Source organism: Homalodisca vitripennis, chromosome 7 (genome assembly GCF_021130785.1).
Source record: "Homalodisca vitripennis isolate AUS2020 chromosome 7, UT_GWSS_2.1, whole genome shotgun sequence".
Classification (NCBI taxonomy): Eukaryota; Metazoa; Arthropoda; class Insecta; order Hemiptera; family Cicadellidae; genus Homalodisca; species Homalodisca vitripennis.
The window spans coordinates 121,820,925-121,965,103 of record NC_060213.1 but is presented as its reverse complement, the minus strand read 5'-3'; the positions used below and the strand labels follow the sequence as shown (position 1 = coordinate 121,965,103).

Genomic DNA, 144,179 nt, shown 5'->3' with positions numbered 1-144,179 from the left:
ACGTAGCAATAAATATACTACCGTATTTTCAAAAGCGTTATTGCTGTCAAAACATACATTTATATACTGAGTATTATGGATCTACATTGCTTAATTTCCCCTCTGTCGGTTAGTGTGCGTTTTTTTTGTTGTTAAAAATGGAATATCTTGGAAAATCTCAACGAGTAGGTCACAATACAAAAATCGAGTAAACGGCAGCTCCAGAATATCTTATGCCAATCGTGCTCACATCTTAGTCCCTTCATTTAAAGTACAGGAAATACATTAATATCTGTTGCCAAGCAACTTTTTTTTCTAATAAATTAAAAACTACTAGAGATATTGCAAATGTATCAACAATGAACGCCTTTATGAACAATGAAGGACAAAAACAAATGTCTTAATTAAACAATAATAAACTGTTGTATTTATCATAAAGCTTCAATTTATTCACAATATATGTGAAAAAAAAACTAAATAAAGTGACTAGGTTATCTGTTATATATTAAGAATAATAAAGAACAAGAAAATTCGTACAGTAATATTCAGACAATAATGCTTTTATAGATGACAAAATCAAAGATAAGCGGTTTTATTGGAAATACATCTGATTGTCGCTTGACTAAATTTTCGTAAATAAAAATGTCCTAAAAACAACAGGTATTAAAATAAAATTCATTAAACATGAAATATATGATTTCTATTCTATCCTTAGATAGGCCTGAAAACATGTATTTTCAAATGTTTTGCATAATAAATCACTAAAATAAAAGAAATAGGGATAAGATACTCTAAAGCTGATATTAATTTATTTTCACGAACCATGTTTTTTTACAGTAAAAGATGCTCTTAATGAGTTATTTTATTATTAGTTTGAAATAGTATTTGAGTAATTAGATTTGTGATACAATCCACGATCAGATTGATTCTTGTATACCTGCTGGATTTTAAGACATTCAAAGTTAATCAGATTTAATGGCCGCCATTTCGAATAGTATTAATGAATATTGTTTATAACTGGCCTTATTACCACAAATATTTGATCCAAATTAGGTAGGATTTGTTTATTTGTTTTAAGATATTAAAGCGAATTTGTATATAAAAAAACACCATACATACTGACGGATAGGAAACTAAGCACCAAAGATCTATTTCCATATTCTGAAATGCGTTTGCCATGACCTGAGCAGTTGCGGTATATAGACTTGTCCTAAGAATTGCAGGACACTCTGTACATAAAATTATTATAGAGAGTGTTCCACAATCTCGACCAATATTTTCAGACATTATTCACGGGACCAAAGGCAAAAACAATCATATTCACCTTCCTAAAACTCAATAATTACTCTAATAGCCACAATTTTGTTTTGTTTTTGTCTTTTTATTTATATTTTTACTTTACTATTTATATTTGATGGATTGTTTAGGTTAAAATTTTGTATATACCTTTATAACCTTAAGGAAAATAAAAAATTTAAATTTCTTACAAGCTTTATTTTCAAAATAGTGATTTCTAAAAGATCTTTAAGCGTAAATATCTTAAAAAGCGATGGTAAAAAAGATCTAAATTATTACAACAATTTAATAAAAAATCTAACGATACCAAGTTTTTAAAAATTGGTTATGAAATAAGGGAGATAGTTTGTTTTTTAAAACCAATTACTGTTTTTTAAAAAACCAATTACCAAACAATATCCGCCTTTATTATATGACTGAAGTGGGGCTGCAACAATCAGCTGTTTTGTTTTTAGCTGCTCTAATCAAGTGACTTTAACATTACATTGGCTGAACTGTGGTCATAATTATTCTTAATTATTTCTAAACAAAGTTTCTTTTGATTGAGACGTCAGAAAAAAATACTCTAATTAAATGTTGATTACCTAGACCAAAAATTTAAAAAATGTCTTTGTAGTTATTATATGTCTATTTAATATTTTGTTTTTTAAATGGAAGACCTCAGACCTACTTTTGGCTTGTAAAATTTATACGGAGTTTGTAGATATGCTATTGATTTCGGTGTTAAACGTAGATGCTTAAATGTACCAGTAAAGATTGCTATTTGTTGCAGTTGTTAAGTTTATTCTAACCGAGGTTTGAAGATTTTGTTCTACCCGGGGAAAATAAAACATTAAAAAACATAAAGTTTACTGTATACAAAATGAAATATTATGTATATTTGTGTATAGTATTTTTTTATTATTAATGAAGTAATATTTATGCTTCTATACATCTGTTTACTACCTAGTTTACAAATCAGTTATACAAATTACAACGAATTGAAAATTAGAGTGTAACAAAATTCTCTACACTTTCCGATATAAATAGCCTTAAAATAAAAGTACAGCTAAAGCTGAAGTGTAATTTTAAATTTTACCTTTTTATAGACGCTTTATTAAAGACTTCACTGAGATTTCACTCTTCTTTTTACAATATTGTAAGAATGTTCATCCTTAAGTTTGACACTTCCAGATACATGGGGTTAGAAGTGCACGTCTGACTATGTAACACACAATAGTTAAATATTCTTTAACTGCATACAAAAAGGCGATGATTTTCAGTTTTTGTCCATACATCATTACCGTGTTCTACTTTATCTTTTCTCTTTACTCGTGTAAAATTATCCGTTACTAGAGAGTATAATTATGCCACACCTTGGGCCTGTACACTCAAACATTTTTTGATTTCTTCTTATATTTTTTAGGAAATTTCATCAAACAAATTCACTATACATAATAAGTTATGTATTAATATAGGAATAACAACTGAGAATAACATCGATATTATTACTCAACCACTCGATTACGGCCACATCAGTTTGAAAAAGTAGGGGTCGGTAGTGCACGGACGGGTTTCGTCACCTTCGTCAAAATTATGTGTGGACTACAGTCCTACAATCGAAATTTGCAGGTGGATTTCACTCTGTATATTTCATAGTTGGTAGACGGCCAATATATAACGAGCAACGATGTTACGGCAAAAATAACGAGTTTTTCAAGTTTTTAAATGTTTACTAGCTGATACCCGCCCCTTCGTACGGATTTTTTTTAGAATAATGGTACGTCATAGACATCTCCTTCATGTCTTTAAAAAATGGCATACTACTGATGAAATAAATTATGGTCATTGGAAAATATTCCAATTTTTAATTGCAATGCGACATTCCATGATTTTTTGAACTGATGTTCTAAAGTAATTAAAAATCACGATCCTCCTTTCCTAAAGTACTGTAGGTAATAAAAGATTTATGATCCACATTTGAAAATAGGGTTACTCATAAAAGGAGCAACAAAACATATATGTGGGAATACTTTACATGTAATAGATGATATCATTTAATATGAAAGTCCCAATATGAATTCTATTATTCATTCTCGTAATATGACACTATTTATCATCGATACCGTTAGAAAAAAGTAATATAATTGAGGGTATAATCCATTACCAGAGGGATATATCTGCTAGAAGTAGATGGACAGAAGTCGACCAAACATTTTTTTTTACATTAACTAGTTAGGAAGAAACCTTTGCGGATTAATATACTTCATCCTTAGCTACCAATGCCTCATCCATAAGTTTTTTATCACAGTGTTAAGTTCATAAACTAATAATGTATCTTCAAGTTGTAGCCTCATGTGAAATGTATTTGATGTTTCTATATATTCCTTTAATCACGAAAAAATAGTTAGGCATGATTCTATAGAGGATATTTTACACGTAAGCAATAGTAATACTTATGGGCGTAACCTTGAGATATTTTTGTGAGTACCATTCTACGGATTTTTGTGTAGTGTTAAGTCTATGTTGCTGTTCCATTGTGCAGATGATTCACTGTACGCCTAATAGTGCATAAGATAAAAATTATAATCTAGTTTCTTACTGCAGATGGTTACGAGTAATTATTTAAGGGCAGGTAATGAAAAATTATTTCTGTAATAAATGACAAGTCAAAAACTGTAATTTTCATACTTCATCTGTTTCATTCTATAAAAACCTAATTTTGAAATGTAATTAAAATTAAATATGAAACAAAAATGCCGCAGAGAAAAATTCTATACTGTGTGACAGTGAACTATTTTGCCTAAAATCGAGCCTAAATTGTTTACAAAATTATTTGTTGTAATTGTTTTTTAAATTTGAGTTAATTAAACTAAAAAAAGAAGATTCCATTTCCGTGAAGCTATTAAATGAAATAAAATACTTTAATTATGGATTCATATACAAATAACATAGTTTTAATTATATGTAGAAACATGTTTCATTGAGTTTTCACGATTGGGTTAAGCTTGAACTGTTAATGCTCAGTGAATACCCTTAACTAGACTATGAGTAGACTAGATCTTTCATTGGTATGGACGACCAGTACTCAATACCTGTACAATAAAAATGACACAGCAAAGATACTAGACTAATTGTGTATAAAAACCATAATTAACATTTTACCTTCCGCAATATTCCAAAAATCGACTCAGAATCGACGAGAATTTTATGTTTTTTTTAAAGATATATTTAGCAGTGCGTTAATTAAATTTACAAACATATTAACTGAAAGAATAAACTGAAATAGAATAAATGAAGGATATGATTTAAATTTATTATTTTAATAGGTGATATATAATATAGAACAAATTAAGAAAGCAAAGTCATGAGTGAAAATTATTACACAAATATGACAATGCGTATGAGAGGGAGGAGTGCTAAGGTCTATTAGCCTTGTTAGTCGGAGCATTTATTATGTAATACTAAGTATATGGTAATTTTTAAGAGAAAGTAGCCATATTTGATTATTATATTATTTAATCGTTCATCGGAAATTGCAAAAACAATCGTAGATAGTAGCTTATAAGTGGCAGCGTCACAAAAATCCAGATAACAAACTATTATATTTATGATTGAATATGTAAAAGATAAATATCCTTTTTGCTGGTTGAATGCTAGGGGGTGCTAATTCAGTGACTGGAGCCATGTCCATGCGCTGAATAAGCACCCCCTTGGAACAGAGGGGTGTTAATTCAGGGCCTCGACCATGTTCATGCGCTGATTTAGCACCCCCTTGTAGTCGGGGGGTGCTAATTCCGTGCCTGGTCCGTGTCCGTGCGCCTGAATTAGCACCCCCCTGCCGTGACGTCAGAGCCCGAGGGGGTGCTTATTCCAGGGGGTGCTAAAGCAGCGTCCCCGATTCTAGGACACAAGTCAGAGACAGTGGCATATACCAGTCGTTGTAGTAAAAGGAAAGTGAACTGGAGCGAAATTCATCATTCAAATTCAATGAACCCTTCCTAACATAGCTATGTGATGTGAAAACTTTTTTTAATAAAAGGAATTTACATTATTCAAGCTAAAAATTTGTAACGAATACCATTTTAGTTAAAAACATGTGATCAAATATGGTTTTTGTACGTTTTTAATTGTTATTATTTACATATACACGTTTATTATTTAATTTACCAGTATGGCTGAACTTACGGTTCAGTATATTTTTAATTAATTACAGATCCGAGTTCGAGTCCCGGCGGAGCAAGTACTTTTGTAATAGACTTATATTTAAATACTGGCCAAATCTAAAACGTATGTAGGTTGTTACATATATTGTTTCTTCATAACCCGTAAGTCCCCTATTATGTAGGTAACAGTTTCTGCCCAAGAAAAAATTACTACATTCCCTCTGATTAATTAGTAAAGACGACAGGAGTGAAGTATTATAGGTATTTACTAACAGTTCGGAGAAAAACCACTGTTTCTATTTTTCTATTTGAGACTAAACTAAGTGGTGTCGATGTTCTAAAACAAGATTAAAACTTCACCTTCACGTTTTATGATGTTAAGATGTTGTGCATCATTTGATAAGAATTCATGGCAGTACAAACATCGTTTTAGTTAACTAGAAGCTCTCTATATTAAAATGTTTCTTGAAACATTCGTGGTCAGTAATTAAGCCTCCTATAAGAGGACGTAACTCTTTGTGCTGTAAATGGCAGACGACGTTTTCTGGGAAATTGAATGAAGGATTACGAGATAATGTTGAGTTCCTGGAATATTTGGTAGTGAGGCTAATTTCCCAAAGCATGAAAATTTCAAGTTCCTCAATGTCCTCAAAGCCTAAATCTCATCAAACTATAACGTTATTGATGATGTTTACAATGAAAACAGCCATTAAATTTCGACGCAGATTTGAAGCTCCAGTTGGAGAGTTCCTGCAAAGCTGCCTGCTATTAGTGAAAATTGTTCATTGTCATATGTCTCTATCTCATATGAAGGCTATCCAAGGTTATTCCATAATAGCAATAGAGCCTCTGGTAAACAAAAACTGAAGAGCTAAGGGAAGGTCCAAAACCTTTCCTGATATTCGAGAGATGGCCTTGAATGGTTTCTTTTAGGAAACATGATCAGGCAGTAGAGTATCGTTTATGTTGAGGACAAAACATGGATTCAGAAATTGCACCATATCACTTTCTCTTATTCCTTGAGTGGGATTTTAGCACTGCAAGAGTAAACAGTCCTGGTAGACTGACTGTAGTTTCTTGTTTGTAATATATGATTACAGTTGTGGCTTCATCCAGTGATGGATGGACTGTACCATAAATACAGATGGATGCGATACAATCAATAGTTTGCAAAAGTGGCAATTAATCTTGTGTAATTGAGACGGAGTAGAGTTTTTCTGGTTTGCATGGACACTGAATCACATAAATAATATTTCAAAGATAACAGATTTGAAGTTTATTAGTGAATGATTACATGGTTTGGAACCTTAAAATAGGGCGGTGTTTTAACTAATCATGGATATGAATTATTTAGGAAAATAATGACTATACAGGTCTCGAAGACAGCCAATTAAATTTAGGATGTGGATCACGTTGATAACCATAGCCACATAATGGTGCAGAAACTGATCATTCTAGCACCCATTTTACGGGCGGGATTTGATAGAACTAAACTAGATTTGTATTTGAATCATACCGGCATACTTTATACCGGTATGTATATGGTTTCTATAAATGCATACGTCCGCTATCCATTGTTCTTTACTCTTCTTCCTTGTCATTTATCCTTTACCTTATGTTCTATATCCACTCTTTGTTATACTTACATTACAATTAATGTACATAAATACAAAAAATAAATTAAATTACCATTATAATTCTAGCACTTATTTTACGTATCGAAGTTGGTAAATCAAAATAAATTTGAATTTGAATCATACCAGCACTCTTTATAGTGTATATGGTTCCTCTAAATTGCATACGTCCGATATACATTATTCTTTACTCTTCTTCCTGGTCATTTATCCTTTACCTTCTATATCCACTCTTTTTACCCTTACATTACTGTTAATGTAAGTACAAAAAATAAATTAAAATATTATTATAATTTTAGCTTTTATTTTACGTATGGAAGTTGGCGAATCAAAATAAATTTAAATTTGAATCATACCAGCACCCTTTATACTGTATATGGTTCCTCTAAATTGCATACGTCCGCTATACATTATTATATATTCTTTACTCTTCTTCCTTGTCATTTTCCTTTATACTTGATCCTTTCCCTTATGTTCTATATTCACTATTTGTTATACTTACATTACAGTTAATGTACATAAATACAAAAAATAAATTAAAATACCATTATAATTCTAGCACTTATTTTACGTATCGGAGTTGGTGAATCAAAATAAATTTGAATTTGAATCATACCAGCACCCTATATAGTGTATATGGTTCCTATCATTTCATACATCCTCTATTGATTATTATATATTCTTTTTTCCTATATCCTTAATTATTTATCATTTATAATTTACTCTTTACCTTATATCCGATATCCCTTCCCATTGTTTCTTCTTACGTTGCTAATAATATAAATACACGAAATAAATTAAAATAACGGAGAATAAAATGATTGGCTCTCGATTGAACTCGACAAGAGCCAATCCTATCATTGAAATCGATTAAATACGATCAAGTAACATCGTATATCTAACAACTCATATTGTATTATTTTCTAGTAATAGAAAATATAAGGAAATCCTCTTCAAATTCTTCATAAGGAAGAGGAAAGGAACATAAACACCACTACGCCTCTATACATCGGTTAAACAATTTGATTCGGCTTTGATATAAACATGGACAGAAAAGATATTTCTACTAATTTAAAAAAAGTTAAAAGCTATGTTAAGCTATAATATCAAAGTTAAGATTTTATTCTTTAATCTAAAGCAATAAATTAATCTTAAAACTCGTTACAGTTCTGTTGAAGAGAAGCCAATCTGAAGTCAGGTTTTGACGTAGACTGGTGCTTGGCTGTCAAGTTGAGTTAGCTAACTTAGTTTATGAAGTGTGTCACCAGCACGCTCGGGTGGTTACACAGATAACCATTTTAGACAACTCGAACCCCTCAAGTTACAGGCATTAAATCATCGATACTGTATTTATTTGGAAAAATGTAAAACGCTGATCCACCACTAATTATTTCAGTTAAATTTTATTCATAGCCAACTAACTAATTTGCCAACTTCCGTCATTTCAAAGTTAATTTTCAGAATGCATTGCTATCATCCAAGTTGCCTAGTTCACAGTACATTAAACTTCGATATCAAAATAAATCTCGATAAATTTCGGCCTCCTTGTTAGGAGCTGTTGCCAGCCAATACATATTAAACCGAACCCTTTGTTTGCGCCCCTTCAAATTATCACTATAAGCTGATTATTATTAGTGGAAGATCCGGATCGACTAATGGCTCCTCACGGTGAACTACCTCAAGAAGTTAATTGTGTTTAGTAAGTTTAGACATGGTTTTGAACGGAAACTTATCCCTTGTTTAAAGTTTATATTGGCCATGATCGATTTGTAAGGATTATAGGATTTTGTACATTTGCTTGTGCTGGTGACACGTGTACTTGTGCTCTTGACTTATGATGTTCGAGAATTGTATTCTAGGCAGTGAAAGCGCCTGTCAATTTTCTCCTGTCTGGACTCCAAGCAGTTTTTGTGTATGTTAAATATTTTCTTTCTATTATTACTTTATTCTATAGTGGTTGTTAACGTTCTTTATTGTATGTACTAATTAATTTTGCACTTCAAATTTCAAAACGTTGTTTTATGCATTTTTTAATTACAAAAAGGGAAAAAATATGTTGTATTCATGAAAACAAAGATGTAACCCTAATTTTTAATAAACAGTTTATGACAAACAACTAATGATTCCAAGAGAATCGATGACAACTCAACTTAGGATATGAAAGTGTAACTAATATTAATTAAAACACTAGATTTCGTACTAAGTAAACCACAAGACTCTAAGGCTGTTTTAGTTGTTATTTGAACAGTTACAATCTATATGTATACAAACATTGCTTCTTAAAATACATAAGATAAAATTGAATTTCTTGTAGGATGTGTAAGATTATGTCACAAGGTGTACTTAGACTTATTTTATAGCTGTCAACAAATAACGATGAATTTATTATTCGAGTTTTATACTGTATTCCAATACAGAGCTTAATCTTTGTGGTAAGATTCTGAGAACAAATAAATTGAAACGAAAGGCTTCCCTCATGAAGAAGAACATTATTTTAAATACGTGTGATTAAAAAAGGTATTGATATTAAGTTTGGCAGCTGGGTCAAAGTATGGATGCACAGTTTGTAACATTGGTTCGTACGTAAAAGTTTCTTTTAAAACCAACTATTTATTTACCTGAAACTTGCCTGAATTTATATTGTCATCAAAGTCATCAAAACTGTTTGGTATAATGTAAATAATTTAGTAGTTGGTTTTGATACTAAATCTTTTTTCGCTAATATACCCATTTATGGAATAGTTTCAAATAATAAATTGCTTCAATTTTGTTTAAAGATTGTGTTTGACAATGGCAGGATTGAGAAGGAAACAGGATTTTCCGGACATTTTTCATCGTTCAATGACACAAATGAAATGTTAATGTTAATGTGTAAGGTTAGATATTTATCTGAAGAAGAGATCAGGTTGCAGATCTCGAAACTTAGTGTTACTAATTGGTTTTATTACTGAACGATGGTAAATGTCCAGAAAAATTCCTGTTTGCTTCAACTTATTTATTATTTCAAAATTTAACTGTTGGTAGCAAAGTGATAGGGCGACAACATTACACAATACGATTTGGATTTTACTAGGTATTTACTGGAAGTGGCTGAGTCCCCCAAACTAGGACTTCCAGTGCGTAATGCGAACCGGAAGTTCGGTAAGGACTATCGCACTTCCAGCAGTGTTTACAAGGTAGACCGAGAAGAGCAGAACTCATTACGACCGAGATGTCTCGCTTACACAACTTCCCTTTTACCCAAGATGTGAAACTTTTCTCATCATCACTGAATACCCCGATGTCTCTACAGTTGTAATGGATTCGCCGGGAGTGAGCGTGTAAGATGGAAGTTAAAGTCTACTTTGTTTTGTAAGTTGATAGTTACAGTACAATTTGGGAAACTGCCTCTTGAATATACGGCAAGACTGTTCCACAGTGTAGTGTGTTTTCTAAAACTGGACGTACATTTATATTATTTCAAAATAAATATTGTTCTGATTTAAGCAAATTGTCAGCCCTACTATTAATAGTCCTTTACTAATTTATAGATGAAACTGTTTGTGTATCATAGAAATCTATATTCTGTAACTTTTGAGATGAAGTAATTAATACATATTCGCTCTACTTTTCCAGAAAATGTAAGGACCACATAATCATTTCTTTCACCTAACCTGAACAAAGAAGACAACAGAGTTATCAGATAACAAATGAAGGCCCGTCTCCATTAACTCAAATCAAATCAGCTTTATTGCAGCGACAATATTACAATGTATAGCAAACGTCACAAATTTTAATCTAAAATTTCTTACACTCATGCCAAAAAATTCTCATTCACACATACAATTTTACACTTATGCACCTTTCATCCTTCGCCAATATATCCCACTTTAAACAGCAGAATCAGTCGTGTAATTGGGCGGTCTCCCAGTTAAATGCTAAAAACTCATATTATAAAATGCTTGTGACACCAAGAGGTGTTTAAGGCGCCTTTTGAACGCCTTGGGCGTAAGGAATTTTTTATTGAATTTGGCAGTCTGTTAATAAAAATTAACACCTGCCTGTGAGGGCAGGTGTTTCAAAAACCACTGTTCTGTGGCTTGCAGTTCGTAGTAATTCTCTACCTCGTGTCTCATTCGTATGTATGTCCCGGCCTCTGGTTAAGGCACACTTATACATACAAAACAAAGTGGTTTCTAAAATGTACAGACACGGGAGAGTTAACAGCTGTAATTCCTTAAAAGATTGCCTGCACGACTCTCTGAATTTTATTTTTGCAATTATTCGAATAGCTTTTTTTTGGAGTTTGAATGCTCTCTGAAACTGAGAGCTTGCGCACGCTCCCCACAGGACCACTCCGTAAGACAAATGGGGGTAAATTAAGCCATAATACGCCGTTATCAGTACCTGACGGGCAGTATTTTGCTAAGGATCTCAAGGCATAAATGCCTGAGGAAATCTTTGTGCAAACATGATTGATGTATTCATTCCAAGTCAACCCTCTATCAAGGTGTATTCCTAGGAATGTTGAAGAGAGGACTTCTTCCAATGTGGAATCAGCTAACAAGACGGCAGATCCACAATGGTTGCCTACATCGCGCAGAGCAAAATTTAAAACGTTGGATTTTGAGGAGTTTGTTGTGAGAATGAGGCTTTGGAAGTATTGTACACAGTTATTGATGTCAACAAAGGCCTGTTGTTCCAACACTTCACTTGATCTTGCACTAAAACAGAGAGTCGTATCATCAGCATACTGCACCAGTCCTCCATGCAGAAGTGATGATCCTATGTCGTGACACAAAGCAGGAAAAGCACAGGACTGAGAATGGATCCCTGGGGAACACTGTACCTCAGTTCTATTGGTTTTGACGATTGATTTGATATTTGGACAACTTAAGATCTATGACTTAGAAATGAGCTAAGCCATTTAAGGGGCACACCCTGATGCCATGGGACCCAAGTCAGTCGAGCAGTATGCTATGGTCAACGCAGTCGAATGCTTTGGACAAGTCTAAGAACACACTCATTGTGTGGTTCCGACATTCTATTCCCTCTACAATCATATCAACAAGACTCACTACTGCGTCTGTCGTCGATTTGCCCTTTCTGAATCCAAATTATTCATTTGAGAGCTGACTGTATTTGTCGAAAAATTGAAGCATTCTTATGAGAAAAAGCTTTTCAAAAATTTTGCTCAATACTGGCAAAATTGAGACAGGCCGATAGTTATTGATTGAAAATTGATCGTCTTTTTTTCAAAATTGGAACAACGTTTCAGGAGGGAGGGGAAAAACTCCTGTTTGGAATGAAGAATTTACCAATTTATTTAAAGGTCTCACCAAATGCTTGCAGCATTGTTTGATGAGCCATGTTGACATTAGATTAAGATCATTTGACTTTTTGGCTGGGAGCTGCTGAATAATTCGGTGAAGCTCATCCTCAGTGAAAGGCGTCAGCAACATTGAGGCTGCTGGACTCTGTCTTCGCGAGGGACGTACTTGCGGTTCAGACGGCCGAGGACTTTGCCCAACAGCAACGGATGCGAAAAATTCGTTAAACTGATTGGCAACCTCAGTTCCATCCTCCACAAGTATTTTTCGCAAATATTAATCGTTTTTGTATGGCAGCATGTGTTAATATGGAAATTTATTACGTCGTTAAATGTTTTGAACTGCTGCTCTACAGATTGAGAAGAGTGAAGGAAACTCCACTTTTCTGTGGACAGGGAAGTGTTGAGGTGAGCGATGTTTTCTGGCCTTGTGTCTCTTATTGTTTGGTTAATTTTTGGGCTCCCTTTCAAGTTTCATTCCACTGACGACAGCTTCTTGCCCGTAGTGGTCAGATATAGCTGTGTTTACCACAGACACCGCGACACTTGGATGGTTGGTGATGATGTTGTCGATAGCCGATTGGGTTGTACCCGTCACTCTCGTCGGAGTTTTGACTAACAACTCCAGGTCGAATGACCTAAGTAAATCAACTAATCGAACTGTGGAATGGTGAATGTTGTCCAACGCGTCAATGTTGAAATCCCCCATCACGACATATTCCTGACGTTGATCAGTCAAGTCTGTCAGTAATTGTTCGAATTTTGAAAAAAAAAATCTTCGTTTCCACTGGGAGACCTATATATATATATATGTATGTATATATATATATATATATATATATATATATATATATATATATATATATATTCCGATCGCTACTAATTTTGATTTGTCTGTTTGAATTTTGATTCCGACTGCTTCATAATCGTTTTCGAGTGATTCTTGGATCGGAAAGGGGGCAAACGTGAAATTTTGTTTTATAAAAATAGCAACTCCTCATCCTTTGGAGTAGGATCTACAGTACGCGGAAGCCAATTTATAATTTGGAATTTTGCACAGTGCGATGTTATCACTGTTGAAACCGTTTTCAGTGACAACAAGATCTGTTTTGAGATCCTCGCACATGAGTTGAATTTCTTCCAATTTTTTTGGTTGCAAATTGAGCATTTTGATAAAGCAGTTTCAGTTCAATTTGTTTGTAAATTTTTGAGTTTGTTCGTTTTTTGATGGCGATTGTTTGTCAATTTTGTCCGCTGATTTAAAGAGGGGTCTCTAAAAAAGCAGTCTCAATTCTTTGCTCTTGTAAATTTGAAGCTGCAGAATGGACAACAGGGACGTTTCTTCGATCTTCCTTCATGGCTTCGTCACAAGATATAGTCGGCATCGGGGGCTCTGGAGTCAACTGTATAGAGTCTGACGGTGGCGGTGACGTGAGTCTGGCCAGCTGCCACTTCCCTCTAGTGTGTAGATGCATCCCGTGCCTCGTGAAGTGCTTCCGCTGCAGTCTGTTCATATCTAGGACAGAGATGTGGTGCCTTCTATATAGGCATTCACGAGGGCGGTGTGCTGGTTAATATCGTGCGTAGAGGGCAAGTCGTGACGATGGGGCAGCGTGGCGACAATCAGCCTGTTGTGAGAAGCTACGGACGTGATCCTCTTCTCCAGGTTGTCGTATATATTCCGCTGCTCCCCGGCCGCAAGGTCATTGGTTCCGGCGATCAGGACGCTGCATCGAGTCCCTTTCGTCACCGGCTGAGGTTGGGATGAGGTGATCTGAAGCAGCCTCGCCCCAGGCTTGCAGACCCCTGTCACAGAAACGCGTCGAGAGAGGAGCTGGGATGTCATTCCAGCGATTTCACTCTCTTATGAAATTGGTTTGCAAGTCATAAAATGTGGAAAATCCGTAAAAACTGGAACTTCGAAACATTAGAAACTACAAAATCTATATATGTTAAATTTTATCCTACACTATTACTAATTCAGATCAACACCAGGAGGAATATTGATTGTACCACCATACGAACAATCTTACCCCAATACACATTACTTACAATCTCTTTTTTACTATAGCAGGTGTCTAATTTTAAAGGTATAATAAATATGTGTCCAATTATATGTCAATGGCAATCATAGAAAATTAATGTGGGAGTGGCTGAGACACTGGGATGTTTAGGAATTATAAAATAACTTCAAAGTATAAAGATCTAGGAATATTTCCTCAGGAGACTGATAAGCTGTGAGAACTCATAAAATAATGTATTCTAACTTAAAACCTACTAGGTGCAATTTTTAGATTTGTCTTTCAAAATTTTGATGGAGGTTTTGAGCCCTCCCCATTATTATATGCACATGCACCCATACGCAATTTTTATTTTTGTCCTCAAGAAGTTATCTATATATATATATATATATATATATATATATATATATATATATATATATATATATATAAATGAATGTTTGTGTGTTAACATTTAAAATTTAGAAAATTTTTATTATAAAGTGCTTGATCAGTAGTGTAATTCAGATTGCATGCAAGACGCCATTGCCTAATTTTAAATTTAGATTGCACCAATGATCAATGAACTATCTAATGCAATGAAAATACTATTAAACGCTATTATGAAAACAACCTCATTGTACAAATCCGTGAATGTTTGCACATAAGATAATCTAATTTGGTTACATCGAAGGTAAATGAAAAAAGCCGAAAGAAGACACTTTATGATCGAAACTGGGTTTCTTTGATAAATTTTCTATCACGACTATCAATTATCTCAGCAATGTTTAGGATGTGATAGAAACATAATAAGTGAATATAGTGTACTGTTTTCAACGGGAAAGCCGCGGGCAACTGCTAGTTAAGCTATAAATAAAGGTGTTCTAAGTTAAAAAAACTACATGGTGCAATTTTTAGGTCTGTATTACAAAATTTTGGAGGGGGATTGGCCCCCCCTAATATACGCTCATGTACCGTACCCAAACGCCATTTTTGCCTTTTCCTAAGGAAGTTGTTCAGCTATAAATAATTAGTTATACATAAAGGTATTCTAAGTTAAAAAAAACTACTTGGTGCTATTTTTAGGTTTGTATTACAAAATTTTGAAGGGAGGGATGAGCCCCCCCCCATATACGCACATGTATCCAAATGCTATTTTACTTTTTTTAGGGGTGTAAAAGTGCATGAGGATAATTACGACATAGTTCTTAAGGATCGTTTCACTGCAGCTCGATCTTAAGCAAAATAAGTGAGTTGAACATACTTTTACCTATGCTTTGTGTAAAAGACCAAACCGCCATCAAGCAGCTGAGATTGCTGTTGCAGCCGACCAATCTAAGTTGAGAATAAGATGAGACCACCGATCAGAGTAGTTGCCCGATTTGCCGACAGGGTGTGCTGGTGACATCCATTCATAAACTTAGCCAGCTAATATAACTTCATTCATAAACCAAGTTCAGTAATGAAACTTACTATCCTAGAACGGAACGTGCCACAACAAACCCCCCTCCCCCCCTTTCACAAACACACCCCATACAGACATTACCAACGCTCGCTTGCTCGACCACAACTTGAAATTGCCTGCATGTATAACACCTTAACGGACTACAAGTTCAGTGAAGGATGTTTCTCGTACATCACCTGGTTTAGATAGTAAATGGTAAAACAGGAGTAAAATTTCATACTTGTTTATTATACAGTTGTCACTTTAAAATTATGATCGAGTAATGATGTTTTGTTGCTGATCTGATACTCAAGCCCAGAAACATTAATCACAGTTTTCTAGTCTAGACGCAGGTGATTGTTTTTTTTTTTTTAATGTGAAAATCTTATTCTCAAACCGAGATTCGAATTCTGAGAGACACCAATGTCTCAGTCACCAGGAACAGCACGAAAGAGTAGTACATCAAATACAATAATATTATATCTATTACTACTATTACTATTATATCTATTACTACTACAGTTCGTACTATTAAAATTACAATTACAATTTATTAAAATAAATCAATCAAAAACATCTTTATTTCCATTATAGTACAAAACTTTACTAATCGTAGGAGCACAATTTTACATTTAAAATATAAAATTAAAAAACTTGATTTTTTTTATTTTTAATTTTTAAAATTTTGTACTGTGTTTTTTTGTTTTAAAGTGTGATTTTTTCAAGGTTTTATATTATAAACACTTCTTGCTGTATTTTTTTTAAATTTGAAAATATAATTGTTCACAGCCAAACGCTTATTATATTTTATCGTAAAGTCATTTTATCGGTGTTATTATAAGTAAATTATAAAAAATGTATAATTCTAAAATGCTTTCGAATGTGTATTGAATTAGACACTTCCTATAAATCTAATACAAAAAAATAGAGAGTAAAAGTACTTCAAGTTAGGTGGGTAACATCTAGAAAGCCCCTTCGCCTCAGCACTACCAATGACCTTGAGTTTCGAAAAATCATTGAAATCGCGACACGTATCTTATGAGTGCCGTTTAAAACAGTACAAAAAGTATCATACCCACTACAAAAGTCGTCTACCAAGTTATCAAGAGATGTCAGGCGCATGTGCGCAATTATGTACCAGACGAAAACACACGTCACTGGCAGGCGGATAAGCTCAAGTTAATTACAATTTGTGATAATATCCCGGATTAAACTTGCTGATGCCGCGATTGTCTGACGTCACGAGTGCTGTTGTCAGCAGACTGTACAAAAGCGACGAGTTTTTCTATTACGGCTGAGTTAACAAGATTCACCTGGCACTACAGAGCCTATTCTGAATGAAAGAGTTTGGATTAAAATTAATGGCGCTATAAATGGAATTAATCTGGGGATAAGTTTCACTTAGACGACGCTGCCTTTCACGCTACACCTTGGATGACGCGAGTCAGACGTCAAGCCTGGCTGTTGAAGGTATTATACTGTTCTGGATACCGACTATTACAGTATTCTGTTGTATAGATATGTGTTACACTGTAGTAGATACTGTTTCCCAGATACGTCATAATTACAGAAAAGTAGTGTTATATAGGTATAACAAATAATTATATAAAATGTCCGAAATACTGTTATCCTTTCAAATTATCCACCGTTGTTAACAAACTTTTAAACATTTTACATTACAGTATTCTGTAGTATAGATACGTGTTATACTGTAGTAGATACTGTTTCCCAGATACATCATAACTACAGAAACGCAGTGTTATATAGCTATAACAAATAATGATATAAAATGTCCAAAATACTGTTATCCTTTCAAATTATACACCGTTGTTTAACAAACTTTTAAACATTTTACATTACAGTATTCTGTAGTATAGATACGTGTTATAGTGTAGTAAATACTGTTTCCCAGATACATCATAACTACAGAAACGCAGTGTTATATAGCTATAACACATAATGATATAAAATGTCCAAAATACTGTTATCCTTTCAAATTATACACCGTTGTTAACAAACTTTTAAACATTTTACATTACAGTATTCTGTAGTATAGATACGTGTTATAGTGTAGTAAATACTGTTTCCCAGATGCATCATAACTACAGAAACGCAGTGTTATATAGCTATAACACATAATGATATAAAATGTCCAAAATACTGTTATCCTTTCAAATTATACACCGTTGTTAACAAACTTTTAAACATTTTACATTACAGTATTCTGTAGTATAGATACGTGTTATACTGTAGTAGATACTGTTTCCCAGATACGTCATAATTACAGAAACGTAGTGTTATATAGGTATAACAAATAATGATATAAAATGTCCAAAATACTGTTATCCTTTCAAATTATACACCGTTGTTAACAAACTTTTAAACATTTTACATTTCAGTATTCTGTAGTATAGATACGTGTTATACTGTAGTAGATACTGTTTCCCAGATACTTCATAATTACAGAAACGTAGTGTTATATAGGTATAACAAATAATGATATAAAATGTCCAAAATACTGTTATCCTTTCAAATTATACACCGTTGTTAACAAACTTTTAAACATTTTACATTTCAGTATTCTGTAGTATAGATACGTGTTATACTGTAGTAGATACTGTTTCCCAGATACGTCATAATTACAGAAACGTAGTGTTATATAGGTATAACAAATAATGATATAAAATGTCCAAAATACTGTTATCCTTTCAAATTATACACCGTTGTTAACAAACTTTTAAACATTTTACATTACAGTATTCTGTAGTATAGATACGTGTTATACTGTAGTAGATACTGTTTCCCAGATACGTCATAATTACAGAAACGCAGTGTTATATAGCTATAACAAATAATGATATAAAATGTCCGAAAATACTGTTATCCTTTCAAATTATCCACCGTTGTTAACAAACTTTTAAACATTTTACATTACAGTATTCTGTAGTATAGATACGTGTTATACTGTAGTAGATACTGTTTCCCAGATACTCATAATTACAGAAACGTAGTGTTATATAGGTATAACAAATAATTATATAAAATGTCCGAAATACTGTTATCCTTTCGAATTATCCACCGTTGTTAACAAACTTTTAAACATTTTACATTACAGTATTCTGTAGTATAGATACGTGTTATACTGTAGTAGATACTGTTTCCCAGATACGTCATAATTACAGAAACGTAGTGTTATATAGGTATAACAAATAATGATATAAAATGTCCGAAATACTGTTATCCTTTCAAATTATACACCGTTGTTAACTAACTTTTAAACATTTTACATTTCAGTATTCTGTAGTATAGATACGTGTTATACTGTAGTAGATACTGTTTCCCAGATACGTCATAATTACAGAAAAGTAGTGTTATATAGCTATAACAAATAATGAAATAAAAAGTCCGAAATACTGTTATCCTTTCGAATTATCCACCGTTGTTAACAAACTTTTAAACATTTTACATTTCAGTATTCTGTAGTATAGATACGTGTTATACTGTAGTAGATACTGTTTCCCAGATACGTCATAATTACAGAAACGCAGTGTTATATAGCTATAAACAAATAATGATATAAAATGTCCGAAATACTGTTATCCTTTCAAATTATCCACCGTTGTTAACAAACTTTTAAACATTTTACATTACAGTGTTCTGTGGTATAGATACACGTTATACTGTAGTAGATACTGTTTCCCAGATACATCATAACTACAGAAACGCAGTGTTATATAGCTATAACAAATAATGATATAAAATGTCCGAAATACTGTTATCCTTTCAAATTATACACCGTTGTTAACAAACTTTTAAACATTTTACATTACAGTATTCTGTAGTATAGATACGTGTTATAGTGTAGTAAATACTGTTTCCCAGATGCATCATAATTACAGAAACGCAGTGTTATATAGCTATAACACATAATGATATAAAATGTCCGAAATACTGTTATCCTTTCAAATTATACACCGTTGTTAACAAACTTTTAAACATTTTACATTACAGTATTCTGTAGTATAGATACACGTGTTATACTGTAGTAGATACTGTTTCCCAGATACGTCATAATTACAGAAACGTAGTGTTATATAGGTATAACAAATAATGATATAAAATGTCCAAAATACTGTTATCCTTTCAAATTATACACCGTTGTTAACAAACTTTTAAACATTTTACATTACAGTATTCTGTAGTATAGATACGTGTTATAGTGTAGTAAATACTGTTTCCCAGATACATCATAACTACAGAAAACGCAGTGTTATATAGCTATAACAAATAATGATATAAAATGTCCGAAATACTGTTATCCTTTCAAATTATACACCGTTGTTAACAAACTTTTAAACATTTTACATTACAGTATTCTGTAGTATAGATACGTGTTATACTGTAGTAAATACTGTTTCCCAGATGCATCATAACTACAGAAACGCAGTGTTATATAGCTATAACACATAATGATATAAAATGTCCAAAATACTGTTATCCTTTCAAATTATACACCGTTGTTAACAAACTTTTAAAACATTTTACATTACAGTATTCTGTAGGTATAGATACGTGTTATACTGTAGTAGATACTGTTTCCCAGATACGTCATAATTACAGAAAACGTAGTGTTATATAGGTATAACAAATAATGATATAAAATGTCCAAAATACTGTTATCCTTTCAAATTATACACCGTTGTTAACAAACTTTTAAACATTTTACATTTCAGTATTCTGTAGTATAGATACGTGTTATACTGTAGTAGATACTGTTTCCCAGATACTCATAATTACAGAAACGTAGTGTTATATAGGTATAACAAATAATGATATAAAATGTCCAAAATACTGTTATCCTTTCAAATTATACACCGTTGTTAACAAACTTTTAAACATTTTACATTTCAGTATTCTGTAGTATAGATACGTGTTATACTGTAGTAGATACTGTTTCCCAGATACGTCATAATTACAGAAACGTAGTGTTATATAGGTATAACAAATAATGATATAAAATGTCCAAAATACTGTTATCCTTTCAAATTATACACCGTTGTTAACAAACTTCTAAACATTTTACATTACAGTATTCTGTAGTATAGATACGTGTTATACTGTAGTAGATACTGTTTCCCAGATACGTCATAATTACAGAAACGCAGTGTTATATAGCTATAACAAATAATGATATAAAATGTCCGAAATACTGTTATCCTTTCAAATTATCCACCGTTGTTAACAAACTTTTAAACATTTTACATTACAGTATTCTGTAGTATAGATACACGTTATACTGTAGTAGATACTGTTTCCCAGATACTCATAATTACAGAAACGTAGTGTTATATAGGTATAACAAATAATTATATAAAATGTCCGAAATACTGTTATCCTTTCGAATTATCCACCGTTGTTAACAAACTTTTAAACATTTTACATTACAGTATTCTGTAGTATAGATACGTGTTATACTGTAGTAGATACTGTTTCCCAGATACGTCATAATTACAGAAACGTAGTGTTATATAGGTATAACAAAATAATGATATAAAATGTCCGAAATACTGTTATCCTTTCAAATTATACACCGTTGTTAACTAAACTTTTAAACATTTTACATTTCAGTATTCTGTAGTATAGATACGTGTTATACTGTAGTAGATACTGTTTCCCAGATACGTCATAATTACAGAAAAGTAGTGTTATATAGCTATAACAAAATAATGAAATAAAAAGTCCGAAATACTGTTATCCTTTCGAATTATCCACCGTTGTTAACAAACTTTTAAACATTTTACATTTCAGTATTCTGTAGTATAGATACGTGTTATACTGTAGTAGATACTGTTTCCCAGATACGTCATAATTACAGAAACGCAGTGCTATATAGCTATAACAAATAATGATATAAAATGTCCGAAATACTGTTTATCCTTTCAAATTATCCACCGTTGTTAACAAACTTTTAAAACATTTTACATTACAGTGTTCTGTGGTATAGATACACGTTATACTGTAGTAGATACTGTTTCCCAGATACATCATAACTACAGAAACGCAGTGTTATATAGCTATAACACATAATGATATAAAATGTCCAAAATACTGTTATCCTTTCAAATTATACACCGTTGTTAACAAACTTTTAAACATTTTACATTACAGTATTCTGTAGTATAGATACGTGTTATAGTGTAGTAAATACTGTTTCCCAGATGCATCATAACTACAGAAACGCAGTGTTATATAGCTATAACACATAATGATATAAAATGTCCAAAATACTGTTATCCTTTCAAATTATACACCGTTGTTAACAAACTTTTAAACATTTTACATTACAGTATTCTGTAGTATAGATACGTGTTATACTGTAGTAGATACTGTTTCCCAGATACGTCATAATTACAGAAACGTAGTGTTATATAGGTATAACAAATAATGATATAAAATGTCCAAAATTACTGTTATCCTTTCAAATTATACACCGTTGTTAACAAACTTTTAAACATTTTACATTACAGTATTCTGTAGTATAGATACGTGTTATAGTGTAGTAAATACTGTTTCCCAGATACATCATAACTACAGAAACGCAGTGTTATATAGCTATAACACATAATGATATAAAATGTCCAAAATACTGTTATCCTTTCAAATTATACACCGTTGTTAACAAACTTTTAAACATTTTACATTACAGTATTCTGTAGTATAGATACGTGTTATAGTGTAGTAAATACTGTTTCCCAGATGCATCATAACTACAGAAACGCAGTGTTATATAGCTATAACACATAATGATATAAAATGTCCAAAATACTGTTATCCTTTCAAATTATACACCGTTGTTAACAAACTTTTAAACATTTTACATTACAGTATTCTGTAGTATAGATACGTGTTATACTGTAGTAGATACTGTTTCCCAGATACGTCATAATTACAGAAACGTAGTGTTATATAGGTATAACAAATAATGATATAAAATGTCCAAAATACTGTTATCCTTTCAAATTATACACCGTTGTTAACAAACTTTTAAAACATTTTACATTTCAGTATTCTGTAGTATAGATACGTGTTATACTGTAGTAGATACTGTTTCCCAGATACTCATAATTACAGAAACGTAGTGTTATATAGGTATAACAAATAATGATATAAAATGTCCAAAATACTGTTATCCTTTCAAATTATACACCGTTGTTAACAAACTTTTAAACATTTTACATTTCAGTATTCTGTAGTATAGATACGTGTTATACTGTAGTAGATACTGTTTCCCAGATACGTCATAATTACAGAAACGTAGTGTTATATAGGTATAACAAATAATGATATAAAATGTCCAAAATACTGTTATCCTTTCAAATTATACACCGTTGTTAACAAACTTCTAAACATTTTACATTACAGTATTCTGTAGTATAGATACGTGTTATACTGTAGTAGATACTGTTTCCAGATACGTCATAATTACAGAAACGCAGTGTTATATAGCTATAACAAATAATGATATAAAATGTCCGAAATACTGTTATCCTTTCAAATTATCCACCGTTGTTAACAAACTTTTAAACATTTTACATTTCAGTATTCTGTAGTATAGATACACGTTATACTGTAGTAGATACTGTTTCCCAGATACTCATAATTACAGAAACGTAGTGTTATATAGGTATAACAAATAATTATATAAAATGTCCGAAATACTGTTATCCTTTCGAATTATCCACCGTTGTTAACAAACTTTTAAACATTTTACATTACAGTATTCTGTAGTATAGATACGTGTTATACTGTAGTAGATACTGTTTCCCAGATACGTCATAATTACAGAAACGTAGTGTTATATAGGTATAACAAATAATGATATAAAATGTCCGAAATACTGTTATCCTTTCAAATTATACACCGTTGTTAACTAACTTTTAAACATTTTACATTTCAGTATTCTGTAGTATAGATACGTGTTATACTGTAGTAGATACTGTTTCCCAGATACGTCATAATTACAGAAAAGTAGTGTTATATAGCTATAACAAATAATGAAATAAAAAGTCCGAAATACTGTTATCCTTTCGAATTATCCACCGTTGTTAACAAACTTTTAAACATTTTACATTTCAGTATTCTGTAGTATAGATACGTGTTATACTGTAGTAGTAGATACTGTTTCCCAGATACGTCATAATTACAGAAACGCAGTGCTATATAGCTATAACAAATAATGATATAAAATGTCCGAAATACTGTTATCCTTTCAAATTATCCACCGTTGTTAACAAACTTTTAAACATTTTACATTACAGTGTTCTGTGGTATAGATACACGTTATACTGTAGTAGATACTGTTTTCTATGCCATAAATTATAGATATGTCATAATTACAGACGGTTGGATGTAATTAAAACAGAAAGCATTTGTAATTTTAAATAAAAAACATACCAAAATGGCATATTCAAAATTTTAAAACTCAATAGTTATTCTAACAGCCACGATTTTGTTTTTTCGCCTTCCCTATTGTTGTTTTTAGATGAGCTTCTTGTAATAAGTCTACATTTAGTATATTCCCTTATATACGTAGTTTATTTTTCGAAATGATTCTCCAAGATTTTAAAGCAAAACATCTTGAACATTACATACGATAAAAAAGCTCACACATTCTTATTACATTGTAGGTAAAAAGGTAGTTACAAATCCAATGATTTAAAACTGTGTAGACTTTATTAAGCGACCTACATAAGTTATTCGGTTATTATTATCAAATGTTTCGATTGCTTTTATCCAATGAATAATTCGATATTACAATTTATTTAACTTAAGATACGATTTCATGTTATTAATTACAATGATTTTTTAATGTTAAAATAAAACGATATTGAAGTAACTAATTGTTGTAAGAATTTTAAAATGGTGATGGATATGAGGATATGTCGTGATATATATTTTGAAAGTGACGAGATTTGTTCAAATGGCTTCAAGATGTCGATTTGGCTCCTGGTAAAATCCATTTTATACAAGCGATTGTTTACTACTACCCGGATAAGCTGGAATTGTACTAAGCGGATCGACCTCTCCTTAAAAAAATAAAGTTTATGATTCAGTAGTTAGGTCTAGGGCGAAGTTGGTTTTTTAATTTTTAACGCTACTGTTAATTGTTTTGAATTAAACTTGTAATGTTTGCCTATGTACTATGCTTACAATGTTTTTTTCATGTTGTTAATATTAAAGTCCTTGTAGCCTACGTTTATTAAATAATAACGAAATTGGATAATAGACTATAACAAATTATTCGATAATAAAAATCGAATAACGATTGAAGCCCCATTATTAAAGTCCTCCCCCAAAATGTTATAAACTCGGTTTTCAAATAAAGGAAATTATGCGCTTTTAAAAAGACGAGTACTAAACCATATCAAAGGCCATGTGGCAGCACTGTTTGTCAGACAAAATCACCTATGTTAATTTTAGCTTCTCTAATCAGCTGATTGTAACGGTACTTTTTTGAACTGTACATAACAACCTAACATTGTAGGACCTAAGTCTTTTTGACAGAAAATATATGTTCCCTATGCAAGTAAGACTTTTTATAAATAATTGGTTTCAGATCAGATTCATTACAATATTTTTATTTTAAATGTTTGTTTTATAAGTACTTTCTAATATATACCTCTAGTGATAATACGAGGCTCATATATTACTATAATTATTCGTTTTATTATAATGTATGTGTATAAAAGGCAAAGCCCAACTCATCACTCATCACTATAGTTATCAATTTAACAAAGTAGGACGAGAATCAGAGAGAAAAGCGAGGCCGATAGCTGACAGCAGCCAACCAGCTTCCAGTAATGGGTACAGTGTTGCCGGTCCCACATCCGCCCGTCACTCATCACTCATACCAAAGGCTGCCAGCAGCCAACCAGCTTCCAGTAATCCGTACAGTGTTGCCGTTCCCACATCCACCCGTCACTCATCACTCATACCGATGGCTGCCAGCAGCCTACCAGCTTCCAGTAGTCCGTACATTGTTGCCGTTCACACATCCGCCCGTCACTCATCACTCATACCGATGGCTTCCAGCAGCCAACCAGCTTCCAGTAATCCGTACAGTGTTGCCGTTCCCACATCCGCCCGTCACTCATCACTCATACCGACCTGGATGCTTCACTGTTACTTCTGTGTTCTGTGATACTGTAATAGTCATATAATTCTCCATTTTCGCGATATCCCAGATGTTTATATTTGGCACACATATTCCTCATATCTTAATTAGAAATTTAAAGCATTTTCATCAAAACCAAAACACCCATAGGGGTTGAATTGAGGTTGCAGCCTTGTACTTAATTTTTAAACTTCCCGATGTCATAGAAAGGTGAAATCAACATACACGCGTCTAATTCTGTCAACAGACAAATAAGAAGTAATATGTAATTTTAGTTACAAGGGGCGGAAGTAGACTTTTTTTACTAAAGCAAGATTTCCAGACCGGAGCCTATTTCTTATCGTGGAAACGAGGAAACTTTTATATGTAATATAAATAATCCAAACCAAAAAATGCTTAATGACACACTAGACCTGAAATTATAATCAGTCGAAATTTTGTGAATCTTTTCAAACTCTTAAAAATTATCACTGGGATAATACATACCATGAGCATCTCTACTTCTGATTCAGAATTCGTATAAATCTTTATAATACAACATCATATTTGCCACTAAGGTTACTACGACAAAGTATCACTCCACTCTTGCCTTAAATATTTCATGTATTACTAACTTTATTGGGGCTATTCTTTTAATTTTTATAGAATGTTGAAGAGAAATTTGTGTATTTCATTGTTTATCATAAAATTGTTTCACTTTTTGTTTATTCAGTGATTATTAAGGATTTCCGTATGAAGTAACTATCATTCGATAGGAAATAGCGTGCAAAGCCACAGCCTGTGAAGTCCTGGTAAATATAATAAACCTCGTTATAACGACAATTGGTTCGTTCTTCAACTTTTGCTCTTGAAGGGTTACAGTTACTGTAAGTGCTAAATTTCATAACTCCTTTTAAATGTATCAAAAGAGAAAATAAATAATGGTCCTAACCAAGCTGTCTGTGCCTTAAGGTTTTTATACAGGGTGTAAAAAAGTCCCGCAGGTAAAGCAATAAAACTTGGTACATCTTTACTGCACATATAAATCTAATTTTTGAAGTAACTATAATTCTTTTATCATGTCAAGAAGATGACCCGCAATGAGTCACATCCCCCTGACATCACAAAATTATAGTAGTTACTTCAAACAGTAGATTTATAGGTTCAGTAAATATGTACCAAGTTTTAATTGCTTTACCTGTAATCGTTCGGAAATTTTCAAGCCCATACGGGACTTTTTAAACTCTGTGTAGTGACATTAAGTATCAGGATTGCACAAAATGAAAAGAACGTCCTTATATTTATTCAAAACATTTATAATTGATAAATAGACTATTATTTTGTTAACATGTACAGTAATAGGTTAAATAGCCCAAATGTGAGTTTGGACTACTCTGCGAGTTGCAATGGTCTTAATAAATACAAAAAATCTTTAGATACTGACTCAAAAAACAGTCAAACATTGAACTTTTACCGACTAAGGCAATGACAAAATGGTTGGGTACAAGCAAGATGCAAGGCTACATCAATAGTAAATAAGAACGGTACCTTCTGATAGTTTTTCCAGCGTGGAGACGCAGCCTCGGAGAGAAGACAGCAGGTAGAATCCCAGCAGCGTGGTAACACACGAGGCCGACGCCATCTTGGATACACTAGGGGACAACTCACGCACTGACCGACATTCTGAAACAGCGTTCAATTTTTAATAATTCACTGAGAAAAAGTGAAGATACGTTTAGTGCGTTAAGTGGTATAATATATTTTTGTATCAATTTACAATAACGTGACCATGGAAAGGTGTGTTCATTTCTTTTCCTGAAAACAATAGTGAAGAAAAAATTCGTCGGCAGCGAAAATCAAAGGAGTTAAGATTTTTTGAAATCCTCTGAAAAACTCCGTTTTTGACAGTACCTCTAGCAACACTATCCATATTTGACAGTTTGGTATTACTCCGCGGCTCTCTCAATAAAAGAAGGGACGCCATTTTGAACTATTTTGTTCCTCCGTGTCTATTCTTAACCTCCTAATTCAGTAGTGGTAATGGCACACCTTTGTGTTTGGATGTTCAAAGTGATAAGTTACTGAAATGATGCTGACTAGTACGTTAATCCTGTCAACGATGCCTGCCCGCTGCACAGTGCTGCGCACTGCTTGCTCTTTTAGAAAAAAAATTAACTCGAGCTTGCAAAAGTCAAATTCCAGATCACGTGATGCCCCTGCTCCTTAACGCAATAATGCCCGAAAGGCATCAATATAATACAATAATATACTTTCCCCCAGTTTTATATGCACCTGTGATAATAATACTTGGCTATAAATGCCCAACCTATGAAAAAAGTCCATTTTCCATGGTCACGCTATTGTAAATAAATACCTATATTTTTATGCAAGTGTACTAAATGTATTTAAATATGGACATTTTGTTATATATTATAAAAAGATGAACTCTTATTTAAATACTGATCATCTTTTCATTTTGAAAGAAATTTGCATATTTGTATATCAGACTTCACGTCAGCAATAACTATACTGTTCATTATTGAGGTAGGGGACGCCGCTTCTGAATTGCCTCATGGATATCAGAGTTTATACAGTTTACATTTTACCTATTATCAATTGGACTATTGTTTCCAGTGGTTTTTTTTTCCTTTTTTTGAGGCCTAAGATCTTGCCCTTTATAAGGTGTGGAAGAGAAATTATAGCCCGAGAGTGTAAAAGTACTCTAACCTACCAAACTAGGTCTCCAGTTCTGGATAAAAACCTTCTCATGATTGCTGGAAATTTTAATAATATACACATATTAGTATCATTACATTTATTTCAATATTTAAATCGATATAGTGTTTGCTATATTAAAAATACGTATTTGAAGTTTCTACACATAAGTCTTCTACTCATAATCGTAGTCTTCCCACATTTTTAACATTATTCTGTCAATCCTCACTGGCCGCTGACCTATGCAAGGATCTCATCAAACAGAATAAGGAGGAGAGTCAATACAGTACAAGGTCTATGGTACTGATAAAAAGTGCAACGGTCACAGACAGGACTCGAACCTGCACTATCTCTAACTCAGACTCAAAGTCCAACATCTTAGACCAATCCGCCATCGGCACTCCCAAGCCGAATTCAATGCAAAAGTTGAGTGTAGCTCCATTTCACTTTCCGCTCAGTGCAACGTCAGAAGTCTGATCAGACTTGACACCTGGAATCTTGACGTCCGTCTAAGGAGATCCAAAAACTTTGACGTCGAAAAACGTTAAAACGAACCCTTTTAATCGTTTCGACATTAATTAGATACACATAGACTGAACATGAGTAATTTTTATACCTTCGATTTCGACAAAGACACCAGATTCCAGGAGTCAAGTCTGTGACAGTGTCAGATTTCAGACGCTGCACTAAGTGGAAGTTGAAATACCAGGTCTATAGTCCACCAATCTATAGGGTCTATAGGTCTATATGGTCTATAGTTATTCTCTTTGCTATTTCTGTGTATAGCCATTATTCTCCGTCTCCTATTACGTACTGTTACATAGCTTTTCCTTTGTTACGCTGTTACAAATAGTTTATTCCATGTTACTTTGTTATGTATTTAAATTATGTTCAGTTTTTTTTTATTATTTATTTTTATTTTCTGGTGAGGAAACCGTTTGAAATTATTATAAATTTGATCGTGTATGTTCAGTGTGAGAATTATTATTCTATTTGTGTTGCAACTGACTTTATTATGGTGTGTATGATTTGGTAATTTTAGTATTTATAGTTATAGTTTAGTAAGTGTATTATTGCAGTCTTTCTGGTCAGTTGTTTCTATGTCTTATATTGTCAGCTATGACAATATTTTATCTTATTGTGTGAAATATTGTGTCAAATGTGTTGTAAGAATTATAATGGTTTACCGTTGGAAATGAATAAATGAATGAATAAATGGAGCTAAACTCACGACTATTCTTGTCCATTAAACTTCATTAATATTTTGAAAAATGAGTTATTAAGGACTTACGTTAGTAAAAAATTAAATATCTTTAGACATACATCCTTTTTTTAAAATATTTAAATCTTACTTTTATAAGAGAACTTGACATAGCTTCTGTAAAACGTATGCGGAAAATAATTTATTTTATGTGTTGTAATAACGATAATTTTAATTATTTTATAAAATAATCTTGCTACAAAAGCTTTTATTGTAACATAATAATAAACGTAGTACTAACAGCACAGAAATACATAGTTAGACAACAAGTTCGTTTGAAAATAGACCGATCGTGTATGGTATGTATGAATCCCCTCTATTCAAACGGTAAAACACTGTTGCCAATTTACGTGTATATAAAACTACTGATTCGTTTCAAACTTATGCTACAGTAAACAAAACACCATAAGCTACCGTAAAGAAATGTAATCAAGTTTGACTTTATAAATCTGTTTTGCAGACGACCTGTAAATCAAGCAGTCAGTAAAAAGGCATATTATGTCATCGCGGGAACAGCTGATGGTCAGTAGCGATATGACAAACACTGCCTCATATATCATCAGACTAATTTAAAATGTATTTAAAATTAAAAAATGAGGAATTTCTGACTCTCCTTGTACATGATTAATAAATTAAGAGATTGGATAGCTTTTGTAGGTTTTTTTGTAATTGTTAAAAAAATTAAAGATGTTTTATAAATAACCAAAAATATTGCCCATAATACTAAGTTGGTATGAATTAAGACGTAATGGACAACTATTGGCATAAAATCATAGAACTGGCAAATTCATAACTTACGACTATTTTTTCCTCGCCGTTAGTGCGCAATTATGCATATACAATTTGGGTGCCTATTGCCATTTACTGTAGTATAAATGGTTTTTAACTCTTAAAAGCTATCATTATGGTCATGATTCGATAATAAATGCCTCTTAGAGCATAAAATAAACATAAATAGTTTTTTTAACAGTGGAGACAAATATGCAAAACGGGTATTTTAGGTCTGCTAATCTATATAAGACAATCACTGATCTCACCAACCTCCGTTAATTTAAGGTGGGTCCTTACACTGGCTATACCATAGACCAGTGATTCTCATAAGTGTACCGCAAAAATCCCTAAGTAAGGTCGGGAATTGAACCTGTGACTTCCGCGTCTGAGATTAGCGCCTAGGACAGCACAGCTATCTTGACTTTATGTATTCAATATGCAGAAACCTGACTTAGGACACCCCTGTTCCCGTTCTATTCAACTGGATTGCATGCCACCTATAGGGTTAAGAGATTGAATTGCTTTTTATTTTATTTTGTAATCGTTGAAAAAATGAAAAAAAATATGTTTTATAAATAACCAAAGTATTGCTGTAAAGACTAAATTGGTACGAATGCAGACGTAATAGACTGTTATTGCCATAAAAGTGTAAAGATTTTACATTATCCTTAAGAGTCAGCTATAGAAAAATCAATCTTTAGATCCTTTTCTACATCATAACAATTTTAAACCGCACACTCTTTTGCACCTATATATTTAATTGTAGCGTTTTGAAAGGTTTTTCATTGTGTACCTCGTATCTCGTGTGTTAATAATACATATCGTAACGCTTTGTAGTTGGTCTTGCATTTTAAACGATAAAGTACACAAAGATTTTTTTAAAAATAATCTATAAAAAGATTGGGAAAAAATTAAAAATCAGAACACAGTAAGTAAAACGTACTGTAAAACCACAGATTAGAAATCCTATAAAATATTACACAGGCAACGACCCTTTATGCTCGTACATTCCTCCTATAATTTGTTATGATAACTCGATTATCGTATAGTTCATTATTAAATTCACTCGTCATATGTCCGGGAAAGGATTAAAAAGGTAAAAGTAAACACACTGGAGAGGTGTCTCATGAACACTCGTCGGACTATTATTCTACTGCACTTAACGTTGGACACCTCCCAACAACCGTCTCTGGAGATTTATAAGGAAAAGCACTTAACAAAGAGCCGGAGCCGGACCACTCCTGTCGCTCCAGCCTGTCAGTGTTTGGAGGTGTGATATACAGTATATAGTGTGTTTCACACACAAAACAGCGGTGTATTCTGGAGCAAGATTTACAGGCGGAAATAAAACAGTGTTTTGCGCTTGCCGTAATACAAAATGGCACCCTGCAATGTTTTAAAGCTCCCCGTCTTGTCTTGGCACCTAATTTCTTTCTGGTTACCTGCAGTAGAAAAGCATAATATTATGTTTATTTTCTAAAAAAAAACACTTTTTGTGTACTTACAAATTGAAGGAAAAAGAATTTTTTACGAACTTTTACCATCGTTCAGTGATGATCTTCAATATGATCTCTTCTTCAGGTAAATGACTAAACTAATGCATGAGTACTAATCTAGTAACATAGGTTCATATAGAAAACACACGAGAGTGTTCTGCAAGTATAAGTCAGGAATCATAACAATCATGCTGCGTGTCTACTGCATGCACACTAACTCTAAAACATGTAGTTGGTAAAAACTGAACACTAATATTAATACTGAACTACAGAATACAAGTCATAATACTTCTGCACTCTCCGGCCAACCACATAGAACTGTATGACCGGTTGGCCGGTGGTCTCTCCATTTAGTTTAGTCTTTAACCTGACGAAGAGATCAGATTGCAAATCTCAAAACGTATATTGGAACTAAGGAAAATGTCCGGAACAATCCTGCTTCCTTCACAATCCTTCCATCGCAAAAAATAAAGTACAAATTAAATTTTGTAAACCTGACAATATCCGGATTGAATCTGTAGGTTTATACACGTTAATATAATCTTTATACACGATAATCTCGTTTGTTTAACTACTTTAAGTGAGACCGAGATAATTCGTTTACGTCCAATGTGACATTATACCGGGTGTATCAAAAAGAATGACCAGATTTTGTACGGTAATAATTACGAAACATAAGGCGTACGGGCAAGGAAAGCTATGTATTTGGAATGGGCGTGGCCGGCCTAAAGTTTCATAAAATTGCCGCTAGATGTCGGTCAGTGCGTCTTCTTGGTTTCCAGTCGGAGGCCGACAAGCGGTCCAAGGGACAAGCGATCCTACTTTTCTATTGGAAAAACAGAACGTTACTAATGAGATGGCAGAATGGCGGTGGGGGCGTGGTTTACGCAACTTCCAAAGTAATACAAGCAAAGAGTATCAGGCGCACAGAGGTTGGCAAGAGAATTGGATGATGCTACCGTCACTGCTGTGTAGGGAGGGATGAGAGCGATTATGACGTAACAGTGTCTGAAAATGTTAGTGATGAACGTGTCAAGTATTAGGAAAGCAGAGAATACCAATAACATTGGGGCAGAGTGATCATCGCTATCCTGCGTTGCGTACTACGTAGAAGGCGGTGTGAGCCCACCGTACTCACGGCGTATGCAGTGGATAATGCAATGACACTGCAGTCACAATTTAGTTATCTCTATACATAAGTTTGTTTTACTTCTTGATTACATATTATATCATACTATTGCAGTTTAAAAACTGCACATACCAATTAGCAGCCCAATTCTTTTAGTATAGATTGTTTTTTCTAAAGAAGATCGGTTTAGACTTTGTTGTTCCTACATGTGTGGTTTTGGGTGAAAAACAGACTCGGTGGTGTCGCGCTCCATGCGGAGATCCCACGAGCTACGAACTAAGTTGGCTGCTCGCTCTCCAATCTCTTTATTGCTCATCTTCCGGTCCCGACCTACGTTTTGTTTCCTGCCACATCGGCTGATGACTCGATACACATAGTTCCTAAATAGTCCTTAATATCTTGGGCACTTGTTTTTTTCTAACAACCATTCCCTTTTGAAGTTCTTGATCAATATACGGTATATGTTCAACAAAACTATAATGTAAATTAATTTGTACGATTTTTTAAATAGGAACCCAATTCAGGTTCAAGATGTTGAAGTTCACACTAAAAATACTTAATGGGAAGCCCATTGTGTGGTATATGGTTTTTAAAACTGCTTTTCTCCACTGATACCTTTGGTATAAATAAAAAATGAAAATTGTTACACCGCTTTCAAAACAAATTTAAGATTTTGAAAGCATTTTAAAAACTAGAAAAAGACAGCCATACCATAAATTGTTTACTATAATTTGTTTTTCTAAAGGATATACCTGACGGAACCGGGACCCGAAGACCTCTCTTATATGCTAAACATCTTATTTCAAACTTCTACCACATTAAAGTAGACTATACATCTATATCACATTGGAATAATCGTTTACTGATAAGGTTTGTATTTACCCATGTATTCGAGTAAAAGAAAAATATTTTGTATGTTATTTTGGATTATGATAACAAAAAACAGTTTTGTTTAAAATTTAAGCTTTCTCTCCTCGTTAACTTATCATTATTTCCTTATTCTTATTCTGCATTGTGTGTATGTCTTTTGAAGAAAGACATACAAAGAGAAATCAGGAAGAACCTTACAAAATCGGTTATCAGTTATTATTTTGAGATTTTATAAACACTGTATGATATTACTCGTTCTGCATGTGAATACTGATAGGGATTTATTCTCATTAGACATGTCATGTATTTATTTATAAATCAACCAGCTGTTACACGCGGCCGTTGCCTACTTTGTCAAAGCACTTATGATGTTTGAATGTTGAATTTAGCTGCAATTCACAATCCTTTTATAGAAGTGTGTGGTATTTGACGCTGTCTCAAACTTGAGCCCTGGAGAGATCCAAAGAAAGTCGGCGACGAAGAAGCTCAAAACGAAGCTTTTAACACCTTTACATCAACAGAGACCCATACAAATAGATGAAGTGGTGTTCTCATTTTCTCATCATATGCACAACTGAGTGCACTACGATGATCTGAAGCAAACTCAAACTCAAACTCAAATAAATTTTATTTTCAAAAACAAATTTCCAACACTTGTACATGTTAATGCATGAAAATTGACAGCACATAGAACAAAGTCTGTGCGTGCTGTCCAGTTCAAATCTAGAATGTACAAAGTATTAATAATAAAATAAGAAATGCTATATGTTAATGAAAAACACACATAGTGGAGCAACCGAGTTTTTCTACACATAACGTAGATATGGTGGGAAGGGTTGATTAAATTTGTATTTTGAATTTCATTCTGACTTTCTGACTATCTTTGGATCCCTTCAGAGGAACGAGATACTAGGAGTCAAGCCTGAGACAGCGTCAGATAACAGAAGCTGCAATAAAAGAAAGGTGAACTGGAGCTAAATTTAACACTCAAATTCAATACATCTTTCCTACCACAGCTATGTAGAAAAACTGTTTCTCTCCAAGTTCCGTTCAGTTCCGGTACTATTGTAGAGTTTTCACCGATCAAGAAATATATACTAACGGAAACCAACTTCGATCATACAGCGTCTTCTTTCGATCCTTTCAATTTTTTTCGATCTATGATTCTTAAGGCGACATTTTTATAGTTAGCCTCTTTTTCCGATGAAGAAAATAATAATATATCTTACAATGCGACTTAAAAGTTACTGCAACCTTATTTACAGTTACACTATTGGATTATGCTGTTGCACTTACAAAAAAAAAATCGTCCCATTTGTTGGTTTTTGGAATCTAACTTAGATTAATTTCTAACACTGAAGTGATTTTGACGTTTTCACTGATCAAGAAAAATTTATAAAGGAGAGTGTGCTCCCCTTGCTTTTCTTTCGCTACAATAAAAATGGCATACACAATGTCAAGGGAGTTAACCATATTCGATTAGCTTATGTGCAAACATTCACTGCTTTGTACAATAAGGTAGTTTTTATAACAGTGTTTAAATAGTATTTTCATTGCATTACATGGTTTATTGATTATTGGGTCAATTAAAATTTAAAATTAGATAATAACTTCGTTTTTGCAAATCTGCATTATAGTAGGTACTGATTAAGCACTTCTAAAACAGTTTAATATTTTCTGAAATTTAAATATGAACAAATGTTTCTGCCTCTTTGAAGAAGTTCAGGTGAAAGTATTAACAGCTGTTAAGTATCAGTACACTTTGTATTACGTGCATAGCGCAGTCTTCCGGAATCAATGTAAAATATTCCAAAATCTGCAACACTGTATAAATAAAAAAACTAATTAAATTAAACAATTTAAATTTGACCGGATTGTAAATCTAAACCATTCTTGAATCCACCTGAAGACACACAAAAAATATCATTAAAATTAGTTCATGCGCTTAGCAGGAGATCAGTGACGCACAATATACGCACAAAAGAATTATATATATATAATATATATATATATATAGAATTGTGCACCCAAGATTTTGCAAGATGTGGACCCACACGTACAAGTAAGGACTTCGGCCCGACCAGCCTCTGTGCCGTCGGCGTGCTAAACGAGCACCTACTGTAGTTTTACTATCCTATATTTTAAAATAAAAGATGAAATGTTGTTTGGACACAAATAAAAACAGCTACATGTTTAAATTAAACGTGTATGGTTTTAAATAATGGCACATTTAATTGAAGAAAATGCCGGACTGATCGGCTGGGAGAACTGAACTAAATTCAACTCCGTATCCTGTTCAATGAGAACGCTCTACATCTTTTAGGAAGCCTATGAATAAATAAAAAGATCAACTAAGTACAACGGATCCTTTCTTGAACCTTTCAAGAACGTAAATTTCTTATAAGTATCATTCCTAGCTAGACAAAACAGCATCATTCTGTTAATGTGCTCAAAGGCTTGTAATGCCTCTTACCCTCAATTTATAATCGTTCAAGACTATTATGTAGTTTACCCTTCGGGTCGCAAACGGACTCGCCATTCCGAAAATTACAACGCATGAGTCTTGTGTCAGCTGTTATAGTTAAATTTCAAAAGAAATTAAAACAAAACTGAACTATGACAAATTGTTCAAATACGAGTATACTTTCAGTTTAACTCAAGTTAAAATATAATTTAAATATATGTGTATTAAAGGAGAGGGGCGGTTACAACATCCAAACCCTCCTCCCCTGGATACGCCTATTTACCTGATCACAAAGCACATTTACAACACAAAACTTCCCCATGAATGATTATTTATTTTGTAAGCTAGCCAGTTGGTGGTTGTTATGAAACTGAAACGCTATGAATTTTTAAGAAACAACATTTTAAAACTATATAGTGCTTAATAGCACCTATGTTTAAACATTCAAAAGTGCTGGACTCCACCACCCTAAGCTATATCTTGCAATTTTGGTTATAAGAGATGGTTGTACTCCTGGAATTGTATTAGGCCTACTCCTGGTGTCTTTCGTAACAATCAATTGAGTATTTTGTATCAAAAAATACAATTTTATTGATACTAATACACTTATTTGCCAGCAATATTATAGCCTACCTACCGGCAATACTAATTAATTTTTACAAAACCCATATTAAAGGTATACATATACTGCACGATTTATGTGGCGTTTATATATTGTTTATTAGTAAATCACGCATACTTGAAACCTACTAATACATATCGTAGAAAACTTTAAAATAAATACAATTTTTATTTTTTAAAGATGATCCCAGAGCGACATTCGAGCAGCTGGGCGGATGTGTAGTGTTGCTTATGTCTATTTCATCATTTTACGTGAAACAGCCCGTGGTCTAGTCTAGTGCAAGTAGCCTAAGCCATATTATGATTTATTAAATTTGAACATTATTTTTCAGGATAGCATGAACTCATGGGCGACCAGCTCTCATTTATGTTATTACAACATCATACAACATTTTATGTTTTAGCATTACAAAATAGTAGTTAATTATCAAATAGGTAATTATCACTCGTGACGAATAAAACATTATCATTTACTGGTAATAGTCTCTAAGCATGATAGAAAGAGTTTGTTCCATTTGAATTTAGAATTTCTTTGGATCTCTTCAGACGAACGAGATTGTACTAGGAGTCAAGTCTGAGATAACAGATGCTGCAATTAAAGGAAAGTGAACTGTAGTTATTTATCATTCTAATTGAATACACCCTTTCTACCACAGCTACGTTATGTTTAAAAAAACTCGGTTTGCTCCATATTCCGTCCATATCCAATACTATTGCAGACAACGATCAAGTTCCATCATATGTTCCACATGTAGCAGGAACAAAGTGATTCCTATCGTAGAAGTGACAACACCAGTCTATAAACATTGTTCATGTGTTACTTCAATCCGTTAACATATTTTCCAATTGTTAACGAGTCACATAAACAAAATAAATGTTCAGTGATTTTGTCTGAACCTTACAATTACTTAAGGTTATTTTAACAATTTTTATTATTTATTTGAGGTGTTTTTGTACTCTAATTGTTTCAACAGAAAACCAGTTATAATTTAAATATCATCGGTAGTTTTTAAATAAATACGTTATGATCTTAATTTTGTTTTTACAGAAACAATCTTTAAACATCCGTCATCTAAAATATACAACTAGAGTTGAGGCGTAATAGTTCAATTTATAAAGGATCAAGACAAACGTACGGTATAGTAATGAAAACCGACTTTTGATCATACAGCCCCATCTTTCGGCTCTTTTAATTTACTTTTGATCTAAGATACTTGAAGTGATATAGTTTGGCTATTTTTCCGATGTAGAAAATATATAACTTACGTTCGACTTAAAAGTTACTGCGGTTAAAAAGAGTCACGTCCCCGGTCTAATTTGTTTACGGTTCCACAATTGAATTATGCCGTTGAAACTTACCAAGGAAAAATAGTCCTATATGTGCGACCAGCTCTTATGTAAATCGTTCTTAACTTTGTGCAGAATCGAACATTATTGTATGTTTTAAAATTATAAAATAGTAGTTAATTATAAAATATATGTTTAGGGAAATATAGTTCTCAGTAATTATCTAAACTTTAGTTTACTCATGAGGCTTTGAACATGTTCATTTTCTATATGTCTGTCTGTCTATACACACGATATCTCTAAAACTAACTGACGTGTAGATTTGAATTTGATTATGAGGTATTGGTATCATGTGACACGATTTTACGAGACAAATTTCATATGGAGACTAAACGTTTTGTATGCAACCTCAGTGAAACCTGTTACGACACTTGGTGTGGTGTACTTCTACCTTATAAATAATATGTTACTGTCTTAATCAATTTTATTATGATGTTTTTTATTGGCTGTACGTCAACAAATACTATCAATCTTGGGGCTGGAGAAATTTAATTAATATTTATCTGTCTAACTGCACTATATCTAGAAAACGAACTGACCTATAGTTTTTGAAATTTTGCGTTAGGTTCCTTTATAAATTAGCAACAATAAGTTCAATGATGGTGCATGTCACTCCAATGGTATTTGACTGAGCGTTAAAACTTTTTATACATTGCTTTAATGGGTAATCATGATGCAGTGAGAAGATTGCAGAACAAATATAACTGTAATTTGAGCTGCATACAATTTTAGCATGCCTCATTTATCATTTAGTCGGCTGCTAAAGACATAGAAGGTGTGTACCACACGCTTTCCTATGCAACCGCGGCTCCCGTGGGAAACCTTTGCGTTGAACGAAAGAGTTGATACTCCGCCTAGTGAAGCTGTTTAGATGTTGTTTAATCTCTTCAGATACAGATAGACAGCAGTTTGAGCTGTCACTGTGTTCCTGCCAGTTAAAGACCGATAGCTTCGCCCTCCTGTCGATTACCATCCCAGCCAGTGTAAGAGACTAAAATCTACTATTAAAACGCTTCTAGCTAAAAATATATGATGGAATACAACTCGACTATCTCTTCCGAGGAATGGTTCACACATTGGGGAAAGGGGTTTTAAATTTTAAGAATAATTTTCATCAGCTGGCCGGGCGAACCGCGCAAGGGCCACGTATAAGGGTAAACGGACTGTAGGCCCACGTCGTAAAACTGTCGGGACCATTTCTTACCTACTTCTTAAGGGGTGGACAGTAGGTGCACGGTCCCGGCCTGGAACCCACTGTCCGACTCACGGGCTTCTTTTGACGAGGGGTAGACCAGGGATCGTGGTACTCACACTGCAGCACTTGAACGGATGTTTCGAGATCTATAGTGCAAGAACTTGTTAACTTTAGTCAACTGTTCTGTGTAAACATTGTTTTATGGTAGCACAATCATTTGTAAAATTAATTTAACCACTATATTTTTAATTTGTTTACATTTGCTCGTGAAATCATAGAGTAAGCTTGATAATAACAACACCTCTCCATTTCAAACTTTTCTGCAACCATGGTTGAGCAGAACTAAGAAAAATATTTAGATAAGAAAACCAAAAAGTTTTAGTAAAAGTCTACTTTTAACTGTACACTTTAGTAAATATAGAGTATGCAGTGCTTGGTAAGTACTGTAATGCAGATATCAAAGGAATTACTAAATAACTTTAGTTGGAAGTTTAACGACTGTTGTAAAACCGCATGGTTTTATTTAACTTTTGACAGAAGTAGGCTTCTCTCAGACCTTTGTATGTACCTTGATCGAGGAAACAAAGCAACATTAACTAGAGCACAAAATATATTGAGCCTGGAATAAATTACGATTCCCGTAAATATACACTTTACGGCATATTTCCTTGATCGTAGAAATAAGGAAATCTCAACATTGGCGTCGGACAATAGAGTTCACTCGAACCAGAAGTGTTCATACGAAAGCCTACGAAAGTTTGTGCAAAACCGTGGGGAACTACTACTTTTAACATGAATTGTAATCGTGTATCTTTCAAAAACCCTTACAGCATTTGTGTTTTCTTTTTTTATTAACTAAACTCCAAATTTTAAAACGTTCTAAGGTTAACGTTTTATTTTAAAGGGAATAAACTAATTATTTATTAGAGTTTAAGAATTTATGTAAGGATTTGTTGTTTGCGTTCGATGTCACTGGTAACTGCTAGTAATTAATCTCCTGTCGTTCCTGTATCACTATTTGAAATATCGTTACACTTTGTCGCAGCGGGATATAGCGATGATTAGCAATTGTAAGTTTGAGTTAAACTAGACAAATTCTTTATCCGTTTTTCATCGAAAAGATGTTTGCTACATTATATAAGTACAATATCCACCGAACTTACCCGTTGATGTCTTGGTGATAGTTTACAATTGTAAACAAATTATTCCCTAATCCAAGTTCACATCTTGGATAGAAATTATGTGTTTAAATTAAACGACCTCATGATACAACTGTATAGTTGCACATTTCTTGAAAGACAAGAGATTTTTAGAATAAACCTTCTCCAATAATCATTTAGAATTGATTATTAAAAAAGCGTGTTCATTAAAATTATTTGAAAATAAAGTTAGGAATCTTGTGAACAAAAGTGTAACGTATGCAATGATACAGAAGTAAGCTCTGCTCCAAATTAATTCATAATAAACCATAATTTTACAGCAACGTTGAAAAAATGCAGCGTTAATGGCGATATAGATTGTTAAGGAAGGAAGGAAGTTAGATTGTTCCGCCTTAAACTTTCACTCCCATTATCAAAAAAAATGTTTTTTATTACAATTTTCGTTCATGTATGTTTTTTTTAGAGGAACATGTTTTTTCTTTTTTTGTGAATTTATACATTCCAATACATCACACACCCAATACTTTTGAAGTGTTTTTACAGTGTTCTGTGCATTCGTGGATGTTTTTCTTAATTTTATATTCTTAGAACTACCCTAATTTGAGTTAGTATAACTTACCCTCACCTGTATTTTACGGTGACTTATGTTTGGAAGGGTTTGCAAAACAACAAGAGAAAGTTTATGGCATTACTTCAAAACTGAAAATAAGATAATCATGAGCTTTCAGAAATCATGGGTTGTCTCATATGTTCTCTAGGTAGTGAAAGTTCTAATAGAGAGATACATGACACTCACTATACAGGTATCGTCAGATAAACAAGGGTTGTAAACACAAGAACTCATTCAAATCCAACAACAAGCAAAGCGATGGCGGTTTTAATGCAGAAAGGAATTAAAACACAGAGATTGGTGACTGGGGAAGGAAACAGACTGATAGAATAGGGACCTTATGTATGTTAGAATAATCCCAACAAAAAACCTGTTAAGAAAGGCTATTTCACACATTTACGAATAGTGGATCGTGATCTTTTATTAAATACCATTGGAAAATAATTAAACGTGCCCAAAATTTTTAATTAACAGTAGATATTTAACAGTGCAAAACGCCAATTGATAGAATAGTTACTGTATATTAAACGCAAAGTGATAACACGAGAAATTGTGTTACGCTCGACCGTATAAGCAATCAAAAATATACGTAGTTAAAATAATCGAGTGCAATGACACTTTAATCACTAAAAATATTACAGACACATCAAGTATTAGGATTTCTTAACTACACTCTGTGTATGGCGGATATACAGTCTGGGAGCGCAGGAAGCTCGCTATAATCGGCCCACCTGCCACACGTGTCCAGTCTAACAATGACTCATAACTAGGCTATTTCTGAAAACATCACTTTCCAAACATCCAAATTTTAAGATAGACGTTTAACAATGCTATTTCTAAATAGCAGGTTGTATGTATAGCCATTAAAAAAGTTTGGTGAGGAAAAATAAATAGAAATATGTATTATACTGAGTATATTATTTTTTTATTGTTCTGCTTAAATCTATGATATTAAATAACCAGACTTAAGAAACAACAAAAGTTTACATAATACGAAACTTAAATTCAAGCTAGGATTCAAAATAAATGAAGAAGAAGATGAATGATTTATTTCAATGAGTAGTAGGCTACAATATACAACTCAGTAGCTTCAAACATAATTATACGCATATTGTAAAATAATACAAGAAACAAATTGTCATAATCCTACCTAACCCTAATATTGTTGTTATAAATACGAAAGTAAGTTTGTTTGTTACGCTAAAACGATTCAATATGTTGTATTGAAATTTTACATAGACATTCCTAATGTTCCAAGAGAAAACATAGGCCTATTCTTATTTTGTAAATCCTTTCGGGGCTACGCCAAAACTATTTTGTCAAAACTGTTATTAACAGCTTAGAAAAATGTCATGTTCATAGCTCAATTCACTATCAAAATATCACCATGAGTTATCTCAAGTTAGTGGTTTTGATAAAGGTCAGCCAAATCCTATAGAGAACTATGCACTTATCTTAGAACTCTATATTGTCTATATAGAAACAAATAGATAAAACAGAAAATATTCCGGCTTACTCAGAATATTTAATAAAAATGTTTGAGAAAACGTAACGAAAGTCTTGTGTATTGCGTTTTGTATTTACACATTGATTTATTCTCCGATTTTCTCGTTGTTATCATGGGTACAATTAAGACAAATGTAACAAACGCTCAGCCAAAATATCATGAAGTGACATGCAACATCATTGAACTCGATTTTGTCTAAAATGTAGAAATAAATGTTCATGCTAAATTTATTGGTTTATTTGAAATTGTTTCAGTTTTTAGAGTGACAGGTTTCTAAATGCTTTGAGGCAAAGATAACTACTATAAACGGTACAATTCATTATATTTGTATTGCACCATCCATGAAAAAGGTTCAATGTTTTAAATGTTGTCGGGTGCTTATTACAGTTTTCATACTGACTCCTGAACCGAAACTAGTGAATTTTTGTAAAAAGGAAAAACACATAACAACTTTGAATACATTATTGTTTTAAAAAAATAGATAATTGTAAACGATATATCTTATGACTGGCTTCTTATATAATTTTAAAAATACTTTAAAATCCTAAACCTGGCAATACATTGAAAATCATATAACGCTAATTTATTTTACAGTTAGTTTTTGTACATATAAAAAGATTAAAGGGATTGGGTTGTTGGAAACTCGTAGATCGCAAAATAATAAGGAGTATTAAAGAGCTAGTTATATCGAGCCGATACTCCCAAGAAAAACAGAACATACGTTGGTACGAATAGACAAGGAGTAGTGTAATGCGGAGGAGGGCAACCTGGCGACTTGGTTCGTGGGATCATCGGGTGACACCACCAAGCGCCAGTGTAGAAACATAAATTAGGGCTCCATAGCTACAACGTGGATAAAATTGAATTATTGGGCCAAAAACAAAATTTTATCAACATACAGATTCTACTCCTATTATTAAAAATTCCTAGATTTTTAAGTTAGAACCACGCTCCGCCAGGCCCAAAGCTTCCTCCCAGTTGCTCCCCTCAAACAACAAAGCCTTGTCGTCGGCATAAAAGAACGCCCGGTTCCCGACTAAACTGGCTTTATCTAGGTTATTTACACAAATTAGAAACAGGCGATGGCCCCACATACTTCCCTGCAAAACCCCATAATCAGTTTTTCATTTTAGAACTATTCTGGTAAAATATCCTAACTGGATAGCGACCAGTTAGGTGCTTTGCAATCATCACTTCAGAACAGTTTTTTTTTTACATTTTTAATCAATGAAGCTGTATTATTATCAATGCCAGGAGGCGAGCCGTCCTTCATACCCGTAACAACACGGCCTCAGGAAAACTTGGTTTCCTTTTTAATTTTAATACTTTACCGTCTTTGCCAGATGTCATTGTACTGACAGACATTTGGATACACAATTGTGCAATAAGTTTGTTTTTAATTAGTGGGTATAACCAGTATTCAAACTGTAATGACGGCTACAGATCAAGTGGAGTGATTGTTTATGTGAGTGAGCGATATGAGGCCAGCGATCAGGCGCTACTATGAAATCAGCTGACGAGCTCAAGGTCACTGTTGACATTGAGTCTGTTGGGCTTTCTGTTGCGATCGTGACGGTTTATAGACTGCATTCGCATTCCATTGCGTCTTTCTTGAACGAATTAAATATCTTGTTGTCTGAATCCAAAGATCGGAATTTAGTTGTTACTGGAGATATGAATTTATGCTTGCTTAAGCGGTCACGATCGTCGACGAGTATTTAGCGATCATGTCAAGTAATGGCCTTGAGCAACTGATTGACTCACCCACAGAGGAAATAACTGTTTATATCATATATCTTTAGAACTAGAGAGAGATGCTATCAATGTAGCTTTTAATAGCATGTTTTAACTTCTTTCAGGCAAGACGGTTAGTTTACATGCGGTAGTTTGTAGCCTAATATTTTATATCCTAATATGTCACTTTGTCTCCTGAATTTAAAAATAAATTAGAGGCGTCCACACACTGGGAAATATATTACGTTCACTCAATTAGGTTACTAATGTTAAACCACGTAACTATGCCTTTTCCTAAATTAGAAGTTTACACAAATATTTATACATTTATAGCTCCTAGGCTGTATAACACATTATCTTTCGCAGTGTCTTCCTCGAAAACATTGGGTACGCTCATACGCAAGCTTACATGCTGGGTTTTTACAATTATTGACATAAATTAGAAACTTTGTTAAAGATTTGTTTGACTGTTAATAAAATGTATTTGCTGAATCTTATGTTTAATTTATATGTACTTGGTTACACATTACCTATGCTTGAAAAACTTAAATTTGAAATATTGAGCGTCAAAATAAACCGTCATTTAATATTGAACGAAAGAAAAGAGGTATTGTATTTGTATGACTGGTATTTTTGTGCATTCTAAGAATCGAATAGTTTTCTACTTATGTTTTATGTACTTCCAATAACACCGTCTTATAATTATTGGTCACTTGATTTCTTAAATGGAACGTAAAATTATCATAGTGCAATTCTACAAAGAGACAAAATGATTCATAAATCTTTGTCCTTTATTTTTTCAAATATTAATTTTACAGAACATAGGACGCTGTATAAAATGTAGGTAGACTTCAATGTTACCAATATGTAATAAAAAAGAAGTATCTTTCTTAGATGAGAAAATAAACAACGAACGGAAGAAATCTTGTTCATACGGCTAGAAACCTTTATTCTTGAACCGGTCTAGCCCTGTAGAGGCAACTACAAACATTGCTAAAGGCCGGTATCGACAGTGCGAGGCTGCTCGCTGCTAATGCCTCTTGGCGAATGCTCGGCTTTGCCTCGGACTGTGGATACCGGGGTTACTCGCTATGAGGCGTTCGCGTCACACAATGTGAGGCGAGCCGTGTGCTTGTCGGTTTTAGAGCAGTGCTCAAAGGTGCCTCGCTCCGATTTGTACGTCAAGTGGATAGACGCACCTGTCTGTCTACCTGCGCTGTCTGCCTTACACCGTACAAGACACAATTCTGCACTGCAAACCAACAAACCTCTTCAACGAAACTGTCATCATATATAATCATGAAATGATCAGACAATTAGTGAAGTGTTATGAAACAAAACGTTTACTGTGGGACTCGAAACACCCTGAATATTATAATAAAAACAAGAGAGAAGATTTGTGGCGCTAAATATCGCAGTCAATTATAACCGATTTCGATAAATTTTTTGACCCACCCACGGGGTTTACGTCGCTTTTTCTGTTGTTTTTTTCCTGCTATTCGTCGCCATCACAATAAAAGCAGCGGCAGCAAATTGCGCATTTCTAAGAAAAAAAAACATTGTCCCGACTCTCTTCACTACGAATGCGGGTGGTTCGCGTGCTCGCAGTGAGCATTCGTTGTTACAAACTAGCTGCTAGCTGAAGAGCTCACCCTGAGGCAGATGGCACGAGGCATTCGCAGCTAGCAGCCTCGCACTGTCGATACCGGCCTTAAAACTAGTACAGTTTCCTGCTCTCCTGATACTCCGGTCCGATCAATCTAATCGCGATAGCTGGGTTGGCAGAGATGGAGACGGTTTTTGGGACTTGTGTGTGATTGATTGATTTACTAAGGATACTTTTATTTATTAATGTTAGTAATTAATTTTTTTCAATATCTAGAAGTTTTATATCTTAATAATACTGGAAATGACACAGTAACACGTCTAAATAGTCTTTCGATGGAGCAAGCACTAGTAGTAAATCGGGGGCGCACAAACGGTCCAAGGAACAAGCGATCCTATTTTTCTATTGGAAAACATTACGTACAAATCAGAGGGCAGAATGGCGGTGGGGGCGTGGTTTTACGCAACCTCCAAAGTAATACAAGCAAAGAGTATCAGGCGCACAGAGGTTGGCAAGAGAATTGGATGATGCTACCCTCACAGCTGTTTTAGAGAGATGGCGATGGGAGAGAGCGATATGACGTAACAGTGTCTGAAAATGTCAGTGATGAACGTCTCAAGTATCAGGAGAGTAGAGAACAACAATAACATTGGGGCAGAGTGACCATCGCTATCTTGCTTTGCGCCCTACGTTGAAGTCGTTGAGAGCCCACCGTACTCACGACGGATGTATTAGATAAGACAATGAAATTGCAGCCGTATTTTAGTTATCTCTATACACATAAGTTTGTTGTATTTCTTGATCACATATTACATCATATTTTTGCAGTTCAAAAACTGCATTTATCTATTACCAGCCCAATTCTATGCAGCTTTAGTATAGACTGGTTTTCTAAAGAAGATCAGTTTTGTGTTTTTAATTTTAAGCGCTCTCTACTTTAACCAATTAACAAGAAAATATTGACAATAAAAATATCTTATTCAGAAATTGTAAGAGACATCTCTTGGGATATTTAGGAGTATATTGTTTTAAAATTCTAAATTAATGATATAGCAACGATATCCATAATTGGAAGTAAGAAAATCAATAATTACGTCATGTGACTGCCGTAAGAATTTGTCACCATTCAGCACAAGCGTATATTGCGTAATTCGGCAGCCGTGTATGTGTATTTAGCGGCGAACAGTGTTTCTAGATTTTATTTAAGAATATCAAGTACGATCATATAGCGGCTATGAATATTGTACCTGTGTCAGGCCTGTCCCGGAGCTGTGATTACAGAGTCCTGTCACGCTCACCGCTTACAGGCGTAGGTTAACGGTTAAAATTTATTGTATTTTAACGAATGTTCCACCGCGGCGCCTTTCATGTCCTGTCAACCGCGTGCAGCACCTGCGGCTCGTGCACAGCATCTGCAGCTTCAAGATTCTAGTCCAAAATTATAAACTTTATTATTTATTCTCGTAGACAATTTGTATACTGCAATATGCTTCATATATTCATGTCTTAATCAAATATTATATTATAAGGTACGCGACACGTGGTTTGGTTCAAAATGAAAAGAGCAAGGAAGGAAACCTATTGAGAAATGTATTTATTACTTCACTTTGTTTATTATCTATGTCTATTTAGATCTCTCCTTAAACATTTGATAGTGCTGAAGTGGTTTGAGACATAATATCGTTACAATTTCGTATGAATGTCTATTGAATGCCTACTACTAGTATGCAAACTATCTCTGTGTTTGTATCGTCATGACGCAAAAATACATTGCTTATATTTAACCTCTTTCCACTAGACAACAGAGCTGAAATGTTGCATGTAAATTCTAATCCTGTAATGTTTTTTAAAAATATATAACAATTATTTATTTAATTACAACAGCTGTATACCGTTATACATTAGTGTTTAGTAACTGAGTTATTGTTGTGTATGAGTGTAATTTACTTCACTATAGCTATATAACAAAGTAGGATATCGTTTAAAAAGAATTTGATGTGACTGAGATGCAAAAGGCTTATTAAGTCCTTAAAAATTGAAATATTACGCCTCAACTCTAATTGTATATTTTAGATGACGGATGTTTAAAAATTGTTTTCTGTAAAAACAAAATTATGATCATAATGTATTTATTTAAAAACTACCGATGATATTTCAATTATAACTGGTTTTCTGTTGAAACAATTAGAGTACAAAGCACCTCAAATAAATAATAAATTGCTCAAAAAACCCTAAGTAATTGTAAGGTTCAGACACATTTAATGAACATTTATTTGTTTATGTGACTCTTAACAATTGGAAAATATGTTAACGGATTGAAGTAGCACATGAACAATGTTTATAGACTGGTGTTGTCACTTCTACGATAGGAATCACTTTGTTCCTGCTACATATGTGGTTTTGGTAGAAAACAGACTTGGTGGTGTCGCGCGCTATGCAGAGAGATTCCACGGGCCACGAACTTAGTCGGCTGCTCTCTCTCTCTCTCGCATTCCAATCTATTTCAACTCATCTTCCGGTACCAACCTATGTTTTGTTTCTCGACCATATCGGCTGATGACTCGATACACCCAGCTCCTAAATAGTCGTTAATATTTTGCGCACTTGTTTTCCAACAACCCAATCCGTTTTGGAAGTTCTTAATCAATATATATACACAAAAAAATTATAATTTAAATTATTTTGTAGAATTTTTTAGTCGCTTGAAAACCTATTTGAGGTTCAAGATTTTGAAGGTCGCAATAAAAATACTTAATGAGTAGCCCATCTCGTGGCATATGGTTTAAACACTGCTTTTCCCTACCGAATACCGATACCTTTGGTAGAATCAAAACTGAAAATTATTTCACTACTTTCAAGACAAATTTAGGATTTTTAAAGCATTTTAAAACCTAGAAGACGACAGCCATGCTATAAATTGTTTACTATAATTTGTTTTTTCTAAAGAAGATCCCTGACGGAGCTGGGTCCAGACGACCTCTATTACAAGCTAAACATTATTATTTCAAACTTCTACCACATAAAAGTATACACCTATATCACTTTGGAAAATTGTTTACTGATTGGGTTGTATTTACACATGTATATTGAGGTTTGTGATAACCAAAAACAGTTTTCTGTTTAAAATATAAGCTTTCTTCACGTTAACTTATTATTATTCCATATTCTTATTCTGCATTTTGTGTGTGTCTTTTGAAGAACGACATACAAAAAATTTAGAGTTCACGTTAATAATTAAAGGCGTAATTATTTTTGTTGAAAACCCTTACATAATCGGTTATCAGTTATTATTTTTAGATTTATAAAATACTGTATGATGTTAAATGTTCTGCATGTGAATACAGATTTTGATTTGTCCTCATTAAACTTGCATTTATTTATAAATCAACTATCTGTTACCTTTGGCCGTAGCCTACTTTGTCAAAGCACTTATAATATTTGAATGTTGAATTTAGCTCAAATTCACATTACTTTTATTGCAGTGTGTAGTATTTGACGCTGTCTCAGACTTTACTCCTGGAATGAGATCCAAAGAAAGTCGGCAACTACGAAGCTCAAAACGAAGCTTTAAACCTTTTCGACATCAGAGACACCTATAAATAGAAGAAGTGTAGTTCTCATTATCTCATCATGTGTACAGCTGAGTGCACTACGATGTTCTGACGTGGTCTCTAAGCATGATAGAAAGAGTTTGTTCCATTTGAATTTATTTTGGCTATTTTTTCGATGTAGAAAACATATAACTTGCGTGCGACTTAAAAGTTACTGCGGTTAAAAAGAGTCACGTCCGGTCTAATTTATTTACGGTTCACAATTGAATTATGCCGTTGAAATTACCAAGGAAAATAGTCCTATATGTGCGACCAGCTCTTATGTAAATCGTTCTTAACTTTGTGCAGAATCGAACATTATTGTATGTTTTAAAATTATAAAATAGTAGTTAATTATAAAATATATGTTTAGGAAATATAGTTCTCAGTAATTATCTAAACTTACTCATGAGGCTTGAACATTTTCATTTCTATATGCCTGTCTGTCTATACACACGATATCTTTAAAACTACCTGACGTGTTAGATTTGAATTCAAGAAGAACATCACAAATTTTATAGCACTCTTCAAAGTATTTTTTATTTACAAATTTTTAACATCTACATCACATATATCACCTTAACACACTAAAAGAATGTAAACATTCTACATTAATGATATTTTAAAAATAATACACCAATCATCAATGATGAACTTAAATCTAAGAATTGTTTCAAATTTAAACTAATGTTCGAATATGATCAGGGACCAGGAATGTATACACGTATAGGCCTACTAATTCCATACTAACTGCTGAATTACATCTACCAATTTATACTATAAGATAATCAGCAACGTATTTAACTCCTAAAATTATAAATACGGAATGAGATGAAAAATAAAGTTGTACATTTTATAATAAACCTGCCATACAAAATTAAATTATAACTATGTGATATTGAAGGGAGTTGAATTGACTAAAAGCTAAAAAATAAACATTATACCAAGTTTATACAAATAAGGTCTTAACATTTCAATTTATTGTGGACAAAATCTTGAGCTGATCTTATAAAATATTATTAGTTCTCAGGTACTGGACTTAATTGTAAAGTTTTAAAATTTATTCCTTTTCCCAAAAATGTTTTATAGAAATAAATGCGCACAAATGTTATTATTTTATTAAATTCTCCTATTTTTTTGGTCATTGGCACTTTTAACAAATTTAAGAATACAGAAGGCCAATGCGCAATACTGTTTCTTGTATTACACCTTTTTATTGGCCCTTTTTAAGTTACTGAATTTGGAAAGAAATATTATGGTATTACATAATGAGATATTACACAAGCATATTTCCATATAGCATAATATAAAAACCATAAAATGTAGCTAAGGTCTGTTCACACTCTACATTCACAGATGGTATAACTCTTCGTTATACTCTGCATTAAAAGATGGTACATAAAAGCAACATATATCTTTTCACATTCTAATTCTGTATTAAACATATCGGAATTGGTTAATAATATACGAGGGTGGTCTGAAAAGTTTGCTTTCTGAACGTGAAGATGGAAGCTTCGTTAACAAAAGCTACTGAATTTCGTCTGTTGACAGTTACTAAGTTTTAGCTACGAGTATTTTCGACGCGCCGTTTTTATGTAACATTCGAGTGAGTTGATGTGAGTGATTTTGTGATATGGACACTATTATCGTTCTGCCATTAAATATTTGTGTTTGAAAGGCAATACGCCTTCTTAAATAAAAAATGAGTTGGATTCTGTGTATATAAACTCTGCACGATCATTTACCTCAGTGAAATTTTGGGCTGCTTCATTTAAAAAATGGATCTTGGGAGACGATGAACGTTCGGGACGTCCAAAAACTGCAACTACCCACGGAATCATCGACAAAGTTAACCAAATGGTGCTAGACGACCACCGAATTAAAGCGAAAAAATATATCACAGGTTATATTTCTAAAGAACGTGTCTATCACATTTTAAATCAACATTTTAGGCATGAAAAAGCTGTCCGCGCGTTTAAGTAATGTCGCGTTTGCTCACGTTAGACTAAAAACATTTTAGGATGAACATTTCCAACGCTCTTATCGTGCAGTTTAGGCGAAATAATCCAAATGCGCTGATTAATTACTGTAGATAAAACTTGACTATACCATTATACACCCGAAAGAAAAATACAAAAGGGGAACCGACTCAAAAAAAGAAAATATGCTGCTTTTTTGGTTGGGAAAGAGATGATGACTGTTTATGCGATATTAATAGAATTAATTTAATCGATTAGCTTCAAAAAGGAAAACAATTACAGGAGCATACTGTCCATAATTGCTTGACAAGGTAAAGGTAGAAATTTTTTAAAGAAACGCCCACATTTGTATAAAAAGAATATAATGTTTCACCAAGGCTACGAACCTTCTCGTCCCTTAGCGGTTTATGATAGCGAAAATCCATGAATTACGGGTCCATCCGTCTTACTCACCAGCTCCGATCCCAAGCGAATTCTTTTTGTTCCTTCATCTCAAAATTGCGCTCGGAGGACAAAGATGATCGTCTAATGAAGAGGCAATCACCTTCGTGAACAATTATTTTTCATAAAAATATTCCGAGTACAATGTTTACGGGTTACAGAGATGGTATCGCTGATAGAAGTGTGTAGAGTGACAAGGATGCTATGTTGATTTTTTTTATTTCACAAATGATGTCATGTTTGTTAGGTCGGAAACTTTTCAGACCTCTCTCGTAGATGTAAAGCTTTATTAATGGCTTTTAAGACCTACATGCATTGAATGTATAAAATATTTGTCAAGTTCGTAAATTAGGACCAAAAAAAACGGATGGATATCAAAATTTTATTTTTGTACGTAATTTAGAACTTCAGGAAAGGACAAAGTATTTAATAAATAATTACATACTTATTATTCCACATATCTTAAAAATATCTATATTTAAATCAAATATAATTTAACAATTTTATTATGAATAAAATAAAAATATTCCCACAAGCCACTTTTCTAGCACGTACGGTAAAATGTATTATCCTTATTATCAATGATTTTTAGGCCTAGATATAACATGAAGGTATTATTAATATGTTTTATTTGTTTTGCTTTCACGCTTTAACTATTTAACCCATTGTACTGCAATTTTACGTTGACATTCTTAGGGTTCCCTGGATGAATATATGCATATTCTTATTTAAAAAATCTCTTCGGGCTACTCCCTACTGGTCTATAAAATAGCTAAAAATCCCATTTTCCGTCTCTACAGTAAGCCTACAAAAATTAGTTAGTAAAAAGAGCCTTTTAAATGTCAACTGTTGTAAAATATTATAGGTGCGAATTTTGCACATTGATTATTTTATGATCATCATTATAAATTTCTTTGTGTTAGGGAACCGCCCCAAATAGAGAATGGTGTGAACGTACCGATAAAAAGGTTTAAAGAAATATATATTTTTTAATAAATTTAAACGTTTTTACACACCTAATGCTTAAGCCGAATAAGGTTGCTTTACGCATATGTGCATTACACTTGATTAGGGGGTCTAGCCAAATAAACTCTCCCTCCCCAATTCTTTCACATTCATACACACGATAATAATACCTTGCTCAAGTCGTTGCATAGAATGTTAATTATAATTAGCTTTTAGTATATTTTTAATGAAAACGAATTCAAGATATTTCTATAGATTTAAACACTACACGACACAGTAATAACAGCTAAATATACTCTTATGGGATAAATATGGAAGAGTTTCCAATGTTGCTCGATTTTGAAACTTCAACGCCGCGCCTTAGTTTCTCGTATATAGTTGTGTTATGTATTATGTATATATTATGTATGTTATGTAAATGCGGTGGATAAACACTCAGTAAATCGCGTTAAATCACTGATTCCATCATAGAGTTTAGAATATTTGTTTGCACTAAGTCTGGTGCATAAATCTAAAAGCAAGGCGTTATTTAAAAGTGTGTCACGAAGTTCTGTGTCTGATAGTACTTATGATCCCTAACCAAATATGTCCTATAAGGAACTGAGACCTATTTGATTGGATTTAAACCCTATCAACATTTAAACGCTACGGGACGCCAATGCACAATACTGTTTCTTATTTACCATTAAATGTTAAACATATACTGTAACTTATGATATTAACCTTTCACTTATTTCATTTCGTTTATAATTAACTGCATTTTGTCCAAACGATCATACTTGCATTCCTTTCTCCAAATAACATATAAATGTTTCCGTCTTATTGCAAGAAACCACAAAATACTAATTTAAAGTTACTAAACACGGGAGGAAGTAATTCCTCACTACATAATGAGTTACATCAAATCATAGATATCTCCAAGTAGAATAATAAGAAGACTCTGTTCACAATCTACATTGCCATTTGTAAAACCGAGGTCTCGTTATACTCTGCATTAACAGAAGGTTTAACAAAGGCAACACGTGTAATTGCTTTTCACATATTACCTCAATATAAGTCGTAAGAGAATAAGTTAATAATATAGGGATACAGCAATATTAAAGGATTTTTACGATTAATATAAGTTTAAATGAGAAAATGTTTGTGATGAAGTCTAAATTAAACGGCCGATGCCGATGATAAAAAGTGAATTTTGTACAGTACGTAGATTAATAATAACTTCAGGACGTGACATTTCTTAATTAATGATTTGAGAAAATTAAATTTGTTAAGATTAAATATAGCTTTAAAATGTTTAACAAAATATTTAAATAGTTAAAAAATGTTTTATAAATAAATTCATGACATTTTATTCAGCCAGACTACTTGCACCTAATTTAAAAATTCATATATTTATCATCAACAGTTTTTAGTTCTGGTTATGAGATTAATCTAAACATTTTTTTTAATACCCAAAATTACAGTATTAGGAATAATCAAAAAGTCAACCTTAAAGATCGGCTGCCAACATAGAGTTAAGTGGGAGCGAGCGTTAGTTATTGAACTGTTTTAGAAAAACTCAGGAATGAATCCCTGACCAAGTGCAGGAGGTGCTGACCACGGTCAAGGCACGCCGGACAAGAGTAGTATTGTCGCGTCGTAGTGGTAGTAAGAGTACTATATTGGTCAGCGGGGCGGATGTTCATTCTTTGTCATTAGACTGCTCGCTCTCTCTCCCACGTGAGATGATGGTCTGTGTCACTCTATAGAGTTTGGTTAGGCACTAGCCGGAGAGTGGTAATAACACTAATACCTTTGTTTCGTATTGCACACAATAATTTATACTATAGATTAATTATACCTCATATTTTTCTATTGAGTAATTATTTGGGCAAGATATTCATAAAATAAATAATAACTAAAGAAGAAGTTATCAACATACAAAAAATAAATATTTGTATCGTGAATGCTTAGCTGTTAGCTGTAATATTTTTAGGAAAGGGGTAAATTTATTTAATTAACAATAAATTCAACATTTTCAAAAATAATATTTTGGCCTGACAAATTGGCCCCTTGTGCATACTAGTATGTCTAAATTACTACAATGATTTTTTTATGTATCAAAGGAATTTTATATTGTGGAAAATTAGCATTTCTTTGTTATACACATTATTTTGCTCGAAAGGTTTTAACAAATACCACACAGTTTAGAACACATTTTATAATATTCTTTTTAATATGCACTGTTAAGATATTATAATTGCGTTATCGTCTTATTGTATTGTCTTATTGAGCTGTCTTCTCTGGAGCGGTTCCCTGATATTTATAACTCCAGGCTGTCGCTTTCCAGATAATAAACGCGCCACTCAGAACACTCAACCATTGAAACCGTTGGCCTAACATAACATAAACTTACATGATGTTCCATTCCAATTTGCTAATTAAATAGCAATATAATGAAAAATGTGTCATAAAACAATCATTTTCCAAACTCCTGCCTATCATGAAAATTTACATTGGACTAAAATCCTAATTACAGTTAAATTATTGACATGCGTAGATATTAACTTCTTCATCATTCAGCTAACGCACTTTTCCCTATCTACAGTGTCATAAACATCGTTAAAAAATTCAATACCCATGCGATAATTTTAATACACGCTGTTCTAATGTATTGATAGAGTTTACCAACCACGTCATTCATGAGAGGGCGCAATGAAAGCTGATTAAAAAGAGGAAGGAAATTACTTTGCTTGTTCTCAATTTATTTATACAATCATATTTAGTATTATTGCCAGATTTAGGAACTACATTGGCTTTTTGTATCAATAAAAAAGGTCATGGATGTATTTAAATATAAAACTATAGACTTTAATAGATGATTCTACGAGTTTTTCACTCCGGAAGCAAACCGATATGAACCTCTGGAAATTCGTCTGAGTCGTCCCGAATCTGCTTTGCTGGCCGAATCTCGGTATACAATATAATAATATTTCATATTACTCTATATTTAATTCTTATAAAACATTTATCAAAGGTTTTTAAATTCAATCTCATCATTCCCCATCAAAAGCAATACCATACTTTGCTGCTTTTGTATTAAGGACATTTTAATAAATCATTATTACCAGTTTTCCATTAAAAAATTGTCTCAATAAATATTATAGACTTGAAACTGTGCCATCACTCCTATCACACAATAAATGTCTCAAATCTGCTACTTACAAATTAAAAAATAGTTTTAAAATACCATTTGACATACACTCTTGAGTCTTTCGCCTAGCTGACCACTGTGACCCTGGCTTATCTCGTTACAGACAGCTCTTATTGAAATCGTTCTAAACTGAATGTGGAATCGTAGAACGCTATGTTTTAGCAATATGTTTAGTAGTAAATTGTTAAATAGGTTAATAATTACGGCTTAACAAATCCGTTCAATAAATTATTAAGTGAAATATACCTTTTCCAGAAACTAAGCCTGAGTCACTGTTGTTGATATTTGTAAGTAATATTTATATCACCGTCAGCCAACGAGATAAACGAGAACACAGTTTTCAACAAAATAATCCGTCTTCATAACAGTTTCACAACCTATTCTGTTATTAGGGCCTCTCCTTAACAGATTAAAGAAAATTACGTTGTGTACTTATAAAATTGAAATTGGCTCTCGGCATCAAGACTATACATTATGGTTAAGTTAAATGACGAATAGTGGCCTAACTTTAGCTCCTAATATATATTTTGCTAACACTATTATTAAACAGCTTAGAAAAATTTAATGTTCATAGCTAAATTCGCTATCAAAATATCACAATGAGTTATTTCAAGTTATTGGTTTTGATAAAGCTCAGCCAAATCCTATAGAGAAATATGACTTATCTTAGAACTCTATATTGTCTCTATAGAAACAAACAGATACAACAGAAAATATTCCGGCTTGCTAAGAATATTCTCAAACCTAAAAGGTTTGAGAAAACGCAACGAAAGTCTTGTGTATTGCGTTTCGTATTTACACATTGATTTATTCTCCGATTTTCTCGTTATTATCATGGTTAACATTAAGACAAATGTAACATTCGCAAACGCTCAGCATCATCATGAAGTGGAATGTAGAAATAAATGTTCATGCTAAATTTATAGGTTCATTTAAAATTGTTTAACTTTTTAGAGTGACAGGTTTCTAAATGCTTTGAGTCAAAGATGACTACTATTAAACGGTACAATTCGCTATATTTGTATTGCACCATCCATGAAAAAATCAAGGTTCAATATTTTTAAATGTTGTTGGGTGCTTATTATAGTTTTCATACTGACTCCTGAACCTGAAAACTAGTAAATTTTTGCAAGAAGTAAAAACACATAATAGCTTTGAATACATTATTGTTTTAAAAAATAGATAACTGTAAATGATATTTCTTATGACTGGGTTCTTATAATTTTATAAATACTTTAAAATTCTAAACCTTTCAATACATTGAAAATCATATAAAGCTAATTTATTTTTACAGTTAGGTTTTTGTACATATAAAAAGATTAAAGGGATTGGGTTGTTGGAAAGTCGTAGAGCGCAAAGTATTAAGGAGTATTAAAGAGCTTGTTATATCAAGCCGATACACCCAAGAAAACAGAGCATACGTTGGTACCGGAAGACGAATAGGCAAGGATTAGTGTAATGCAGAGGAGGGAACCTCGCGACTTGGTTCGTGGGATCATCGGGCGACACTACCGAGCGGTAGTGTAGAAACAGATAATTAGGGCTCCATAGCTACAACGTGAATAAAATTGTATTATTGGGCCAAAAACAAAATTTAATCAATATACAGATTCTACTCCTATTATTAAATTCTTAGATTTTTAAGTTCCACGCTCCGCCAGGCCCAAAGCTTCCTCCCAGTTGCTCCCCTCAAACAACAAAGCCGTGTCGTCGGCGTAAAAGAACGCCCGGTTCCCGACAAAATTGACTTTATCTAGGTTATTTACAAAAGTGAGAAACAGGAGATGACCCCACATACTTCCCTGCAAAACCCCATAATCAGTTTTCATTTTAGAACTATTCTGGTAAAATATCCTAACTGGATAGCGATCAGTTAGGTGCTTTGCAACCATTTCAGAGCCTTTTTTTTTTTTTTTTTTTTTTTTTTTTTAATTTTTAATCAATGAAGCTGTAACATTATCAATGTCAGGAGGCAAGCCGTCCTTCATACCCGTAACAACACGGCCTCAGGAAAACTTTGTTTCCTTTTTAATTTATTTTCATACGTCTTTGCCGGATGTTATTGTACTGACAGTAGTTTGGATACACGATTGTGAAATAAGTTTGTTTTTAATTAGTGGGTATAACCAGTATTCAAACTGTAATGACAGCTACAGATCAGGTGGAGTGATTGTTTATGTGAGTGAGCGATATGAGACCATACGATCAGGCGCTGCTATGCAATCAGCTGACGCTCTCAAGGTCACTGTTGACATTGAGTCTGTTGGGCTTTCTGTTGCGGTCGTAGCGGTTTAAAGGCTGCATTCCCATTCCATTGCGTCTTTCTTGAACGAATTAAATATCTTATTGTCTGAATCCAAACATCGGAATTTAGTTGTTACCGGGGATATGAATTTATGCTATGGTCACGCTCGTCGACAAGTATTTAGCGATTATGTCAAGTAATGGCCTTGAGCAACTGATTGACTCACCCACAGAGGAAATAACTGTTTATATCATATATCTTTAGAACTAGAGATCAATGCAGCTTTTAATAGCATGTTTTAACTTCTTTCAGACAAGACCATAATGCGGTAGTTTTTAATATGTAATATCCTAATATGTCACTTTGTCTTCTGAATTTAAAAATAAATTAGAGGTGGCCACACACTGGGAAATATAAGCGTTCACTAAATTAGGTTACTAATGTTAAACCGTGTAACTATGCCTTTTCCTAAATTAGAAGTTTACAAAAGTATTTATACATATTAGAAATTTACAAAAGTATTTATACATATTTAGCTCCTAGGCTCTATAACACATTATGTTTCGCAGCGTCTTCCTCGAAAACATTGGGCACGCTCTTACGCAAGCTGACATGCTGGGGGTTTTTACAATTAATTGTTGACATAGAGCAACTCATATATTAGAAACTTTGTTAGACTGTTAATAAATGTATTTTGCTGAATCTTTTGTTTAATCTGTATGTACTTGGTTACACATTAACAATGCACTTTACGTTAACTTACAAAAAACTGACATTTGAAACATTGAGCGCCAAAATAAACCGTCATTTTAATATTGAATAACGAAAGAAAAGAGGTATTGTATTTGTTTGACTGGTATTTTTGTGCATTCTAAGAATCGAATGGTTTCTACTATGTTTTATGTACTTTCAATAACACCTTCTTATAACTATTGGTGGCTTGATTTCTTAAATGGAACGTAAAATTATCATAGTGCGATTCTACAAAGAGACAAAATGATTCATAAATCTTTGTCCTTTATTTTTACAGAACATAGGACGCTGTATAAAATGTAGGTAGACTTCAATGTTACCAATATGTAATAAAAAAGAAGTATCTGTCTTAGATGAGAAAATAAACAAAGAACGGAAGAAATCTTGTTCATACGTCTAGAAACCTTTAGACCCCGGGCACGATACGAGCGTCGAGCGCCGAGCGTCAGAGCGGCACCGCTCTGCCAACTCTTTGCAATCGGGCCCCAAATGTTGTCGTGCAAATGTGAAGAGGGGTTGTCACGATAAACTTGAGCGGTGAGCGACAGTGAGCGGCGCCGCTTAGCGTCGAAGACACCGCAAGCCCTGCCCGATTACTTTTTGTACGACGCTCAACGCTCAGATGAGTCATGCTTCTTTCCACGGTTTCAGTCTATTCAAGATGGCAGAGGAGCAAGAACCACGTGAGCCTCCGGCAAAACTTAAGAAAAAGGACATTGTTGCTTTGAAGAAGCTTAGTGATACTCAATTAACCGATTCTTTTCTTCTCCAGTCTGCCCTTCAGTCTATTTAGAATAAAATCAAACGTCGGTACGCTCATCCGAATGTACTGGAAAAAACGTGTTAATTTTCTTTCAACTGTTTGATTAGATGGTGGTACTCTCCATAAACCCTTCTTCTCCTGTTAATTGGATGAACTCCCCATCGTTTTATCCCACGCTTGCAACCCCGAACTACACGCCTTTTCAACATTGAATTTTCCGGTAACAACAGAAGATGTACTAGGTCCTCACTCGAAGGCATATTGCAACACACTCGCGCCGCTTGTATCGTGACCACCCTCACCGCTCTGGTGACGCTCGACGCTCAACGCTCACCGCTTATTCTTGGGGCCTTAGGGCGCTCCTACACTGGAGCCGGTCCGCTCAGTCAGGTACGACCAACCCGGTTCCGATCAGACAGATCAGATTTGACCCTCCTACACTGCAGCCGGTATTTCAACCCGACAGAGGCAGAGAGATGAGAAACTCAGTACTCTGTCAGCTCTCAAGAAGTGCGGATCGTGGCTTTAACACTTTGAAGTTTGTTTAAGTTTTGTTGTTGATTATTGTTTGAATTTTACAATGGACGAGGATTTAGCGGATTTTTTGTTGTTAGACAGGAATTTATTATTAAATTCAAACACGAGACAGTTTTGGGTACATGAGTTTAATGAAGATCACACCCAAAGTGAGTTTTATGTGACCTGTTTACCCTTACGTGATCATGCTGACAAATTCAAGAAATACTATCGAATGACTGTTGAAACATATGACTACATACTGTCCCACATCAAGGGAGATTTACAGAAATGGTCCAACTTTAGAACTTGTATAGAACCTGCCGAAAAGCTATCGATTCTCTTGAGGGTAAGTAAATAAACATAGTATTCAGGATTGAAAACATTTTTATTTTATCAAAATATAATTGTAAAATAATGTAAAATAAATATAACCCATGGAATCTAATGACTCTTAATGTTATTTGTATAACTAAGATTATAATGTATAATCTTAATGTTAATCTATTACAATACAATTTGAGCGCATGTATCAAATATTGTCTAACGTGAAGAGAATTATAATAATTAAATCTAATTGTAAAAATGTATGTAATAAATGAGAATAAAAGTTGTTACACCTATCAACAGGGTATATAAGTAAATACTAGCTAACAAACGGTCAAACATTTTTAAGCAAAAGCTTAAACAATACTTATGTAAAAAAGAGAACTAATCATTAATGTTTCATCTGTTAATGTTTGTACTTAGAGATTCTCGAAGGTATTGGTGTAGGGAGGCGTCTGTATTTGGTCATTAGGGGTAGGCCAGGTTTCAGTATGTGGTGTGTAGTAGGCCTTGAAGTTGATGCATAGGGATTATTTAAGTTGTATCCTCCAAAATTCCCTGATTGTGGACTAGAAAGAGGAGTATTTACGGATTGGTATGGCCTGTTGCATCTTTCTTCTGCTTCGAGCTCAGCGATGACGCTATTGAAGATTGAAGCTTTCAATTTCATTTTTCGAAGGTATGGTAGCTTCTTCAGTGCAGGCAGCAAACTTTTAAAAAACGATAAGTCTTCATCCTCTTCCTCCATTGAGCTGGATTTTTGGACAGCAAACCGAGCTTCCAGTAGCTGGACTTTCCTTTTTTCCAAATTAAGAGCCTCGTTTTGTATTGTCGATCCTCGCTTTCTCTTTTGCCGAGGACGCTGAAACTCGTTGTTCACTGGAGTAGGACTAGGTGTGGACGTGTTATCGGATCGTTGAGCTCGTTCTACATTTGGTGACTCATCAGGTTCGTCGATATTTAGAGTAGACGTCTCATCATGTTCTGTTAAATCGGCATAATCCTCAGATTCTAGAAGAGTGTTGACAGGCGTATCAGAGACAGGGAGATTTCCAGTTGTCACTCGTGGCTTCATTACAGGCAATAAGAAAGTTAAAGATTCAAAGTAGGTCCATGTTGGTTTTGCTCCGGAACCAGATTTGTTTTCTTTTACTTTCTTCCTGAACGTATCTCTCAAGTGCTCCCACGTCTTCCGTGCTTCGTCTCCTGAAATAATAATTTCCAGTTTGAAACTATAACTTAGACCAGCAATGCAATAAAAAAATACAATCTATCTGGCACAGTTAGTAGCGTATTCCTTGTAAAGTTATATTTTAATACAATCACAACTTATATAAAAAAATTAGCAGATAGTAGGTCTTTAGTTTTGAAAAATAGGTTTTAAAACAAGTGAAGTTAATATTTATTCCTAATTTTAATCGATTTTTTGAGGTTGTATTATTGTTTTCAGGTATCTATCAACAGGCATGTCCTTTGAAGCATTGAGCGAAACATTTCGCATGAGCAACTACACCGTCGGAAAAAATAGTCGAGGAAGTTTGTGATTGCATGTGGGAACAGCTTGCCCCAGTCCACTTACCAGTGCCTAATAAACAAAGATTTCTTGAAATTGCAGCAGAATTTAAGGAGAAATGGAACTTTCCCAACTGTGTAGGTTGTATAGACGGAAAAACACGTGAGAATAAAATCTCCTGGGAAAAGCGGTACAATGTTTTTGAACTATAAGAAATTTTTTTTCAGTTAACCTTCATGCAGTAGCCGACGCCAAGTGTAAATTCATATTCATAGATGTTGGAGCGTACGGAAAGCAAAGCGACGGGGGAGTTTTCGAAAGCATCACCAATATCCAAGTTTTTTGAAAATTTCTCAGAACATTTGCCTGCTCCCTCACCGATAGATACCAGCAGTGAAACACTCATTCCATATGTTCTGGTAGGCGACGATGCCTATCCATTAAAATCATACATAATGAAGCCATTCGGCCAACGAAATTTGAGTGAAGAAGAGCGCATATTTAATTATCGATTGTCAAGGTGCAGACGTTGTGTCGAGTGTGCATTTGGCATTTTAACTTCAAAATGGAAATTGCTCAGCAAACCCATCGAAACAGAAGTAGGAAAGGCTGAGAAAATCATCAAATGTATGTGTCTTCTACAAAACATCATTATTGACAGAGATAATATTACCGTCAATCCAGGAGTTCTAGAAAAAGGTCTACAGGAATACGTACAACATCACCAAAGGCCTAATCTAGGTACTACTCGACGGTATAATAGAGCAACTACCGCTGCGAAGGATGTCAGAAATTTTTACAAAGAGTACTTCAATGGCCTAGGAAGTGTTCCGTGGCAAGATGAGATGGTCTTCAATGTTAACAAGTAAACATTAGTAGGCTTACTGAAAAAAAAGTTTAAAAAATAATTATGTTTGACAAACATTTGCTTCCAAGAACTGTTTTACCATTATTACATATTTTTAGATATTGATTTGTAGTTTTTTTATACATATTTAAATCGATTATAACAATTAAATTCAATGTTGTATTACAATGTTTCCTTTATTTATTTTGATCATTCTGACATTACTCCATCAACATATACTGCAGTGGTATATACACCATCCAGGCCCACCTTCGTGGATCCACAAATCACGCTGGGCACCCCTACCCCCATTTGTCCCTACATACAATGTACAGCACTGCTAAGGTAAGATCTTTATAATAATGCAAATTTTTCTTGTTTGAAATTTTAGAAAATATACCAAAAATCCTAATAGGTTTAAGAGAACGAATTCCGGAATTTTGTGAAGTTAACCAAATAACTGCGTTACCTTGTTTTTAAGGTATTTTAACTGAAATGACAAGTTGTCTACAGGATGTCACAAAAGAACTTGATAAGCTTTTTTTGCTCAAGAGCTCAAAGCTCAAGTTTTGCAATTTGAGAGCAATAATTATAACTTGTTACGTAGGTAAACGATAAAACGAAAATGTATGAGAACTGTACAGTACTTACCTTGGACATTCAGTTCCTTGGCTACTTCTTCCCATAACTTTGATCGGAAGTCCCGATTGTGATAAAACTTATCCCTTTGGTCCCATAATGTCGCTTTATCGCGCACTAACGAAATCAGTTTTTCCTCTGTCTACCATTGCACAATATCTATTCTAAAACTTGACTACAAATTAAATAAACAGGAATGACACGGTCCTACATCGACTCTCGACTGGCCCGACGACTCCGACACGGACGAAAAAAACAAACAGGTTTGGTTCTCGGCCGATCCGTCTTTAGCATCGCCCGACGCGTCCGTTTACCGGGACGGCCCGCCGGTGCCAGTGTAGGAGGGTACACTGCGCGTCTTGTGTTTGTTTACTTCAGACGCGAGCCGACCGAGCCGACCGTCAAATCGGGAGAAAAAAACGGGTCCAGTGTAGGAGCGCCCTTATTCTTGAACCGGTCTATCCCTGTAGAAGCAACTACAAACATTGCTAAAACTAGTACAGCGTCCTGCTCTCCTGATACTCCGGTCCGATCAATCTCATTGCGATAGCTGGGTTGGCAGAGATGGAGACGGTTTTGGGACTTGTGATTGATTGATTTAATAAGGATACTTTTATTTATTAATGTGAGTAATTAATTTTTTCCATATCTAGAAGTTTTATATCTTAATAATACTGGAAATGACACAGTAACACGTCTAAATAGTTTTTCGATGGAGCAAGCACTAGTAGTAAATAAACTATTTCTGAAGTAAATAAACTCGATTGGTTGTTTACCTTCACAAACCGTTATTTTCAAATTAAAGGGATAGGGCGTAAAGTATTTGTTCTGCTAGCTAGATTTGTTTTGCCACTGCTCAAACTAGCACACAACATGCGTACAATTGAATCGCAATATGGCATAGTAAGTATGTAGAAGAATTAAACAACCATCAAAAAGCAGAAGGTTTGAAAGTTACTACTTCATGCAATTAAATTAGTTCGAATTTTGTATAATCTTTTTATTATAAACATTGCCATAGGAACTATAACATTAATACGAATCACCATTATTACTATGTCAGAAGTTTGCTGGACAAATATTTAATGAATATCAATCAATACAACAATTTGACTTAAAAGATATTCGCGAGGCGAATCTCATTTAAAGTAATAAATAAGTGTACTATTGTACAAAGTTGTATGCAACTCTTCTGATGTGTTTGTTAAATATAGTTAATACACGTTAGTAATTTTAGTAGCCAAATTGGAAATAATGACCGTAATTCCAATACTTGTGGCTGTCATATGGTTCTTATATTATTATAATGATAATTACGTGTGACTCAATATACATAATAGCTTCCGCCAAACTGAGAACAAAAGTCGAGAGTCCAGTGTCAGTGCCGCGTCAGTTCCCCTCATTTGTAAAAACAAGTACAGTAAAGATGTCTTATTCTACCAGGTGAAGCCCTCTCTAACACTTAAACTGGGGACCAACGGCTTAAAGGTGACTTCCGAACCACCACCAATGGTCGGGCAGGCGGGCTGCTTTTAAGGACTGGATCTCTCAGCGGTCACCCATCCAAGCAGCAGCCACGCTCGACGTTGCTTGATCCAGTTATCTTGCGATAACCGTTGTACCCGCTACACAGCGCCATTGGCAGTAGTTTGGATACACGATTGTGAAATAAGTTTGTTTTAATGAGTGGGTATAACCAGTATTCAAACTGTAATGATAGCTTGAATACTTATTTGTAATCGTTTATAAACGGTGCAAAATTACTTCCTATCAAAAACGTTTAAAATACAGAATAAAATTGTACTTTAATCCAAAACTTTGTCGCAGGAAGTGTTTTCCTGGCCCAATAATAAAAAAGTTCCTAGCTTACTCCTTTTTTATGTTTTTAACGGTGTTCAATATAAGTTACATTATAAGTTTTAATTCGCTAAAATAAATTACAATAAATATGTAATTGTTAAAAATCCACCCAGTTAGAAGCACCAACTTATTCAGTTAATGACTGTAGAAATTAGAAATGTTATGTTCAGAAATAAATATATCGGCGCAGGTTTATTTAACATATGTTTGTTTAAAACAGTGCGGCTCATTCAAACTGCCCGCCTCAATCGATCGCCAGTTTTTGATAAAATCGGTGATCGCCAAGGTTCTGCTACCTGAACCTCTATCCATCTCTGCGCGCCTGATACTCAGTTACAGGTGAAACATTGAAACGCTGCCTTATCTTGGCTCAATTTCTATTGGTTAGTTAAATATTCATAACTCTGTTCTTGAATGGCTATATTTTTGTTATGGGCGGAGCTGGACTGGTTGTTTCTTGGACCGTTTGGGTGGACCCCGTAGTAAATAAACTATTTCTGAAGTAAATAAACTCGATTGGTTGTTTACCTTCACAACCGTTATTTTCAAATTAAAGGGATAGGGCGTAAAGTATTTGTTCTGCTAGCTAGACGCTTGCCACTGCTCAAACTAGCACACAACATGCGTACATTTGAATCGCAATATGGCATAGTAAGTATGTAGAAGAATTAAACAACCGTCAAAAAGCAGAAGGTTTGAAAGTTACAAACAAACTTTCATACAGCCTAAGTATCTATTTTATAGAAGCCGAATAATAAACGTGAAATTAGCAGTAAAAGCGCTGAGTGAAACCAAAAAAACTAGGTTTTTTATTAAGCAAAAACTATCCACCATTTGTTGGTTGTCAACCAACAATCAGTTTTATTAAGTCAAAGATCGATTTTTGACTACTTCATGCAATTAAATTAGTTCGATTTTTGTATAATCTTTTTATTATAAACATTGCCATAGGAACTATAACATTAATACGAATCACCTTTATTACCATGTCAGAAGTTTGCTGGACAAATATTTGATGAATATCAATACAACAATTTGACTTATAAGATATTCGTGAGGCGAATCTCTTTTAAAGTAATAAATAAGTGTACTATTGTACAAAGTTGTAAGCAACTCTTCTGATGTGTTTGTGTTAAATATAGTTAGTACACGTTAGTACTTTTATTAGCCAAATTGGAAATAATGACCTAAATCCAAATACTTGTGGCTCTCATATGGTTCTTATATTATTATAATGATAATTACGTGTGACTCAATATACATAATAGCTTCCGCCAAACTGAGAACAGAAGTCGAGAGTCCAGTGTCAGTGCCGCGCCAGTTCCCCTCATTTGTAAAAACAAGTACAGTAAAGATGTCTTATTCTACCACGTGGAGGTCTAAGAAGCCCTCTCTAACACAAACTGGGGACCAACGGCTTAAAGGTGACTTCCGAACCACCACCACCAATGATCGGGCAGGCGGGCTGCTTGCAAGGACTGGATCTCTCAGCGGTCACCCATCCAAGCAGCAGCCACGCTCGACGTTGCTTGATCCAGTTATCTTGCGATAACCGTTGTACCCGCTACACAGCGCCATTGGCAGTAGTTTGGATACACGTTTGTGAAATAAGTTTGTTTTAATTAGTGGGTATAACCAGTATTCAAACTGTAATGGTAGCTTGAATACTTATTTGTAATCGCTTATAAACGGTGCACAATGACTTCCTATCAAAAACGTATAAATTGCAGATTAAAATTGTACTTTAATCCAAAACTTGGCCGCAGGAAGTGTTTTCCTGGCCCAATAATAAAAAAGTTCCTAGCTTACTTCTTTTTTATGTTTTTTAAACGGTGTTCAAAATAAGTTAGATTATAAGTTTTAATTCAATAAAATAAATTACAATAAATATGTAATTGTTAAAAATCCACCCAGTTAGAAGCACCAACTTATTCAGTTAATGACTATAGAAATTAGAAATGTTATGTTCAGAAATATATATATCGGCGCAGGTTTATTTAACATATGTTTTGTTTTAAAACAGTGCAGCTCATTCAAACTGCCCGCCTCAATCGATCGCCAGTTATTTGTGATGGAATCAGTGATCGCCAAGGTTCTACTACCTGAACCTCTATCCATCTCTGCGCGCCTGATACTCAGTTACAGGTGAAACATTGAAACGCTGCCTTATCTTGCCTCATCTTGGCTCAATTTCTATTGGTTAGTTAAATATTCATAACTCTGTTCTTGAATGGCTATATTTTTGTTATGGGCGGAGCTGGGCCGGTTGTTTCTTGGACCGCTTGGGTGGACCCCGCGGAGGCCGACAAGCGGTCCAAGGGACAAGCGATCCTACTTTTCTATTGGAAAACAGAACGTACTAATGAGATGGCAGAATGGCGGTGGGGGGCGTGGTTTTACGCAACTTCCAAAGTAATACAAGCAAAGAGTATCAGGCGCACAGAGGTTGGCAAGAGAATTGGATGATGCTACCGTCACTGCTGTGTAGGGGAGAGAGCGATTATGACGTAACAGTGTCTGAAAATGTTAGTGATGAACGTGAGTCAAGTATTAGGAAAGCAGAGAATACCAATAACATTGGGGCAGAGTGATCATCGCTATCCTGCGTTGCGTACTACGTAGAAGGCGGTGTGAGCCCACCGTACTCACGGCGTATGCAGTGGATAATGCAATGACACTGCAGTCACAATTTAGTTATCTCTATACATAAGTTTGTTTTACTTCTTGATTACATATTATATCATACTATTGCAGTTAAAAACTGCACATAACCAATTAGCAGCCCAATTCTTTTAGTATAGATTGTTTTTTCTAAAGAAGATCGGTTTAGACTTTGTTGTTCCTACATGTGTGGTTTGGGTGAAAAACAGACTCGGTGGTGTCGCGCTCCATGCGGAGATCCCACGAGCTACGAAACTAAGTTGGCTGCTCGCTCTCCAATCTCTTTATTGCTCATCTTCCGGTCCCGACCTACGTTTTTGTTTCCTGCCACATCGGCTGATGACTCGATACACATAGTTTCCTAAATAGTCCTTAATATCTTGGGCACTTGTTTTCTAACAACCATTCCCTTTTGAAGTTCTTGATCAATATACGGTATATGTTCAACAAAACTATAATGTAAATTAATTTGTACGATTTTTTAATAGGAACCCAATTCAGGTTCAAGATGTTGAAGTTCACACTAAAAATACTTAATGGAAGCCCATTGTGTGGTATATGGTTTAAAACTGCTTTTCTCCACTGATACCTTTGGTATAATAAAAAATGAAAATTGTTACAAACACCGCTTTCAAAACAAATTTAAGATTTTGAAAGCATTTTAAAAACTAGAAAAAGACAGCCATACCATAAATTGTTTACTATAATTTGTTTTTCTAAAAGGATATACCTGACGGAACCGGGACCCCGAGACCTCTCTTATATGCTAAAACATCTTATTTCAAACTTCTACCACATTAAAGTAGACTATACATCTATATCACATTGGAATAATCGTTTACTGATAAGGTTGTATTTACCCATGTATTCGAGTAAAAGAAAAATATTTTGTATGTTATTTTTGGATTATGATAACAAAAACAGTTTTGTTTAAAATTTAAGCTTTCTCTCCCTCGTTAACTTATCATTATTCCTTAATTCTTATTCTGCATTGTGTGTATGTCTTTTGAAGAAAGACATACAAAGAAATCAGGAAGAACCTTACAAAATCGGTTATCAGTTATTATTTTGAGATTTTATAAACACTGTATGATATTACTCGTTCTGCATGTGAATACTGATAGGGATTTATTCTCATTAGACATGTCATGTATTTATTTATAAATCAACCAGCTGTTACACGCGGCCGTTGCCTACTTTGTCAAAGCACTTATGATGTTTGAATGTTGAATTTAGCTGCAATTCACAATCCTTTTATAGAAGTGTGTGGTATTTGACGCTGTCTCAAACTTGAGCCCTGGAGAGATCCAAAGAAAGTCGGCGACGAAGAAGCTCAAAACGAAGCTTTAACACCTTTACATCAACAGAGAAGACCCATACAAATAGATGAAGTGGTGTTCTCATTTTCTCATCATATGCACAACTGAGTGCAACTACGATGATCTGAAGCAAACTCAAACTCAAACTCAAATAAATTTTATTTTCAAAAACAAATTTCCAACACTTGTACATGTTAATGCATGAAAATTGACAGCACATAGAACAAAGTCTAGTGCGTGCTGTCCAGTTCAAATCTAGAATGTAACAAAGTATTAATAATAAAATAAGAAATGCTATATGTTAATGAAAAACACACATAGTGGAGCAACCGAGTTTTCTACACATAACGTAGATATGGTGGGAAGGGTTGATTAAATTTGTATTTTGAATTTCATTCCTGACTTTCCTGACTATCTTTGGATCCCTTCAGAGGAACGAGATACTAGGAGTCAAGCCTGAGACAGCGTCAGATAACAGAAGCTGCAATAAAAGAAAGGTGAACTGGAGCTAAATTTAACACTCAAATTCAATACATCTTTCCTACCACAGCTATGTAGAAAACTGTTTCTCCAAGTTCCGTTCAGTTCCGGTACTATTGTAGAGTTTTCACCGATCAAGAAATATATACTAACGGAAACCAACTTCGATCATACAGCGTCTTCTTTCGATCCTTTCAATTTTTTTCGATCTATGAATTCTTAAGGGCGACATTTTTATAGTTAGCCTCTTTTTTCCGATGAAGAAAATATATATCTTACAATGCGACTTAAAAGTTACTGCAACCTTATTTACAGTTACACTATTGGATTATGCTGTTGCACTTACAAAAAAAAATCGTCCCATTTGTTGGTTTTTGGAATCTAACTTAGATTAATTTCTAACACTGAAGTGATTTTGACGTTTTTCACTGATCAAGAAAAATTTATAAAGGAGAGTGTGCTCCCCTTGCTTTTCTTTTCGCTACAATAAAAATGGCATACACAATGTCAAGGGAGTTAACCATATTCGATTAGCTTATGTGCAAACATTCACTGCTTTGTACAATAAGGTAGTTTTTATAACAGTGTTTAAATAGTATTTTCATTGCATTACATGGTTTATTGATTATTGGGTCAATTAAAATTTAAAATTAGATAATAACTTCGTTTTTTTGCAAATCTGCATTATAGTAGGTACTGATTAAGCACTTTCTAAAACAGTTTAATTATTTTCTGAAATTTAAATATGAACAAATGTTTCTGCCTCTTTGAAGAAGTTCAGGTGAAAGTATTAACAGCTGTTAAGTATCAGTACACTTTGTATTACGTGCATAGCGCAGTCCTTCCGGAATCAATGTAAAATATTCCAAAATCTGCAACACTGTATAAATAAAAAACTAATTTAAATTAAAACAATTTAAATTTGACCGGATTGTAAATCTAAACCATTCTTGAATCCACCTGAAGACACACAAAAAATGTCATTAAAATTAGTTCATGCGCTTAGCAGGAGATCCAGTGACGCACAATATACGCACAAAAAGAATTATTATATATATATATATAATATATATATTATATAGAATTGTGCACCCAAGATTTTGCAAGATGTGGACCCACACGTACAAGTAAGGACTTCGGCCCGACCAGGCCTCTGTGCCGTCGGGCGTGCTAAACGAGCACCTACTGTATCTATCCTATATTTTAAAATAAAAGATGAAATGTTGTTTTGGACACAAATAAAACAGCTACATGTTTAAATTAAACGTGTATGGTTTTTAAATAATGGCACATTTAATTGAAGAAAATGCCGGACTGATCGGCTGGGAGAAACTGAACTAAATTCAACTCCGTATCCTGTTCAATGAGAACGCTCTACATCTTTTAGGAAAGCCTATGAATAAAATAAAAAGATCAACTAAGTACACGGATCCTTTCTTGAACCTTTCAAGAAACGTAAATTTCTTATAAGTATCATTCCTCAGCTAGACAAAACAGCATCATTCTGTTAATGTGCTCAAAGGCTTGTAATGCCTCTTACCCTCAATTTATAATCGTTCAAGACTATTATGTAGTTTACCCTTCGGGTCGCAAACGGACTCGCCATTCCGAAAATTACAACGCATGAGTCTTGTGTCAGCTGTTATAGTTAAATTTCAAAAGAAAATTAAAACAAAAACTGAACTATGACAAATTGTTCAAATACGAGTATACTTTCAGTTTAACTCAAGTTAAAATATAATTTAAATATATGTATTAAAGGAGAGGGGCGGTTACAACATCCAAACCCTCCTCCCCTGGGATACGCCTATTTACCTGATCACAAAGCACATTTACAACACAAAACTTCCCCATGAATGATTATTTATTTTGTAAGCTAGCCAGTTGGTTGTTATGAAACTGAAACGCTATGAATTTTAAGAAACAACATTTTAAACTATATAGTGCTTAATAGCACCTATGTTTAAACATTCAAAAGTGCTGGACTCCACCCTAAGCTATATCTTGCAATTTTGGTTATAAGAGATGGTGTACTCCTGGAATTGTATTAGGCCTACTCCTGGTGTCTTTCGTAACCAATCAATTGAGTATTTTGTATCAAAAAATACAATTTTATTGATACTAATACACTATATTTGCCAGCAATATTATAGCCTACCTACCGGCAAATACTAATTAATTTTTACAAAACCCATATTAAAGGTATACATATACTGCACGATTTATGTGGCGTTTATATATTGTTTATTAGTAAAATCACGCATACTTGAACTTACTAATACATATCGTAGAAAACTTTAAAATAAATACAATTTTTATTTTTTAAAGATGATGATGATCCCAGAGCGACATTCGAGCAGCTGGGCGGATGTGTAGTGTTGCTTATGTCTATTTCATCATTTTACGTGAAACAGCCCGTGGTCTAGTCTAGTGCAAGTAGCCTAAGCCATATTATGATTTATTTAAATTTGAACATTATTTTTCAGGATAGCATGAACTCATGGGCGACCAGCTCTCATTTATGTTATTACAACATCATACAACATTTTATGTTTTAGCATTACAAAATAGTAGTTAATTATCAAATAGGTAATTATCACTCGTGACGAATAAACATTATCATTTACTGGTAATAGTCTCTAAGCATGATAGAAAGAGTTTGTTTCCATTTGAATTTAGAATTTCTTTGGATCTCTTCAGACGAACGAGATTGTACTAGGAGTCAAGTCTGAGATAACAGATGCTGCAATTTAAAGGAAAGTGAACTGTAGTTATTTATCATTCTAATTGAATACACCCTTTCTACCACAGCTACGTTATGTTTAAAAAACTCGGTTGCTCCATATTCCCGTCCATATCCAATACTATTGCAGACAACGATCAAGTTCCATCATATGTTCCACATGTAGCAGGAACAAAGTGATTCCTATCGTAGAAGTGACAACACCAGTCTATAAACATTGTTTCATGTGTTACTTCAATTCCGTTAACATATTTTCCAATTGTTAACGAGTCACATAAACAAATAAATGTTCAGTGATTTTGTCTGAACCTTACAATTACTTAAGGTTATTTTAACAATTTATTATTTATTTGAGGTGTTTTGTACTCTAATTGTTTTCAACAGAAAACCAGTTATAATTTAAAATATTCATCGGTAGTTTTTAAATAAATACGTTATGATCTTAATTTTGTTTTTACAGAAAACAATCTTTAAAACATCCGTCATCTAAAATATACAACTAGAGTTGAGGCGTAATAGTTCAATTTATAAAGGATCAAGACAACGTACGGTATAGTAATGAAAACCGACTTTGATCATACAGCCCCATCTTTCGGCTCTTTTAATTTACTTTTGATCTAAGATACTTGAAGTGATATAGTTTGGCTATTTTTTCCGATGTAGAAAATATATAACTTACGTTCGACTTAAAAGTTACTTACTGCGGTTAAAAAGAGTCACGTCCGGTCTAATTTGTTTTACGGTTCCACAATTGAATTAATGCCGTTGAACTTACCAAGGAAATAGTCCTATATGTGCGACCAGCTCTTATGTAAATCGTTTCTTAACTTTGTGCAGAATCGAACATTATTGTATGTTTTAAAATTATAAAATAGTAGTTTAATTATAAAATATATGTTTAGGGAAATATAGATTCTCAGTAATTATCTAAACTTTAGTTTACTCATGAGGCTTGAAACATGTTTCATTTCTATATGTCTGTCTGTCTATACACACGATATCTCTAAAACTAACTGACGTGTAGATTTGAATTTGATTATGAGGTATTGGTATCATGTGACACGATTTTAACGAGACAAATTTCATATGGAGACTAATCGTTTTGTATGCAACCTCAGTGAAACCTGTTACGACACTTGGTGTGGTGTACTTCTACCTTATAAATAATATGTTACTGTCTTAATCAAATTTTATTATGATGTTTTTATTGGCTGTACGTCAACAAATACTATCAATCTTGGGGCTGGAGAAATTTAATTAATATTTATCTGTCTAACTGCACTATATCTAGAAAACGAACTGACCTATAGTTTTGAAATTTTGCGTTAGGTTCCTTTATAAATTAGCAACAATAAGTTCAATGATGGTGCATGTCACTCCATGGTATTTGACTGAGCGTTAAAAACTTTTTATACATTGCTTTAATGGGTAATCATGATGATGCAGTGAGAAGATTGCAGAAACAAATATAACTGTAATTGAGCTGCATACAAATTTTAGCATGCCTCATTTATCATTTAGTCGGCTGCTAAGACATAGAAGGTGTGTACCACACGCTTTTCCTATGCAACCGCGGCTCCCGTGGGAAACCTTGCGTTGAACGAAAGAGTTTGATACTCCGCCTAGTGAAGCTGTTTAGATGTTGTTTAATCTCTTCAGATAACAGATAGACAGCAGTTTTGAGCCTGTCACTGTGTTCCTGCCAGTTAAAGAGACCGATAGCTTCGCCCTCCTGTCGATTACCATCCCAGCCAGTGTAAGAGACTAAAATCTACTATTAAAAACGCTTCTAGCTAAAAATATATGATGGAATACAACTCGACTATCTCTTCCGAGGAATTGGTTCACACATTGGGAAGGGTTTAATTTAAGAATAATTTCATCAGCTGGCCGGGCGAACCGCGCAAGGGCCACGTATAAGGGTAAACGGACTGTAGGCCCACGTCCGTAAAACTGTCGGGACCCATTTCTTACCTACTTCTTAAGGGGTGGACAGTAGGTGCACGGTCCCGGCCTGGAACCCACTGTCCGACTCACGGGCTTCTTTTGACGAGGGGTAGACCAGGGATCGTGGTACTCACACTGCAGCACTTGAACGGATGTTTCGAGATCTATAGTGCAAGAACTTGTTAACTTTAGTCCAACTGTTCTGTGTAAAACATTGTTTTATGGTAGCACAATCATTTGTAAAATTAATTTAACCACTATAATTTTTTTAATTTGTTTACATTTGCTCGTGAAATCATAGAGTAAGCTTGATAATAACAACACCTCTCATTTCAAACTTTTCTGCAACCATGGTTGAGCAGAACTAAGAAAAAATATTTAGATAAGAAAACCAAAAGTTTTAGTAAAAGTCTACTTTTAACTGTACACTTTAGTAAATATAGAGTATGCAGTGCTTGGTAAGTACTGTAATGCAGATATCAAAGGAATTACTAAATAACTTTAGTTGGAAGTTTAACGACTGTTGTAAACCGCATGGTTTATTTAACTTTTGACAGAAGTAGGCTTCTCAGACCTTTTGTATGTACCTTGATCGAGGAAACAAAGCAACATTAACTAGAGCACAAAATATATTGAGCCTGGAAATAAATTACGATTCCCGTAAATATACACTTTACGGCATATTTCCTTGATCGTAGAAATAAGGAAATCTCAACAATTGGCGTCGGACAATAGAGTTCACTCGAACCAGAAGTGTTCATACGAAAGCCTACGAAAGTTTGTGCAAAACCCGTGGGGAACTACTACTTTTAAACATGAATTGTAATCGTGTATCTTTCAAAACCCTTACAGCATTTGTGTTTTCTTTTTTTATTAACTAAACTCCAAATTTTAAAACGTTCTAAGGTTTAACGTTTTATTTTAAAAGGGAATAAACTAATTATTTATTAGAGTTTAAGAATTTATGTAAGGATTTGTTGCGTTCGATTGTCACTGGGTAACTGCTAGTAATTAATCTCCTGTCGTTCCTGTATCACTATTTGAAATATCGTTACACTTTGTCGCAGCGGGATTTTAGCGATGATTAGCAATTGTAAAGTTTTGAGTTAAACTAGACAAATTCTTTATCCGTTTTTCATCGAAAAGATTTGCTACATTATATAAGTACAATATCCACCGAACTTACCCGTTGATGTCTGGTGATAGTTTACAATTTGTAAACAAATTAATTCCCTAATCCAAGTTCACATCTTGGATAGAAATTATGTGTTTAAATTAAACGACCTCATGATACAACTGTATAGTTGCACATTTCTTAAAGACAAGAGATTTTTAGAATAAACCTTCTCCAATAATCATTTAGAATTGATTATTAAAAAAGCGTGTTCATTAAAATTATTTGAAAATAAAGTTAGGAATCTTGTGAACAAAAGTGGTAACGTATGCAAATGATACAGAAGTAAGCTCTGCTCCAAATTAATTAATAAAACCCATAATTTACAGCAACGTTGAAAAAATGCAGCGTTTAATGGCGATATAGATTGTTAAGAAGGAAGGAAGTTAGATTGTTCCGCCTTAAACTTCACTCCCATTATCAAAAAAATGTTTTTATTACAATTTTCGTTCATGTATGTTTTTTTAGAGGAACATGTTTTTTCTTTTTTTGTGAATTTATACATTCCAATACATCACACCAATACTTTTGAAGTGTTTTTTACAGTGTTCTGTGCATTCGTGGATGTTTTTCTTAATTTTATATTCTTAGAACTACCCTAATTTGAGTTAGTATAACTTACCCTCACCTGATTTTTACGGTGACTTATGTTTGGAAGGGTTTTGCAAACAACAAGAGAAAGTTTATGGCATTACTTCAAAACTGAAAATAAGATAATCATGAGCTTTCAGAATCATGGGTTGTCTCATATGTTCTCTAGGTAGTGAAAGTTCTAATAAGAGATACATGACACTCACTATACAGGTATCGTCAGATAAACAAGGGTTGTAAACACAAGAACTCATTCAAATCCAACAACAAGCAAAGCGATGGCGGTTTAAAATGCAGAAAGGAATTAAAACACAGAGATTGGTGACTGGGAAGGAAACAGACTGATAGAATAGGGACCTTATGTATGTTAGAATAATCCCAACAAAACCTGTTAAGAAAGGCTATTTCACAACATTTTACGAATAGTGTGGGGGGGGGGGGGGTGGGGGGGGGGGGGGGTGGGGGGGGGGGGGGGTGGGGGGGGGGGGGGGTGGGGGGGGGGGGGGGTGGGGGGGGGGGGGGGTGGGGATTTTAGATTATAAAATCTGGTATGTGGAGTTGTAAAACTGGAGCTAGAAATAACCAATTTCATAGCAAAAGACTATGAAATATATTGAAACATAGTAGAGGTTTCTCTGACAAGAGTAAAAAACAAAATTATTTTATCTAGTACCTAACACAAACTATTTCACGAGCGTATATATACAAAAACATTTTAATAATTTTATTCATACATTGAAATAAAAGAATTAGCTATTTACTTACATATATTCAAACATCTGTTTTATTATCCCCAATATTGGCCACATTCAAGATCTTTAATGTTAGTAGAACACTTTGAGATCTAACTGGAGGTCATCAAATTCGAATTATCAATAGCCAACGGAAATCCTCTAAAATTTATATTTCAAACCGATTCTAAAAGAACCCAGATATCCTGTGGTAAGTAAGATCCAATGGTGGCGGCATAGTTTACTACGGCCTTCATAATTATAGGTTTTATAGTAATTTGGAGTTCGGCATCGTGGAGCCAAAATACAGTCTTCTCAAAGAAAATTATTATTTTTTAAATTTATAAATATATTAATTGTAATTTCAAATAATGATACAGCTAATAAATGAATTTCAATGGAAAAGCCCATGGATTTTAGTTTCAGGTGGTTTGGTGGTAAATATTTGACACCCCCACTGTCTGTAAGACAGAAGCAAATAAATTGTGATATTTTCTATTTTCTCACAGCACAATACTTCCCAATGTATATGCTCTATGATTTATGCCTTGGGGTGGGTTGATACAACTTCACCTTTACAGATATATAGATTACAAATCTGGCTAGAGGAAGTTATGTGATTAACAACTATTTAAATTTAATGTAATTGTACGAGACGTAATTAAGGTGACGTACACCATGCTTAAACCTAGCCTAATCTTGGTGACGTTCTAATTATTAAGGGCCCTAAAGGTCATTTTTAAAATAGTCTCGTTGTCAGTCTGTCCGTCTGTGTGATAGAAACAACCTTCAGATTTGAATGGTACATACATTCCTATTGGTGTAAGAAGAACCTTGATCATTTTGGGGTCAAAAGGTCAACAAAGTAAAGTTGGATGTAACTCTTTAAATAAATGCATTACGTCGTGTTATGTTCTTCCATACTCCGTTGTGTCAATTTATTAATCGTGTAAGAGTTAAGATTAAGAGTTAACATAAAACTGTACTTAGTTAAAGATTATACTCGACCAGTACCTGGTAGGCGGTGCAGTTGAAACAATGCCAGCAACAACTCTCTCCCTCCACGTACGTTTTGGCCTGACCTAGTTCACAGGGTAGACTGCAGACCGACTCCGGAGGCTGGGGTTGCAACATGTTGAACTGGATCTCTGGAACAAATCAGAGTATTGGTCTTCAAACTCCATAGGGTAGAGTGTATGTAATCTAATTAATGAACGAGTATATCAATAGTGTGGTTCTGTGATAGTACACGGGGTGTACAATAGTAAATACATTTTAGCCATTTAAGACTGACAATGCTGATTTGTGCCAATGGTGCAGTGCAGCGGGTACGGCGGTTATCGCGAGATAACCGAATCAAGCAATGTTAAGCGTGGCTGCTGCTTGGATTGGTGACCGCTGAGCGATTCTGTCCTTGCAAGCAGCCCGCCTGCCCGGCCGTGGGTGGTGGTTCGGTAGTCACCTTTAAGCCGATGGTTCCCAGGTTATGTGTTAGAGAGGGCTTCTTAAACCTAACTTCGCCTAGTAATATAAAGTATTCGTAACTTTTATACTCGTATTTAGTACTGATATTTTGCTTGGCCAAATATCGCGGACTAACTTACTTATTAAGGAAACCATAGTACTACTCTGAAACCTTCCTGTTTTCCATTCCGTCTGCAAAGTAATACTTTTCCAAATAAAAATATTTTTTCTTTTACCTGGACGATCATAAATCCTAGCTCCACGAAACCGCCTAATACAACCCCAAACCAATTACCTGTAAGCCGATACAATAATTAATAAAATAAAAACTGCTTCGTCTGGTTGTTGACCCTCTTGTAACTTTACTACCGGTTTTAGTTATCATAAACAAGTAAGTAAAGACTGAATCACTTGCACCATTTACCCGTACAACGCGTAGTATTAATATTTACAAGAACTTCTCAGCTTGATGACTATTACTTTCCCAAAGTTATACTTGCACAGAAGTCGTGGGATTTAGCATCTTAGCTGAGTCATGCTAGTTCAGTCGACCGGAAATCACCAGACTTATACCGGAAGTGGTTGCTTAACTCAGCCCAGTAAAAATCAGATGCATTTAAAACGGCTGTTTAATCGTACTATAAAACAATGTAATTTGTTATGTATGTCATAAGGAAAATTGCACTGTGTATTTGATATGATATATTGCTTACCCGATTGACCTAAAGTAGAGAATATGCTATTCGATCATTATTTGTAATTTGTATCTACATATAGAAAAACAAAATTAGTATTACTTTGTTTATTAGAGACACATGGAAGATGTTAATCAAGAAATCTTAACCATTTCATATATTCTTGACTTTTAAGGCATACCTATTATAATATATCTTATAGTTATAAAATAAGAAATCAGCCTTAAAAACGCTTACATAACTCCAAAAACCCTCGAAGGTATTATTACGTTCAAACAGATTTATTCCAAAAGGTATATTGCGTATTTTAATGAGACACTAGAACCGAATATCACTATCTCTTAAAATATAATTAGATCATTTATTTAAACATAGAGAAAACAATTTCTGAAACTCTTATCAGTTTCGCTGTAATGAAATAGGAAACAATATTGTTGGGAAAAGTTCCGTGCAAGATAGCAATCACTATAAGTTTACGAGTCTTAATATCTGCGGTGAATTTATGCTAATTACACTAGATACCGTAAGCATTAAGGTTATCCACCACATTACTTTCATACTACACTTATTATGGCAGTTTATGCATTAATGAAGATATTGCTAACAAAGCTATCGCAATTAAGTTGTCTACAGCTGAAAATCACTCACTAAATAACACGTAGTATAATTCAGTACTGAAGAACGAATTTGTCTTCTGGATTGTTCAATTTTGTTTTGTTGTGTATACTTCCGACTTTTTATAGAAGTAAATTTCTATTCTATTCTTAGAACATAAATAATTCTCATAACGTAGCTATGACGAGAAGTATTGATTCAACACGTATTTTTACTTCAGCTCCAGTGCATCTTCCTCTTAATACAGCTTCTGCACTATGACACAGTCGCGGATTTCTCCTGGAATCTGGAGTCTCTTCAGTCGGAAGTGATACAAAAAGGTCGGTGACGAAGAAATACAAATCGAACTCTCGCATCGTTTTGAAATCAGAGACACCTACATTAAAAAATCAAGTTCTATTTTCATGTAGAGACGTTCCCACTCTCTTATCAGGTGCACATTTGAGTGTACTACGATGTTTTATACACGATCTCAAAGCACGGCGGAGCATCTGAGTTATCTACACATAAATAAGCTTTAGTGGGAAGGGTTGATTCAACGTGAAAGTTGGGTTTAGCTCCATTTCACCTTCTGCTTAGTGCAGTCTGAAGCCTGACGCTGCACTAAGTGGAAATTGAACTAGAGCTAACTCAACATTCACGTAATAATGCCGTTTTTAACTCAATTTAATCAATGAAATATTGTAATCTAGCTTGGAGATCCGCAGTTAGAAATGTTGGACCGGAACTGCCAATAAAGCACACCTGCTTATACAAGTGATTTTTAGGGAGCTGATGTGTAATTTGGTTAGCTATAGCTTGACAAATCAACGATTATAATTACAAAACACCGATCAATAATATAAATTGTACCTTTTTTCTCACAGGCTGCCTACGTTTTGATAATTTCACGCTATATTGTTTTCTGAAGTTACTTTCTTTTGTGTTTTCGTAATGGTCGTCCTTTTTTATACATCCATGTCAATCGCTTATTGGTTAAGCTATAGCCGATCACAATACTGCTCCACGTCTTCATCTCATCTGTATAAGCGGATATGTTTTATTGGCAGTTGCGGTTCAACCAGTGTTTACTGAAGATTGATCTTTACAATGAGGTCAAAATATATCGTGTTTTACTGTATTAACGGCGTTTCCACGTGGTGTGGACCAGAAATTCAGATGACGATCAGAAATGTTCACGAAGTTAGTTTTGAAGCCTCTCATGTAATTCTGAAGTCTTTTTGGTATGAAATATGTATTAGGAAAATGTTCCTAACATTTATTTATATCCTATATGTATTTTTCTTTTTAGTTTTTACTCTCGTGTTTATATATCAAACTATTCATAGGTCTCAATAAAAATAGCTATAGATCCGTTAGTGTCATGTTTTGGTTCTCAAACTGAACTACCAGAACTGTACTTGTCCATACCTGACATGTTGAGACGGAGCTCTCCCTCCACGTACTCCCCGACATGGACCCACTGGAACGTTCCTGGCTGGGTCTGTTTGAAGTGGATGATGTTATATCGTGCCGGGCCGTCTCCACTGGAGTCGAAGTGAAACTTATCTCCAGACAATCCTAGTAACAAATTTGTTTGAAATGGAACTTTGATCAAATATATATTAAGTTCTGACATCATCAATTGTTTGAAAATACACTCCTGAAAATGTATTCGTAAAGTTCTGACATTATTGAGTGTTTGGAGCTACCCTCCTAAAATGTGTACGTAAAGCTCTGACATCATCAAGTGTTTGGAGATACCCTCCTGAAAATGTGTACGTAAAGCTCTGACATCATCAAGTGTTTGGAGATACCCTCCTGAAAATATATACGTAAAGTAGCGAAACCATCTCTCCTTAAGTGTTTAAAGCGACCCTCCGTAAACTGTTATCAAATACTATATCAACACAGTCTTACAATTTATAAAGTACAAAAAGAGATAAGTCGTCTAATCCAACAAAAGTTGATAATATATTTACAAAGCTCCGAAACCATTTTTCCACATTGTTTAAAGCTAACCTCCTGAAAATGTATAGGTAAAGTTCCGACACCATCTCTCCATAAGTGTTTAAAGCTACTCTCCGAAACAATTTCCAAAGGTAATATCATCCCAGTCTTACAATTTATAAAGGATAAAGAGAGATAAATAGTCTAATCCGTCACTTCTCACATTCAGGAAGAATTTACGTGCAAGTCTCGTATGGTCGTTATCACCGTATTCTGAAGTGCATTGTGTGTAATGGTGTAATGTAGCAGCTTTAAAGGGCAACATCGATTTGAGGGATCCATGTATTTTTAAGGGCCTTAGGAGAGCCCCACTGTTATTACTATGCACCGAAGCTCACATTGCCATTCCGACGACGTTCTTGTTTTTGTCTGATAAATAATTTATTGTTTCACAAATAAGTGTCATTGTTTTTACGATCATTGTTGTTAACACTTTAGCTATTGCCAATACACAATTTTTATCATCAATATTATCGTTGTTGTTGTCCTTAATACTAGTTGTTGTTACATTGGTTATTATTATTGTTAAAAAACTGCTATTATTATTAATTTGATTATTATTATTATTTATACAAAATTGTTATTTTTATTACTATCATCGTTGTTATTACTTAATTATTATAATATATATATTTATTTATGTACAAATGTGATTGTTGCTATTTCTGATAGGTTATACAATATCTTGTTATTTTCTCACCAATTGTAGGGTTTTCTAAATGTTCTTCTTCTTAGTAGGATTAATATAAGACGCATATGTGAAATGGTGTATTGTCGTACAAATAAATAAATCTTAAATATATCTAACAAATCGTCAAGTAAACCTATATTTTCAACCTCTAATATTCTTCCTCAAATTTTAGTATATAATATTAAATAATAACATTTCTAAAACAGAACCTCTCGATTTTACTGTAATATTTTCGAGCACCGTCACGACAGTCTTGTAGTGCTATGTAAAACAAATAAATATATGCTAAAATTTATGTATACATTAATCAAATAGGATATTTATGTTAAAAACCAGCTTATGTCATGGGAGTTGGAGAACTCTTCTATCTTAAGATGACCATAGCCAAAGGAGAGGGGTGTTATAGTATATCTGTAATAAAATGGGTTACAATCCGAGCATTCACGATACTTGCAGCATATTGGAGTAAACAATCACTTTTGCCCTTGGCACCGAAAATCATCCTAGGTAACAAATGTTTCTTACAGTATTCTTGCCAAGTTTTGTTCAATACCACGTGTACATAAAACCCTGGTCATTTGTGTGGAAGATTTTTATGTCCTGTGACCCAGTTCCCCAGGGTTCAAAGCTTCTTAAACTATCCTAGGCTTACATTTGTTACCGGGAATGGCCATGATGTACATATGGCGTTCAGCTTAGTCGTGTGGAAACGGTTGTGAACATAGAGCTGTTCCTATTGGTCCTGACCACCATTTTACAACGTACCTGACTTGCATAATGTCAATGGAATGTTTATTTGAATTCATTAATTAACTTTAATTTAATTTTAAGTAATTGATTTAAATCGTCTTAAAAATTGCAAGAGATTTCACACACACGAACATATTTAAATGTCAATAAAAAATAAAAGTCTGGCTTATAAGAATCAGCAAAATCTCGTGTACAGTTACATAGTGTAAATGATCAAATACCTGACTCAATATTTTAGAACAAAGCAAGTTACTTGGTGGAGGAAAAGTTGGGATCTTTATGATTTAGACGTGAACAATAAAACTTTACAGCAAAAGACTTAAGTGGCCAGCACTTCCTGACGAAAGTCTGTCATTTCCTTTTAAAGCTTTTATTACATTTTACTGCACCAGTATTCTGTACGTTAGACACTCCAACAGTTTTGAAAAGGTATTGGTTTTTTTATTACTTTCTGTATGTAATTCTACAAAATAATAGGTACCCTTTTTGTTCTTGTTGATCCTTAAAGAAAATATTTAACTATTAAATAAAGTACAACCAGGCACCCTGTGTTTCTTGTTTTACACCGCCTTTATGATTCATATTGTTATAAATATATAAGTGACTATTTTTTTTCGTTGGCTCCTGTGTTTTCTTGATATAACCCTTTATAATCCATGAGTCAAGAGACGATTTGCATTGTATAAGCACACAAACTAAGATTTCTTCAAATCGATAGAAATAATACCCTAAGAATGACATCGATTGTCAACCCTTCTAGTTTTGGTGCATGTTGAAATAGGAGCCTATAAAAGGGTTAGACGATTATTTTATCAAATCATTTGTTTTCTAGCATTACTCACTCAAAAACCAACCGCAAAACACATAAATAAGTATAAAGTTCATTTTAGCTAATCCCATAAACCCTGAAAGCGGCCACAGTCAGGTTATTTATCGAGTTAATCTAACTGTATACAACTGGGATCGAACGCTGTTACAGACTTGACTCCTGAAATCAGGAGTCAATTTCGTCTGAAGAGATACAAAAACATTCGGCCACGAAGAAGCTCAAAATAAACTCTTTACATTGTTTCGACATCAGATACACCTAGACTACAAGATAGTGTAATATTGGTGAAGATGATGTGATGGATTCGATCTCAAAGCACTGTGGATCAACCGAGTTCTTTACTCTAAAGTAGCTTTAATGGGAAGGGTTGATTCCTTGTGAATGTTGGGTTATTGGCTCCAACTCACCTATTGACATATATTGTATATATTCCAATATATTTATATAGGTATATATATATATATATATATATTATTTTGTGATTTATATGACAGTATGATTTATTTTTCAAACAATAGATTTTATATACCAATGAGGATATATATTTATAAAATAAGGCTATTGCCATTTATAAAAATTTATAATATATATATATATATATATATATATATATATATATATATATATATATATATAAACAATATAAAACTTTAAGTATAGCTAAATTGAATAATAGCATCCTACCCTAGTATCAATGATGCAATTAAACAAAAGCTTGAGTAGGCAATTATTTACATTCATTCACTGAGTAATTTAAAACTTTTTAAATTTATGTTTCAATTACAGGATCGAACGAAATTAAACCTGTATTAGGATCTGTACCATTAAACCGATCGGTTTTCCCAATCCGAATACAAATATATCATTCAAGTGAGTAATTAAATTGAGATTGAAAAGGAGTGGACATTTAAGTTATTTATAGTAAATTATCTGTCCAATATTGTACTGTTCGTTGGAAAAACAACTATATTTAATCGAACAACACACTATTTCATTTTTATCTATGCTTTAAATGAAATCTGTTTTGTTTTTCTGTTATTTAAGGTGAGTATATGAGGAAAAAACATAACAAATGCATATGTTCTGATATGTGTGTTTACAAAAAGCGAAAGAATAAAAGCTAATATTTGTATACACATAAATATATTGTTTCCTTCTATTCTTTGATAATTTTGCTTAAAAACAAAACAATAGTAACAAGTTATGAACTCTAATAATAAAATGGTAAAAAACTGTACAGTTTTTTAATTAAATGGTTAGCACTTTTAGGTGAGAAAAAATGCCAAGCTGTTAGTACTAAAACGGGGTAATTTATTAATTAAACGTCTAAAATGTCTATGGAAAATAACAAACATATGGAAACATAATCAATTAAAATATTTGCAGATTCTCCGAATTGAATTATTCATTATCATCATAATTACTAGATATTTCCAAAATATATTTTTTATTATTACAAAGTTAGAATCATAATTCTTTGCTTTTCATTAATTAAAGAATTCATTAATTCTTTTAATTTACCACTTAATTTTGTTACTCTTACAAAAGAGATAAATCTATATTAGTGGTTTAATATAATGAAGTACTTCTGTACAAACAACAATTAGCTCATTACACTACGTACGTGGGATAAACTGTTACAGTTATCACACTCATGATGTCAAGAACAGAAGAATGTTGGGCGGTGAAGTATGTCCTTTATTACCTGTAAAACGGTTCATGTGAGCCATTCATAGCTCAGTAATTCTTCCGCTGTCCACATCAAATGTCCGCTTTATGATTGAAACACGTAACTAGATCCATAAAGTACTACTAAACACATGTGTAACTGTTTATTATATTAGGTACTTTGTATTCCGAACAATTAAGAGCTATATAAATAAATTTTAAGTGATCTGGAATTCATTTAATGCATCTAAACATATTCGTTTAGGTTATTGGGTTTATTAATAAAACTACTTTATGGAGAGAACTTTAGGTCCTGTATAGTTTAGTATTTTAATAGAAAGTAATGAACAACTAAAGATTTAATCTCTGTTCACCAGATAATTCTAATGTTGTAACTGTTTTTTTTTTCTTGCAAATTGATCATAGTTATAAACGTCCCACACAATAGAGCATATATTTTGGTAAAATAAATAACAGCTATTTGGACCTGAAAATGAGGAATCAACCTGACAATCTGTTTTAGTAATCTACACACAATTTAAATTGAGTTTAGTATTGCCTAAGTACTAATTTCACAGAATTAAAGAATTATTTGAGGAAGTTTAGTTTAAAATCCAATAATCTGTATGCGCAATATAAGTAGGTAGTTGTTAAATTCGTTTGGTCTGGATTGTTTGTTACATTTAATTCCTACAATTTAAAAATACAAGATACAAGATAAAAATCTAAAATATTTTAACAATGCGTGAAATAAAAACAAACTTTAAATTATAAAAGGCTCAGTGATATCTATTTTTGTAACTCATGAAGTAATAAAACTCCATCGGCCATCGGCCATCGTTCATCGGGAACGTACTGTATGTTTTGCATCATGATCACATCTTATGATGTAATGTTGTAAACTGCGCTGGGGTTTTCAATGTATAAGTATAAACATATTAATAAAATGACTATGTGACATACATAGTTGACTTCTATCAGCATCACATCTACTCCCACCCCCACTAACTACAAACAACGGTTTCTGCGTCCGTTCACCAATTCCTTCTTATTTTATAAGTAATTAGTCATAGAATAAGGTGTTTACAGCCATGGAACAAACAGCCATATCGTGTTATTATCAAACACAGCGATAAAAAACTTGAAAGCCTTAATTTAAAAAGTGTTTTGTTTTTTTGAATAGCACTATTTCCTTCTTCTGGTTCTTCATCTTTTAAGTCTTCTTCTAAATATTCTTCTTCTTCATCTTCTTCTTCTATTTCTTCTTTTTCTTCTATTTCTTCTTCTTCTATTTCTTCTTATTCTATTTCTTCTTCTATTCCTTCTTCTATTTCTTTTTCTTCTTTTTCTTCTTCTATTTTTCCTTCTTCTTCTATTGTTTCTTCTTCTTCTTCTTCTAATTCTACATTTACTACAAATATCGTTCGTCATACAATTTATTACCTGCCAGTCCCAGACGTCTATATTACTTTATAACAAGTATAGATAAGTTTACTGTGAATCTTCACGTGGGGCTGAGAGTGTTAATTTATCTTTGTATTTACCCTTGAAGTTGACTCGGCGAAGGAACCTGAGTAGATCGGACCCGGACGTGGGTGTCATGGCGGCACATAGAGGTCCAGTCTTACACAGAGCCGCGTGCATGTCCCCCAGTGCTACGGCCAACGACATCACGGCATCGCTTACAAACTGCAACTGATTCTCGAACGCTGTGTTATCTCTCGTGAGGCGGTCCTGGGGGCCACAGTTGCGGGAGTACCGCTGGTTGTAGGGGGTGGCCGGGCTGCCAGGGTAGCGACACTGGAAATGGTCTTCCCAAAACTCTGTGGAAGAAAACCAATTTGTGGTGGTTTCGATTTTTTATTGACATTAGGATTGATAAATTATACCAAACTGTACTGTCACCAATTTTGTAGAGCTTATATTATTACGATTCATCATTGTATGAAACTTCTGATAAGTGTGCTTTCCAGTGAATTATAATTTATTAATATTTTAACAGCCTGCTTTATTGGCAGCAATCTTTATCTTAGCTCCACAAGAATTATAACGTTTACACTTTTACATCCTTCTTTATATTTGTAATATAATGTGCTTATCCTAATATTAGAGATATAACATATAATAAAAACTTAATACCTTCAATACTTATATTAGCTTGTAGAAAATAATTTTATTTATTGTTTAATTTTATAACTTGAATAATCAAAAGGTTTATTATTTAAGAGAAGAAAACAAACTCGTTTAGGTGTGTACTAAATAAAATCTTTAAATTGAGATACTTCCCATATTGTTACGATCATATATAACTATGATAAAGTGTTATACTGTTTTATGAAATAGTAATAGAGTTTTTGTTTTAATCTTAACCCAAGTATTGCGATACTTACGTTTGAAAAATATTTTTGGCCAAACCACACTTCCTGAGATTTATAATTCAGATCAAAAAACATCTTTAGTTTTACCAAAATTAAAATATGTGTACGCTTTTAGTTTTGTTATAATTATAAATTAAACCAAATAGTTATAATGCTAAATTATATTGATTTAGGATTGCAGGAGAATTTAGTTTGTAACATTATTTTAAACATAGGAAGATCTGTACATGGTAAAAAAAATAAAGCAATCAGAGAATTTTCATTAAAACTTGGATTACATTGTGATGAACAACTTTCTCCCTATATTCTTTACATGTCTATTAAGAAAAAAGTATCCACTTCCAGGAAAGACTTTCAGAAACTATTCATACCAACAAACCAAGGATTCCGTCGATTATTTTCCACGGTAAGATTGAGAAAGTATTGGTCAAAGCCTGTGACGGGATTGGCTTGAGGTTGCACTGACAAAGTTCCTTCCACCTCGGGCTCACTCCCCTCCGACACCAAGGATCTCGCACTCCAACCGTCACTTCCTATCCAGGAGAAACTTCCGGTGGCGTTACATCTTCTCACAGCACGCATCAGTCCTGCCACCTCTTGGTCAGACGCGAACACTATTGCACCTGGGAAACAAAAACATTTTTGATTCTTCACGTCGATGAATTTACCCAACATCAAAAGGGTATTTCATAGCTCTAAGATAAGCAATAAACAAGTTCTCGTCTGTTTTGATAAGCAAAAAGCAAGATCACCTCTTGTTTGACAAGCGCCAAACATTCTTACCTCTTGCCCTCGGCTTTGTCTGCAACTTGAGTACAACGTTATCGTATGCTCTATCTTCCGCTACCCCGGAGTCCTTTGCGAGCTTCTCCTTCACAGCAATGCAAACACCTGCTTTCGCCAACAACTGTTCTAATTCTTCAAATGCCTGTGGAGATCAATGAACAAAAACATTACATTAAAACTTCTGAACTCGACAAAATTCCTTTGCAAAAACAAATCTGTAATGAAATAGACGATTATCCCTTGCCTTGATCCCGTAGTTTGACTCCTCGTATATGATGCTGACGTAACTCCAGCCCAGCCTCTTCACCAGCTCCACCATCGCCTGGGCCTGGTGATGGTCCGAGGGTATGGTGCGGGAGAAGTACTCGAACCTTTGCTTGTTGCTCAGCTCTGGACTCGTGGACCAGTAGGAAACCTGCAATATTCAACACGACATAGTCGAGAGGTTTTCAAAAATAGTTCATAATTTATTTTTTACATCCAATACTAATAACGGTATTGTTGTCTGAAATTTAATTTGGTTTACCATTGTTGTTATGACTGTTTGTGTTGGGCTTCGTTGGATTTAAATTAAAACATATTGTTCTATCATAAACACATTGATATTAGAAATTATTGATATTAGAGAAAAAAAGTGATGTGAAGAAAACTTACAAATGTAAATTAGTATTGCGTTTTACTTTATACCGAAATTTGCTTCTCTTTGGTTACGCTAACCTTTCTTCGTTTTGCCGCCATATTCTCGTATATAATAAAATTTTGACAAGTATTATTATCAATAAAATAATGTTTTTATATATAATCTGTAATGTAACAGTATTATATAATACAACTTTTTTCAGTGCATTTTTATTCTATATATTGTAAAGAAAAATGTTCCTTTTCTATAACTTTCAAACTAACCGTTGTCCTTATATAATTTAGGAGTACATTGACTATTACCTTCATAAAGTATTAAACAAATACAGAATTACTGACAAAAATAAACACTTTACAAAAGTGGTAATAGAAACTAAAGCTGGATGTTTTATTCTTAATCACTAACTTGACATTGAAATAGTAAGATAAGACAAGAGTAACTAGATAAGATCAGAGTAACTAGATAAGATCAGAGTAACTAGATAAGATCAGAGTAACTGGATAAGATCAGAGTAACTGGAAAAGATCAGAGTAACTAGATAAGATCAGAGTAACTGGATTCGATCAGAGTAACTAGATAAGATCAGAGTAACTAGATAAGATCAGAGTAACTAGATAAGATCAGAGTAACTGGATAGGATCAGAGTAACTGGAAAAGGTCAGAGTAATTAGATAAGATCAGAGTAACTGGATACGATCAGAGTAACTAGATAAGATCAGAGTAACTGGATAAGATCAAAGTAACTAGATAAGATCAGAGTAACTAGATAATATGAGAGTAACTGGATAAGATCAGAGTAACTAGATAAGATGAGAGTAACTAGATAAGATCAGAGTATCTTCATAAATTATTAAACAATTACAAAATTACTGACAAAAATAAAGACTTTACAAAAGTGGTAATAGAAACTAAAGCTGGATGTTTTATTCTTAATCACTAACTTTACAGTGAAATAGTAAGATAAGATAAGAGTAACTAGATAAGATCAGAGTAACTAGATAAGAACATAGTAACTAGATAAGGTCAGAGTAACTAGATAAGATCAGAGTAACTAGATAATATCAGAGTAACTGGATACGATCAGAGTAACTAGATAAGATCAAAGTAACTAGATAATATCAGAGTAACTAGATAAGATCAGAGTAACTAGATCAGATCAAAATAACTAGATAAGATCAGAGTAAGTAGATAAAATCAGAGTATCTAGATATGAACAGAGTAACTAGATAAGATAAGAATAAGATAAGATAAGAGGTTTTCACTTTATCAAGATAACAAATAAAACGATATGTGTGTTTTACAATATAATGTAAATATTTAAAAAAACTAATTAATTCCTGAAATGCATCGAATAAATCTAAAATATTTACTATTTTCAAAACAATAGTTCTAATAATAGTTTCAATTAACGATGGGTATTTACTTATTATTAATATCTAAAAATTGAGAAAAGCTTCTAAAAAGTATAAAACATATCGAATAAAGTTATAGTTCGTGAGTTATTACTTTTAGCAAACATTATTATGAATGGCTTAGTAGCATTAACGTATTTGTTTCAGTAATTATTAAGGTATTGTTTTTAATAAATTTAAAATCAATCACTCCAATAATAATATTTTTGTTGTGAAGCTTTTCATTTTTATTAAATTCCGATAATATTATTGTTATTTGTCAATCCGAAATTCAGGGTTATAGATAATGTAAAATAATAATAATGTAAATGACACAATATACCCTTGTCTTCAGGATGGCAGGGACAACTAACAAGGGAACTAGCCTGTAAATCACTGTCCAGTGTAACTTGGCAAACTAGTTACTCTACATCAAAGATCAGATTACAGACAAATGTTTACTTGGATACAACCACATTAATCAACAAATCTGACTGATGCGTTATAAATATTGCCATATTGTTCACAATATATTTAATTTTTAGTATTATTAGACTACACTTTTTTGACTTCTTTTAGAATTAGACTCTCTTGATAAAAAAATGAGAAGGAAGTAAACTTCTAGACAAAGGCGATGAGTGCCTTTTACAGAACCTTTGACATTTTGGTAATAGTCTATCAATAATAGTAAGAAAGTGTTCACAAGTCAATTGTGTATAATTTATTTCCAATATAAGGCCAACTACAGCAAGCCGTACGAAAGTAGTCCGATGGTTGCTTGTGCAACTGAATCCCCCCTCTACCCACCGGCGCAACAGTGTTCCCAGTTTTAAAGGTACGGCAAATTACTGATTCGCGTTTAAATCTGTTGGAATAAATAAATACATACAGCTATTACCTTAACTCAGACTGTACACTACGACCATAGCCACGCCATATCGGAAACAGCTGGTGATCGGGAGCGATTTGGCAACGCCGCATTAAATATCATCGGTCTACTTTTGTGCAATCTGCTGTAACCTCCGTTCGCATACGCAAACTACCACTACTTACTTTATGTAAAACATAAATTTTACTTATCATGTCAGACAAATATTTTGACTCCGTCTTTAACAGTGGTATCAACACCTTATTTGATACCCCCTACAGGTCTGTGTTATATTTTTAGAGGGCGTGAACGTTGCTCCTGGAGAAATAAAAAAAGATTCAGGATAGTTCCCTGACATACCCCCAACTTTCCTAAATAGTATGTTCTTAGGAATTGAATGAGTGCATTAAAATCACAAGTGTTATGGATGTGATTTGCTTTCTCAAGTTAAAATTTAATTAGGAAAGCCATTGATGATAATATAACATCAATGCATGTTCTATTATACATCAAAGAGGAAAGCAAAGTAATGGAAACATTATCACAGGGAATTATCATGGAGCAAGTGCAAGCACACCCATGTGAGAGTTGTACTGTAAATTTAACACAAATAATAAGCTTGGCTGCAGCTATAACCGTTAATATTATGTGGAGGATTATCTGGTATCCATAGAGATGAACAATAAATTCTCCGCAAAATTGTTCAATTTTTCATAAATGTAGTCACAAACAAATTATTTCATATTTCTCAAACATGACAACTTTTTTCTTTAATCTGTCTGTTATATCATAAAAACCCTGTATTGTTTACCGACATTCACAATACGTATGAAGATTAATGGTTTGACCCTATTGTGTCCTTCCTTAGGATCTGTTGTATAAACAATTCACGAGCAGCGATACGTCAACAATTTACGTTTGATAAACGGTTCTATCCTCCAGTGGAATTCTGGATGATATATACCTGTCTGTGTGAACAGTGCTGAATAAAGAAGCAGTCTTCCACTTTTGACTATGACTTATAGTGTTTTCCAATAGTGATAGCAATCGTGTCTATAGCCCCCAGAATGTGTGATGTAATTAACCTAAGGTAACCAGCTGTTGGAGGGAGGAATTAGAGAGTTTGGCACTCTCCAACAAAATATCACAAGTTAAGGAGAGCCTAGGAAGCTGAAATAGTTTTTTCCCATAGGAGTAAATAAATCAAATAGTTACAATGTTCGTTGTTCCTTTGCCGAGAAATTGGTGGCTTTCTGAACATTGTCAACTACTATTTCACGTTGTCGATATTTGATGATTGCTTACATAAACGTATCAGTAATTAGTCAGGCTTTGTAATTTTCGGGCTCTCCTACCCTCTGTGATTCCAATTGTAGTAGAAGTTTTGTAGTATAGTGTACAAAAATATAGTTTATTTACACGCTGCAAGTGCAATGTTATTACACTCGTATTGACATAAAAGTTCGTTAATTATTTTATTCGTAAAGTATTTAAGTATGTTGGATGATATTTTGTAGAAGATATGTTTTGCTTCAATTTCATATTAGTTAATTTCTTATATTTAGATGAGAACTCACTTTCTTAATACGATAAATCGTTCTTTCAAAAATTCAACGATTGTATGAATTGTCTTAAGAAGGAATCTCGTTACAGTGATACTTGGCGTCGTCAATGTTACAAATGGAATCTGAGCATGAAGAATTTTACCTGAGGAATATTGAAGAGACGCAGTAAGTTAGCCACCTGGATGGAGGTGACACTGGACGCTGCTCCCACCACACCAGAGATCACCTTTCGCACCTGAGTCTTGTTAAAGTGGTATTCGGCGTCGTCTATGTTACTGATCGAACCTGAGCATGAAGAATCTTACCTGCGGAATCTTGAAGAGCCGCAACAGGTTGGCCACCTGGATGGAGGTGACACTGGACGCTGCTCCCACCACACCAGAGATCACCTTCCGCACCTGAGTCTTGTTACAGTGATATTCTGCGTCGTCTATGTTACTGATGGAACCTGAACATATAGACCAGAATCATTGATGAAAGAAAGTACCTGCTAAGTTATTTCTATTGTCATTGAAAATTCTTTCGTTCAAATTCAACTCATATAACAATTATTGAAATTACAACCATTTTTAACTGCCTTTTACTAGTAGTTTTATCAGAGTGTACTGAAACCTCAGATTGGTATATTCTTATTTTCCGACATATTCATATAACATTTCATCGTAAACATCTTTTTGGATGTTGGATTTGCCTCTTTAATGAGGTATAAAGCAATAATGCAATCAAAATGCTAAGGTTCGGGATTATTAATGACCTTAGAAATCTAAATCCCGACATCATAGTCGTAATTTAATTCTAATTTTCAATATATTTAAAAATCTTGAAATATCTTATGAAATATTTCCTAGAAGAATTTTATAAATTAACGTATAGTATTTTTCAAAATCGGTCATTTATATGGGTTTTTTAAAGTGTCGATGATATTTTACTGACAATGTAAATACTTTATCCTGTGTATTTTGATTCAGGAATATCTGCAAGGAATCTACGTTGAAAGAAGAAAATCCTATTAATCTAAATAAATCACTGCTCCAATACCTCCTACGCGCCTTATTATGTCTGGAGAAATCCGCAACTGACACGTCACGATTGGATTTCGTCGAATTGCACCACCTCAATATCCAAGGTGAAATTGGATTTGGGTTTAGAATATACTTGTACGTCAGGGGAAATCATCATACTCGTAATACACTATGGAATAAAGATAGATAACGTATCAACTGTATAACTTATTTTTAGTATTTTAAAGTGAGGAATAAACCAAACAGAAGTGTTTATTAACCCTTAAATATCAAATTTATAATAAGTATTTAGTAAGTGAAAATCTGTACATCAACATTGGACCTCGTCACTATTTTGTCACATATCTTACTTTAAAAAGTACTATAGTCATTTTCAAGCAGTTCTAAAGGTTTTATGATATGAACTCAGAAACATAAGAAAGCACTTAATTTGGTACAAGTAAAACAGTAAAATAATCTACGAGACGAATCTAAAATATTTCAATGTGGTTATCTTTAATTAACCTCTTCATGGGCAAAACAATAATTTAAAATTTCCCTCTGTAACACATTTTGACCATCCGTTACTGTAATCGAATGTAGAGCAAGATTTTTTACACAAACTACCCTTATATACAAATGCATATATAAATGAACTATAAATTTATATATTAACTTTAATTCAAATTAATTACGTAATAAATAACTGTGTGGGTTATCCTGATATTATTTGTCCTTTTCTCTAATTCCTCCTAAAACGGTACTTAAATTATAAAATATTTCTTCATTTTAATAAATCACATTGACCTGGGCTGTCTACTCAATATTGAATGAAAATTATCAAACTAACTCAATAATATGGACCACCGTTAGTGTTACAGAGTAATAACGCAACTACTTAAAACTGGATATTTAGGATATACAAGGTGTTACGTGAGAGGTTGACAGTAGACAAAAAATAAGCAAAAAAGTCAATATGAACTTATCTTATAATTTATGAACATATACTATCTCGATTTATTTAGTCCATGAGTGTAAAAAAACTCATATCTCAAAATCGGTGATGCAAAAGCTGGGCTTTTAAAGTTTATCAAAGGGGTACTATTAAAAATTAAATAAATAATAACATTTCAAGAGAACGAAAAATATATTACTTCCGGTAATGGGGAAGCTGGATAAATGATAGAGAAGACGTGGATGATGTACAAGGCCAGTAACCATAACATGAGTATACGACATCCGGTTTTACTGCTGTGAAGGATATGCGCTGGATGTTTATATGGATAACAGCCCGATATTGTCTCACACGTGAGCTAACCTAGAGGCATACATAATGCATCTATTCAATGTGCAGGGTGCATATACAATTTTTTTATTGAGTGTATTGACTCTTAATTGTTATCATATGAGTATTAATCGGATGATGAAATTCAAGTGACTACGCAAGTTTAATACCTAATTTACTACTGCTACCTTTAAAATGATGCTATTGGTTTTCAATTGGGATAGTTTTTCACAGATATTGAGTGTATCATCTTTTTAACATTAAATTTAAATTCTAAAGAGATCAAAATTTAATATTCAACGAGGTGTGGTGGTAATTTGAGCAGAATTTTTGGACATCTTATAATGAGGCCTAAATGAAAACTGCTGAAGATAAAATTTGAAATTTTCAGTATGAATATGTCAGATGGCTGAAGGAATGTTGTGGTTTTTTATTTAAATTTTCCTAAGTAAAATGTACAAAAAATACTTTTATTCTTTTTAAATAGTTAAAAACATTAATTTTCTTGTTTAAAATCAATAAAAGACATTTCATTACACAATACTATAACTTATGTACTCACGATAGAAATTTCTCGTTTTTTGTCTTCAACTATTATTATTTGGATTTGTTGACAATATTACTTAAATTTTCTAATTTATTGGCCTGTGATTCCTCCTGGACTTTTGAAAATAGTCTGTCTGCTTGTTCTGTCCTTAAGAGAAGTTACTCACGGGGCTTTAGGAATTAAAAACTATAAAATACTTTTCCAACCAAAAATCTGTTGCACAAGCATAACCTAAAATACAAATCATGGACTTGTTCTTAAATTCAAGTTTTCCACACACTTATACTTAAACTTCCTTGCATAATAAATCTGAATATTTTCTCTCCAAGATATTCCAAGATCCCACCTGAGACTTTGCTTTATTAATGGTAAGTCGTTAATAGCCGTCAACGCCGTCTGAAAGGCTATGGACGTTTGTGTGCTGAAAAATGAAATATATTTTGGTTACAAAGACGTGTTGCCTCATTTACTTGAAGTGTTATGGAAATTCAGAGCCATGTACATAAAGTGCTTGCCCAGCTGCTCTCGTGGGAGGAGTAAGAGCGCAATACTCCGAGTTATTTTAGTTATAACATCGCGTTTTTTGGCCAAATTTATTAATTAATTTTCATCTCGTGGCTGTACAGTACGAAAATAATTATAATTTGGTATGCACGGACGAATAATTCGTTAATACGGCCCAGATAATCAAAATCACCATTGCTACAAGTTATAAATACATATTTGTAATATCGTTAACCTTTTTGACTTAAGTTTTGACTTATCCATAGTTCGGTGATATAACAAAGCAGTTACACTACGTTTCAAGATCTGTAATTTGACCCCTTCCTCAGGTGGATAACTAACCCAACACGTGGCTACAACTAGGTTTAATTTTTTTTAATATTCTACAGTGTTTCGACTTGCTTCAGTGAAAAATCACTAAAACCATATTATTTTATTACTTTATAAAAATAAAACATTGATTATTAAAACTACATTATGAATGCAGACTACAATATGTCTGGACATGAATGTGAGTTATTTCAAAGATACATTAGCCGGTTGGAACTGTTTTATTACTTACAGTGAGGATTAGTTATGTAGGATACTTTTTAGACTTTTATCACATTTCTTGCATTCTCAAGGTTTCCATAAGAGATCTATTGAAGGGCTATAACATCCATAACTATCTCCTCGGCTATGGCGCTGTTTATCGTCAGCTGTATTTTACCAGCATCGCAACAATATCCGTGTACAATGCTGACGTCTATGTTATAACCATAATGATTGCGTTTTATGATTAAATCGCATAATGAATGTTTTGTTCTGACTATTTAAAAAATGCAAACTCTCAATTCTTTATTATCCTGCAGGAGCTGACCTTTGATGAAGTCGACGGCCATCTCCAAACCATACGTGTCCTTGTCACAATCGTCCAGGATGTGCGCTCCCAAGGTGAAGGGGAGTTGGTGTCGACTGTTGATCACGTCAAGAGTATATAGCATCGTTTCCAGCGCCTACAATCAGTACTTTTGTTGCAAACTTTAAACAAGTCATTTATAACAATACTGTAACTAACAATCTATCCATAGTAGTTATTGTTCTGTAGTCTGAGTTCCTAGAGCAATTTAAGGGAACAGCTGTTTTTTTTATAGATTCTAAAACTATTAAATGTAGAATAGGGTTCCGTGTACATAAAAATATTTATATCTACTAGTTAAATATATACAAATTTAATTAATGTAAATAAAAGTAGTTTAACAGGTATGTGGTGGGTCTTCCGGTCATAGGTTAGTTTGGGTATTTAAATGCATATGTGACAGATACGGCCAAATATAAAATAACTAAATCGTAAAAAGTAAGGGCTCTGTGGTGTAATGGTAGCAGATTCACCCGGCAAGTGAGAGATCCGGATTCGAGTCACGGCGGAGCAAGTACTTTTTGTGATTCAATGTTTATTGAAATTAAATTCGGCTATTGCCATTTACACAAATTTAATTTATATATATACAGTACTTAAAATTAACAACAACAACACATGTTGGTGGCAATATTGTTGAAAGAACTATGTATATTGACAAAAGTGTGTAAAATATTTAAATTTATCAAGAAACAATCCAGATGCCCAATGATATAGTAGTGGACGAAACTAACAAAAATAAGTAGTTCAACCTTGCAAATAAGGTTCCGAATGATGGGTTCAGGCTCAATCTACCACCCTCGGAATCATTTGATTTGAAAACCTAATGGGTGATCTCTGTGGAAAATCGCTTTCACTGACTTCGGAGGGAATTTGGCCTGGATACTGGGGAATCAGGAGAAATGCAAGTTGATAATCTTATCTTAAACATACAGTAAGCGAACGTATAAAGGAAATATTTGCGACATTTTGAGCTACCCCAACAACGACTCTTCAAAGGTTTGAGGCCTATTTCATACCGTGAAGGAAAATACGACATGGACAGCCAAATGGCCTTAATACCAACAATACTGCTGAAAATTTAGTATACGACACACTGGCAAAAACATATTACTGGACAACATTAAACTATGTACTTATAATCGGAATGAATGATTCAAATATTAGTTATTCCCTGAGCTTATCAGTATCCATAGTCATTGCAATATTCCATAAATGTACCATAGAAGTCAATATCAACTTTGGGTTTTAGTACAAATTTTACCATTAAATTGTATACGTTTTCTGCATTTGCTATTAGGAAAATCAAGAATTTTGGAAAAATTTTAATTGAACCTCATGGAAAGATTATATTTCATAATATCTTTGTTGGAATTAATCTGAAAAGCTTCTGGTAGAGTCTTTGGAATCCAAGTACGTACAGCTAAATTAAACCTAAGGTTACCAATTTTCATCTTGATTCTTTAAAAACAAAACTCAATCAGAGATGGAAAGAGAGAAAACAATCAACATGTAACTGAATGCCTCCTTGGGGCATGACTGGCCCACAGGTGACAGTGACTGATCCCCAAAATACTCGTATCTTTATTGAACATCTTGGGTATATTACACTTCATGATACCCTTGTTGTTTGAATCTTTGAAATACTAATTCAGATAGCTAGGAAAAACCTAAGGTTGCCTATTTATCTCTTGGTTCTTTTAGAAACTGAAACTTAATCAGAGAGAAAGAGAACAAATCGACATGTACCTGAATGCCTGCTTGGGGCATGACTGGACCACAGGTGACAGTGTATGAATCCCAAATATCTCTATTGAACATATTGGATATATTACACTTCACGGTACCCTGTTGGTGTTAAATCCGAAAAGATTCAGATTGGGTCTTTGGAATACAAGTTCGGACGGTTAGAAACACTTTGAGGTTGCCGAAATAATTCCTGATTCTTTTAAAAATTAAAACTTAATTCGAGAGAAAGAGAACCAAATGTACCTGAATGCCTCCTTGGGGCATGACTGGACCACAGGTGACAGTGTCTGAACCCCAAAATATCTCTATTGAACATTTTGGATATATTACACTTCATGGTACCCTGTTGGGTCTTTGGAATACACGTAGTTGGAATACAGCTAGAAAAAACTTAAGGTTGCCAGTTTATCCCTTGATTCTTTAAAAAATTAAAACTTAGAGAGAAATTGAAACTATCGACATGTGCCTGAATACTTCGTAGGGGCATGATGAGCCCACAGGTGACAATTTCTGAACCCCAAAATATCTCTATTGAACATCTTGGATATATTACAATTCATGATACCCTTGTTGTTTGAATCTTTGGAATACAAATTCAGATAGCTAGGAAAAACCCTAAGGTTGCCTATTTTTCTCTTGACTCTTTTTAAAATTCAAACTTAAACAGAGAGAGAAAGAGAACCAATCGACATGCACCTGAATGCCTCCTTGGGGCATAAGTGGACCACAGGTGAAAGTGTCTGAACCCCAAAATACCTCTATTGATCATCTTGGATATATTGAACACTTCATGGTACCCTTGATGGTGTTAAATGCGAGAGATTCTGATAGATTCTTTGGAATACAAGTTAGGGCAGCTATAAAAAACCTAATGTTGCCTATTTATCTTTTGGTTCTTTTAAAAACTAAAACCTAATCAGAGAGAAAGAGAAGAAATCGACATGTACCTGAATGCCTCCTTGGGGCATGACTGGACCACAGGTGACAGTGTCTGAACGCTCATGCACCATGACCAGTCCGCCGAGAAGAAGCTCCCCGGGCAACTCACAGACCCGCCGTACCGGCCAGCCACCTTTCACGGAGCTTGAGTCAGCTGCGAATTCTGCCCAGTCCGGAAGGAAGCTGACAGGGTCCGGCGTTGACGGTTTAAAGTTGACCTTGGTCGCCTCCCGTTTTCCTCTCCGGAGGAAGTCTTTCTGAATCATGTTGTCTACTGGAGAGGGTGAGAACTCGGGTGATTCTTTAAGGTCAGAAATTGAACATACTTTGGAATTTTTAAAAAGATAAATTCTCTTCGTACTTGATGAGCTTTCAAGGACATCTTTATTCTGTATCGGTTCTTTTTCTTCTATTACAAGAGGTGTACGATTCTTATTTGGATTAGCGTCCATTGAGCTACGTAAATGGGACGTGGGAATAAAAGTGTGTCTAAGTGAAGATATGAATAAATTATCATCTGATTTTAATGTTCCAAGCCTTTCATGATTTTGTGTACTTTGGCAATTTAACTCTTCTCTTGTCGGTGCCTCGACTGTCTCTCTGGCGATGCGTTTTAACGAATTTATTAATAATAAGGATGACTGTGAACTAATTGAGGAGCGACCGTTTCTTACAACACTCGGCTCAAACAAACTGTTTAATGATCGGCTGCTAACTGTCTCAGGAAGTTTTCCGTTTTTATTTGAGTTTTCCGAGTTCTCAAACGTGGGTTTTCTACGAGTACTCGGAAAGTCCGGAAAAGTCAAATGATCAACTTTATAGTTGTTGTTTTCTTTTGACTTCTCCTCATATTGACTTGGTCTAAAAGTTGTTTCGTCGTTTGCACTGATTTTATTCACTTTATTAGAATATAAATCTGTACTGTCTTCCAGCTGGTTCAGGAAATATTCAAAACTTATCTTCTGCTCCTCTAGACTTGGAAGTGTGGATGTTTCTTGTAGCATCCACCGATTTATCCGGTCATTGGCCCCGTGCTGTCCAGGGAAGCCAGAATGTTGAGAGGTCCCCAGCCCCGCCTTAGAGGGCGTGTTGAATACCTTGTCTTGGAGTAAAGGACCAAGGTTGTCCGAGGGCGAGACATAGCTTAGCAACACGAGTAGCATTGGACAATACATTCTTGCCTGTAGCATCTTACTTCATCTGGTTACATGGCTCTGAAACACAAATACAACATTAAAATAAATAACTAAAGTATGTTAACAAACAGATTTTTCTAAACTTGTAAGTTATTAAAGATAAAAGGAAAAATTCAACTGCCGTATAACAACCTTCCTTTGAGGCCCAACCTCTGTTTTACTTTAAATCAAAGAGTAATTGTGAATCAAAGCCGTGAAATTGGCTCTTAACGTTTGTGCAGTGCAGTCCCTTCGCTCTGTTATTTTATTGCGCTGTCATATAAAGCTGAACTTTTATGCAAAAGACGAAATATACGTTGGTATGAAGGGGTTATTTTATAACTGTTTATGGACTTATTTATACTGTGTGGCTTTATTTTTTACTTTGAGAATAATGTTTTTTTTTATTTTATGTTTTATATAAACGTTACATTTGTAGCTAACCCAAATGAGGTCATAAGAATCAGTCACACATGGAGTTACGTATATTCTTCCCATAACAGGACGAATCTATTATATTATATTCATAAATTACTTCTCCACCACCCATAGCGTGAAACGGACTAATAGAGATCTTCAAGAGAAGGATTTGTCAACTGTTTCTTAGCTCAATTATGAACATTAAATTCGTAACAAAAGTTGCGCGAGTAGGGTTGTGGATTAAACTAACTGACTTCCTAAAATTGCATTTATCTTCGCATCTAGAAACTTGAAGACCATTCTTGGAAAGCGCTAAATGACACGCTCGCAGTACCTTAGCATTACAAACATTTTGAATTTGACATTATAGTTTTTGCTTGAATAAAATTGTTTTTCTTTTGTAAAACGGTATCCCTTCTTGCCAAACATTACAAGAATAAAAAGAAAATTATTATACCTTTTATTTTTTGCATCACGAAGCCTAAATCACTCCGAAGGCTAACACAATTTCTTTTCTTCTGCCAGGAGGTTGCAAATATTTCTTTTGTTATGTGGTTGTCTGTATGTCTGTCTGTCACAAATTTTAAGAATGAGTTATATACTTTAAATTGAACAAGAATGCCAGTATTAATGATTTTAAACTGAATTTTAAATTAACCCAGAACTAATTGGAATATTTTGTTCCAGTCAATTAAATATTGTCAGAAATTAACCAAAACAAAATTAAATAAACCCAAAACACTGTCATAAATATTTTAAAATTTGGAAAGATAAAATATTGTCCGATTAGGACGGACAATAAAAGTCGGAATTAGACCCCATTAAATTTTTGAAGATCTACTTGATCAATGTGGATATGACGAGGAGCTTCGAATAGTAAAAGTTTTTGTCAGTACAATTTTCGTAATTTGGCCAGGTATTGTGCTTAACAAGTTTTAAGAAGGCTAATACATCCTTACTACTTAGGATATAGTGTGAGTCTTACAATTCAACTGGACAAAATACTTAAAATAGGTTTATCCCGAAAATACACTATATCAATTTTATTCATATATTTGAACCAGAAATGTTTCTTAGTATATTTAAGGAGTCTGAACTACTGACCCTTGTAAGTCACTACGCTTTGCATTCAACCTGTAATTTCGATTGGAAAGTAATTTTTCTAGATGTTAACTTTGTTAAGACATTATAGGATGCTTCCTATATTATTTAATTGTTTATAGGAATCTTTATATTTTAATTAAGAGAATTGTGAATTAATATAATAAGTGAATTGTAAGATTGTGATCCTTCCAGCAGTTTCATTTTGTATTAGAAGAAGATTATTTTATTTTGAAGTTTAATGAAGATTTTTATTTTGAGTGTGTGTTGAAAACATTAGCACTGAGAACTTGAAGGAGACAATTATTGAATGATTGATTGATTGTTAATTTTAAGACTTGTGAACTTTTGATGGGTTAAAAATATGAAATAATTGAGAATAAATTCAAAGTAAAAAAGATAGCTTGGCGTTGCTGTATTATTGATTTTAAATTTTATTAAAATGACTAATATTTTATTGATTGTTAAACTAAAGTTGTAATAATTAAATAATTACTTTCAAAGATCTTTTAAAATTTTGATTTAATGATAATAAATATAAAACATTATTGTATTTGCATCATTTGTATATTGAATCATTGTATTTGCTTAAATTCATTTCAAAATTAATCAATTGTTTAAGTACTGAGTAATGTTTATTGATTGTTAAAGTAAATTTGTTATAATTAAATAATTAGTTTTAAGGATCTTTTAAACCTTTGCCTTAATGATAATAAATTCAAAACAGGTTATTATACTTTATGTGCCTTTAAGGTATGAAACAAACTAGGAGAATTAAGGTTTTAGTATTCAAAGATTTGTAACAATAAATAATATTTTAATACTCTAATTGATGTTAAGAAGATTGTATAGATAGTTGAGATTCATTAATCGTTCTTGTTTGTTTACATTTTAAACTTTGTTTGTAAACATATGTTCATCAGTTTTGGACTTAACCAAACATTAAATGTAAATATTTGATTTATATATATAGCTGAATCTGTTAGGTATCAAGATTATAGTCATTCTAACATATTGATTGTTTTGACGTAGTGTAATTAAATTAACAGAATAAATTATGGTTTTCAATTGAAGAATGTTTAGAGAATTAACTTAGTGTTTTAAAATGTAACCTTTATTGATGATGTACTAATTTGCATATTCTGAGCTTTAATTGAATTTTACTTGTTTTTATTGTAGGTAATTAGGTAAACATATTGTAGATAACTGTAAGTAAACATATTGTAGGAAGTAACTGTTCTTTGATCTGCTTTGTTTAATGGATATTTAAGGTTGAACTTTGTAAGGTGAATATTGTATAAAGATTTTCTTTAACTTTCTGTTAAAAGGTATGTGAGATCTAAAGTCCCTTGCTAATTGATGTTAGTAGTTTGTCCTCATTATTACTAAAGCCCCTTGCTAATTGATGTTAGTAGTTTGTCCTTATTATTGCTAGAAGCCTTGCTTCTAGCATTGAAGGTAGGGAGGATATAGGATGCTTCCTATATTATTTAATTATTTATAGGAATCTTTATATTTTAATTAAGAGAATTGTGAATTAATATAATAAGTGAATTGTAAGATTGTGATCCTTCCAGCAGTGCTGAATTTCTTGTCGATTCGGGTTCGAGGAATGCTATAAGCTTCCTTTTGTATCTAGGTATTGAGCATAGGTTACAGGTCTGGGTTGGATAGGTACCATCCAATTCAGACATTTTGTTTGCTCAATTTTGATTGTCCAATGATAGGTTGATTAGATGGTGGGAGGGATTTATAGATCCTTCCGGTGGATTCAACCACGTTTTCAGTAGATTCTTTGCTGTGTGCTCAGAGAGAGAGAAGTCGTGTAAAGTGATAGCCTACTCTTGCCGTATTGATGTTTCGGGAAGAAGGTTGAGTTTAAGATTAAAATTTCTTTTCAAAATTTAAAGTCTCAAGTTCAAATTAATTAATCTATAATAGTCATTTTGGTTACTTGGTGAAGTCTTCAGCAGATGTGTGAGGTACTGTGAAATTTAATATTGAAATAGAAAATTACTTGATGATATTTTCCTGTTCAATTTGGTTTAATCAGGAATAGTCTACTAAAAAAGAAAATTTATTTAATGTTCTGATATTCTATATATATTTTAACAAGTTCCTAAATTTAACATTCAAAGCCAAGCAGACAATTCTGGATAATTCAATAATTTGTAAATTGGAAATTTACAGAAAATAAGTAGTTTGAAATTGATACAATTTTGAGTTTAACTGGTTGGACATTGTCTTTGTTCATATATTAAATATTAATATTACCTTAATTTGTTTTATTTTTATTTTGAGAAGAAGTCTTATTTTATTATTTGTTTCATTTTATATTAGAAGAAGATTATTTTATTTTGAAGTTTAATGAAGATTTTTATTTTGAGTTTGTGTTGAAAACATTACCACTGAGAACTTGAAGGAGACAATTATTGAATGATTGATTGATTGTTAAATTTAAGACTGGTCTTGTGAACTTTTGATGGGTTAAAAATATGAAATAATTGAGAATAAATTCAAAGTAAAAAAGATAGCTTGGCGTTGCTGTATTATTGATTTTAAATTTTATTAAAATTACTATTATTTTATACTGAGTTTAATTATTGAATTCCATTGGAACTTGTGCATTCTTAAAATAAAGGGTTATTAGTTCAGAACACAATTGATCGCTCTTATACTAAAACAAAAATAGTTGTAATTGGTTTATAGAAGATAATCCTACTATAGACACGTTACAGACATGAACCAGTATCGTGAAAGGTATACTGCAGTAACAGACCGTGACTCCAAACAGCACAATACTTCAGTTTGGTAACATATCATAACTCTTACTGCAGTTAGAGATCGTGACTCCAAACAGCACAACACTTCAGTTTGGTAACATATCATAACTCTTACTGCAGTTAGAGATCGTGACTCCAAACAGCACAACACTTCAGTTTGGTAACATATCATAACTCTTACTGCAGTTAGAGATCGTGACTCCAAACAGCACAACACTTCAGTTTGGTAACATATCATAACTCTTACTGCAGTTAGAGATCGTGACTCCAAACAGCACAACACTTCAGTTTGGTAACATATCATAACTCTTACTGCAGTTAGAGAAAGTGACTCCAAACAGCACAACACTTCAGTTTGGTAAAATATCATAACTCTTACTGCAGTTAGAGAAAGTGACTCCAAACAGCACAACACTTCAGTTTGGTAACATATCATAACTCTTACTGCAGTTAGAGATCGTGACTCCAAACAGCACAACACTTCAGTTTGGTAACATATCATAACTCTTACTTCAGTAACAGATCGTGACTCCAAACAGCACTACACTTCAGTTTGGTAACATATCATAACTCTTACTGCAGTTACAGATGATGGCTCCAAACAGCACTACACTTCAGTTTGGTAACATATCATAACTCTTACTTCAGTTACAGCTCGTGACTCCAAAAACCACAAACCCTGAGTTTGGTAACAGATCATAACTCCAACAACACAATAACTCGGAGACAGGAGCATTCGTAACATACTTTCAAAAGGATATTGCGCTTTTTTGTTACTGTTATGGCTAAAACCCCGACTTTAGCTACAACTTTTTGGTATCTGAGATATCATAATGTGATATCATAAGCAATATAAATTATAAACTTTTTGTGTTTGCTGAAATGCATTTATTTTTCATGATGAACGGAAGGACAAAATACTAAAATATAAACAGTATTTTATAAGTAAGTTGACTTTTTGAGTGACTCTGAACATTGTAGGTATATTTTCCTTTATATAAAATGGACTTTACACTTTTATTGAGTGCATAAAAATACAGAAATATTTTAAATAAATTATTTTGTTCCTCTAAATGAGGAATGCATTTACGTATTCATTCTTCCTTAAATTTAAAACACCTTTTTTCTGGTTACCAATTAGCCAAAAGTTCCAAAAAAGACAATAAGTTAATGAGATTATTTAAATTCTTTAAATTGTATTGCAGTAAAATATAAATAAATATTGCTACAAAATCTATTAAAATGTCTTAAGTTAAAAAGTAAGTTTTAGTTATCAAAGATTCTAAAAGCCAATAATATTGTTGTGAAATATTATGATGCATTCATTATATGCATCCTATATAATATTATAGTATATTTAATATATATATTAATTATATTTAATTATATTAATATTCGTATATTACTAGTATATTTAATAGTATTTATATTTTCTCCCGTAAGAAGCGGGTAGGAACTACCGGCGTAAAATAATCAATACTAAGAACCAAACCATCTGCACCTTATTAAGCTTTGTGATAGATAAACCTAAGTATGTGTGTGCAATAATTGCTTGCGCATACAAGCTACTAAAGTTTCATTAAACATTATCCTAATCAGATATAAAAGTTTTAAATTCAATTTTGAGTAAAACTTAGTAGAAACCGATCCATCAAATACATTTGAAGTAGTACTTTGTTCACAAAGTACTTTAATTTATTTTTATATATTCATTAATAAGAATTACGGCTCAAAACAATTGTACTTATTGTAAGTATTAATTAAATTGTATATTTTAATTCGTTTTCTAGAATCGGTAAAATGTTAATTTTGTATTTAAACTAAATTGTTTAAAACGCGATCTAAACATAAATAACTAAACTAACGCGGTAAAAGCATCTTTTTGGTAGAATGGGATAGATTTTGAGGTATCAGAATAAAACTATCAAGACTAAACTCTGCATTAACGGATAATAAACGCCTTCACTTTGGAGCCACATAAACGATAAAGCCAATTGAATACACAAAACACAAAACAGGAAAGTTTAGGTGGCTGTACTCACACTGATCTGGTGGTGATATATTTACCCCGCCTCTTCTTTGTTATTAGTAATATCGAGCTTTTCCTCAATCACAGGCATACAAATCTTAATGTCTTGAAAATCTATCCAGTATTTGGGTGTTTTGTTAATTTTAGTAAAGATACAAAAGATTGAAATAGTCTTCATAAACATCAAGGGGTGGTTATTAAAACAAATATAATTCATTGATGTACGCACGCTTAAGAATGTGCTTAAATAAGATTTTGCACCAGAAAAAATAGAGAAAACATGTATGTGCATCCTTTCCACCAATTAGGCTCCCTTTACGAAAACCTTTTGCTGTATAGCTTCAATATTAAACCCTAACTGTCATAGAAGCTGTTAATGAAAGGAATAAAAAAAAACTTCAAACTTCAAGATTAACTAGAAAATTCGTTAATTTATAGCATTCAAATTAATAATGTCTAACAATATCATTATCACCAATGATAACTTCACCCACGAATTAATAGTCTACATTTTATTTTTTATGATTAACTATTGAAATTCTTTACTTACTTGCCTAAAAGTAATAGAAAATAGGTATTCATGTTCCTTTTGACATTGCTCACCAAAACCAGATGTCACCAGTTTCCATCCCACTGGGTTTTAAAGTTTCGAAAGAAATTGGCCAAAAACTACTAAACCATGGCTTTTGTGCTTAGACTTTCAAAGATGTTTATAAGAAACTGTTTTGTTTCCTCCTTCAGTATTAATCCCCTTGCCTCTAGCGTGCATGTCCAACTACTTTCAAATATTCCGGTAGTCTTCTTTCCAATAATCACTAATGTTACCTCAGGAATGTTTGAGACATCGTTTACCTATGGGATTCTTATTTAAGAGGGGGAAATAGCAATAAAATCCGGAAGTTATAATAAATTCAATAAAAAGTGCAATCTATTTTATTGTTTTAATATTATGTTAGTACTTGTTTATTAGTAGGTAATTCTTTTGCTGCAGAAAAAATACAGCATTAAGTTTAATGTTTTATTTTTTAGCTTGAAATCCTAATCAATTAGTGTACTTTACCTTAAACAATAAATACTTGTTCTGAGGGATTTTCTCAGTTGTTACAACAGTTAAATATAAATACTGTAAGTCAACATGATTCAATAACACAATAACATAAGTATTGTATATATACCAACCTAACAAAATATTTAGAAAATTAAATTATTAGCTGTAATTGTACCAGAGTATTTATATGTATTATATATATATATATATATATATATATATATATATAATACATATCAATACTATGGTACGGTTACAGCTAATAACTAATTATATATATATATATATATATATATATATATATATATATATATATATGTATAATATAATTTTGTATTTATATACATATATTTGTTTATTATATTATATATTATTATATGTATAATACAATTTTGTATTTATATACATATATTTGTTTATTATATTATATATTATATATATTTAATGTATATTTATATATATAATATATAATTTTATATTTATATACTTATATTTGTTTACTAATCCAATTGTGTTGTTTCATTACACATTTTCCACATAACTAAAATATTTAATATTTGATTATTTTTATGGCATTAAGCCTCATTGCAACTAAAATTCGACTAGCATTGATGAAACTAATATTAATCAATTAAAATATACATTTGCAGATATATTTAGATTAATATCGGTTCAGTTTGGTATTCTAATTTACCACGTGGTTTATTTCTAAGTATTTTGTGCAGTAATTTATTGTTGCGTGGTTCCCCAAAGCAATATTAACAGTCGATTTCAAATATAGAATACCTCTTACGAGATCTCTTGGGCAGGAAATATTTGCACTATTTAAGGACACTGACAGTACATGCCTCGTGTAGAGGGGCGGGAGAAACACAAGCGTCCGGTATTTGTGACATTTATGTCATTCTCTCTATCATCTCGAATGTGCTAGGGAACTGGATGCTTAGTTCTTTAAACACATATGTAATTTTCAAATAAACCACACTAAAAACACACACATAATTTATACATTGGTTGGTTGCCGAAACATCGTTAAAATTTGATTTTGCTAGATTTAATTTCCTCAATTAAAAACAATATCCCAAATTTGCGATTCTACATAACTAAAGATTAGCCTTAAAATACATTATAATTATAGCCAATAATGGGACATAACTCTTGGTTGTAATACTTAGAGACTTTTTGGCATTATTCCATCTATTCGTAGACAAACATTTTTCGACTCTGAGTTGAATGTATTAATTTCATTCTTTAATTTTATGTATGTAATAGATTTAATACTAGTAAAATTCTTTTATAAAAATATTAACAGAAATTTCCAAGTTATAAATATTACTGACCAGTTAAAAAATAAAGGAAACTGTAACTAAACTTATTTTTAGTACATTTGGAGTTTACAAAAAAAATGCCAACGTAAGTTTTTAAAATTATTAACTTTCTCATTATTGCCTTTACAGATTTATTTTTTATTTAACATATTTGGAAATTAGTTTTTTTTTTAGTAAATGCATTTAATTTAAATTAGTCTAATTTATATTTGCACTAGATTTGATTCTTTATCGAACACTGCCCTTTTTTTAACACTAGAGTATTTATGTTTCGTAAGTTTTTTACGAATAAACGAATTATTATACATGTATAAATTTATTATTTTTAATCTGATAAGGGATAAGTTTTTTTTTTATAATTACAACTTTGAAATTTTTCACAATAATTAAACAACAAAGAAAGTCGATTATGTTAATATCATAATGCACTTAACTTACATTTAAAGTTTTATGTTTTGGAAGTGACACTTATTTTTAATCTGGTTCTCAAAACACGAACACGCAATCGGGAGGAAAGCTGGTCTAACAACACTCCACTCGGTACGGGATCAGGGGCGCAACTGACAACACGGGCGACTGACAACCCTCGGGCGGAGATAACCGAAGTTTTACGGAAACTTCCGAACACATTCATTTTTCCAGTTAATTGAAACCACTTGCAACCATTTCCACTCGTTCATTTTCCACTGCAATAAATGTTCCGCTAGTCGTAAAATGTGTTGTGCGCCCGACTTTGTAGACTTCAATGTCAAATTTACTTTCATTGTAAATAATTTAAATTTGAATATAAATATTTAATTTACCTCAGTTAATTAAACGATTTAGCACTATTAATTGCTTTTTACTAAATAGTCTCTTAATATTTTACACCTTCGTGTTAAACACAACGTATAAACTTATTTGCGTTTTGAATGTGACCAATTATGTAGAAATTATTGAGGACATAAAAGAGCAGCAAACAGTGTCGCTATATGTTGTCTGAGTGACAACTCTTGATAGAAATGTACTAGAGACTAGAAATTTGGTACAATTTGGAATTTGGAAATTTGGTTCCTCTGGGTCCAAAGAAGTTCTTAATAGGCAATGCTGGGGTAAATAGGTCAAAGTAAAGTGAAATAAAACACTTTTACAATTGGCCCAATGGGTAACATACTATGATTGCAATAACATAACCTCAAAAATAAATAAATTTATAAACAAACTGAGTATGTACAGTCCTATGACAGTTTATCTTGTGACAGCAACACATATGATAAACTTACTTTGTGGGATTGTTTGGAAAGACATTCGTTAGATTCTGTCTGTCCTGCGGTACTTCTTGAACTGCTTTTCTCGATTCTGGGTTTTATCTTATTGCAGGAAGTCCATGTCAGTTATATGAGGCCCTAGAGTAAAAAAAATTTCTGTAATCACTGTAACATTCCCTAAACCATTTGTAATAATTTTGTTGTATCCCGAACGGTTTTCGAGATATCAATTACATATTAATCCCATAAGAGTGTTTTTATGACCATAAACTGATGAGGTAAAATCTGAAACAATTTTATTAAACTTCGTAGAAAAGTCGGTCGTGTAAGTATATTGGCCAACTTGGTACGCTAGTTCGTTCCAATATGGTGACCTGCAAAGTTTAAAAAAACCATAACTCGGTTATTCATGAACCCAGACAAAATGAAAACAGTGTTTTGGAATGAATGCATCCCCCATTTAGTCGCAAATTTACATCCGAAACTGTTTCAGTGATCTTGCGTACATATAAACACTATAAAACATAAATTATTAATATTTCTGCTGCACAAAATCTGCTTAAAGGAAGAAGTTTTTTTTCAGTTGTATGTGTTTTCCATATTGATTTTAAAATCAACACTTAATTAAATTTGTCCTATTTTATATCTAGAGAATCTATTACGGCTCGGAATTATTTTTTAATAACTGGCTTTTTGTGCCATAAACCGAATTTCAAATAACTAAATATTACTCTCAAAATATATGAAATTTCCTTCAGTGATTTGTTTTTCCCCTGGATATCATATGTTCTTTATCTCTCTAAAAATATTGCAAACACATTTATATATAATTTTTTAATTTAAACAGCTTAATCGAAAACTAGCTTTTATAAAGTAAATTGCATATTAAATATATATTTAACACACGATACATAATTTGCCATCGTTCACTAATACACAAAATCAGTAACACTACGTTTCGAGATCTCTAATCTGATCTCTTCCTCAGGTGAATAATGATTGTTTATTTTAACCTATATATTCAATTTATTTGTTAGATTAGTTAATCACCTGAGGATGATATCAGATAACAGATCTCGAAACGCAGTGTCACTTTTATGTACCACTGAACGATCCTTCCATTGTCAAAAACAAGCAAAGAATATTTCATTTATTGAGAGCATAGTTCAGTAGAATAAACTGAGTTAAATCCGCACTAATGGAGTTTATGTAACAAATGTTTGCCCTCCATCGCTGGGAGGATCAGGAAACCCACAGAAAACCGCGATTTGGGACCTGCACTAGTGGATTGGACGTGGGAGGACACAAATACTCGATATTGCCAGGTGGGGTGAAAAGGGTAGAGTGGATTGGATTGGTAATACCAACGTTGCGGTGACGTTTCCCGACATGCAATTGTGTCCGACATCGCATTTCTTCGTCTACTTACGGACACAGTGGACAGTCCGAGTAATATAAACCCTTCTCACAGATCCGCTTCGATTTCTCTTTTTAGAAGCTATAATTGTTCTTTTATGTATGACTAGTTGTTTCTTTGCACGCTTTTCGTAAGCTTTGCCCGTGTATGAGTGAATTATATTTTGAGTTTATCTTGTTTCCACGATCAAGAAAATCTGTCAAAAAGTGTATTTTTATAACCATTTTACATTTACTTTATTCTAAAGTGGTCTAACACTCAAACTTTAAGTTCAACCATAAATTTATTATAAAAAATATACATCAAAACTTAGCGCCTTCAAATAGTGTTTAGCTATTTAATATACGTAACTGTCTCGTAATTGCAGTTAATAATGTGCAGGCGCTTTGATAACTTTTATTTTGTAGCTCCGTCTGGTGGTGAGTTACATAAATGGCCATAGCATATAAACTTTCTCCGTGGAAAAATACATATACATACAAACTTTCATAATTATCGGTTAAATAGTTTCTGTGTCTATAAAGGACATAACATTCACAAAACATTCACATATGTAGATTCTGGGATTTTCACCTAGATCGCGTTGGTCTATCGTTGAAATGGAGAGATGCCATTTTTTGTATTTTAATTGTAGAGATTAGTTTCCATGAATAACGTTTGTGATAGTTGTATGTGAATACTTTGCTGTTTTATAATAAAGGATGTTCTAAATTCATTGTTACATAGGAAGCAAATAAATTTTAACAAAATAGTACATTGATATATTTCAGAAGCAAATTGTTACTTATTAAATGTAAATATGATATTATGCAAATCAATTAAGTGAAAAACACTCAATACTAAATTATAAAAATGGTAATTCCAAAATATGGATAAAACTTTCTATTTTAATATAAAAGACTATGCATTTCCCTGTCTACATAAAGGATAGTTGCGAAAAGCAATTTTTGTTTGACTGCTCGTTAGGGTCTCTTTTTCAGTTCGATTTTAAATGAATTTTCAAACATTTTTACGAGAATGTTCATAAAAATACAATTCGTCCCATTATCTGTATATATTCTAAAATGTAATAACAGTTATTACAGTTATTGACATTATGAAGTATTTTATTGGAAATGTCAATAAACATATTACTTTTATTTAATTACAAATACAATCAAACAGCCCGCCAAGAAAAGAACTCATTCCACTTGCAGTTCAAATCAACCGTTTATTTTGAAAGTTCTATCTAAATGTTGTAATTATGTATACAAAATTTACCAACAATTACAAAATTGTAATATATTTTTCCATAAAAATGGATTTATGTGATTTCTAAAATTCGATTTAGAATTATAAATTTGGTACGCAAAGTTGTTTATTTTTAAAGTTCAAAAACATTTTGCATCAAATTTAAGGCGATTTTAAAATACAAATAAACTATTTTTCACAATCGGTTGAAATTTATAAGAATAAACGGGACACTAAATTTGCATCACTTTGGTGATGCACGGTGCTCCGTGGTGGTTCAATTTGGAACTACTCCCGGCAAGTTTACCCTTAAACATCAGTTCTTGGAGAAATGTTCCATTATAACGACTAGTTGAAGTTTATATAATATGTGGACAAATCTGAAAATAGAAATTTCAGTTACTTAAAGCTAGCTTATAGTGAAGAGTTAAAGAAGCATTTTTAATTATTTTCAAATTTTGTCCATGTTGTACAGAATGGGGTTGGATACCGCTGAGGTCGTAGTAATGAGTGCAAAGTTTACTTGTGGCAAATAAACAAAAAAGCACCACTTCTAGATGTTAAAAATAAATAATGTATTGCCACGTTGCTGCCAAATAGAGTGATAATGAACTAAATATCACAAGGGTGGTCCTAATGGCTCCAATGTTCTTGAACATTTTGCATACGAACATAATGATTATAAAACTTTAAAAGTGACATTTACCACCTACACGTGATGTCGACTCACAAGCGCGAGCGTCAGCATCTTGGCTCGTCATTGCAGCTGTAATCGGAAAAAGTGAATATTAGTAGACTAGAAGTTGTTTTCATAATATTAAAATCAAAATCAAAGACTTGAAGTTAAAATCAGAGATTCGAAGTTGAAATCAGAGACTCGAAGTTGAATTAGGAGACTCGAAGTTGAATCAGAGACTCGGTTGAACTCGCCTAAAACCAAATCACGACGGTATTAGCCAATTATCGGTACCACTTAAGATTCATGAGAACGTGGCCTCGTCAGAGGGACATCCACACTGTTATCAATATTAATCTACCAAATAAAACATCAACCAAGGTAAGTAACTTTACTATTTGAAACTTTACTTCATATTACATTCAAAATTAGATTTCCCGCATGAAGGGCTAATTTATAATAAGAAAATATAAATATTACTTACGGACGTGGCGCGCGAGGTGTTGCTCGGTGGCAGGAACGGCAGCTACAAAGTTCCCGAGAGACAAAGTTTATACGCGTGCCAAATAGGTTGTTAATCCGCAAAGAATTTAGTTCCAAGAAAATCGGATGTAACTTATATCAAGCAGTAACGAGGAATAGGGTTGCAAAAATATGTATTATATAAAATACAACTAAATAACGGTACAGTGTTATTTGGATTTCTCTCACGATATTGTGTGTGACATCTACGTCACGTGTTAAAACGCTATTGTTAGTATAGTCATTAGGGAGAACTACGAGTATGTTGACGCAATATGATCTCCAGACTGATCATAAATACAGGATGTTTCAATATTGTGTTCAATGGTAAAACAAACACTTAATAAGCCTATTAATTAATTAATAAGAATAAAAATAAATCCGAAATACCCTGCCTTTCAAGATTGTAGCAATGTTTCAAAGCGGCTTAAACCGGGATACATAATATTTAATCATTTACTTTACATTTATGCGCCTAATTCTATTAATTAATTAATAAGAATAAAAATAAATCCGAAATACCCTGCCTTTCAAGATTGTAGCAATGTTTCAAAGCGGCTTAAACCGGGATACATAATATTTAATCATTTACTTTACATTTATGCGCCTAATGAGATACTTGCTTACATAATGAGTTCTCTTCACCTAGATTACACTCTATTTTGTAGTCTAGGTGCCTCTGATGTCGAAACGATGTGAGAGTCAATGTTGAGCTTCTACGTCGTCGACTGTTTTTGGATCTCTTCAAACGAACATGACTCCAGGAGTCAAGTCTGTGACATCGCCAGATTTTAGACGCTACACTAAGAGAAAGGTGAACTAGAACTAGAGATAAACTCAATATTCAAATCTTCATTACTGTTTACTCCCCTATTTCACCATTACTTATAAGGCCTACACAAAAAATGTTTTTATTGGCTTTAAAATGTGTTCTCTAATTATAGCTATCCCCAAATCAGGCCGAAAGTATCTTGTGTTTTAACCTTATTTTCTTAACACCGGCCACCTAAGACTACGAACCTATTCTTATCCTTTATTAACATTTTTTTAAATTATGTTGTACATAAATATATTATTTTCAAATACATAATAAATTTTTAGAGATTGAATCGACAGAATTTATCTTTTTCTTTCATGTTAACCAAACTTTCAATTAAGTATTTCCAGGCTCCGAATGCAGCAAGCTTGAGGCTATAGTGGTGGACAATGGAAAGGTAGCAAGAGCTTTGTTCGCAGATCTGAGGACGTCAATTAACTAAATACTGGGAAACAGACTAATTAATCATCCTACGAGCTATGTCTCGTTAATTACGGTCTCTTTTCTCCCCCTCACTAGAGATTCGAAGCTAAGAAATCCAATGAATCAACTCTATATCCAACTCGTAAAGTACGTAAAATTGTTATGTATAACCGAGCAATATTTTGTAAATGAATGTTGAGTTCAACTGAAAAAATATGGTGGAGCCATTTATCTTTTTGAACATCTTAAAATTAACAGTTAGATTTATAAGTATATTAATGCTGATATTAGTAGTTAGTTTAATCTAATCATATTCTTATTTTTTTAACGAAAATTATCCAAGATTAGATGATATTCCACTCTAAGATTTTTTAATGCAGATCCAATTCAAAAAAGTCTAAATAATCTGATCACGTTTCTATTCTTGAAGAGTGATTTTAAAGAGTTAGTATGCTCACTGTAAAGATTGTACTACTATTACTTAAGAATTAGGCACTCCGTAGAGTTGGTTGCACACGGTCTCAGAGTTTGAAATGTATGGAGGAAACATATCTAAGCCAAAAACACGTCACCGTAGAAACACATAACCATTTGACTGTTTAACTATAGGATACCTAAATCTTATCTATTATAAACGATCTTGAGTTATCCATAACGGATACATAAGAAAGATTCATCTTAAAATTGTACAAAAGTGTATTTTTTATTTCAGTCTTAAAAATTTTTTTCATTACATACTATATTTAATTCTTAAAATAGAAATTATGCATTCATTATTATATGCATACAATTTAATATTTGCTTTAGAATAACTCGATATGTAATACGAATGCATACAATATTTTTAGTATCCCGAAGAAGTGGTTGTTGTCAAAACAGTTTAAATCAACTCCAACATTTTGAATAAGTCAAAAAGTAGATCGCCGATCTACAAAACGTTCACTTTCTCTGTTTGAAATAGTAGACTTTCAGATCACTTTAGATGCAGATACATGCTTATTGCATTACTAGATCACTCAAAATCCATGCTAAGAGCAACTGTTGGTTGTGGTTGTTTACAAACAATTAGAGTGCACCACGAGATACACTCCAGTGAAGCACTCACTGCCGCTTTGTATTACGTGACGATCTGATCTCCCTCTGGGAACAAAACACAAATTGCCGGTATCTTCTCCACCTTGATTTTATTCCTGCACTATGTGGTTAATAGGTAAATTTTCCACAATTTGTTTTTAACTCAAAAGCTATAATGTGACGGGAGGGAATTTTCCAAAGCATGGGTTTGTGAAGACGTATTAACTCATTCTCTCAGATTTGTCTCATACATGGGACAATTTATTCAACAATATTTTAAATCAAGAATTTGCCACCCTTGGTCTTGTCGTTCATTCAGCTGCCACTAGATAGCCCTCCTTTACAATACTCGATAGTAGTTTACTCCTTTGAGAAAATATTTGTGGCGTATTAAACAGCTTAAAACATGGTTGCTGTAAGCCATTCATGAGGGAAACATTTTCGACGTTTACGCCAGTAAGTACATTTGCTCTATGTCAGTACAAATATTAATTTTTATCGACATTTAATTTAGAAACTTTAAAAAAGTCATTGTCAGATAGTTTTAGGTTAATATAATAAGTGACAATCGTCCCCTATACGGGATAAAGCCATACAATGATGTCTGATAGATGTACAAAGCGTTCAGTTGTCTCTTGCGTTGCCAGAAACACAAATTGTTTCCTAGAATGTAACATAATTTTTATAAATTGGAAAAACAACTTTAATTTTTAATGTTTGATATTTATTATACTTTAACCACTAAATACATGGACACGTTTTACTAACAGCACTACATTAAAATTATTATTTTATTACAAAAACGTACTTAAAAATGTTTTAAATATTTTCAACTTTGTACAATATACATGCTATCAAATTGCTAATACAAATTCTTGTGTTTTATAGCAGCTCTACCAACAAGATTCTTAATAAATAAATATTTTTTTTTACCTAGTAGCCACCTCTATGTGGATCTGTCCTATATAATATTAATTTAATATACATCAAAATTAGTTTTAAAAAAGGGAAATCGCATACAAAATCCAGTTTTTATTAGCAATTTTTAAAACTATCCAGTTAAAAGTATCTTGCGCTGTAAAACAGGAGTAGCTCATTGAAATCGAATGCATTCTTAAACTCAAAAACACTTTAAAAATCATACTCATATTAGCATTTCTAGATTTTTTAAACTTAACTAAGAAATGTTGTGAAGTTAGCAGTTTTACAGTAATTTGAAACAAATCTTTAAAAAGCTACCATTTTAAAAAACAGACATGGGGGAAAACATTTTATTTTCATAAGAAAGACGTTTTGTCACAAACCCACACTAATTAGTTATATATATACCCCTATATATATCTTCTTATATATATAAAAATCTTGAGTCACGATGTATGTTGCCAATAAACTCCAAAACGACTGAACCAATTTCAATCAAATTTCACATGTATCCGTAATTTAGTCTAACTTAGAAGATAGGATAGTTATTATCTTAATTATTCGCTTATGTCATGAATATAAACGAATAAAATGAAGAAAAGTTTTCAAAGCGCCTGCACATTATAACCTGCAATTACGAGATAGATACGTATATTAAACAGTGAAACACTATTTGAAGGCGCTAAGTTATGATGTATAATTGTCTAAACTAAATTTTTTGTTGAACTTAAAGGTTGAGTGGTAGACCACTTTGTAATAAAATACATTATGCATGTACAATACATTTTTGTCATATTTTCTTGATCGTGACATCAAGGTAAAATCTACATCGGGGTTGGAAATATAATTTACTTCAACCAGAAATGCTCATACGCGGGCAAAACTTACGAAAAGCGTGCGAAGCCGCGGGAAACAGCTAGTATATATATATATATATATATATATATATATATATATATATATATATATACGTTTTTTACTGTCCTAGGTCATAGAGAATTGAATAACAATAATAATAATAATAAATTCATTCATTCTATATAACTTCAATTTTTGTTTTAAATTACCGTAAAACTGCAAATAAATGTATACGTATATATAGTATACGTAAATGTATGTATATATAAATATATATATATGTGTGTGTGTGTGTGTGTGTGTGTGTGTGTGTGTGTGTGTGTGTGTGTGTAGTCAAGACAATGGAATAAGTACAAAATTTAAGCTATTTCATTTCATTTTATTTTAATTAACGAAACCCTTTATTTATTGATTTAATCTGGAAAGATGTTGTAACGTCCTTTTAGGTAGATTATTATACAAAATGTTTCCATTGCAACTGTCCTCATGGTAGCGCTTAAACAAAATGTTTACATAACTTCACCGAATATGACCCCAGAGCTTAAAAACATCCACCGTTCCAAAGATTATTGCTGTATAACCCAAACAGGTTGAAACTTGGTATAAAGTTTATCTCGGCTACATTATTTGGCCAGCTCGGTAAACCACTTCAATTCAGTATGATGACCTTTAAAACTTTAAAAATCTAAATGTCTGCTATGGAGCTAGAGAAAAGTTTTAAATCTTTTTTGGAATCTATTAAAGATTTCCTAAAATGTTTGTGATAAACCATTGTTTGTTTCTTGAATAGTTTTCAAAGTAACGTAAATCCCATAAAAAATAAATTATTAAGATTTTAGTTGTCCCGAAATCTACCTACTTTTTTCGACTGAGTCAAAGGGCCTATTCTTTTACCAATTCAATTCTCTCAAGTTGTGAAAATTTGTATTCATTTCTGTTCGTCCATTTTATAGTCAGCTCCTGCGGTTGGAAGAAAAAGGTGTGGAAACGCCATTTATTCCCCATAAAACGTGGTGTCGCTACTGCCACAGTTTATTTGAAAGTAGTGACGTGGCTATATATCACAACACAACAAAAGTAGGGCAACACAGTAGTGTGTTTCTTACGGCCGGCTACATAGTACCGACCTTTATTACAGGCACAAACTATCAGCCCCTTACAACAGGATAAAATATTCAATTACATTATATTTGTATTACAATATTAAAAATTGTAACCGCTTTTGGGAAACAGAACGAATGTCAGCTTGGATTTATCTTAAAATGGATAAAGGTACATAATTAAACTAAACCTGAGTTATATTACAAACCAGTTGAAATATAAAGGTGAAAAGTGTGTATAGCTCGAAATCATAAATAATTCGTATTTTGGTGGTCTCTAAAGCTTCAAGTTATTTAAGTTCCACAGTGCTACAAAATCTTTGAGGGCATTTTTACAATCTGATTCAGTTTTGTGTTTATCTTACGTCTGAACCCTTTTCTTTCCATTCTTTTCTTCTTTCTGTTCTTTATTTTTGTATGTACTAATGCCTCCCCCACTTGACGAAGAGGATGGATTATTATCCTCGAAACGTTGCATGATACCTTTTGTAACATATAACAATGGCAAAAGTCCGAAATTCTGCTATCCGGTCAAACCAATAAAAAACTTTAAACGAAGAATCCTACGTCTGTCTGTCTACGAGGAATTCAAACTGACGCCTCAGCTAACATATGTGGTGTCTCATCACCAGCTTTGCGAGGTGGTAGGTTAAATTAAATTACACGATAAACGTTTTATTCGTACACACAAAGTTAGGTCCACGTTGTCCTTTATTTCACTTATCCTACGACAAAAATAAATTAATAAATCAAACAAATCACATGAATAATTATACCAAATAACATAAATATATTAATAAAACATTTTTATATGCAAATGAAAAATTAAATTAACTACGTCATCAACCATTTAAAACAAATTATATACGAAAATAACAATTTTAAATTTACACATAAAACTAAACTACGTATTGTAACTAATTGTTTCTACTAAATCATAACATTAGAATAACAAAATAAGTTTTAACCATTTGAATATCTCCCTAACTTTTATCTTCACGCAATCTCAAACTTATCTTTTTGTCAACGTCAGGGCCACAGAATCTTATACCGTTCCTAACAGGTTAAGATACACATCTTTCAACGTCGCCACAAACCGGAAACGTTCTCAATGAAAGTGATGGTTAGGGTAGGGTGCTCCACAACCCGGAAACCATTACATGGAACGACTTGTCAGATACTGCAGTCCTGTATTGAGGCATTCTCAAAAAATACGAGCCAGAACGAGTTTGTCTCAAACACCTCAAGAGTGCTAAAGTCCTATAGTGTGTGCTGCAGTGGCTCACTCATATTTATTATTGTGGGACTTCAGCCAGCTTCCTTAAATTGTGCTCAAAGTTGGATGGTTGCCATACTCTACATTTTCCCTGAAATTAGCGAATACAGTTCCGGGTAACTTTTAATCCTCTATTTTAAATATTTCCAATAAAAGGGCGGACATTTTTTATTTTAAACCGTTTTTGACACTAAAACGTTCTCAACTATATTACATAATGTAACGATTGCCAGAACTAAATCCAGGCCCATTAAAATTTTTGGGAAGTACTATGTATTACTTTTTTGCTTTTTTAGTAGAAAATTTTGTTTTGTCAGCGCATGGATTTGTCTGATTTACAAAAAAGTGATATTTCACGAACTTTTTGGGACTAGTAGATTAGTATTAGAAAATTTTTTGATTCCATACTCGTTTTTTACCTTAAAATGCATTAAAACACGTTTTTCAGTACCTAATTTTCAAAATATCTCCTCAACCATCAGACCCAACCCCTTTAGTTTTGGTAGTCGATCTAAGCTAAAATCTTCTTTTTGCACACTACCATGCAGCAATCCTAGCAAAGTTAGCTATACAACAGATACTAGGTCTAGAACACATTTTCTAGTTTTTAAATAAGTTTTCTTGTAGTAAGAAAATAGTGAAGATATGAAACTAAACGTATAAACATATCAAGATTATAACCGAATATTAAAATACATTGAAAGACCTGTAATTCCTAATAGTGCAATTAACGGAAGCTAAGGAAGTCGCCGTTCAAGACAACGAGCTATCGATGTTAACTTTTCGCTGAACTGGAGTGAGCGTTAAACTTAACTCATCTAACTCGCGGTGGCACACATCTCGTATGTTGGAAAGTTAATTTCATAGTCCCTAAACAACATTATACTTGTGGAAATTACTGAGTTTCCGACTTCCTCTGCATATTTTACCGTATGTAATCATGGCAGCGCATTTAGCGAGTTCATAATCAGAAAAAGACGGTTTGCACAAAAATGGTTATGCACAAAATAACTCAAAGTGTTAGGTGATTAAACCATTTCCACCATTAAGATAATTGCATAAGATAATTCCATTTTATCTTATACAATTTATTTTACCTAATCGTCCAAACACACCCTTTGTCCAACGAAGTTATTTAAATTTTTGAACGGCCATCAGATGATTTTACTATGCGACAGCAAATGTTTATGAATATTCTAATAAAATATAGGGGTGTATTCTAATAAATAAGCAAAGGTCGATTAAATTTTAAATTATTTTATTTTATCGTACCCAAACATGTGTTACGTTACAAAATCAATATCACGAAAAACAGAACACCTTTTCTTAGGTCGTAGTGTCCTCTTACAGAGAGAACGTGCATAAGATGTAGAAGAAGCTGTGTTGTTTAGTACAATTTCGGGGTAGTAAAAACCTTTTGCTTATTAATGCTTTATTCCAGAGGCAAAATTACCTATCTTCTACCTTGAAACATGAATGAATCTCGCCTGCCCAACCCCCCAACAAAAATCTTAGATTCGCTAGTGATACGTAATATAGGAGCAGGATGTGTCAACAGAACGTGATAGTGGTACATCAACGATGAAGTAGGTCTCTTGAGGTTCATTGATGTTCCCAAGTTTTCAAGTTTAGAAGGAATCTCAAAGGTAGAATTTGATAAATTTTATACATGTTTTTTTTTCTTATATCTAAACGAAATGCAATTTCTATTCGATCAAAACACTGCTTAGAAACAAACAATAGTATCTATTGGCTGAACGTTAGCGAAGTCTACCACTCGAGGAGCTTGAAAAGTTCCATTTCTGTAAATCTGTTTCCGTGTCTGGCAGCACGATACTCTAGAATGAACTGACCTTGACAGGTCTTGACATCTGCATAAAGCCTCGTTTTATATAGGCATCATCAAGTTCGATGATGGTACACCTCACTTTATGTGATTTGTCCGAGCGTTAGCGAACATTTTTGTATTGGTCTTATCGGTTACCATCCATAGAATTTGGCCTAGCGTCACTCAGTAGGCTGGCACAATTTTCCTTTTATCTGCCGAGAAAATGCAAGTATAGTTTTCTATATGATTGTCTATCTCTCTGACTGTCGCAGGATATCTCAAGAATGAAATGAGCAATAGACTGGAAATTTTGCATGCAACCTCAGCGAAGCACTACAAGACACGTGGTGTGGTGTAGATCCTACTTTGTTTTGTTAGTAATATTTTCACAGTTAAGTAACTTACTTAAACAGTATGGGTTATCTCGTATGGTTTCAAGATAGCACTCTTTGCAACTTTCGTAAAAGAACTCATATTCTAGCTTTAAGCGTCGTTGAACAAAATAGCAAATTTCTTTTTAGAATTCTCAGGTAATTTACAAACGACTTTGTTTTTGGAAGTTTTTTAACCCCTGGAGGAAAGCTAGTGGCTGTACAAAGCTTAAGAAGTGTATAAAAATACATGAGAACAAGTGAACACGTTAACTGGTGCAATTTATAAGTTATCCAAACTGTGCTTCGGAAGTAGCACTTACACACTCCTTGAATAGGTTCGTTAGCCAGTATAAGCCAATTTAAAGTTTCTAAATCATCGTATTTCTGTGAAAGTTTTACCTCAACTACGATTACCACAACGTTGTCAAACAATTAAATATGTTTTTGTTAAAACACAACTCAAAATTAAGATTCAAATTGTTGTTAGACCTCATTCCCTACCACTGTGTGTTAGCTATTGATATATTAATGACTTTTTAATTATCTGAATATGTATTAACAATCATTCGGACTATACGTTTATTGCGAAAAAATAGATTTTTATTTTCATCCAGTAATAACTACAATCTTTTTAAGAAAACATTTCATAATAACGTTTCCGAATATTGTGTAAAGCGGTTGTTTTATTTTGTAAAAGAAACGTCCAGGAACAGTAACAATACTTGCGCTGTAAAACTTGGTTCTCCGACAATTTCTCCCTCGGACATAACATGTAGCTCAAGTTACGTGGTGTCGGACTCAACTGCATGTCGGGAAATGTAACTGTAACACCAATGTTACAAACCCTAATCCACTTTACCGTTTCTACCTCTCCTGGAAAATAACGAGTATTCGAGTTCCAAGGCTTTATCTTCAATTCATTTTGGCAGTGGCCCACATCTCCCTCGTCTGCCTGATCTCTGATTACTTGGACCGTAAAATTATTTGTTACATGATACATCAAAACCTTGTCTTCTCAACCCCTATTTGACCTTCATAACTTTATTTAAATACATACAGGATTGAAAATTTTATAGCTAATTTTATTTCTACGGGGGAGACTTGAATAAGCGGCTTACACTTGTCATTCGGTTGTTTTTATTGAACAATTCGATTTATTATCCAACTTCGATATGTAAAAATCGTACATAATAAGTGTTTTAATTAAATTACTGAAACAAGAAGAATCTCGTACATTACAATTTTAAAAACATAAATTTAACGTTAACATTACAAAAGAACAGAACCAATTATGTCTTAGGATATCAAAGTATATCAAAGTTACAATATTTATAACTTGCCCAGCTTGATATCAATGAGTAACCGCTTTTGTGAAATTGAAGAAAGAATTCTACCCATGAGCTTACCAGGAGCCAAACCCACATGTTGAATCCACTTAAACAACTCTCGTCACATATTTTTCCTCATATTCATCGCCATTTCCAAAGTCTCAAAATATGAGTTACTTCTTGTTGTATATTGTTTACATTAAAATTACTGTAACTAAAAAGTTGAAATCATGTGCTAAGTTAAATAAATTGCAATATCGAATTATTCCTTCGGATAATAACATCGAACCATTCGATAAAAAACAACCGAATAACGAGTGTAGGGCGCTTGTTAAAGTCTACCCTTCCTATGTATCTAAATTCTTAACGATTGATATACTGTGTTTAAAAATATAATGTGGCTAGTTTATAAGTATAATTCACTTAATTCTAACCCTTCGCTCTTTTATTAGTACTTTTTTTATTTCCGATGTAGGTTAAAGTTAAAACTCGAGATGGATTTAGTACAGTGCAAATAAAAAAGTGTATTCTAAAGGTTTCAACTAGCTAACCCTTCCAAGATCCTTTTGCATAAATCACTAATATTAAATAATGTTCAAACAAACAACTATAAAACTTGAAGAAATCAACGTAAATGTTTAGGGTTTGATATCTTCGAGTGTATTTTACAAATACATTTAACATTATTTAAACTTAGATGCTGTGGTTTTCTGGGATGAATTTGTATTTGAAACTGCGACAGAGGATTGTTATTTTTCTAAACATCTCAAAGTGTAAGAGGATATTGGGTTCCTAGAATTAAAGGGAACTATTCACAAAAGCTTTACTTTTTTAGTATTTTACCACGGACACATTCAGATTTTCAAATCGCTCGAGAGATGTGTGGAGCCAAACTTGAGGAGTATTTCATTTGGAAATCCTGTTTTTAGGAATGCTTAGAAACTTCTTGTCTAAATATCTTTTCCTGGTAAGTTTTCCTAGAATTGGTTGGTCCCAAGTGTCAGAGAGGACTTCTTAGCCCCAACTTCACATGATTAAATAAAACATAATTTATCTCATTTTAAATTTACCCTTAATTTAAGAGAATTAATTTTCATCAAATATAGTAAAGTATAAGTGATTGTCATCTTGGCATATTCTAATTGTAATTGTAAGGGCTAGTCAAAAACAATATTTAAGTCTCATAAGTACATAGTTACGGAACAGAAGAGAAAACACCCGTATAATTACCTTTGCCTTAATTTTCCTTTTTCCCACCCTTTCAAAACATTGCTGACAAATTTAAAACCATGAGAATTTCTATTCGCTGTGGCAAGCATCATCAACCAACAGATGTTAAACTTAAACCTTGCAGGATCAGTGATGCACATCCGCTTACAAAGGTCAGAAGAGGGGGCAGAGCTGGAGCTCAACCAACCAGTAATAGCATAATACACGCTGCCAGCTTTTTGATAATCTGATGCTGTCTTCTTTGTTAAAATTATTTTAATTTGAACTTTCAGCTTATCAAAGAACTTGCAGCCCGAGATAAAGACCAATTGATCATGTAACTCGTCATATTGATTACTGACTTTTTGAGCCTGGCCAATCACGGCACAGCTTCGCCACTTCCACCCGTATTTATTAGCGGATGTGCATCATTGCCCATGCCAGTTTCATTTTAAAGTATATCTTTTGAAGATGGCCCTCTACAGCGAGGTTCGAAATATCTTAATTGTGTTAGCAACGTTTCAACGCGGTATGAACCGTTAAAAGTAAATGATAGTTATGACTCGGTGTGCGTAAACCTAGTAACTAAGAATACAAAAGTGCCTTCTGATAATTATAAGCTATCTTTTACTAGAGTAAACCAATTAATTATAACATTGTGCCTAATAATTATTGATCATTTACAAGGAATAGAACAAACTTAACAATTAATTGTTAAATTGAAACAAAATTAACAGTTAATTAATAGTGATTTAATTCCTAGTCCAACTATTTTCCACCTGAAGAAGAGGATAGATTTCAATCCTTGAAACGTTGCATTATTCATTTTGTAACATATAACGATGGAAAATGTCTGAAATCTTATTATCCTTTTCAAAATAATATAGTTTTTCAGCTACAAAAAAACATTACACATTTTAAAAACATAATAACTTTTATGGTAGTGTTTTTTGCTAAAAAAAGATTTGGTACTTTACTGAATGTTTTATAATATGTGGTAAAAGGAAATAATAAAGACTTAGTTTTTTAATAAGGACTTGATTAAAAAATTCAAAAAAATTTGCTTAAAAGTAGGAAATAGACAGAGAAATAAGCAAATGAAACAATGTTGAAATTTTAAGTTGTATTTACTAATAATATGTTTGTACTAGAGTCAAATACGTATTAATATTCCTTTGTTTTCAATTATTTATTGTGCTAGTACAGAAAGTGTAGAAAATAAAACAAGTCAGATTTAATACATAGAATTATTTAACATACTTATCACACCTACAACTTTAATTTTTATACATCGAAGAACTACACAAATAGATATTGTTTGGAATAAAAGACATATGCTGCTAACTAAGAAGTAAATAATGTTACGAGTAAATATACAATAAACATACTAAATACACGCGACTATGCAATGATAAAGTTTCATTTTAAGATGCATTCAATTTTACTATTACGAAATCTATTTAAACTGTGAACATGAATATAACTTTCTGCGCATCTCTGTTAACTTTAACAATACTGAATTCAAACAAGAGTTAATAACTCGGTACAAGAAACTTGTCTCTAAACATTAAAGTTAGCTTTTGACTGAATTTAACCGAACATTTGCTAAACATATCTACACTGGCAAGTGTAATTAATATTTCATAACTTTCTAGATTACAATTAAAATACTTTTAATAGAATTTCTATGTAAATGGATTTGATTTCCACATTTCCTTAGAAGGGAAGTTCTAACAAGTTTTTCTCCGATTGTACAAAGTTAATATTTTCAAACTAAATCAATAAAAATAAGTACTTTCAGAACAAATATCCATCCGAAGTGCAAATGGGGTTTTCCAGTGTTCCTGCAATATACTTCCAAATAGAAATATAACTGTTAGCAGTTGTATTGGAGTAGAGAAGTTCAGGCAATATATCGAAGGTAAGCTCGTGTTTAAAGTGGAAACTGACAATAAATTTCTTTTATTGTCTGTCATGAACCATTTTAGAGCAAATATTGACAAAGTTCCTTTTCTGTATATCGTACATATCAATGTTACGATAATATGTTCAAACAATGTAAAGTTTGTGTAGATAATCATTTCGGTAAAACCTGTTGTGATCATTGTATATTTTAAAGATAAAGGTGATAATGGTACTTGTTTTCGCTAAAAGGTTACCTATAATCACGTTTAAGGTTCCCCAATCGCTTATCAACCTCTATTCAGAGATTAGAATGTGTTGCTCGATCCTGAGATCCGTTGCCACCCGAAATGTTCGTGCTGCACTCTATGGAGCGGCAACCGAAAGAAACATTAATGATAAATATAAAATAAAAGTAAGGACATAATGTGTTATTGGCTGAGCGTTAACGAAGCCTATCAATCGAGTGGCAAATTTTATTTTTTATGTCTAGCTGTCTGTCTGTCTGCACAATATCTCGAAAACGAACTGACTTACAGACTTGGAATTGTGTGTGAAGTTTCATTTTTATATGAGTAACACTGAGTTCGATGAACTTGCATGTCACTCAGAACTCAGCGTTAGTGAATATTTTATATTAGTCTTATTTAAAACCATGAGGGTAACGAGTAGAACAAATAAATTTACAAACAAACTCAGTAGGTACAGTCGTATGACAGTTTATCTTGTGACAGCAACACGTATGATAAAGTTACTTTGTTGGATTGTTTTGTAAGACATTCGTTAGATTCTGGCGGTCCTGCGGTACTTCTTGTACTTCTTTACTCCATTCTGGGTTTTATCTTATTGCAGGAAGTCCTTGTCAGTTATATGAGGACCTAGAGCAAAATCAAAATATATTCTGTTATTATTGTAACATTCCCTAAACCATTTGTAATAATTGTTTGTATCCCGAACGGTTTTCGAGATATCAATTACATATCAATCCCATAAGAGTGTTTTTATAACCATAAACTAGTGGAGGGAGAAATCTGGAACAAGTTTAAACTTCGTAGAAAAGTCGGTCGTGTAAGTACATTGGCCAACTTGGTACGGTAGTTCGTTCCAATATGGTGACCTGCAAAGTTTAAAAAACCACAATTCGGTTATTCATAAACCCAGACAAAATTAAAACAGTGTTTTGGAATGAATGCATTCCCCATTTAGTCGCAAATTTACATCCGAAACTGTTTCAGTGATCTTGCGTACATATAAACACTATGAGACATAAATTATTAATATTTCAGCTGGCACAAAATCTACCTGAAGGAAGAAGTTTTTTTTCAGTAGTATGTGTTTTCCATATTGATTTTAAAATCAATACTTAATTAAATTTGTCCTATTTTATATCTAGAGAATCTATTACGGCTCGGAATTATTTTTGACTAACTGGCTTTTTGTGCCATAAACCGAATTTCAAATAACTAAATATTACTCTCAAAATATATGAAATTTCCTTCAGTTATTAGCTTATTTTTCCCCTGGATATCATATGTTCTTTATCGCTCTAAAAGCATTGCAAACACATTTATATATTTTTTTAATTTAAACAGCTTAATCGAAAACTAGATTTATAATCTAAATTGCATATTAAATACATATTTAACACACGATATATAATTTGCCATCGTTCACTAATACACAAAATCAGTAACACTACGTTTCGAGATCTCTAATCTGATCTCTTCCTCAGGTGAATAATGATTGTTTATTTTAAGCTATATATTCTATTTATGTGTTGGATTAGTTATTCACCTGAGGATGATATCAGATAACAGATCTCGAAACGCAGTGTCACTTTTATGTACAACTGAACGATCCTTCCATCGTCAAAAACAAGCAAAGAATATTTCATTTATTGAGAGCATAGTTCAGTAGAATAAACTGAGTTAAATCCGCACTAATGGAGTTTATGTAACAAATGTTTGCCCTCCATCGCTGGGAGGATCAGGAAACCCACAGAAAACCGCGATTTGGGACCTGGACAAGTGGATTGGACGTGGGAGGGCACAAATACTCGATATTGCCAGGTGGGGTGAAAAGGGTAGAGTGGATTGAATTGGTAATACCAACGTTGCGGTAACGTTTCTCGACATGCAATTGTGTCCGACACCGCATTTCTTCGTCTACTTACGGACACAGTGGACAGTCCGAGTAATATAAACCCTTCTCAAAGTTCCACTTCGATTTCACGAAACTATAATTCTTCTTTTATATATAACTAGTTTTTATAAAGTTTCCCCCGGCTTTTCGCACGTTTTTCGTAAGCTTAGCTCGTGTATGAGCACTTCAAGTGAATTATATTTCCAACGCCGATGTAGAGTTTACCTTATTGCCACGATCAAGAAAATCTTTCAAAAAAATGTATGTTTTAAAGCCTTTTTACACGTGCATGTACTTTATCATAAAGTGGTCTAACACTCACGTTTTAAGTTCAACTACAGATTTATTTTAAAGACAAATATACATAAAAACTTAGCTGCTTCAAATAGTGTTTGGCTATTTAATATACGTAACTGTCACGTAATTGCAGTTTATAATGTGCAGGCGCTTTGATAACTTATTTTGCAGCGCCGCTCGGTGGTGAAATACATTAATGGGTGTAACATATACACGTTCTACGTGGAAAAATGCATATACATACAAACTTTCATAATGATCGGTCAAATAGCTTTTGAGTCTATAAAGGACATACATTTAAACATTCATATTTGTATATTCTGGGATTGTCACCTAGGTCTATCGTTCGTTGGTTTATCATTGAAATTTACAGATGCCATTTTTTGCATTTTAATTGTAGAGATTAGTTCCATGAATAACTGAACGCTTGTGATATTTATATGTGAATGCTGTGCTGTTTTATAATAAAGGATGTTCTAAATTAAAAGTTGTATAGGTAAACAATAAATTTTAACAAAATAGTGTATTGATTAATTTCAGTAGCAAATTGTTACTTATTAAATGCAAATATGATATTATGCAAATCAACTAAGCAAAAACACCCAATATTAAATTATAAAAATGGTAATTCCAAAATATGGATAAAACTTTTTATTTTAATATAAAAGACTATGCATTTCCCTGTCTACATAATAGATAGTTGCTGAAGGTAATTTTTGTTTGACTGCTTGTTAGGGTCTCTTTTTCAGTTCGATTTTAAATGAATTTTCAAACATTTTTACGAGAATGTTCATAAAAATACGATTCGTCCCATTTTCTGTATATATTCTAAAATGTAATAACAATTATTACAGTTATTGACATTATGAAGTATTTTATTGGAAATCTCAATAAACATATTTACTTTTATTTAATTACAAATACAATCAAACAGCCCGTCAAGAAAAGAACTCATTCCACTTGCAGTTCAAATCAACCGTTTATTTTGAAAGTTCTACCTAAATGTTGTAATTATGTATACAAAATTTACCAACAATTACAAAATTGTAATATATTTTTCCATAAAAATGGAATTATGTGATTTCTAAAATTCGATTTAGAATTATAAATTTAGTATGCAAAGTTGTTTATTTTTAAAGTTCAAAAACATTTTGCATCAAATTTAAGGCGATTTTAAAATACAAATAAACTATTTTTCACAATCGGTTGAAATTTATAAGAATAAACGGGACACTAAATTTGCATCACTTTGGTGATGCACGGTGCTCCGTGGTGGTTCAATTTGGAACTACTCCCGGCAAGTTTACCCTTAAACATCAGTCCTTGGAGAAATGTTCCATTATAACGACTAGTTGAAGTTTATATAATATGTGGACAAATCTGAAAATAGAAATTTCAGTTACTTAAAGCTAGCTTATAGTGAAGAGTTAAAGAAGCATTTTTAATGATTTTCAAATTTTGTCCATGTTGTACAGAATGGGGTTGGATACCGCTGAGGTCGTAGTAATGAGTGCAAAGTTTACTTGTGGCAAATAAACAAAAAAGTCACCACTTCTAGATGTTAAAAATAAATAATGTATTGCCACGTTGCTGCCAAATAGAGTGATAATGAACTAAACAATATCACAGAGGTGGTCCTAATGGCTCCAATGTTCTTGAACATTTTGCATACGAACTTAATGATTATAAAACTTTAAAAGTGACTTTTAACACCTACACGTGATGTCGCCTTACAAGCGCGGGCGTCAGCATCTTGGCTCGTCATTGCAGCTGTAATCGGAAAAAGTGAATATTAGTAGACTAGAAGTTGTTTTCATCCATAATATTAAAATCAAAATCAAAGACTTGAAGTTAAAATCAGAAACTCGAAGTTGAAATCAGAGACTCGAAGTTGAATTAGGAGACTCGAAGTTGAATCAGAGACTCGGTTGAACTCGCCTAAAACCAAATCGACAGTATTAGCCATTTATCGAGACCACTTAAGATTCATGAGAACGTGAGGTCTCGTCAGAGGGACATCACCACACTGTTATCCAATATTAATCTACCAAATAAAACATCAACCAAGGTAAGTTACTTTACTATTTGAAACTTTACTTCATATTACATTCAAAATTAGATTTCCTGCATGAAGGGCTAATTTATAATAAGAAAATATAAATATTACTTACGGACGTGGCGCGCGAGGTGTTGCTCGGTGGCAGGAACGGCAGCTACAAAGTTCCCGAGAGACAAAGTTTATACGCGTGCCAAATAGGTTGTTAACCCACAAAGAATTTAGTTCCAAGAACATCGGATGTAACTTATATCAAGCAGTAACGAGGAATAGGGTTGCGAAAATATGTATTATATAAAATACAACTAAATAACGGTACAGTGTTATTTGGATTTCTCTCACGATATTGTGTGTGACATCTACGTCACGTGTTAAAACGCTATTGTTAGTATAGTCATTAGGGAGAACTACGAGTATGTTGACGCAATATGATCTCCAGACTGATCATAAATACAGGATGTTTCAATATTGTGTTCAATGGTAAAACAAACACTTAATAAACCTATTAATTAATTAATAATAATTTTAAAAAATCCGAAATACCCTGCCTTTCAAGATTGTAGCAATGTTTCAAAGCTGCTTAAACCGGGATACATAACATTTAATAATTTACTTTACATTTATGCACCTAATGAGATACTTGCTTACATAATGAGTTCTCTTCACCTAGATTACACTCTATTTTGTAGTCTAGGTGTCTCCGATGTCGAAACGATGTAAGAGTCAATGTTGAGCTTCTACGTCGTCGACTGTTTTTGGATCTCTTCAAACGAACATGACTCCAGGAGTCAGGGCTGTGACAGCGCAAGGTTTTAGACGCTACACCAAGAGAAAGGTGAACTAGAACTAGAGATAAACTCAATATTCACATTTTCTTTACTGTTTACTCCCCTATTTCACCATTACTTATAAGGCCTACACAAAAAATGTTTTTATTGGCTTTAAAATATGTTCTCTAATGATAGCTATCCCCAATCAGGCCGAAAGTATCTTGTGTTTTAACCTTATTTTCTTAAACCAGCCGCCTAAGACTACGAACCTATTCTTATCCTTTATTAACCTTTTTTTAAATTAATGTTGTACATAAATATATTATTTTCAAATACATAATAAATTTTTAGAGATTGAATCGACAGAATTTATCTTTTTCTTTCATGTTAACCAAACTTTCAATTAAGTATTTCCAGGCTCCGAATGCAGCAAGCTTGAGGCTATAGTGGTGGACAATGGAAAGGTAGCAAGAGCTTTGTTCGCAGATCTGAGGACGTCAATTAACTAAATACTGGGAAACAGACTAATTAATCATCCTACGAGCTATGTCTCGTTAATTACGGTCTCTTTTCTCCCCCTCACTAGAGATTCGAAGCTAAGAAATCCAATGAATCAACTCTATATCCAACTCGTAAAGTACGTAAAATTGTTATGTATAACCGAGCAATATTTTGTAAATGAATGTTGAGTTCAACTGAAAAAATATGGTGGAGCCATTTATCTTTTTGAACATCTTAAAATTAACAGTTAGATTTATAAGTATATTAATGCTGATATTAGTAGTTAGTTTAATATAATCATATTCTTATTTTTTTAACGAAAATTATCCAAGATTAGATGATATTCCACTCTAAGATTTTTTTAATGCAGATCCAATTCAAAAAAGTCTAAATAATCTGATCACGTTTCTATTCTTGAAGAGTGATTTTAAAGAGTTAGTATGCTCACTGGAAAGATTGTACTACTATTACTTAAGAATTAGGCACTCCGTAGAGTTGGTTGCACACGGTCTCAGAGTTTGAAATGTATGGAGGAAACATATCTAAGCCAAAAACACGTCACCGTAGAAACACATAACCATTTGACTGTTTAACTATAGGATACCTAAATCTTATCTATTATAAACGATCTTGAGTTATCCATAACGGATACATAAGAAAGATTCATCTTAAAATTGTATAAAAGTGTATTTTTTATTTCAGTCTTAAAAATTGTTTTCATTACATACTATATTTAATTCTTAAAATAGAAATTATGCATTCATTATTATATGAATACAATTTAATATTTGCTTTAGAATAACTCGATATGTAATACGAATGCATACAATATTTTTAGTATTCCGAAGAAGTGCTTGTTGTCAAAACAGTTTAAATCAACTCCGACATTTTGAATAAGTCAAAAAGTAGATCGCCGATCTACAAAACTTTCACTTTCTCTGTTTGAAATAGGAGACTTTCAGATCACTTTAGATGCAGATACATGCTTATTGCATTACTAGATCACTCAAAATCCATGCTAAGAGCAACTGTTGGTTGTGGTTGTTTACAAACAATTAGAGTGCACCACGAGATACACTCCAGTGAAGCACTCACTGCCGCTTTGTATTACATGACGAGCTGATCTCCCTCTGGGAACAAAACACAAATTGCCGGTATCTTCTCCACCTTGATTTTATTCCTGCACTATGTGGTTAATAGGTAAATTTTCCACAATTTGTTTTTAACTCAAAAGCGATAATGTGACGGGAGGGAATTTTCCAAAGCATGGGTTGTGAAGACGTATTAACTCTTAACCATTCTCTCAGATTTTGTCCCATACATGTAGGACAATTTATTCAACAATATATTAAATCAAGAATTTGCCACCCTTGGTCTTGTCGTTCATTCAGCTGCCACTAGATAGCCCTGCTTTACAATACTGGATGGTAGTTTACTCCTTCGAGAAAATATTTGTGGCGTATTAAACAGCTTAAAACATGGTTGCTGTAAGTCATTCATGAGGGAAACACACACACACACACACTTTCGATGTTTACGCCAGTAAGTACATTTGCTCTATGTCAGTACAAATATTAATTTTTATCGACATTTAATTTAGAAACTTTAAAAAAGTCGTTGTCAGATAGTTTTAGGTTAATGTAATGTAAAAGTGACAATCGTCCCCTATACGGGATAAAGCCATACAATGATGTCTGATAGATGTACAAAGCGTTCAGTTGTCTCTTGCGTTGCCAGAAACACAAATTGTTTCCTAGAATGTCACATAATTTTTATAAATTGGAATAACATCTTTATTTTTTAATGTTTGATATTTATTATACTTTAACCACTAAATACATGGACACGTTTTACTAACAGCACTACATTTAAATTATTATTTTATTACAAAAACGTACTTAAAAATGTTTTAAATATTTTCAACTTTGTACAATATACATGCTATCAAATTGCTAATACAAATTCTTGTGTTTTATAGCAGCTCTACCAACAAGATTCTTAATAAATAAATATTTTTTTTTACCTAGTGGTCACCTCTATGTGGATCTGTCCTATATAATATTAATTTAACATACATCAAAAATTAGTTTTAAAAAAGGGGAAATCGCATACAAAATCCAGTTTTTATTTGCAATTTTTTAAAACTATCCAGTTAAAAGTATCTTGGGCTGTAAAACAGGAGTAGCTCATTGAAATTGAATGCATTCTTAAACTCAAAAACACTTTGAAATTCAAACTCATATTAGCATTTCTAGATTTTTTAAACTTAACTAAGAAATGTTGTGAAGTTAACAGTTTTACAGTAATTTAAAACAAATCTTTAAAAAGCTACCATTTTAAAAACAGACATGGGAAAAACATTTTATTTTCATAAGAAAGACGTTTTGTCATAAACCCACACTAAATTTTAGTTATATATATACCCCTATTATATATATATATATATATATATATATATATATAGATAGAGAGAGAGAGAGAGAGAGAAGAGAGAGAGAGAGAGAGAGAGATAATATATATACAAGTATATATATATATATATATAATATATATATATATATATATATATATATATACGTTTTTTACTGTCCTAGGTCATAGAGAATTGAATAACAATAATAATAATAATAAATTCATTCATTCTATATAACTTTAAGATTTGTTTTAAATTACCGTAAAACTGCTAACTGCAATATATATAAATTTATAACTATATATAAATATATACTTATATATATATATATATATATATATATATATATATATATATATATATATATATATATATATATAAGTAGTCAAGACTGTCGCTATATACAAAATGGAATAAGTACAAAATTTAAGCTATTTCATTTTATTTTATTTTAATTAACGAAACCCTTTATTTATTGATTTAATCTGGAAAGATGTTGTAACGTCCTTTTAGGTAGATTATTATACAAAATGTTTCCATTGCAACTGTCCTCATGGTAGCGCTTAAACAAAATGTTTACATAACTTCACCGAATATGACCCCAGAGCTTAAAAACATCCACCGTTCCAAAGATTATATGCTGTATAACCCAAACAGGTTGAAACTTGGTATAAAGTTTATCTCGGCTACATTATTTGGCCAGCTCGGTAAACCACTTCAATTCAGTATGATGACCTTTAAAACTTTAAAAATCTAAATGTCTGCTATGGAGCTAGAGAAAAGTTTTAAATCTTTTTTGGAATCTATGAAAGATTTCCTAAAATGTTTGTGATAAACCATTGTTTGTTTCTTGAATAGTTTTCAAAGTAACGTAAATCCCATAAAAAATAAATTATTAAGATTTTAGTTGTCCCGAAATCTACCTACTTTTTTCGACTGAGTCAGAGGGCCTATTCTTTTACCAATTCAATTCTCTCAAGTTGTGAAAATTTGTATTCATTTCTGTTCGTCCATTTTATAGTCAGCTCCTGCGGTTGGAAGAAAAAGGTGTGAAAACGCCATTTATTCCCCATAAAACGTGGTGTCGCTACTGCCACAGTTTATTTGAAAGTAGTGACGTGGCTATATATCACAACACAACAAAAGTAGGGCAACACAGTAGTGTGTTTCTTACGGCCGGCTACATAGTACCGACCTTTATTACAGGCACAAACCATCAGCCCCTTACAACAGGATAAAATATTCAATTACATTATATTTGTATTACAATATTAAAAATTGTAACCGCTTTTGGGAAACAGAACGAATGTCAGCTTGGATTTATCTTAAAATGGATAAAGGTACATAATTAAACTAAACCTGAGTTATATTACAAACTAGTTGAAATATAAAGGTGAAAAGTGTGTATAGCTCGAAATCATAAATAATTCGTATTTTGGTGGTCTCTAAAGCTTCAAGTTATTTAAGTTCCACAGTGCTACAAAATCTTTGAGGGCATTTTTACAATCTGATTCAGTTTTGTGTTTATCTTACGTCTGAACCCTTTTCTTTCCATTCTTTTCTTCTTTCTGTTCTTTATTTTTGTATGTACTAATGCCTCCCCCCACTTGACGAAGAGGATGGATTATTATCCTCGAAACGTTGCATGATACCTTTTGTAACATATAACAATGGCAAAAGTCCGAAATTCTGCTATCCTGTCAAACCAATAAAAAACTTTAAACGAAGAATCCTACGTCTGTCTGCTAGAGGAATTCAAACTGACGCCTCAGCTAACATATGTGGTGTCTCATCAGCATGCGAGGTGTTAGGTTAAATTAAATTACACGATAAACGTTTTATTCGTACACACAAAGTTAGGTCCACGTTGTCCTTTATTACACTTATCCTACGACAAAAATAAATTAATAAATCAAACAAATCACATGAATAATTATACCAAATAACATAAATATATTAATAAAACATTTTTATATGAAAATGAAAAAAGAAATTAACTACGTCATCAACCATTAAAAACAAATTATATACGAAACTTACAATTTTAAATTTACACATAAAACAAAACTACGTATTGTAACTAATTGTTTCTACTAAATCATAACATTAGAATAACAAAATAAGTTTTAACCATTTGAATATCTCCCTAACTTTTATCTTCACGCAATCTCAAACTTATCTTTTTGTCAACGTCAGGGCCACAGAATCTTATACCGTTCCTAACAGGTTAAGATACACATCTTTCAACGTCGCCACAAACCGGAAACGTTCTCAATGAAAGTGATGGTTAGGGTAGGGTGCTCCACAACCGGAAACCATTACATGGAACGACTTGTCAGATACTGCAGTCCTGTATTGAGGCATTCTCAAAACATACGAGCCAGAACGAGTTTGTCTCAAACACCTCAAGAGTGCTAAAGTGCTATAGTGTGTGCTGCAGTGGTTCACTCATATTTAGTATTGCATGAATTTCAATTTTCACTGAGATAACTGAGACTGTACTTCAGCCAGCTTCCTTAAATTGTGCTCAAAGTTGGATGGTTGCCATATCACTGGATTTTCCCAGAAATTAGCGAATACAGTTTTGGGTATTTTTAATACATTTTTTTTTAAATTTTTCCAATAAAAACACGAAAATTTTGTATTTTAAACCGTATTTGACAACAAAATGTTTTCAACTCTATTACATAATGTTACGATTACCAGTACTAAATCCAGGCCCATTTAAATTTTTGGGAAGTACTATGTATTACTTTTTCGCTTTTTTGGAAGAAAATTTTGCTTTATCAGCGCATAGATTAATCTGCTTTATAATTTAAAAAGTGATAGTTCACGAACCGTTTAGGACTAGTAGAAATAATATTAGGAAATTTTTGATTCCATACTTTTTTTACCTTAAAATGCATTAAAAGAAGGTTTTTCAGTACTTTAATTTTCAAAATATTTCCTGAACCGAATATTATGCTCCAAACCGAAGCCCATTCTTCTTGGCAGTGGATTATTATCCAAAATCATCTCTTTTTGCACATACCATGCAGCAATAACAGCAAAGTTATCATTATTATAGATACCTTCTAGATCACATATTTTATAGTTTCTAAATAAGTTTTTTTGTGTCGTGAGAAAAAAGTAAACATATAAAACTAAATGTATAAACATATATAATAATATAATCTAAACGGTTGTAAAATTAAAACTGAATATTAAAATACATGAATATGAAAGACCGGTTACTCTTAATAGTGCAATTAACGGAAGCTAAGGAAGTCGCCGCCCGAGACAACGAGCTACCGATGTTAACTTTTCGCTGAACTGGAGTGAGCGTTAAAACTTAACTCATCTAACTCGCGGTGGCACACATCTCGTATGTTGGAAAGTTAATTTCATAGTCCCTAAACAACATTATACTTGTGGAAATGACTTTGAGTTTCCGACTTCCTCTGCATATTTTACCGTATGTTATCATGGCAGCGCATTTAGCGAGTTCATAATCAGAAAAATACGGTTTGCACAAAATAACTCGAAGTTTTAGGTGATTAAACCAATTCCCACATTCAACTTATACAATTTATTTGACCTAATGGTCCAAATATACCCTGTGTACCATGAAGCTATTTACATTTTTGAACGGCCATAATATTAGTAACCTATACCTCGGCAAATGTTTATAAATATTCTTATAATATAAAGGGGTGCTGCAAAAAGTATTGAACGGTCTAATATATTCTGTACTCGTAAACGGATAAACATAACACTTTGTACAGTGACAAAGGGCTTAAAATTGAGCTTTTTGATACAATCAGTAGCTCTTCACCACCTCAGGAGGGTGGCCAGTAAGGAGTTAGTGATAAAGTGTAAACGTAAGCATAGATCAATTAAATTTATAATTATTTTATCATATCTAAACGTATGTGCTACGTTACAAAAGCAATAATACCAATAACATTAAATCTAGGTTGTAGTGTCTTCTTAAAGGAAGATCATACATAAGAGGTAGAAGAAGCTGTGTTGTTTAGTACAATTTCCGGGTATTAAAATGCTTTTAAACAATTAATGTTGTATCTAAATTTTCCAAACATCCTTTATATACAGTATAATGTTCAAAAAAAAGACAATATTGCCTACTTTCTACCTTGAAACATGAGCGAATTTTGCCTATTCACCCCCTAAACAAAATTCCAGGATTCACCAGCGATACGTAATATAGGAGCAAGATGTGTCAACAGAGCATGATAGTGGTACATCAACGATGAAGTCTTTTGGGATTGATTCGTTTAAAAGGAATCGCAAAGGTAGGACCTATTTAATCTCAACCTTTTTATATCTGAACGAAATTCAATTTCTATTCGATCAAAACACTGCTTAGAAACAAATATAAGTATCTATTGGCTGAACGTTAGCGAAGCCTACCACTCGAGGAGCTTGAAAGATCCATTTCTGTAAATCTGTTTCCCTATGTGTCAGCACGATATGTCGAAAAGAAACTGACCTTCAGTCTTAACATCTGCATAAAGCCTCGTTTTATATAGGCAACACCGAGTACGATGATGGTACATCTCACTTTATGTGGTATTACAAGCGTTAATGAACATTTTTGCATTGGTCTTACCGGTAACCATCCACAGAAATTGGCCTAGCGTTCACTCAGTAGGCTGGTACAATTTTTATGTTGTCTACCAAGGAGATGCAATTATATGTTTCTATATGACTGTCTATCTGTCTGACTGTCACAGAACATCTCAAGTATGAAATGAGCAATATACTGGAAATTTTGCATGCAACCTCAGCGAAGCACTACAAGACACGTGGTGTGGTGTATTCCAACACTTTTTTTAGTAATATTTTCACAGTAATTAAATATTATGAATTATCTCATATGGTTTCAAGATAGCATTCTTTAAAACATTCGTAAAATAACTCATATTCTAGCTGTAAGCGTCGTTGAACAAAATAGCAAATTTCTTTTTAGAATTCCCAGGTAATTTACAACGACTTTTGTTTTTAGTAGTTTTTTTATCTTCGTAAGGACAAAGTTTAGTGGCCGTAAAAACCTGTGTAAAAAGAAGTGTATAAAAATAGATGGGAACAAGTGAACACGTTAACTGGCGCAATTTATAAGTTATACAAACTGTGCTCCGGAAGTAGCACTTACACACAGTCCTTGAATAGGTTCGTTAGCCAGTATAAACAAATTAAAAGTTTCTAAATCATCGTATTTCTCTGAAATTTTTACCTCAACTACGATTACCACAACGTTGTCTAACAATTAAATATGTTTTTGTTAAAATACAACTCTAAATTCAGATTCAAGTTGTTAGTCCACATTCCCTATCTCTTTGTGTTATCTATTGAGATTTTATGACTTTTTAATCATCTATCTGAATATATATAGTTATTTATATATATATATATATATATATATATATATATATATACATTCGGCCTATATGTTTAATACAAAGAAATATATTTTTATTTTAATCCAGTAATATCTACAATCTGTTTTAGATAAATTTTCAAAATAATGTTTCCAAATATTATGTAAAGCGGTAGTTTTATTTTTGTAAAGGAATCGTCCAGGAACGGTAACAATACTTGCGCTGTAAAACTTGGGTCTCGACGAATTTCTACTTCGGACATAACATGTAGCTCAAGTTACGTGGTGTCGGATTCAACTGCATGTCGGGAAATGTAACTGTAACACAGTGTTACAACCCCTAATCCACTTTACCGTTTCTACCTCTCCTGGAAAATAACGAGTATTCGAGTTCCAAGGCTTTATCTTCAATTCATTTTGGCAGTGGCCACATCTCCCTCGTCTGCCTGATCTCTGATTACTTGGAAGTTAAAATTATTTGTTACAAGGATACTTCAACCTTGTCTCTCAACCCTTGTTTGACCTTAATAACTTTGTTTAAAAAGATACATGATTGAAAATGCTGTAGGTAATTGTATTTCTGTGTATTTCAATTCTTAAAGATTGTTATAATGTATTTAAAATATAATGTGGCTAGTTGATATATTCACTTAAGTCTAAACCTTCACTGTTTTATTACTACTTATTTTTTTTTATTCCGGAGTGGGACAAAGTTGAAATGGATGTATTATTGTGCAAATAGAAACATGTAAGTAGATAGTAATATGGGGTTTCCTGGCGCACTTTCGGAGCCGACCGAAAAGCAATGTAAAATACTGTTCAATGTACCATAAAGGAAGCTGAGAAATAACACAGCAAATCTCAATGAAAAATTAACCGAATCTACAGTCGTTCGTCTCCAAAAGCGATCGGTACATTACTATCTACTCTGTGGAATGAAAAATTAACCAAATCTACAGCTGTTTGCTTCTACTTTCTTAAGCTGTGCTTTGTAAAATGTTGTCAAATCTGCTACGAATAAAGGAAAAATCTTCGAAATCTTAATAAAAATTTAATCAATTTTAAAACATTTTTACTAAAAACATACTTTAATAATAAAAACTTTTCTACTAAATAGTCACCAAACAACATGAACTCACCAAAGTCTCTACAATTTCTAGCATTAAAACAGTGCAACAAAGATGAATTCAGTGAATTGCCGGTTTATTCTCAACAACAGTTGATACCGTCTTTAAATGAAACAGAATTAAAAGAACTTGTAGAGTCTTTTGCAGAAAGAACGAAAACTGCACACGTGTACACACAAAAAACTAAAAAAGTAAGGGATTATATATTTAATATAATTACGAAAGCTATTGAAAAGAAAGTAAAAAATAAACAAACAGAGAGTTTTCATCGTTTTTTTTATGACATTTTTCCCATATTATACGTTCTTTCAAGATAATCAAGACTTAATTGATGAATTTCTTAGGAATTTTTGTGAGTATCAAGATTTATTCAACACAATTCATTAAAGAGCATTATAGAATTTTTCTTATAGAATATAGCCACATTTTGTGTGA

The 144,179-nt window shown here is 33.1% G+C and overlaps 1 protein-coding gene across 1 annotated transcript; it reads right to left on the bottom strand.

Moving 5' to 3' along the window:
• Positions 1-58,254: 58,254 nt before the first annotated feature.
• LOC124366870 lies at positions 58,255-111,406 on the bottom strand. Its single transcript, XM_046823469.1, has 13 exons — positions 111,298-111,406; positions 100,984-102,189; positions 98,249-98,384; positions 94,358-94,500; positions 89,833-90,003; positions 89,586-89,730; positions 89,174-89,425; positions 87,969-88,247; positions 81,908-82,057; positions 78,738-78,871; positions 64,230-64,359; positions 61,808-62,424; positions 58,255-58,416 (listed from the first exon to the last, which is right to left on the bottom strand). The coding sequence occupies exons 2-13, from the start codon at positions 102,163-102,165 to the stop codon at positions 58,255-58,257; spliced, it is 3,501 nt and encodes a 1,166-aa protein (XP_046679425.1). The 5' UTR covers positions 102,166-102,189; positions 111,298-111,406.
• Positions 111,407-144,179: the final 32,773 nt, after the last annotated feature.

What these genes read in the sequence shown, in the direction of transcription:
- LOC124366870 (XM_046823469.1), bottom strand. Translation starts at nt 102,165, where the DNA reads ATGCTACAGGCAAGAATGTATTGTCCAATGCTACTCGTGTTGCTAAGC. An exon ending in AGTCAAACTACGGGATCAAG is followed by an intron (nt 89,731 to 89,832) that starts GCAAGGGATAAT and finishes TGATCTCCACAG; the next exon opens with GCATTTGAAGAATTAGAACA. An exon ending in GCTCCGTCTCAACATGTCAG is followed by an intron (nt 78,872 to 81,907) that starts GTATGGACAAGT and finishes GATTTGTTCCAG; the next exon opens with AGATCCAGTTCAACATGTTG.